Here is a 144,179-nt window from a genome sequence, read left to right on the forward strand (position 1 = left end):
CTCTCTGTTGAATTAGGACAGGGGTCCTGCAGAGGGGAGTTTTCAGGGCAGGGGAGAGCATGGCAGCCTGGACCAGAGGGACCCTACCAGAAAAAAGAACGAATCTTGAGAAGACTACCGCAGTAGTGGAAGTGGGGCGGGGGAAAGGGACAGAGGGAACATTTGACCAGAAGTGAGCAAAACAGTAGGATCCTGGATCCCCACGCCCCAATACACATGCATACACACACACACACACACACACACACACACACACACACTCTCTCTCTCTCTCACTCACCTTCTCCCCGTGGCCATGACCACTGCCCTAGTTGAGATTCACGCTCACCTGGACTCTCCCAAGAATTTCCTGACAGATTTTGCTGCTCCAAAGTCACCCCTTCAAATCCCTCCACTCAACCCCCAGAGCGATAGGTATAAAAGCAAAACTAACAGCCTCTACCCCTTCTGAAAGCCCTTCCTTGGCTCCCAAGTCCTGGGACAGCCTTCGCTGCTCCCCCGCTGACCTCGGCCCCCTTGAGTCCCAGCACCTCACACCTGCACCTCTCACTCCAGAACCCCAGCTGCTACCACCTCCTGTGTATCCACCACCCCATCGCCCTGTGCCAGCAAGTTCTTCCCTACATCTTTGCCAGGCCAGATCCCCGCAGATCTGGAACTTCCCCCGATTCCCCTCCCGTCCTCCACGGCACTTGGCTAATCTTCTTGAGACTCTGTTTATGGGTCCTGGACCCTGAGCTTCCCAAAGAAAGGAACGATCTGTACATCCCTGGTCCCCTGCACTGTGCCTGGCCTGAGACAGTTGTTCTAGAAATGTTGTTAAAATGAGGTCATTAGGATGGGCCCTAATCCAATCTGGCTGGTGTCCTTATAAGAAGAGGCGAGGAGGACACACACACACACAGAGGGAAGACCATGTGAAGACACAGGGAGAAGACAGCATCTATCAATATATGCTAAGGAGAGGCCTCAGAAAAAAAAACCCTGCCTACACCTTGACCTTGGACTTCCAGCCTGTAGAACTGGGAGACAATAAATTTCTGTTGTTTAAGCCTCTAGCCTGTGGTACTTTGTTATGGCAGCCCAGTACTACAATGATAAATGAATATTGTTGTTTTAAGCCACTAAATTTTGGGGGAATTTGCTACATGGCAATTTATAACCAGAATACCCCAATCTCCCAGAAATACATATTTTTAGATTATTGGCACAATAGAGGCTCTACACTTTCCAAAGAAATGCATTTCATATAGAAAAGTGATTGAACTGTTTTGAAACCAACATTCTTCTTACCGAAGCTTAATTATTGTTTGGCTGTGATCCCACTGAGGGGAGAATTGGGGGGATCTTCCAGGCACCTGCAGAACAAATACACACTGCATCTTAGAAGCAATGGAAGCTGTGAGGGAGAACCCTGTCTTGAGATTCCAGCCTTCCAGGCTGCAGGCAAACGGAGGCGTTAATTGCCAGCCTATAAAAATACAATGACGATGAGGTCCTCAATGTGCTACCATCTATTAGCATCATGACAACTGCAGAATTAGGTGAAACAAATGTGCTTTCCAGCCTCCCAGCTTAAACCCTGCTAAAGGTTAATTGGATTCCATTTCGGAATCTGTGCACCTCCTAGGAGGTTGTACGTACTCATAACCAAACAAGGGACAAGAGGCTGAGAAAATTCAGCTCACTGTGGGTCCAAGGTGGCCTCTCCCTAGATTAACCAGAATGCCTCTGTCAGGTTTTGAACCTTTTCCCCCCAGCGTTTCAAACCATTAGCAAGTCACAGGTGTTCCTGCTTGTTGATTTGTAAATCACAGAGGCCTTGGAGTTGTGTCTCTTTGTAGGGAAAATAAAAGCAGTCAGGAATCAGCAAAGGCATTTCCTGAGGTATTTCACTACTGTAGGGGGGCCCAGAGTTGCCAATAACATGTGAAACCCATTAACTTCCTCCCAATTTGTGGCCGGGTCACAGCCAGCTAACAGGCTCTGCCAAAACTCCAAGCAGAATTCCAGAGCCGCAAACTAACCTGTCTACAATCTGATGTGGGCTTTTGAAATTGAGGCATCAGAAATACTTATAGCACCCCCACCTCCACCCCCATTCTTTGTTCTTTGGCTCTTCATCCTCCCAGCAAACAGAGTTTGGCCTTATGGTTCCAGAACCCACTTGGAGACTCTCAGCACAGGCCCCAGATAGGCGTGATCTCATCTCTTGGAGTAATCCAATTGAAACTAGTCAAAAATCACTTTGGAGCAAGTCAGGGCACCAGTGATGTATGTAGAATTGCACTGATAACTAGTATAATTTTTTACAACTTCCAAACAGGTCCCAACACACAGGACCCTGGTAACCCTTAGAGCTTATTCCCATACTCATCGTGCCTGAGTAAGTTAACTCCCATACCGCGACCCACAGAAGGGAGGCCTCCCCAGTGGTCCAGCCCACATCACACATCTAAACCCAAGTCAACCTGCTCTCACGGAAACACCTGTCAAGGAAACAACACACACCACTCACAACGCTCCGGCTCCAGCTCAGCTTTAGCGAGCTCCCCTTCCTGTAGGAAGAGGACCTACAGCAGGCTAGCCAAGCACACCCTGTTTCCACGGTGTCCCTTTTAACGCTCTATAAAAGTGGTTTCTGCCCAAAATCCCTCAGGAGGAGGGCTCCACTGATTGGAAGGCCCTGCACTCACCAATCCAGGGACTGTTTCCCCTCGAATAAAGGACATCGAACTCGTTACTAAACTGTTTTGGTTTTGTCATTTGATAGTTTGGGTGACAAGATGTGTCCCAAAGACAGCTGCTGAAGATCCCGGGATGGTTCCTAGCGCAGGGGAAGGTACCCACCGAGCCCTTCTGGTTCTCTTAGGCTGCTTGCTGCAATCTCCAGTAAGCGTCTCTCAGATGAAGCCCCACTTATTTTGCATGCTGAGCTCTTCAAGTCTGGAAAATTGGGGTGTGAGAGACTGTAGATTTTTCCAGGTGAGACAGTGGGCTACAACATATGGGTGTATGGCCGACCTCACCTACAAGATGATAAGTACCTCTAGGAGATCCTGACAGGTCCCAGCAACTGGGCACAGGCAGCCAGGACAAGTGAGTCTGGTTGAACGAGGGAGGATTACAACAAGGGAAAAAAATGGGTACCCGTCAATGTAAGAAAGCAAGATGCAGCCACTGGGGGACTCACAGAGCCTCAAGGTAAGTCCAAAGTATAAACCTCTGGGGGACTTGTGGAAATAAGTTAAGCCGAGAAATGTGGACTCTTCTGACCAATGGCATATCAAAATCTAAGAGGCACAAGTCAGACTATTAAAAACCATTAGGCGAGCGGCATCGGCGACCGCAGCGGTAAAAGCAGCAATTTATCTGTGTGCAGCCCCAAACTGGGAAGCAGATGCTAATTAAAGTGAAGACGCTGACCGGAAAGGAGATTGACATTGATATTGAACCCACAGACAAGGTGGAGCGAATCAAGGAGCGTGTGGAGGAGAAAGAGGGAATCCCCCCACAGCAGCAGCGGCTCATCTACAGTGGTAAACAGGTGAACCATGAGAAGACAGCGGCCGATTATAAGATACTAGGTGGTTCAGTCCTCTGCCTGGTATTGGCTCTGAGAGGAGGAGGTGGTCTTGGGCAGTGATGGACCCCCTCTCCATTTCACCTCCTTGCCCTGTCGCTCATTAAGAGGCATCATATATCCTCTCACTTTGTGGGACACCAGAGCCACAGCCCCCTCTCCTGGATGCCCAGCCTTGCGTGTCTATTGGTGGGAGATTGTGAGGACCCCAGAATGCAGTGTTCCTGGCCCAAAGGGCCCTTGCTGGCTATTGGGTTTTAGTTTGCAGTCCTGTGTGCTTCCCTCTCTTATGGCTACGTCCCTGGTTGTCAAGAAAATATTTTCTGGCCAAAAAAGAAGAAGAAAAAAAACCATTAGGGTGTCCACCACAATAAAGACATCTTCTTGTGGAAGTAATAATAGATCTATTGCTAATGGGAGTCTCAGAAGCCAAATCTGAAAAATTGGTAGGCATGAGTTGAGCACTTAAAAGCTCTTAAGTTGGTAGCCGTGTTAGGACAAGTTGATCATAGAACTTGTCACTATAGGGTAGACTGACACTAGATCACCTGCCAGTCTCAAGAAAATTTCCCTGCAACAAGGTACACTGTAAAACACCACAAAATCCTGACCTGGTAGCACATCCCTCTTGGGTATTAATTTGGCTCCAAGAGACCCAAGGCTTAGCTAGAGAAATGAGATCCTCAAGTTTCAAAGAACTGAACACATCACCTTTTCGTACAGCTGTTTATTGTGTGTCTAAGAACTGTCGCCCTGAATGCTGTAGATATCCATGAAAATGGCAAAATCTTACTAATACAACCAAGAATTACAATGGCCATTACGGGGGACATTTCAATTAGCCAAAATTGTTCATGTAAGAAGTGCATATGGGAACTTCCCTGGTGGCACAGTGATTGAGAATTTGCCTGCCAATGCAGGGTACACAGGTTCTATCCCTGGTCTAGGTAGATATCACATACCACGGAGCAACTAAGCCCGTGTGCCACAACTACTGCGCCTGCACTCTAGAGCCCACGAGCCACAACTACTGAGCCCATGTGCCACAACTACTGAAGCCCGTGCTCCTAGAGCCTGCTCTCAGCAAAAAGAGAAGCCATCACAATAAGTCTACACACACAATGAAAGAAGAGTAGCACCCACTCTCTGCAACTAGAGAAAGTCCTCGCACGGCAACGAAGACCTAACGCCAATTAAAAAATCAAAAAGTGCATATGAAAGTAAGGGTTCCAACCTACTGAATAAGAGAAAATATTTGCAAGTCATAGATCTGATAAGGGGTTAATATATATAAAGAACTCATACAATGCAATAGCAAAAAAAAATCTGATTTAAAAATAGGCAGAGGATCTGAAGAGACATTTTTCAAAGAAGATATACAAATGGCCAACAGGTATGTGAAAAGGTACTCAACATCATTAATCATCAAGGAAATTCAAATCAAAACCACAATGAGTAATCACTTCACACCTGTTATAATGGCTATTGCCCAAAAGAAAAGAAATAACAAGTGTTGCAGGGATGTGGAGAAAAAGGAACTTTTGTGCACTACTGGTGGGAATGTAAATTAGTACAACCGCTTTGGAAAACAGAATTCCTCAAAAAATTAAAAATAAAACTACCATATGATCCAGTAATTCCACTTCTGGGTATTTATCTGAACAAAATGAAAACACTAGCTTGAAAAGATATCAGCACCCCCATGTTCATTGCAGCATTATTTACAATAAGCAAGATATATTAACAACCTAAGTGTCCACTGATGGACAAATGGATAAAGAAAATGTGTTGTATGTGTATATGATGGGATATTATTGGACCTATAAAAAAGTAAATCTTGCCATTCACAACAACATGGATGGATCTTGAAGGCATTATGGTAAGTGACATAAGTCAGACAGAGAAAGACAAATAAAAAACAAAACAAAACCAAGCTCACAGATACAGAAAAGACATTGGTGGTTGCCAGAGCTAAAAGGTGGAGGGTGGGCAAAATGGCTGAAGAAGGCCAAATGTTAAAAACTTCCAGTTATAAATTAATAAGTCATGTGGATGTAATGCACAGCATGGTGACCATCGGTAATACTGTGTTGCATGTTTGGAAGTTGCTAAGAAAATAAATTTTTAAAGTTCTCATCACACAAAAAAATGTGTAATGATGTATGGTGACAGATGTTACCTAGACACATTGTGGTGATTATTTCATAATATATACAAATATTGAATCATTATGTTGTACACCTGAAAGCAATATGTTATATGTTGATTATACCTCAATAACAAAATTTTTAAAAGGGTTTGTGTATTCAGACATCGGCTGTCTTGTAGCAACAAAGACTTTCTGGTCTGAGTGGGTTACAGTCAAAATACTGCTTATTTTCTGTTTCCTACTTGTAGATTGACTCATTTCATTATCGTTCCTTAAAATCTCCCCCCTTTCATTTTTCAAACAAGGATGAGAGATATGGTTTTTTCTCTTTATGTTTGTGAAGGTGAATGTGTGTATTTTTCTTCTATTTTGACATTGAAGAAAACAGCCAACTAAGGAACCTAATCTATGAATTCAACATCCTAATCTATGAGTTCCAGTTGGAGAGTCAACGGACTCCAACATCAACAATAAGCAGTGGTGCTAAAACCTCAGAGTGGTGCTAAAAAAACCTTATTTTTTTTTATTGAAGTATAGTCTATTTATAATGTTGTGTTAATTTCTACTGTATAGCAAACGGATTCAGTTATACATATATACACATTCTTTTTTTATATTCTTTTCCATTATGGTTTATCATAGGATACTAAATATAGTCCTCTGTGCTGTACAGTAGGACCTTGCTGTTTATCCACCCTATATATAAAAGTTTACATCTGCTAACCCCAACCTCCCACTCCATCCCTCCCTCAACCCCCTCCCCCTTGTCAACCACCAGTCTGTTCTCTGTGTCTGAGTCTGTTTCTGTTTCACTAATACCTTAAATTTTGATCAATACTCTCAGTTGTACAAAAATGGGTCACTGACAAGGTTAATCATATATTGGGACTCTCTACATGGAGGCCACCCCAGTGGTCCGGCCCACATCACAAATCTAAACCCAAGACGGGCCTGCGCTTACAGAAACACCTGTCGAGGACACCTAACACACACCAATCACAATCCTCCAACTGAGCTTTAGCCCTAAACTGGGACCCTAAACTGCAGTCCCCAAACTTTTTGGCACCAGGGACCAGTTCTGTGGAAGACAATTTTTCCACGGACCTGGGGGGTGGGAGGAGGGTGGGGAGTGGGGGGAATGGTTTCAGGATGATTCAAGTGTATTACATTTACGGGGCACTTGATTTCTATCATTATTACATCAGCTCTATCTCAGATCATCAGGCATTGGATCCCGGGAGTTGGGGACCCCTGCCTTAGAAAGCAGGACCTGCTGGTCTTAAAAGGAACTCCCTGGCCTTCTTGCAAGCAGCCCCGTTTCCAGGCTGTCTCTTCTAGCACCCTATAAAACCCTCGGGAAGAGGGCTCCTCGGCTTGTGAGGTACTGCACTCCCCCCAACCCGTGGATTATTTCCCTTAAATAAAGGCCATCAAACTGCTTACTAAATCTGTTAAGTTTTGTCATTTGACATGCCCCTATGAGGGACGGGGGGCTCCATTCCTTGCTTATATTTCGCAAGTGTTATTTCAGTGAAAAACTAGCAACCAAACCCAGATTGTTTCCCAGATGGGGATGAGATAAAAGGATCTGAATAAAGGCACATGGCTAATTCAAGAGCCAGATATAAATAGAGTAAAATTAAACTGGGGCTAGGCTTTGGGGGGAGAAAATAGTCTTTTCCTTGTGGCTCTGCCAACGCCTCAGCGATGTAGGCCTGATATATAAGATCTAATTTGCGATGCCACAAAGAATTCACTGGTTCAGATTTCCTTTGCTCCTCACTTTTTGTTCCAAGTCAGAAGCCACGGAAGCTGGCAAGCTGGGCAGAGCTGGTGGAGCCTATGGAGAGAGGGACCTCTAGCGTTGGGCTACTTTTCTGCCACCCAGCAGCACTATCCATCCATGTCTGTGTTGATCTACGGCTATTCCAATACTGTTTCTTTGCGAAAACCTTGATTGGATGCTTAAAGTAAGTATTTGTCTTCCATGTCTGGGATAACTCTAAGAAATTTAAGAATGGCAAAATATAAGCTGTAACATACAATATTAAGGAAAGCCTTAGGTAACCAAAAAATATTTATTAAGGGCCCATTAAATGTTTGGGCCTGGGATAGGTCCTAAAAGTAATTTCAAGAATTCTATGATATGGTTGGGGTGGGATGAAATGGGAGATTGGGATTGCCATACATACATTATTAATAAGAAAAAGAATATCAAATTGTACACTTTAAATATATGCAGTTTATTGTATGTCAGTTATATCTCAATAAAAGTTTCTTAAAAAAAAGGAATTCTATGATATGAAACAGCAACTAAAATACCAGTAGTAAATAAGTTCCAAATGAACGTGAGGGTATTAAGTATATATCTTCCATTTATGGAATAAATCCCATGTTCCAGGCACATGTCTAGGCACCAAACCACGAAGATGAAAGACATAGTCCCTGTCCTCAGGGACTGAAGGATAATCAAGATAAAGAAGGTGTGGCACATATATACAATGGAACACTACTCAGCCATAAAAAGGAATGAAACTGAGTTATCTGTAGTGAGGTGGATGGGCCTAGAGTCTGTCATACAGAGTGAAGTAAATCAGAAAGAGAAAAACAAATACCGCGTGCTAATGCATGTATATGGAATCTAGAAAAATGGTACTTATGAACCTAGTGACAGGGCAGGAATAAAGACGCAGACGTAGAGGATGGACTTGCGGACACAGTGGGGAAGGGGAGGCTGGGATGTAGTGAGAGAGTAGCACTGACATATACACTACCAAATGTAGACAGCTAGTGGGAAGCTGCCACATAGCACAGGGAGATGGGCTTGGTGCATTGTGAAGAGCTAGAGGGGTGGGATGGGGAGGATGGGAGGGAGGCTGAAGAGGGAGGGGATATGGGGATATATGTATACATATACCTGATTCACTTTGTTGTAGAGCAGAAACTAACACAACATTGTAAAGCAATTATACGCTAATAAAGATGTATAAAAAATAAATAAAGCTAATCAAGGGAAGCAGACACATTATCTCTGGGACTGAACAATATTTGAAAATGTAGAACTTCTAGGCAGGGCTTCAGGGGAGGATAGGAGTTGGACAGGCAGGGGAAACTGGGATGCATACTCCAGACCTAGGGACGTGAAAGGCCCAAGGAGCTGGGGCTGGACAGCAGAGGGCATGCCCAGGTCTGGCTGACGTTAGGCTTCCTGTGCAGCACGATGGGAAGGAAGGCTGGCACCTCAAGGTGCATCCAACTTCTCCTATGCAACACTGATTGTCTTTCATTGATTCACTCAACTCACTTGCTGAGCACTTTCTGCTATCAGGCCCTGGGTCCTGCACGGTGGCCACCAAGACAATCAAGACAAGGTCTGAAGCCCTCAGTAGCTCACAGTTCAGTGGGGACAGGAGGCAGGTAAACAACCACGTGCCACCCCATGATGTACATGCGACCAGAGAGCTATCCATGCCAGGGTCCAGCACAGTGGAGGGGGCTGAGCTGGGTCTGAGCCTAGGACTCACAGAGCAGACCACATTTGGGTTGAGTCTTTATTTTAAAGGTTTATTTTATTATTTATTTTTATTTTGGGCTGCGTTGGGTCTTCATTGCTGCACACGGGCTTTCTGTACTTGTGGCGAGCGGGGCCTACTCTTCATTGTGGTGTGCAGGCTCTCATTGTGGAGCATGGCCTCTAGGCGCACGGGCTTCAGTAGCTGTGGCACGTGGGCTCAGTAGTTGTGGCGCACGGGCTTAGTTGCTCCGTGGCATGTGGGATCTTCCCAGACCAGGGCTCAAACCCGCGTCCACTGCATTGGCAGGTGGATTCTTAACCACTGTGCCACCAGTGAAGCCCTCGGGTTGAGCCTTAAAAATGAGTAGCCATGCCCAAATTGACAAGAGGAGGGAAAGAGGAAGAGGTGGACACTGTGGAGAAGCCTAGCATTTGCAAGCACTACTACAAAAGGTTCCATCTGATCAGAATCCAGGGAGATTCTGATACATAATCAGAATTAATAATCCCCCCATGGAATTACGGTGGGACCAAGGCAGGCTGTCCTCAGGGGCCCCTATAGAGAGATTATAGAGGCCTTTTCTCAGGACTCTGGAGGAGGGGGCAGGAAGGAACATGGTAAGATTTTTATGTTTTAAATAGTAACTGGAGATTATATGAAAGGTGGATGGGAGGACACAGAGTCAAGTTGGTATTGATGGCAATTACACACTGTTGAGGGATTCTCACACTTGAGCTTAGGGAATTTGATTGGCCAGAGAAGATCTGGAGTCAGTGTTGTCTTGGCTGAAATTTCTTCCCTTTATTCTCTAGAATTAATGATAATAGTAGTAATTGTGCAATGGCAATTGTTTATTGTGCATTTAGAATATGCAAGGCCTGGTACTAAGGACCCATATGAGAGAGGCTCCCCATCTCACAGATGAAGAGATTGAGGCTCCCAGAAGCTAGATAATTAGCTGAAGTTCATGTCACTACAAAGTAGGGGATCCTGGATTTTTCAGATTCCCAAGCCCACATTTTTTTTTTAAGGTTTTTTTTTTTTTTTCTTTGATGTGGACCATTTTTAATGTCTCTATTGAATTTGTTACCATATTGCTTCTGTTTTATGTTTTTTAGTTTTTTTGGCTGTGAGGCATGTGGGATCTTAGCTCGCTGACCAGGGATGGAACCTGCACCCGCTGGACCACCAGGGAAGTCCCACCCCAAGCCTACATTTTTAAGCCTATGCCATCTCCATTTTTTTACCATGAACGAAGGCCTCTTGTTGAGGACCTACCCTCTTGCAACCTTTTTACTTGCCTGAGATATTGCCACTGGAGCTGGGGGTAGGATTCAAAAGATATCATTGTTGCCAACATGTTAAGTGAAGTCTGAAAAGTTTCCAGGGATAATGGTAGGGTGTTACCTGTGTGAATACGATGAGCACGAACCGATGAGCACGAACCGATGAGCACAAACCAGAACATAAGAAGGTAACTTTAAGGCTGAACTGGAGGCAAAACTTGCACTGTGGGATTCTCCCCGCCCCCCCCCCCCCCCACTATATCCCATCACTCAACATCACATCTGGGTTTGGTGTTACAGGAGGCGTTAAGCCAAGAGGGACTTACAGAATGTGCCGAAGAGAGAAGGGATTTTCCTGTAACAGAGCTTTCACCAAAACGTACCCTTTGAGCCAGTCTGAATCCACATTCTGCTCCTATATGGCGTCATGAGGTCAATCAGACACCCTGAAAGTCACTCTGGGAGCCAGGGTAGACTCTGGCTTCTCCACAATAACGCGAGACACTGAATTACTAATAAAAAAATGGAGGAATTCTGGGAGCAACAATCAGGATGTTTACTACACCCGTCCACTGGTACCAGCTTTACTTTACAACCGGATGATATCCGTGCCCTGAAGTGCTGCTTCCAGAGCTTGTGGTGTCCAAAGCAATTTTTGCAACATCAAAGCACTTCTACTGACTTCTGTATTATTATCTCCAGAATTCAGTGGAAAAGTGAGAACCAATTCTTACCCTATTAATAACTGTTCTGGATAGAAGACCTTAAACCAACATCAGAGAGCAAATTCTATCATCATGATAGTCTATTACTTCCCAACAAAAACAATTTCCTTTTCTCCCCTTACCTCTGCCTCCTCTGTTCCCTCCTTCCTTTCTAGTAACTATGATTTTTCCTGGCTCTCCTGGGGGACGTTTAGTACCAGTAGCACCTGCACTTTGCTAACGAGATAACGAACCCTTGCCTTTGTCCAAACACTGTTTCGGAAGGTCAGCCCTCAGTGTGCGGTAAACTCAGTCCTCCTCAGAACTTTCTTTCCCACCCTAACCCCTTTTGGTACTTAAATTCTACATCTAGCAATGACTTTGCATCTTGAACAGTTAGTTTCTACTTGAATAGGCAGCTGGAGGTAATCAAAGCACGACTTAAATGATTGTTTACTATTGTAAAGCTCCTTTCATCCAGAGGCTTACCATTAATCACACTGCAAAATAATAGAAAGGTAGGGAGTGATTGCTGATATTAATAAAACGATGTCAGCTGAGGACAGAACCGACCAGACACAGCCACTGGGAACTGCTGAATTGCCTAATTATTCCTGAAGGATTGTCCAGCTGGCAGATCCGAGTTTCATGCTTGCAAACAAAAGGTTCTACTCAGAGGGACACCCCAGCCACCAACACAACGGGCAGCAGGTTTAGACCTCTGACATGGTACATCTCCATCAATATCACAGAGGCGGATTTGTTAACCACATCAATATCACAGAGGTGGATTTGTTAACCACAATTCCATGTATCACCACGCAATGAAATGCAAGATATATACATATAAAATGAAGGAGCAAAAAAACCTCTGAAACTATAAGGTTAGTTGTAGTGTGAATCTGACATTACAGAAAAAAAAGTGAGGACTGTGATTCAGCTACCCCAGCTGGACTAGTCACCCTTCTCCACTGTCACACACCCTCACATTCACAAATACAGACAGATGCTCCTGTGTGCCAGTTCCATAAATACATAATACAATGTCAAGGAGTGATATGTGCTAAGAAGTGAAAATAAAGCAAGGAAAGAAGAGAGGGTGAAGGTACCTCGAGGAGGGGACATCAGAGCAGAGAACTGAGTGCAGGCAGATAAACTATGTGAGCATCAGGGGGAAGGACCAGCACAGCAGTGGGGGAGTCGGGCAAAGGCCCTGGGGCAACTTGCTTGGTGTGCTCATGAGGATGGGTTTTGTTTCTCAGCAAACATACTGTAACAGACTTGGTACACCCCAATGAGTGCTCTACCCTCAGAGTAAGCAGAGTTATGCTTCTCATCACAAGGTGCCGTTTTGGAATTGTAACTTGCTTCAGATTGTCCTTTACATCCCCTCCCTCTCAAACCTCCACGGAGTAACCAAAACACTTAAAGATTAGCCAAGAAAAGAGTGCTGGGAAACAGCAAAGGTAACTTTGTGGACCATGTGATGCAGATGCGGCGGGATTGGCTGCTAGGTGGATTAGGGCTGATGGGCTTGTGATTCAGCACCTGCAAAGGGAGCCGTGGCTGCCCTTCCCACAAAGAGTCTGGTAAAATCCTCAAGCTCAGAGCTGCGTTAGACAAGAATATGCCAAAGGGATGCGTAACAAGGGATAAAGAAAAAAACCACTGTAACTGCACAGGGGCTGGGCCACAGCCTCAGCCTCACGCAGCAGGGACTACTCACCAGGTTGCTGGAGGATGCACCTGACCATCTCCTCGTGCCGATGGGGGACCAGAGAGCAAGAGAACGTGGACCAGAGTAACCTGTGTGCGCCACAGCATCCAGAGGAGAGAGACGTCATTGATATTGGCTTTGCTTACTGGGTTAACTCCTGCCCGATTCCCACCAGTACAAACACCCAGAAGATCTCACAAGCAGATGGGTGGTTGGGATGGGATGAACCAGGATTCGCAAACTCCCTTCTCTGCTGCCCCCAAGCTTCCTTGGGAGAAGGAGGCTCGCCACCAGAGCGTCCCCTGCCAGCACCCACCTTGCTGGAGGGAGCCCTGAGGGAAATCCCCTAGCTCCCCTTCTCCCCGCTGCCCACACCCAGCACCGGCCTGTCCCTTAACAGGGGGGTTTGTGTTTTGCCTGCTAGGTGAAGATGTTGCTCTTGTCCACCCACTTATGTTTTCTATTTATATTATCTCAGTGTTTTTCTTTCCCTTTCCTAACATGCACTGCATTCATTAAATTCTCTTTGTCCTTTTCTACACTCTTTTTGAAGTTCCACATTCTATTTCTAGTCTATTAGAGTTTTACTTCCATTTCTAGCTAACTCAATAAAACCACATTCTCTAGCAAGATCAGTAATTAAATAATATTTAACCTCCCTCTTCTTCAAATCAAACAAGATAATATGTGGACAACTTCTTGTATCCCCTCTTCTTAATGACCCCTTGCCCTTAAGCTTTGTTGAAAGAATGTTGGATTTTAGTTCTAAGATTGTAATTATTATCATGAGGGCATTTTTTTTTTTTTGACTTCTAATAGACTTTTTTAGAGCACTTTTCGGTTCACTTTCTGTACTTTTGAGCAGAAAGTACACAGTTCCCATGTATCCTTTGCCCGCACCCCCATGCACACACAGCCTCTCCCACGATCAAAACTCCACACCAGGGACTTCACTGGCAGTCCAGTCAGTGGACTCCGTGCTTCAGTTCAATCCCTGGTCAGGGAACTGAGATCCTGCTTACTGTGCAGCACGGCAGAAAAAAAAAAAAGAACCCAAACAAACAAACAAAACACACACCAAAGCGGTGCATTCATTACAATCACTGAGCCTAGCACATCATTATAATCCAAAATCATAGTTTGCATTAAAGTTCACTCTAGGTATCAGTGTTGTACATTCTGTGGGTTTTCACAAATGAATAATGACATGTATCCACCATCATAATGTCACACAGGGTAGTTTCACCCGTAAAATTCTCTGTGCTCCTGCTACTCACGCCTCTCTTCTCCAACCCCTGCAGCCACTGATTCTTTACTGTCTCCATAGTTTTGTCTTTTCCAAGATGTCACATAGTTAGCATCATACAGCGTGTAGCTTTTTCATATTGGCTTCCTTCACTCAGTAATATGCATTTAAGGTTCTTCCATGCCGTTCTTTTATTTAAGTGCTGAATAATATTCCATTGCCTGGATATACCATAGTTTACCCATTCACCTGCTAAAGGGCATCTTGGTTAGTTTCAAGTTTTGGGAATTATAAATAAAGCTGCCATAAACATCCATGTGCAGGTTTTTCTGAGGATGTGTGGATATAACTTTTCAATTCATTTGGATAAATACCAAAGAGTGCAATTGCTAGACTGCATGGTAAGATTATGTTGAGTTTGGTAAGGAACTGCTGGACTTTCAAAGTGGCTGGACCAATCTGCATTCCCACCAGCAACGGATCAGAGCTTCCTCTGTGACTCACGATCCCCAGCATGCAGAGTCGTCAGTGGCATGCTTGCCATTCTAATGGTGTACAATGGTATCTAATTGTTGTTTTAATTTGCAATTCTCTAAGGACATATACTGTTTAGTTTTTTAAGTCCTTTAAAAAATGTATTTGTCTTAATCTGATGGGGCTGCTGTAACAAAATGCCACAGACTGGGTGGCTTGTAAATAACAGAAATTTATTTCTCACAATTCCGGAAGCTGAAAGTCCCAGATCAGGGAGCCAGCATGGCCAGATGAAGGCTCTCTTCTGGGTCACAGACTTCTTTTATCCTCACATGGCAGAAGAAGCTAGGGAGCTCTGTGGGGTGTCTTTTACAAGGGCACAAATCCCATTCATCAGGGCTCCACCCTCATGACCTAATCATCCCCAAAGGCCCCCACCTCCTAATACTATCATGTTGGGGGTTAGGATTCCAACATAAGAATTTGGGGGAAATGAACATTCAGACATTAACAGTATTAAACCTCACGACTACATTAACAGCAATTATTTAAATGTAACTTTGTGTTAATGTTTCATCACTCACTATAGCATTCCTTTCCCTTTTTTGAGTTTATTCACTTAAATCCACAAATATTGACCTGCAGGGAGATCTAACAGCCACAAACTCACAGTCTCTGTCTTCCTGGAATGTACATCCCCCAGCGAGAGCTTTAAGTTATTTTGTGTTTGGCTTGAATATGCCCTTACGTCATTATTCTTTTAGTCGTTCTTCCCCAAACACTCTTCCCCTGGAAGGAAGCATGGGTTTTTCTTGACCTCCTCCAGGTCTTGGCTCAAATATCATCTTCAGAGCGAGCACTTCCGAATCCACGCCATGCACAATGGCACCTTCCTGTGTTATTCTCCTGCAAACACATCTTACACTCAACACATTACATTTCATCAAAGGCAGCAAGAATTTTAAGACACACCATTAAGTCATCTATCACTCACCAAGTCAAGACCTTAATTTTAGGTCACATTGCTGAGGTTTCATTGTGTAATTCAGAAGTTTTAAGAGATGTCTACAGCCTTCAGTTGAAATCCTTCGCATGTGATAGGCAATTCATTTGCAAACACAACTCACTGCTGAGACATGATACAGCTACATCTACTTGGAGGTAGCTTCCTTTCTTAAGGTGTCTAAACATTGCTGGTTGTTTATAAGAAAATATGGAATTGTGGTCACTCTCCAAGAATGAATATGTGCTTCTTGGTTCCCATGAGTTTCTGTGTACATAATTTTTTGTTTCAATGCCCAATCATCATGGAATCTTTCCGGAGACATTTTAAGTGGCAAAGTAAATCCTATGCATAGAGTACCAACAATGTGCACAACCAGAATGGAGTAGCAACAATATTGTGAACAGCTGTTATCGAACCTAAGTCCATGTGCCCAATGCACCATGAGACCAAACAACACCAAAACGTCGGAGTTTAGAGCAGAGAAAGGTTATTGCAGGGCTAGGCAAGGAGACAGGTGGCTTATGCCTTAAAAGCCCCGAACTCCCTGAAAGCTTTCAGCAAAGCCCTTTTACAGGAAAGGTGAGGGAGGGGCGTGGTTAGTTATTGCAAACATCTTGGTGTCAGATCCTTTGTTCTTGAGGTCAGGTCAAAGTCAGGTAATGATGTTCCCGTAAACCTTCACCAAACAAATGTTATTCTCTGTTCTGACAAGAAAGGGCAAGGTCCCAAGGCTCAACTTTCGCCCTCCGAGGGCCAGGTCCTGGTTAAGAGGAGGGGTTTCCAGGTCAGGCCGTTTACCCTGCCCAGGAACGTTCATCCAGCACCCAGTCTGGGTCTTCTCACCAGGGCCCGGGCCCGGCTGAAAAGGCAGATCTCAGCTGGCAGGGCCCTCAGGGTCAGGTCCCCAGACCCCGCCCAGCCATCTTCACTGAGGGAGCCAGGTGCCCAGGACCCAGCCCACCCTCAGGTTTTTCACTTAAACTGGAGAGAATCGTTTATACATAGTATCAATAGGAATGCATGTTGTACCAAATACCAGTCAGGTTAATCCCCAGCTCACCACAATTGCCCTCTTTGAGAACAGCCCCAACCACAGAGGTGGACCTGAAGTAATGATGGGCAGGGTCCTTGCAACTTGACCCTGACCTCTGGCCACCTCCTAGCGGTAGACAACTGATCTAAGCTGGACCAATTTCTGAACCGAGCGGGGAGACTGAAGCTGGTTGAAGCCGTTACCTTAATGGCTGTGTCCATATACCCCCGCTGCTGAGGACTCCGAGGACCACGACCCGTGGTGACCTTCGCCGTCATCAGGTCTCAGGATGAGAGAGGATGGGGGAGGGGTTCACGTTTCTTCAAGGCCTGGGCGCGAGCAGCGGGCGGCTGTGGTGAGGGCTCAGGAGCTCTGCAGGACGCAGTCCCCAGCCTGGCCCCCAGGCCCCCAGCTCACACGCCAGCGCAAGGCCAGAGGGCCTGCAGGGCCCCAGGGAGACAGCCAAGTTCCACCCATCACCGCAGTCTCCGCCTCAAGGACCACCACTGCCAGACTGACTGTTGGTGGAGCTGGACCTCCAGCTGCCGCACTCTGGGTCTCACGCCAATGGTCTCGCGATAATGGTCGCGCGCTGGCCCCGCCCTGATTACACAACTATGGTCAGGTTTGCACATTCGCAGGCAATGACAAATTCTTAAAGGCAGCTGCCTGGCCGACAGCAGTTTTAGATGCCAGTGATTGTAGAAGGCCTCCCAACTTCAGAGCAGCTAATGTGAAACTTTATACTTCCCCAAATCAATAAAATATGGTAATTTAGTTGCATTGTCTATTACATGCTCCCTCTACTGGTTGGCAAGCTCTATAAAAATAGGGAAATTGTCTGTCTACTGATATACCACGGATGCCTAGAACAGAACCTGGCCAATAAGACGCATTCAAATATTCGCTGAGTAAATGCATAAGTGAAGCAGAATTTGACTCTAGATCTGCTTACCTGGAAAACCATGAACTCCCCCAGGCTTCACACTCCATGGCCCTTCACTCAGGCTTGGAACGTACCTTCACCGTCATATTCATTCTGTGCTCCTGCCCCTCCAGTAGGCTGGAAGCCTCTTTTCTGGTAAAAAGGGGAACAGTTGACTGGCACGTGTCATCCAGAAGATGAGTGTTGATGTTCTAGACTGTGGTTGGGTTTTTTATCAAATGCTTCTAGAATTGAGTGTGAAAATTCAGCAGCAATGCTCTTGTTAGAAATCAAAACAAGAGCGTGAGAAAGAAAGAAGGGAAGGAAGGAAGGAAGGAAGGAAGGAAGGAAGGAAGGAAGGTAGGTAGGTAGGTAGGTAGGTGGGAGGCAGAGAGGAAAGAAAAAGAGACTCAGTTCCTATACACTCTAGGAAGTTTACTCACTGATGCTATTGGCTCCTGGCCCAGTGGGCATACTGGAGGAGAACAGGCATAGATTCCCGGGCACTTTGATGTTTGAGAGGCTAAGGAGGTTCTCAGACAACCAAAGAAGAGCTACAACCCTCAGCAGGCCCTTGCCCTATGCTTCTAAGGAGGGCATCTGTGCTTGACCTCTAGACCTATGTGCCTGCAGTGAAAGCAGGCCAGTTTCAGAACCATTCAACTTCATATACAGCCTAACGAAAAGAAAATATATTTCTCACTAACTACACATTGGCTTAAATTCCTACTCTTATGGTTCTATTTCATGGAAATTTATGGTTGGGAAACATGATGAGTGACCTCCATCGACAGATGTGTCTTTGCTTTTACTCTCATGACACAGGAATTGCCTTTGACAACCATCAAGGAAGGGATCCAAGGCTTTGGTGCCTGGTACAGGATAACTCTTTTAATTACCTTGATGGGCCATCTAAGCTCATCTGTTATATTTACATTTCATTTGTTAATCTCATTTTATGGGAAATGATATGTGATGTGCTATTCCACACGAATTAGCACAACTCAACTTTCCACTTCAGACACAGTCTTGAGTCTTTAAGGTCTTAGTACCACAAACTCAGCCTCAGGTTACTGATGACCTTAGTGCTTGGTGCAATGGAAAACTGTTACTGTTTTTCCATTCAAAATTCACAGGAAAAGAAGCTGAGGAAAAAGTCTCTTGATCTAAGGATCCTGAAAGTGTGGTCAGGGAAGAGGACTAATCAAAGTCTGGATACTGGACCCAACGTTCATCTCATTTATTCGTTCAGTGTGGTTCAATGAGTCCCCACCAGTGGTTCCAGGCACCACACTAGGCCCTGGGGCTACAGAATAACATGGGGCATGTCCAGTGTCTGGAGGGAAATCGATGATAAAGTCTGTTATTGGAATGAATTTAAATTTTAAATTTTACTTAGTATTTATTCATCCCCTTACACAGTGCTCTTTTCAACAAACACATCCATCCTATTAAAATAATGGTAAAAACCCTTTATATCAACAGAAGGAACTGATTGAATTAAGACACTGCTGTGTGGATTTTACCTCCCCAAACTGTATACTGAGGGCCCTCCTTCCAAATTTCTAGCAGGAGCATCCCCTAATGCTTCTTCCTCCAAGAACAGGCGAGAATCCAGCTTTCAAGGGCCTCACGCTCCAGTGCCCCCATAGCCCTGGTAGGCAGAGAAATCTCTGCCACGTTTAACACAGACATGAAAACAGAGCTTAGGGCCAAGAGAAATTACAAAGCGAAAGTGAAGGGTAATTTATTATGCATGGGCTCTCCTCTTCTTATAACCTCCGTTTGTTCTGTTTTTACAGGGATCTGGTTTTTTAAGAGAATTCCAAATGAAATTTCCTACAAACAGATGCTCAGCCTTCCGATACGGGGCCAGGAAAAGGAGATGAAGATGAGGGGGTCTGGGGTTTGCATGGACAAACGTGGTAAGACCAATACACATTCTACAGATTTATTATAATGGTTGCCAGTGCTATTTTTTAACTAACTAACAGGTAAAGCAAATCTAATCTAAATCCCTTTGCTGCCATGTGAATGCACCCTAATTATCTCACATTTGTCCCTCGGAATGGTCAAGTTGTATTTACTCCATTGCATATTGGCAGTTGCTAGAACCCACAGGAAGGGCTGGTTGATAGGCAAGATACTGTTGCAGGGCAGCCGGAGAGGGGCCTGCTTGGAGATTAAATTAGAGACCCTTTCTTTCAAGACCATCATATTGTGAAAGCCCCTGGTTTCCTTCTTTTTCCCAGACATGTTGGTGTCCACTTCCTAGATGACCAAGGCTTTTTTACAACACCAATAATTAGGTTTAATTAAAATGTTGCCATTGAAAAAATGGATTGTGAGATATTTCAAACTGTAGAAGAGTGTATAAAACATGTCTGTGTTGTAAATAATTATAAAGCAAACACTCATGCAACCGTAACCCAGGTTAATTTGAAAAGATATATGCACCCCAATGTTCATAGCAGCACTATTTATAATAGCCAAGACATGGAGGCAACCTAAATGTCCATCAACAGATGAATGGATAAAGAAGATGTGGTGTATATACACACAATGGAATATTATTCAGCCATAAAAAAGAATAAAATTATGCCATTTGCAGCAACATAGATGGACCTGGAGGTTATCATGCTAAGTGAAATAAGTCAAAAAGAGAAAGACAAATATCAAAAGATATCACCTATATGTGGAATCTAAAAAAAGTGATACAAATGAGCTTATTTACAAAAAAGAAATAGACCCACAGACATAGAAAACTTACAGTTACCAAAGGGGAAAGTGGGAGGAGGGATAAATTAGGAGGATGGGATTAACATATACACACTAATGTATATATAATAGATAACCCAAAACAACCTGCTGCATAGCACAGGGGACTATGCTTAGTATTTTGTAATAAACTATAAGGGAAAAGAATCTGAAAAAGAATATATATATATATATACATTCTGACACCTTGACTTTGGCTTTGTGAGAATTAAGCAGAGAAGCCAGTCAAGCCCAACTGACTTCTGGCCTATACAGTTGTGCACTAATAAGTGTGTGATATTTTAAGCTGCTCTATTTGTAGTGATTTTTGTTACACAGCATTAGAAAATTAATGCAATGTCCATACAACTACTCCTACCCTTTGTAGTTCTAATTGTTCCATATTCTTTCCAACACATGAAACTGTCAGTTGTTTAAAATTTTTAAATCTGGTGCACATGTTCTGGTATTAAACTATGGTTTTAATTTGCATTTCTATAATTACTAATGAGGCTGACCATCCTTCATACATTCTTGGCCATTGAGTTTTCCTTCTTTTGTACAATATTTGTTGACATCTTCTAACCCAACTTCCTATTGGGTTCTTTGTCTTATTAATTGATAAGATTTCTCTATATATTCTGGATGTGTCCTTTGTCAATTATTATTTTGCTAATATCTTTCTTATAAATTTTGTCTTAAGAAATGTTTCATTATTCCAAAGTCCTCAAAATATTCTTTTATAAATGCTTTATACCTTTGCTTTCATATTTAGTTTCCTTAATCCACCTGAAATTGATTTTTTTGTATGGTATGATGTAAAATCTATTTTTTCCCCATCCAGATAAATCATCATTTTAGTAACATTTACTAAAATGTCAATCCTTCCCCCACAGATTTGTAATGTCACCTATATTGTAACCCAATGATATCTGTGTAGATCTGGTTTTTGGACCACATTCTGTTCCATTGTTTAATTTTTTTATATCTACATCCATACCACACAATCTTAATTAGTATAGTATTGTACTATGCCTTGCTATCTTGTAGGGCTAGCCTTCCTGGAATGATCTGTTTTCCTTGGCTATGATTTTTCTCCCTTTATATGATAATTTAGAAAATTACACTAACTGATGTTCACAGTCAAACTAGCCTTGCACTCCTAGAGTAAACAAACTTGGTTATGATGTATTTTCCTTTTGATATGTTGCTGGATTTAGTTTTCCAATATATTATATAGAATTTTTACATTGATGATCATAGGTGTTATTGGCCAGTAATTTTCCTGTCTCTTACTTGTTCTTTTTTAGTATCAAGATTTTGGAAACCTTATAAATTGAGTCGGAGAGTGTTTACTCTTTTGCTGTGCTCAGGAATAGTTTGTATAAAATTTGATTTAGTGAAGAATGTATCTGGTAGAACCTGGACTTTTGAAGCTATCTATGTCTGGACTCTTAAGGGCTTTTTTTGTTTGTTCGTTTGTTTTGAGCACTATTTAATCTCTTTAAAGCATATAATATTATTTACGAAAATTTTGGTTTCTTTAGTGTTACGTTTTTCTCCCCAATTCCAAACTATTTCATAGAAAGCAATTTTCATTAGCAGCCACAAAAGGTGTTAAACTTGTTAGTTTCTGAGTCTGGAACCAGTATTCAGAAAGATCAGATAGATCTGATGAAATGAGGGAACACGACAACCAGACAAAGGGGAAGACAATCTTACCTGGAGAACAAGAGATGTAGTTTCTCATGTCACAGACTATGTAAATCTCAGTTTGTCACCCCAAAGAAAAAAAAAGACTCCAGGTTTCACCTACCTAACTCATCTTCCAAAAAGAGAAAATCAGCCGCCCTAGGGAGCCATCCTTTTAAACTTACCTCTGACAACACACTGTGCTCCTTTCCTCTTCCCTCCATTCATGAGATTTTTAATTGTAAGGGCAATTTACTTTCAGATTTCTCTGCAATGCCCACCACTTTCTGATAATTTAGGCCAGCTCCAATTTATAGGCAAGGAAACTGCTTTCCAAAATCAATTAAATGACTCCAACCAATGAGGCTGCAGAGCCAAGATCTGAATCTAGGAACCCTACGGTTGGAAGCGACCTCAGAAATTATTTGGGGGAGCTCCCTTGTTCCACTGAGAAGTTCTGTCCCTACTAGACCGTGAGGGGCAGAGCCCCAGCCGGAACCAAGTGCCTGAATCCTAGGCCAGGTTCCCGTCCATTACCTGGCAAGGTTTTCCCCCGGCTGGAGTCACTGCACTGAAGCTACTTAGAGCTCTGTCGGGAGGGTCAAGGTCGCTTTGTGCAAAGTCTGTGTAGGGATAGTTTCGAGTCTCTTTCTCAGCAAGCACTGCAAACACTGCCCCACGCAGTGACGCCTGGCTAAAACGGCAAAAGCAACCCTGAATTGTCACAGAAAGTGGCCTAAACTCAAAACCAAGAAACGCTCAGGCACAAATGAACATTTCATCTTCTATACCCATTTACATTTTTTTTTCCGTTTACATTTTATAAAGAAATTTTTAAAAGCATCTGCTGACTTCTTTCTCTGCTGCTTTGCAGTGTACGGGGCACTTTCTCCTGTGCTGTTCATTTACTGCAATTCAGCAAACCTGCGTTTAGTTCAGGCCACTGCAGATGTTGACGAGATCCTTGTAATGTGTCGAGAGAGGCAAATGAGTACAAACTCCATCGTGCGTGACAGAGCCTGACTCAGGGCTGAGGGGAGCAGAGCAGGGCTGCGGATGTGGGGGGCATCCTGGCAGTCAGGATTTTTGAGCTGAATCATGAGTAATTGGAGAGATTTCAACAGATGGCCAGCATACCTGATACGGGGTGGGGAGAGAGCAAAGGTGCAGAGGCAAGGACCAAGGTGGCAGCGCGACACAGAGGCTAAGGACATGGGTTCTGCCATCAGGGGGACCCTGGGACTGAGCTCCAGGGACCTGCTGTTTATCAGCTGTGCGACCTCAGGTGAGTTCCTTGGCCGCTCTCTGCCTCAGTTTCCCCACCGATAAGCAGAGGATAATGATAGGACGTAGCTCTTGGGTTGTGGCGAAGATGAACAGATGAAGCACTTATCAGAACGCCTGATGCCTGGCCAAGGTCAGCTGCTATGAGTTCAAAAAACCAGAAATAGCCTGATAGAGTAGCCAGGATAGAGAAACTTCCAGGATAGAGAAACTGGACTCTATTATATTGACAAGGGAGATGATTTCTGAGCAAGGCAGTGATCTTCAGATTTGTGTTTCAGGAAAGAATTTCAGTATTAGGAAAGGAAAAAGACTGGAAGCAAAGAATGGAGGAAGGGAGTCTGCGTGAGAAATGGCTCCATGGCTCATTCATTTTGTGTGTGAATCTGTTTCCTCCCTGGAACACCAGCTCCTAGAGGGCAGCCCCCACCCTCCTTACTCACAGGGGATCCAGGGCTGGTACTCGGGGGGCTCCACCCGGATTGGCCGCGTGAATGAACGAATGGGTGAAACTGTGCTTCTCACGCTCTGTTGTGGACAGGAAGAGGCCAGTTAGCCCATTTTACACAGGAGAAAAACTGTACATCCAGAGGCTCAGGGTCTCGTCCACCACCCTACAGGGAGAAGCAGCTCTGGGACCAGAAGAGAGGACTGGTTACTCTGTGTGCAGGAGGCCAGCATATCCAATAGACGTGTTTGATTTACATTAGTTCACCTCACATCAAGAACAGCAAATGAAGACTTCCCTGGTGGCGCAGTGGTTAAGAATCCACCTGCCAATGCAGGGGACACGGGTTAGAGCCCTGGTCCAGGAAGATCCCACATGCCGCGGAGCAACTAAGCGTGTGTGCCACAGCAAGAGAAACCACCGAAATGAGTAGCCCCCGCACAGCAACAAAGAGTAGCCCCTGCTCTCCACAACTAGAGAAAGCCGCACATAGCAACGAAGACCCAACGCAGCCAAAAATAAATAAATAAATATTTTTTTAAAAAAAGAACAGCAAATGAATATTATGAAAAAAAAATTCTAAGGCCAACAGAGTAAATACTACCACTTATAATAATAGTAAATTAATTAATTCCAATTCTAATTAAAAATTTAAAGTTCTCCTGATGCACACTAGATGGCAGCACCTTGCACCATTTGAGGGCAGTAACAGCAGCAACCACCAACACCCCATCACCCACACACCGCCTTTTACCCCGCCTTACCCTCCCCACTCCATGGAGGGTCTATAAAGTCCAGGCCCTAAGCTAGGGCTTAATTTTCATTATGTCGCTTAAGCCTCACGACCACTTAATTCTGCAGATTAAAACAGCCTAGCAGAAAAGATCAAATCCAGAAGCCTGAGGTCCCCAGCCTTCCTCTTGCCAGAGCGGGCATGCAAAGAGGCTTCACGTGGCTGCCTTGCCTGTGCCTGAAGATGCCCCCCAGGGAAGCTTTGTTTCGTAGGAGCGCCTGAATTAGGGTCCTTCCGTCGTGAGAAGGGGTAGCAGGGACAGAGGCGTCCCTGGGCCTTATTATGAGACGGTGACACCTCCCACACGCCTCCGTTCCCATTCCCCTGACGTGTGCTGAGCTGGGCCAGCCCTGGGCACACTGGTGACAGCCCATGTCTGCCAGTACCCAAGCTGCCACTTTCCAGGCCCCATCTTTCAATGGCAAATATTTACTGAGCACCTGTTATGAGCCAGCAACATGCCCCTAACACCAACCCCCAAGCCCCACATGTCTCTGCCCTTGCACCATCCATCCCAGCCACCCTCCCGCTCCCGACTCCTCGGGGCTCCTGCTCGGCTTCTGCAAGCTCCCCTGCTCACGGCCCGGCTTGTCTCCTTTCTTCCCCAGCCCAAAGGGACCATCCTGGCTGTTTCCAGTGCTTGAGGGCACATCAAGGTATCTGTGCCAGGCAGTAGAGGGTAACTGTTTTCTCTCCCCAGGTGACGGCACGTTGGAACTTTCACAGATTTAAACTATCAGGATTTTAAATATTAATGCCTTAGGCTTTTAGAAAAGGAATTTCAGAGAAGGTGCATGTTATGACTTTAAATCACACCACGAGGCCGGGGGTCTCTCCTGGGATGGCCCTGGCCCTGGGCATTGATTCTGTGAGCAACATGGTCCTGAAGCCATTCCGGCCTGCACAGGTCTCTGCTGACTGAGCCCACGCGTGCTCATAAATACAAGCTGGAGACAACAGACACAAAGAACAGAACAGCAACCCTAATAGCTGCTACGGTTTATTACAGGCTTCACATGGGTTGACTCCTGTAACTCACGCAACAACTCAGTGAGGCAGATCCATTCATTATCCCCATTTTTCAGATGAGGAAACTGAGGCCAGAGAATTTATTTTCCCAGGATGGCAAAGCTAGAAAGTGGTGCGGCTGAGATTCGAACAAAAACCTGGGCTCCTCACCTCACTGTGTTGCCCACTCGAGTTTCCCCAAAACTCCAAACCGACATCCAATGTGAATTCCATCTCTCTCTCTCACACATCTACTGAAGCAGGGAGCCCCAGTACCTCCTGGTTTGTGCTGTCAGCTAGTGCGAAGGAGTCCAGCAGTTCGCTCCAAGCTGGGGAAAGGAAGCATGGAGGCCTGGGACTCGGCTGTGGGTTTGGACCACTGCATTCTGCTCTTATACAAACATGTGTGTGAGCCTATAGGTGTGTCCCTATGGTGACACAGACAAGACGGTGGTACTTTCTTGTGACGCCTGGATGTCACCTTCCCTCATACTCTCTTAGGAAAACATAAATTGCTCTTTTGTGGCTGCTTTGACACTTCCTGTATCCACCTCTGTCAAGGTCAACATATGTGAGGTTCCTTGCATGCTGGGGACACTTGTTTACTTGAAGGGCCTCTAAGGAGCGTAAGCTCCAGAATGGGGACTCTATCCTACCCACGTTCAGCCTTCGTGCTGGCTAGCATACAGCAGGCACTCAGTAAATGACTCCTTGGGAGAGGAGAGGGTGGACTCAGGAAAGAGGGGGTCTCCTCTCAATACCTGGGCTGGCCACCCCTCCACCTCACTGCTGCCTCACTGGGCTTCCCTGGGGCCCCCACACCCATCCTCCGTCATAGAACAGGAGGGGGTGTGGCACCAGATACTCAGAGCCAAAAGCCACCACAGGTGAAAGAAGACAAGAGGAGAATGGTACAGCACAGCAGAAAAAGCCAGCACATCTTGGATCAATACCACGTGGGCCAGATTCCCCACGATCTTCTGTAAGAAGCAGGCCATTCGGGAAAATACCACCTTTGACACAGCAAGTTGATTCATGAGAGCCTCAAGGTTGCAGGTTTGCAAAAAAGAACTCACTGGGGGAACTCCCTGGCAGTCCAGTGGTTAAGACTTCGCCTTCCAATGCAGGGGGTGTGGGTTCGATCCCAGGTCAGGGTCAGGGAGCTAAGATCCCACCTCTCACAGCCAAAAATCCAAAACATAAAACAGAAGCAATATTGTAACAAATTCAGTAAAGACTTTAAAAATGGCCCACATTGAAAAAAAAAATCTTTAAAGAAAGAATGCACCTGGCTGTATAATGTTTGATCAGACATTAAAATATCTTCTCTGTTTCACTATGTGCAAAGGAGGAGGGGGCGTAGCTAATGGGTTGTGCTGAGAATGAGGGAGGAGGGGTCCTATTTTTTTTTTTTTTAGCTCAGTTTTTTTTTTTTGGGGGGGTACATCAGGTTCAATCATCTGTTTTTATACACATATCCCCATCTTCCCTCCCTTCCTTGACTCCCACCTCGAATCCCCCCCACCCTCCCTGCCCCAGTCCTCTAAGGCATCTTCCATCCTCGAGTTGGACTCCCTTTGTTATACAACTTCCCACTGACTATTTTACACTTGGTAGTATATATATGTCTGTGCTACTCTCACTTCATCTCAGTTTCCCCTTCACCCCCCGCCCCCTCCCATAGGGGGTCCTATTTTTAAGACGAATAGCTTATCAGCAAGACTCAATAAACAGCCTACATTTGGGATCATCCAAGTCTCGGATTATAGGTTACACGGCCTTGCCTGAAGAATAAAATGTGGAAGAGAAAGGGCAATTACATGCGTTTACTCTTGTTCTACTCAGCCTTGCCCGTGATCTTGCTGTCTTTCTAGTAGTTTCTAATTGGCTAGATTTGTTGGTGCGACTTAGCCTGTGGATTCACCCTCACTGCCTGGTCTCCTGCTTCTTTGGGAGGGATTCGTAGCACACACCACAGTTGTCATGTTCTGTTTGTGTGATTCACTGAATAATATTTGTCTCCTTTTTAGATTGTAAGCCCCAAAACAACAGGGACTGAACACAATTTTGCAGCCCCGTCGCAGAGAACGTGATAAAAATGGACAAACAGCTTGGACACGAAACGCGTGCTTCCCGAAGCCCCATTCATTGCTGTGTGCCCACTCCAGGCACATGGGGACAGCTTGCCACTTGCTTGGTATTAATCATGCTACTGCAAACCGCACAGTTCTTCAGGGTTCACACTAGGAAGCAAATCTTAACTCACCTACAGCCTAACCTTAAGCACTTCAGGAAGTTCTTTGGAAATAAACAATGTCAGACGTTACCTGGCAACACTACAAGCTGTTGTGCATGGAGGGGCTGTAGGTTGACTTGCTGTGCCCTCCTCGCCAAACTCCTCTCTCCTATTACTGATATATTCATAAGAACCTAGGTTTTCAAACTGTCCAGTCTTATTTTTTGAAGCGCCTGTGAAGCAAAGAGGAAGATCAAGGATAAATAAGACGTACGTTTCATTTAAAACCTCATTTGAACTGTTCCTTTCCACTGCTTCCCCTCAGAGAACATTTATGAGAGCATCTACGTAGCAAGAAAACCACTTGATTTAGTGTATTTATTTTCTTTTCTTAATTTGCTCCTATAGGTCTTATCTTAGTGTTCGTGTGGTGTTTTATTTAATTTAATGCTTGTTATTATTTGTTACATCCTATGCAATGTCTTAGCACTGAACAAGATTTTAAATACCTCCAGGGCTGGAGCCAGCTTCCAGCAAGCATCTTGTAAACATCTTCGGTAAGTACTTTTAGTTGATTGATCTGGACACTTATCTTTGAGAAGCACTGAAATCACTAACGAAGGAAAGAGAAGCGGGGACAACCAGCTCATCAGATTAAAGCCAATTCACAAGCTTTAGCCAGAAAATCGCCTTCGCTCACTTGTGTTTACACGGTGAATTGTCTCCCTGTGAAGGCCCTAGGTTGGCTACTGGCCCTAAAGAGGCTACCTATGAACATGATTCTGGTTCTTAGTTCATTGTGTAAGATTTTGCCCCCCTGGTTCACAGTAGATGTCTTGATTATGGTGCCCCCTCTTCGCTGGTACTTGGCGTACACAGGTGTGATGATTTCCTGAAACCTCTTGAATGAGTAAATAACCGTGGACAAAAGACCAAGGTGGTACCCATGTGATCGCACCTCCCACTTCAACAGTGAAGTCAGAACAGTTGATGCTGCCACCTATGTTCTCCGATGTGAATTCTGTCCTAAGCCAGCCTCTATCCCATTGGCTATTAGCCATTTGTAAAGGGCCAGCATGTCTCCAGTTCTTGTCTAGCTCCTCTTCTAAGCTTAAATCTTTTTAAAATTTTTTATTTTTTTAATTGAAGTATATTGATGTACAATATTGTGTTAATTTCAGTATACAGCAAAGTGATTCAGTTCATGTATATATGTATATACCTATATTCTTTTTTTCTATACTTTTCCATTATAGTTTTTTGCAAGATATTGAATATAGTTCCCTGTGCTATACAGTAAACACTTGTCATTTATCTATTTTATATATGGTGGTGTTCATCTATTAATCCCCTGTCCCAATTTATCCCTCCCCACCTCTTCCCCTTTGGTAACCAGAAGTTTGCTATGTCTGTCAGTCTGTTTCTGTTTTGTAAATATGTGCATTTGTACTAATTTTGATTCCACATGGAAGTGATATCACATAATATTTGTCTTTGTCTGACTTACTTCACTTAGTATGAAAATATCTAGGTCCATCCACGTTGGTGCAAATGGCATGATTTCGTTCTTTTTTACGACTGAGTCTAAGCTTAACTCTTAAGCATTCATCCAGAAGAAGCAGAAACAGAAATAAAAGTATTCTTAGTAATAGGATGAAGGCTCCACCTGGAAGCAAGGGAGAAGGTAAATAGAAGTTTCACTATCATCCAAGAGAGAATACGTGCCAGGAAGACTGTGATTGGCCAACCTAAAGCTCCTCCAAGGCCCTGCATGCACAGGGTACCAGTAATTCATTACCAAGCTGCATGTCCCCACGTTCCCAGTTTCTTTAACCTCAGCCAACAAAAGCACCGGTAGGAAAAACTCGTACTCTAGCCGCACTACCTTCAATTCCAGTAGCAGTGGAAACATTTAAAGGGCAGAGTTGTTTTCAAGGTGAAGCCTCCAACTAGATCCCATACAAGGAGCCCCAGCTCCTTGTTCATTCATCTCTGGTTCATCACTGGGGAGTCGACAAAGAGTTGAAACGTTCCTCACCGCCATTCTGGAGTCTACGCTTCTCTTTATTCCTCCCCGGACCCTCTTTTCCTTTGACTCTACTTCAATCACAGGTCTGTGTGCTTAAAATAATTGGATTCTTGACAGTTTCTTAAAACGGATTCACTTTTACTTTGCTGTTTGGAAATGCTGAAACCATTCCGTTGTAATTTCTCACCATACATGTACTCTACACACAAATAATTATGAAATGAATGTCATTTAATTTTTAAGAGATAATTTTGTATGAAGCACACATTTTTCCCAAATATTTTCTTTGCTTCTTATGCCCTTTTTAGACACCCATGAGTCAAGAACACATTTTAATTGTGCAAAATTATTAAAAATATAAAAATACACGAATTAAACTAGGAAGCCCCCCCTTTATTTCTGAATCCAATTCCTTTCCCTTCCCCAGAAGTAACCACCACTGACCTGATAAATAAACGTCCAGTCTTAGGCATAAGTATTTATATAGATGTATGGATATATAGACTTTTAAGTTTTTCATGTAAGTGGGATTATATATTACATGTATGGTTCTGTAGCTTGGTTTTTTATCTTATTTTTTTATTAATTTTTATTGGAGTGTGATTGCTTTACAATGTTGTGTCAGCCTCCACTGCACAACAAGATGAATCAGCCACACACATACAGATGTCCCCTCCATTTCGGACTTCCCTCCCATTTAGGTCACCACAGTGCATTAGGTAGAGTTCCCTGTGCTATACAGTATGTGCCCATCAGTTGTCTATTTTATACATAGTATCAATAATGTATATGTGTCAATCCCAGTCTTCCAATTCCTCCCACCAGACCCCTTTCCCCCTTGGTATCCATACATTTGGTTTCTACACCTGTGTCTCTATTTCTGCTTTGCAAATAAGATCATCTATACCATTTTTCTAGATGCCACATAAATGAGTTATTATACAATATTTGCTTTTCTCTTTCTGACTTACTTCACTCTGTATGACACACTCTAGGTCCATCCACGTCTCTACAAATGACCCAATTTCATTCCTTTTAATGGCTGAGTAATATCTCATCTCACATCTTCTTTATCCATACATCTGTTGATGGACATTTAGGTTGCTTACATGTCCTGGCTATTGTAAATAGTGCTGCTATGAACATTGGGGTGCATGTGTTTTTTTGAATTATGGTTTTCTCTGGGTATATGCCCAGTAGTGGGATTGTCGGGTCATGTGGTAGTTCTATTTTTAGTTTTGCAAGGAACCTTCATACTGTTTTCCATAGTGGCTGTATCAATTTACATTCCCACCAACAGTGTATGAGGGTTCCTTTTCTCCACACCCTCTCCAGCAGTTATTGTTTGTAGATTCTTTGATGATGGCCATTGTGACCAGTGTGAGGTGATACCTCATTTGAGTTTTGATTTGCATTTCTCTAATAACCAGTGATGTTGAGCATCTTTTCCTGTGTTTGTTGCCCATCTGTATGTCTTCTTTGGAGAAATGTCTATCTAGGTCTTCCGCCCATTTTTTGATTGGGTTGTTTTTTTGATATTGAGCTATATGAGCTGCTTGTATATTTTGGATATTAATTCTTTGTCAGTTGCTTCATTTGCAAATATTTTCTCCCATTCTGAGGGTTGTCTTTTTGTCTTGTTTATGGTTTCCTTTGCTGCGCATCTGTACCTTGCTTTTATATATAATAGCATAGCTTCAAAGTCTTATTTCTGTGTAAGTAAATAAAAGAATAATACCTTATTATTTAAAAAGATATACATTATAATCCATATAGGGAACAGAGATATAGTATACTCAGTCTAGTAAACTACTACAATATAGATGGATTGTTTCCAAGAGAAATTATGAGAAATGCTGCACATAAATACTTCTGAAGGCCAAATTCCTAGAAATCTAATTGTGCATTTAAAGGATACGTACATTTTCTAAAAATCTGACTGGAGTATAACTTCCATACCATAAAAGTCACCCATTTTAAGTGGGTATTAATATATTTACGTTTATATGCTTACTAGCATATTAAAAGAATTGTGACTATCACCACAACTTTATTTTAAATCATTTCTATCACCCCCAAAGAAACTTCATGCCCATTTGCAGTCACTCCCTATTCCCATCATACCCACCCCCAGCCCTAGGCAACCACTATTCTGCTTTCTGTCCCTGTAGTTCTATCTACTCTGGACATTGCATATGGATATAACCGTACACTACATGGTCTTTTGTGTCTGTCTCCTTTCATTCAGCAGAATGTTTCTGAGGTTTGTTCATGTTGAAGTATGCATCAGTACTATGTTCCTTTTTGTGGCTGAATAATATTCCATTGCAGGGATATACCACATTTTGCTTATCCATTCACCAGCTGATAGATAACTGGGTTTGTTGGTTCACAATGGAAACATGAGAAGAGTGATCATCAGTAGTGGTCACACATAATCACCAAGTAGAGAAGGAGTCATGAGCATAGAAATAAATTTAAAAGGATCCAACAGTATGTCCAAGACAATACATAGCCAAATGTCTCAAAAAATTCACCACTCAATGACTCTTAGTAGACAAAATCTCAGTATGATCCTACTAATTATACAAGATATTGATAAGGCATACCAGACCCTAGCTGGCATCACCATCTTGCTGGGAAATCTAGGGGCAAGTGGGAAGACGTTCCAAAACATCCCCAACTGATACTCAGACTGCATTTTCTCACAAGGAAAAAAAAAAGTAGAAATTATAATTGTGAGACTGTGTGGCTAGCTCATAAAGATTTTATTTACCCTAAAATCTTGGAATAAAACACTTCATTTTTCATCATACTAGTAAATATAAGCCTGGTAGTATTCTAATACTTCTTTTAGCTATACTATAGCATTTTAAGTCTTATCAAACATATTAATTGACCTCTGTCTTCTTCCAAGTCTATGACTACTAATGTAGGAAACATACAGTGGTCCAATGAAATGGACTGACAGCCTCAAAACTGTCACCTTGGAAACTGCCTTGTTATTCCAAGGGTGTAGCCACTCTTCAAATTATTTTTGGAGCCCACCTTCTACATTGGCCTTTGGAGCTCATGGTATAATCCTAGATACAGCAAATCTTCACTGTCCTGAGTAGATTTAATTTTTAAAAGAATCCAAAGACATTAGGAGTTGGGTGACTAAGCTGAGTAGTAATTTGGGGGTGGAAAATAAGAGCATAATTACAAAGTAAAGAGACTTGACTCTCCACGGCATTTCAACAATAGTATAATGCAGTCACGTGTACAGCTTCCCAAAATGACTTCTTTGAGGATGAAATTAATTTCGCTGAAAAAACAAAATAATTTCATGGCCATACTCATGACATGCCATCTGTGCTCACAAGCACTAGAAAATGGCCCTCCCCAACATATATCTCCCACTGGCCTACCAAGCTACCTAAAATTCACACTACTTTGATCTGAAGAATGGACAGCTGCTGCTAACATACCATGTATTCTAAGCAAAGGGTAGCATAATATCTTAGCATGAATCTGCTTGACAGAATAAATTGCCAATCTTGACTGAGGCAGGAGGACATAACTGATTTGGGGAGAAGGCCATCAGAGGGAAACCCTAGAACCACCTTCTAACCTCCCCACCACACAAGCACCTCCCCACATCAGTTCCAGACATTAAACAGATCAGACAAACACGGCTGCATGGTCCAAGCATGTGGTGATTTTTATTAAGAATAACTTTGGTTCTAAGAATTCCACCCTCAATTCTGTAATACTTTCCATTAAAAACAATTATACAAGAGCAAATACAAAAAATATTAAATTATGAAAACAAATCCGTTAAGGCTCCCTTTATATATATTATATACACTCAAACAAGTCAAGATTTTTCAGAGTAGAAGAATAAAGTCAACTGTGATAGCTTAGAAAGCAACACTACTTTACTACTCGGAGACTAAAAAACACTGAGCTATTTTAAGAAAACCGCAGAGTGGAAAAATGGAGCCATTTTTCTCAAAAAGTGGCTCAAAGCACAAAACTGCTTGGATGTTCATGAGTCCTAGGGGTTTGGACTGTACAGTATTAAAGCGTGGGCAGGAGAATGATGCCTTTTTAAACTCAGGCTTGTGAGCCGAGCTGATGTGGCAACTTCAGAGAGCTTTTCTATCTGTACATTCCACTGTTTAGTGAGGAGACATCACTTGACACTATTTACAAGTCTTCTTTTGGCCAGACCTTGGACTACTAACCACGAATAATTCTGCAGATTTGTGAGAGAGATCGGGAGGGAAATGCTTTTAGAATTTATTTTTCTCCAGTGAAGAATGAATTCTAGGGAAGTTCTAGGAACAGAATTGGTCCTTCTAAAGGAGCCCGTCAGGGCCCTTGAAACTTTTATCAAGCGGCAGAACTGCTTCAAGGATACGGAATCTAAAGATCTTACATATCTGGTTGGATTCAAGGCTCTGAGCTAATCCCGAATCTTCATTTTACAAATTGCATCACTAATCCATAAACACAGAGAAAGGACTCTAGTCAATGTGCAGTCATAAATGTCCTTTCAAGATGAACGGTTAACGCACTTTCTTTTCTCAAAAGGAAGAAAGACGGAAAAAAATAGTTACCATTCCATCCTTCTAAAGGAAATTATTGTAGAGCAACGTTTTATCGTAAGCACACTATATTTTATTCAAATAATACTTGCTGATGAGAGAAGTCATCCGTTTCAGGTGTAATCAGCTATGTGTTTACTTTTGTCTCATTCATATTAGGGATGAATAGGAGCCTAACTGCCAACCATGAAAACTACAGAATCCCCAAAGAAAGCTAATTTCTGCCAGGCTTATTAAGGATTCAAAAGCTCGGGACCCAGCTTTCTATGACTCTTGAAAGGAATTAAAAGAAGAGCCTTCGATGTAGAAATTACTGGCTGAATTGTTCTACAAAGAACATACTGAATCCGCACAAATTCTTCTGGACCACCCCAAGTAGAATGTTCCCCTGCCCATACTGGCAATAGAAAATGGATTTTGGGTTAAGAACCTGGCTGCAATTGGTAACTCGGGGTTCGTGCACAGTATGGCATGGCAGCTGGAGAGCACAAACGGAGCAGCACCCCCTCCCCTAGCTGTTCCTGAGAGATCAACAGTAGTCACAACATCATCTGTACCAACAGCATCATCATCACTAAGGTAGCGGTGAAACAGCCTTTCTTCACAAGAAAAAAGGGCAAAGAGCTAGGTGATCAATGACCAAACAATGTCAAAGCTTGGATTCAGATAACAGTCAAAATGTATAAATGCTATAAATCTTCCAACTGGGCTTCCTTGAGACCAACCTATGTTTGTTTCACATTAAAATATCCAAAGAACTCTTCCTTCGCAGAGCTTTCCCCATACTGCTCTCAGAAGAAACCAAAAGATTTGGACCTTCTACTTTTGACACTGAAGTTGGGTTTATATGGACTAGTTTCCATTCCTCAAAGGACTGGGAGATTATTTCACATAAGAGGACTAGCTGAGCAAGAAATTTAACAACAAAATAAAACAAAACAAAACCCCTAACAGTTATCAAAGCAATACGTGGATTTATGTGACATACCTTCCCTGAAGTAGAAGGTCACCGTGAAGCATCAGAGAACCAACAGGAGTGAAAATAAGATCAAGAGGGACTTTTACGTAGTCTTGTTTACGTACTTCCTTGTTCCCGTATATTTAAATCTCCTCACTCTATTTCTGAATCTTAATGGCAACAAAAGTAAGCGCTGTATTCAACACGAATATTAACATTCTCCGGTGTTAACATGGGTGAAAGTGTAAATTAGACAAGAAAACAGAACTTACAAACAGTGGATATAACAGATCAAACGCATTTCTGTGCGATCTAAATTACTGAATAGGCAACTAAAGGAAGAAGGAAACACGTTTTCATTAGGTTTTAAAAGAAAAAAGGCTCTGTGCCCCACTAGACTTGGATTGAAAGAAAAACCAAGTAGTGCAACTCTCAAGAATTTATTCCAGTGTCCTCTTCCTTTTTCTCTTGTTGTTATTTTTTTAAGTCTTTGAACACAGGTCTATTATCCCAACTTAAGTGCTGGTCAACATCTTTCGTTTGGCGAATAGGAACTGCAACAGTCACAGATAACGGATCCACCTGGATGGTAGGAAAACCAAAACCAAACTCCTTAAAGTAACAGTTCTCTGCTGGCTGGGATTCTCTCCAGGGGCTCTGGCCCTGAGGTTAAGCGCTGGGGAGGGCCCTGCACATGCTTTTCGTGTGCGCCGGGCTGGGTAAGTGGTCTCTGCAGCCTGGACCTATGACTCCTGGGCTTGAGCCACTTCTTGGCCTGTTCTTCTGAGATTGCCTTTAACCTTCACAAACTCTGGGGCATTTTCTTGCTCTTCTTGCAATTTCTGCTTCTCAAGTTCAAGCTAAACAGAATTCAGAAACAGGAAAATTATTTATAAATTATTTACAAATGGAGAGGCTTTCCAACAGTGTTTCCAAAACACTGTTCCTCTTTCCAAAGCCCCTAACGACTTCATTTCCCAATGGAAGGAAGCTTCTCCTGGTATCCACTTTAAATACATTTATATTTTTATATATGCGGCTGGATCTAGGTCCTGGGGTAAGAATTCTGTACAGAAGCAGCAGCCGACTGGTTGTTGCTGAAGTACCAAGGGCTGATGAGAGCCTAAAGATCAAGGCTATGACCTAAAATAGGAGCCAAGGGTAACACATACTTGCTCCTCAGTCTTAAGTGAAGCTGAACTTCACTCAAGTGCTTGAGCTCCCAGCACTGGGCTGTGAATTCAATGGTAGTCCCTGGTTTGGGCTTTGCCTCCTGAATCCTTTCTGGGTCCTCAACGGAATCCTTCTCTTTGAGTGTATTTTAGTCCATCTGAGGACATCTGTCTCAGCTCTTCCTTTCATAGTATAAAAACATTTACATCCGATGTGTCTGAGAAATTCTGCTTATTCCAACATCCTTATTTCTCAGGACAAGAGAAGCCAGAGAAAGACAAGTACTGTATGATCTTTTTTATATGCGGAATCTAAAAACACTGAAATCGTAAAAGCAGAGGGTAAAATGGTGACTAGTAGGGGTTGAAGCTGGGGAAATGGGAAAGATGCTATTTAAGGGTACATACAGGCAACTAACAGATAAATAAGTCCTGGAGACCTAGTACACAGTACAGGGATTATGGAAAACAAAACGAATATAAATCTGAAAGTTGCTAAGAGATCAGACCTTAGCTGTCCCCGCCACTAGAAGAAATGGTAATCATATGACAGAGGTGTGCGCTAACGCTACAATGGCAATCATGTTGCAATACAAATATACCAAATCAATATAATGTACCCCTTAAACTTACGAAATATTATATGTCAAATATATCTCAATAAAAAACCCCACCTTTCACCCCAATCACCCTTACCTGCTCCAACTTCTGTTGCCGTTTTAATAGTTCTATTTCCAAGTCAGACTTCTTCTTTTGTGCTTCCTCTTCCTTCTGCTTTATTACTTGATCTCGTTTTCTCTTTTCCATCACTTTCTGCAGTTCTGGCTTATTCTGAGGGGCAAGACCCCTGCAAAAAAGCATTCACAAATCACTTTGCTGTACACCTGAAACTAACACAACACTGCAAATCAACTATACTGCAAAAAAAAAAAGTTTTTTTAGTTAAAAAAAGTAAAAGAATTTTAAATTTAAAAAAATTTTAAGCATTAATAAAATTTAAATGTTTTAATCTGATGGCTGCATCTTTCATGAATAGAAATTTAAGGCACCAACCACAGAAAAGGGGTCTAGTGACTGAGCGTGACTGTGACACTTACCACGAGCTAACAGTCGGGGGCCTCAGAAATTCATGAGCATGAAAGGAAAGGCAAGAGCATTTTCCAAGAGTAGGCAAAACTCATCACTCAATAAAACCGCTTTGAGAACCTACTGTATGCCAGACACTAGGCTATGCGAGGGAGGTTAGTGCAGGCGATTTGGGTAGGGAAGGTGGGGCTCATTCGGTGGGTGTGACGGTCACCCACCACGGAGAGGAAGATGTTGCAGGGGAAGCTTCCCAGGCTCGAGCCCCTGACCCCAAGTACTAAATGCAGCCTCAAGAGAAACTAGCACAGAAACGTCAACAACAAAATGGCCTGGAAGCCTCTGCCAACCCTTTGTCTTTCAGACTCGGGAGAGGGTTCTTGCACATCTAAAGGCACGTCCAAGCCTCCGTCACTGCTGGGGGCTTGGCTCCGGACACCTGGACTGTGACTCCCAGCCCAGTGCTCTGGAAACAGTTCACACACGTAGTTCACCTGCCGACAAGGCAAGGAAGTCAGGCTTCAGAGAACCTCGACACTGGGGAGAGATGGGTCAGGCTGCCAGCTCTTCAGACGGGGCGAAACAAAACCCAAACTCCGGCCGTTCCCTAGCAACCCTCATCCAAAATGTCTGAGACAGGTCATTCACTGGCATTTTCCCAGGTGGGATTTCTGGCTATGTTAAGTCAGCTGGGACTCCCCTGATCTCCATTTCCTTGACCCGTTCCTCAGGATTTCTCCAGTCCGGGCTCCTCCTTTTCACCATCCCCCCTCTTTTGAGCCAGTCTCCACTAGCCACTAAGTCATCTCAACTGAATATTAACATTGACAAAGAACACTGACAATAAAAACGAAACAAGCCACAGAACGGGAAGAACGCTATCAAGCCAGGCAGCCCAGGGTGTAAGCGACAGTGCCATCACACGTGTCCACACACACACAGACACACACACGGCACCAACAGGCACTCCTGCTTTTCTGGGCCGCGGGAAGGAAGCCCGTGCTGCTGAACCCGCCTCGGAAGGAGATGGCCTGTGCGCCTCCCTACACGTCCGCTGGCCTTGCTGATGACACCCGGGAGTCTGTAGATCAGACCCGTCAACCTCTGTGGCTGTTCTCCAAACTACTTCCATCAGCCAATGCAACTAATCAGCTAGGAGTCACCTGAATAACTGTTAACTAAAGAATCTCCGAAATGTGCTCTGGTTCTGAGAATCTCAGCAACACCCTTGCCTCAGTCTCTTTCAAGTTCACCCTCTCACATGTGTAAACTAATCTTCAGTGTCATACTTCCTCATCTATCTAGCAGTGACTTTTAAAAATTCTGCCATCTCTCATATCTACCTCTTTTTAAAATCACAAGAAATGATTTTTTAAAGTTGTTTACAGAGTGAACAACAGTATATTCCATCACTGAAGATAAAGGACACATAGTTAAAATAACATATATGTCTTCCCTTACCCAATTTTCATCAGCAGAATTTTTGGTTTAAAAAAAAGAAAGAAAATATTAAATTCAGCCATACTTCTAGTGAAATAAAAGAGATGGGGTATTTTTGTGATTTAATTAAGACTTGTTTCACAGTAACTAAGATTGTATGAGGAGGACAGAAGTATAGACAGACTATTCTGGAAATTAAATCTTTACTCAGTGCAATAAAAAAAAAAAGTTGCTATGGTACTTTGCTCCAATAGACTTAAGTGTCATTGAGCACTGGAAAATCTGTTTGTAAATAATCTGAGTAAAGATCCACTCAGTTTCATGACTATTAAAAAAAGTCTCCATATGATACTACAGACAGAGTTAAGGGATTTAAATTTTAGGATTAAGAATTTAACGGCCTGCATAATTTCAATTTCAAACCATAATTCACTGGTGAAATTAACCTCAACCATTATTAAGTGCTTCTGGATTATGTAAAAGCTGTGGAACAAACTCTGATGTACAAGGCATGAAGCTGGCATTCTACCACCACGTGTGAATGGCTTTAACTAATATACGGTATTCATTTTCTGTTCAAAGATTTTACACAATGGTGCAGTGAGATAAAATATTTAGTAACACAAAACTCAGGAAAATGGTGCTTATATGATAAATGTCCCTGCACTTAAAATAGTCAAGAAGTTGTACAAATTTAGTTAATATTTTATCAAGCAGCTCACAACTTTCTGTGCTGAATGGAAGAAGTCAGTCACTGCCTATGTGACTCTCCAAGAGTAAAACGGGATCAGGCTGCAGAGAGCGAGACAGAAATGAGCTCCAAATTGCAAAGAAACTACAGTTCGGTCTCTGCATGACAACGCTGACTCTCTTTAATCCATTCCAACACACACAATTAACGAGAATATTCAGCCCCTTTATGATTGACAACTGCTCCAGGCCTGGGGGCTTGGTACCACCCAAGACCAACAGTCATTCCCTAACTGCCTCCCGTGACTACCACAGGGGACCAAGTCGGTTTTTTAAATTCGTAACTGCTCTTTGGGGAAAAGAAAAAAAAAAAGGTTAGGTGATATACACATATATGCAAGATAAAAAGTGAGAGCACATCTAAACTCTCCCTGTTAGACATCTGTTGGGTGCACTACTTGCGTCGTATTCTACGTGAACAGGGGCCCCCAACACTGTACAAGGTAGAGGCCCTGCACCCATGGACCGCTCCCCATTCCTGCACCCACAGAGAACTCACTGTTTAATCTGTGACCCGCCATACTGTGTATACATTTATCGGAGTACAGAAGTGCCACACCCCTAATGAGAAACATTTAGGTTGTTTCCAACTGTTCTCTATGGAACGCAATGAGGCGAGGAGGAACTTCCTTGACCATTTACATTTCTCCTATCCAAGTATTTCTGTTGGCTATGTTCGCAGAAGCAGAACTGCTGGCTAAGCGTCTGCACATTTCGGATTTGGATGTGGACTGCCAAACTGCTTTCCAAATAGGCCGCGACAATTTATATTCCCATCGCCACTGATGAAAATGTACAGACAGCTTTTAAAGGTCCATTTCACACTTCACATAAACCACTGAACACATGCAGGGGCCGACTGGACCGGTGCACATTCACGTCACCCCCACCTCCACGCCAGCCACACTTTAACCCGTGAAAGGGAAACCGCCCCTCATCTAGGACAGCACCGAGGCAGAGGCAGGTCTGGCGCAGACTCTAACACAACACGCTCCCCTCCCCTGCCCACCCAGCCAAACGCCTCCTGGCCTAATATTTTTTTTAGGGGGCAGGGGGAGGGTTGCCTTTGGCTTTCAAGCCCTTGATTTTGAATCTTGGAATCTCCTGGTTTGGCCTACTCTCCTCTACAATTATGACTGAGCCATTTCTACCTGCATGGATTCAAATGCAAATATTTCTACCTCAGCTTCCCATATTTTTTTCCATGTTGCACAGCAATAAGCATTTATTGAGGATCTAACTATTTGTCTAACAAAGCACACCAACTGAAGAGCGGCCGAAAACACAGGGACCGAGACACCGTCAACTGAAATGCACAAGCCAAAGATCCGATGGTAGAGATGTAGAGTAGCTGGGGATTCTGTATTTGCCCCCAAAGTACTCTTTTTAGGGAAGACAGAGTCTCTCTGAATTATATTAGAAATATTCTTATTCTTTTAAGAACTCCTGAACACTGATCTTTCAACTATCAAAAATAATTCCTCTTGCAATCTGCCTTTTTATGGGATCACCTAAAGAGTCTGAGAACCTGACAGAGGGTCTTAATAATCACACCTAGTAGCAAACTGTGACCAGAGCAAAATTTAAAGACTTTTAACCTGAAACTTAGCTAGGTCCAAAAGACAGCAAATAGAGGAGCAGAATGATTGATATACTTGAAAGGCTGCAGGATATGTGTTAGAATATCTATGAGAATGGGCTCTCCTCAGCAGTGCTTTTATCTTGTGATCTCTAGAAGGTTCCTCGAACAACTCTTTGAACTGCCACAGGGCTTTGAGTGAAATGTGTGGCCACGCAGAGCAAAGGCGCCACAAAGCTTGCTCTGTGCTGACCTCAGTTCTGTCTCCCTCTCCTATCCCCATCCCTTCTTCTCATTTATATGATTATTAAATCTGACTCACCGCTGTCTTTAATTTAAACTGCCTGTAGTTCTATGTTGATTTCTGCCCTTTTTTATTCCAAAAAAACTATTGTGTGATCTTGAAAAGACTCTTGAGCCTATTACTGAATTTCCTCTCATTCACATGTCAAATTAGAACAACTCCAAGACAACACACACTGGGTTGCTGGAAAGATCATTACATAAAATATGGAGAGGCCCTTTACAAATTGTAGACAAGTAAACAGACTTTCAATACGGTACAAACCAATAATCAAGTATGACTATCCTTTAACCAAATATATACATGTTATTGATGTGATACTTCCACTATTTGGCACTAAAACTTAGAAATAAAAACCCCACTGTCTCTAAAAAGTATACATGTAGAAGATGAATAAAAGAGAAGAAACTGCTTGAGAAATTTTCACGCTAAAACCAGATGTATTTCTAATAAGAGGATCCTACCAAACTAAGATTTTACCTTGAAAAAACCTGAAGGCATAGGATAAAATATATTCGTCTGATTTTGAAACTTGCCCTTTGTTTTCTTTCTTTCTTTTTTTAAAAATGTACTTCTACAATCAGACCAGAACTTTTCATAGAAAAAAGGGGAAAGGCAATAGGGATTTTCCGATGATGCTACATAGGAAGTGGAAGGACGGATGGGACTCACTGAGCACTTCTCATCTGCCAGGTATTTTAATAGGTATTTATACATGCTCTCATTCACTTTCATTTTTATAAGAAAGATATTTTTATCCTCTACTTTGTAGATGAAGAAACAGATCTCAGGAAGAAGGACCCTGTCCAAGATCATAAAAAGTAGGTCAAGTTCAACGGCAAACCAGGACTCAGACCATTTCCCCCTGACCTCAAAGCCCAGGTCCTTCCTACATCACTGTGTTCAATGGAACACGAGCATTCTCCAAAATTAGCTGAGCTGGGCCTGGCTAAGGAGTCAGCCGTGCAAACAAGGAAAAGAAAGTACAGGCAAGAGAAAGGCGAACAGGAGGCACATCCATTTTCACAAAATGTGCCTGCGCCAGGAAATCTGGAAACACATTCAGCTGCATAAACCGGTAATGTTTTACACAGACACGACCCAGGCTACTAATTTCGGCAGAACAGTCTTTAATTTCTAAATAAAAGAAGAGCTATTCTGCCAATTTTGGTTTACCTTTGCCTCTGACATGGTGCCTTTTCATAGATATAACAGAAAAAACAAAAATCCAACAACAGCTTGAACTAGAATGTTTCTTAGAGACTCACAAAGTCTCCTGCTCCTATTTTACAGATAAGGGGAACTGAGGTCCAAGAGGTAAGGACAATCAAAAAATTATTTCGTTTAGAAAACCATTCAGCCACTCTCTTCTAGAGGATATTAAACTTTCCATCTTCCCACCAAAATGCAGACGTAATTTCCCAGGTGGGATGGTCTCCAAATTCTCTGGCCTGTTGAGGAACGTACACAGTCCTGTTTTACTCTGGGCATGAGGATATCAAATTCAAAGTTTTGTTTTGTGTTTTTTTTGTTTTTTGTTTTCTTTTATGTGACAAAGACAGGTAGAAGCTAAGCACTTACTCAAAAAGGATCAAACTCACATTCTATCGAATAAGCGTTAATCTGGCAGCACCGTAGCGTGCTGGGGACAGAAAGCAAATCATGTTCCCACTTCTGGAGGGAGAGATATAGTTACAAAGAGTTCCTGGGACAGGAGACAGGAGTTCTGGCAGAGGTACACTCAGACGGAGAACTGCCATAAAAATGCCCCTCATCCCCCCTTTTAAAATATTTTATTTTGGGGACTTCCCTAGTGGTGCAGTGGTTAAGGATCTGCCTGCCAGTGCAGGGGACACGGGTTCGATCCCTGGTCTGGGAAGAGCCCACATGGCACAGAACAACTAAGCCCATGTGCCACAACTACTGAGCCCGTGTGCCACAACTACTGAAGCCCGTGTGCCTAGAGCCCGTGCTCCACAATAAGAGAAGCCACCGCAGTGAAAAGCCGGCACACTACAATGAAGAGTAGCCCCCGCTCTCTACAACTAGAGAAAACCCACACGCAGCAAGAAGACCCAATGCAGCCAAAACCAAAGAAATAAATTTATTTTTAAAAATTTTTTAAATTTTTAATTAGGCCTTCCTTCCAAAACATTACCCCCACGCCTAACTTGGTGCACATCTTTCAGTGCAGTGGGCAGTAGCTACCTATTCACCAACGCTTAGCAAGGAGTGAGTGAGTGCTCCACAGTTCAGATCAACAAACAGTTTTAGTCTGAAGATCTGAAAACAGGTCTAAATGAAGCTGAATAGACCTTAAATAAAGTAGCCTTGTGTGCTAATAAATAAAGCAACTTTTCACCCTCAGCTCTTCCAGTCCAGTAGCCCTGTCCAGAATCACTTAAAAAGCAGAGTACCAGCCATAAAAAAAGAATGAAATAACGCCATTCGCTGCCAAATGGGTGGACTAGAGATTATCATACTAAGCAAAGTAAGTCAGAAAAAGACAAATACCGTAGGATATCACTTCTATGTGGAATCTAAAATGCAACACAAATGAACTTATCTATGAAACAGACTCACAGACAGAGCAAACAGACTTGTGGTTGCCGAGTGGGGTGGGTAAGGGAGGCACGGATTGGGAGTTTGGGATGAGCAGATGCAAACTATGATATACAGGATAGATGAACAACAACAAGGTCCTACTGTAGAGCACAGGCAACTATACTGAATATCCGGTGAGAAACCATAATGGAAAAGAATATGAAAAATATACATATATGTATATAACTGAGTCACTCTGCTCTACAGAAGAAATTAACACAACATTGTAAACCAACTATACTTCAATAGAATAAATTTAAAAATAAAAAAGGCAGAGTACATTAAACCCAATGCCCAAAATGACGTACGACACAGGTGGAACTAACCAATGGTTTACAAAGAAGACAGAAGATAAATGTTTTGCTCCTCCCCCCTAAAAATTAACAATAAAAATGAGGACAGTAATCGTTTAAAATGCTACCTGAAAACAAAGAAACGAAAACGTGAGAAAGGGGGTCCTTATCTACTGTTAAGTCTGATGTGGTTCTAGAGACTTCTGTCTGCCACTCTACAAATGCTAACGGGGGTGGCATCTGGTTCTCACGTTTCCCCAAATATATGGGGAAAATTCAGACTTTCTACAAATCTAAGAAACAATGTATTCCTCTTCAATGTAGGACACACCTTCTTTCATCCTTAATCCAGTCCCCTCCATACAAATTCTAAAATACATGTCCACCTGAGAGGGGACCAGGACCACAGAACTCTGAGCAACCCTGGGGGTGGCAACTGGGCCTGCAGACAGCTTTACATCCATGGACTCAAGGATGCTAAAGGAACAGGGAAGCTTTAAATACGGTCAAAACCCAAAAAACGCTTTGAAGCCTTTGTAAATGTAACTAAAATTAAATCTAGTTACCTTAAAAAGTCCCCCTGAGGAAAACTCCGCTCGATAAACCCTCTTACCTTTTTTGATTCATAAGAAGCTCTCTGTGAAGGTCTTGATGGTTCCGGGATGTTTTGACAGGATTGACTAGTTTCTGAGGCCTAATTAGCTCGGGATTGTCATCGTCTATGTAGTCTGGCTCAGCCATGATGTTTCTCGGGATGTGATACGTGTCCTTCCGGTCAGAATCCTCCAGTGGGCTGTCTGAAACAGAAAGACAGATTCACTGTGGTCTCTGCTCAGACATCTGCAGGGAGGCAGAGGCTAAGGATGGCCGAGCAGGTCCAGCAGCTGACACTCGCATCCTCCGTGGGGCCCCTTCCTTCCTTCACAGAAAACTCTCTGAAGCTCAGTCAGAGCGGTGGGGGTGGCACAGAGAGGGAGGAGCCCACCTGTTTCTGGGCTGCTGACAACTAGAGCAAAGGAGTCCCACAGCCTGACGGGTCACCACCAGGCTCCCCCTGAGCTTCAAGTCACACAGGTGCTACCCACCACCACGTCTAAATACCAGCTGCAACCCACGACAAGCACCTGGGCACCAGGTCCTTCATGCTCCCTTCAGCCTCCAAACTAAAAGGCACTAGAAACGTACAGACCCTGGACCCTGCATCAGTGGTCAGCGGCTCCCTGGACGCACAGCAGCCTCCTTATCCCGCCAAGCTACTGGTCCCCATCTCCTTCCCACCCATGTGAGCGCCCTGGGGGCTTCATCCTGTTCACAGCCTTTGGAATCCTTCCTCAAATGCCACCTTCTCGGAGAGGCCCGACCTCCTAACCGCCCTGCTTAAACCCGCAATCTCTCCCCAGCATCTCCAGCTTCATCGAAGCCACAGACTGATTTGTCACTGGTCACCTAGAGCAGATGCTCCTGAGGGCAAGGATTTCCTCTGCACACATCCCATCACCCAGCTGCTAGAACCTCACCTGGGAGGGAAGAAGGGAGGGAGGGAGGGATGGGGGGACACCTGGCAGCAGAGCCTGGCTCTCCAAGCTCACTGACAGGAAGGAGGAGGAGGCTTCACTGGAGAACAGAGCAGAACCACCCTATATGATTTCTTTCTGGGCTTGGACTCTGGATCAGCAAGTGAAAGGAACACATGACGTGATGACCCCTGGGTCCTTTAGCCCGTGTTCAATTGCAAGTGCATGTGTGTAAGAGGCCCGTGGAGAGCAAGGCGCACATCTCCTTCCTTACTCCCCTGCAGCGGCCTGAGGTGGTGTGACAGAGTGGGCACTGCACATTTGTGAATGCACAGCACATTTCATGAGACGGAAGAGAAAAGTCACGGAGGCAAGAGCTGGGGGGACACGGCTGGCTGAGCGGAGGCTGGAAACCCCCGAGGTCCACATGGCAGGTCCACCTGCAGACCCCTGGGCATGTCTCTCAGCGCTGACCCCCTCGGTGCTCCCCGTCCCAACACACACAAATCTTTCAAAATAACCAACATGCCATTTTATGCTTCCCTGTCCTCATGATGACTCTCAGCGCTGACCCCCTCGGTGCTCCCTGTCCCAACACACACAAATCTTTCAAAATAACCAACATGCCATTTTATGCTTCCCTGTCCTCATGATGACTTAATTTTCCAAATCAAAAGTCAGATGCAGGGCCTGACTACAGCAGAGCATCTGACAGCGGGCCTTCCCTGGAAATTAACGTTTGTTAATTCTCTGGCCAGCGCTATGTACACCCCCAGGTGGAGCGGGGATCCGAGAACAGGGCAAGGGAGGAAGGGAGGGTCCCATCCAAGCGGGCTCACACCCAGTACCACCACCTGTCCCCATTCTTCCAAGTGAGTCTAGGGACTGGCCCCTCTGCACCGCTGGAGCCCCAGCAGCACATGCAGACATACTTCCAGTACAAAGTGCTTCCTCACACGTGGGAACCACAGGTGTCCGTCTATTCTGTACAAGAACCAGAACAATTTCTTCTCCAGCTTTAAATCTGCAGGTCCAGCCAAGTGTCCGGCACATGGCAGAAGCTGAATAAATGTTGAACTTAATCAAAACTATACTAAATAAAAAGAGGAAAGAGTTTCCGTGAACAAGCTCCTAGACAGAAGGCAGGCTCCATCTTTATTTCTGCCCATGAAATCAACACCCTGAGCAAACACCTAAGTGAGGGGGGTGTGTGTTTACACATGGGGCAGGGGTGCAGGGAGGAGAGACACGGATATGTGATTCCATGGACTCTGGCATGGGGGTGGGGGAGTATACATCGGAAAAGAATACAGATGCGTTTTCAAGTAAAATTTTAAAACAAATAAAACGGGTCTAGAGGCTGCTGGCTACAGGACTTTTGGTCTCAAAGTCATCAGTGATGTTCTCCTGAAACTCTGAATTGTCCCAAACAGCAGCCAACAATTACCCAGTGCTTTGGAGAAGGCAGGTATGTGATCACATCTGATAACCGCAACAATCCTACAATCAGAAGAACTAGAATCTCCACTCCACAGTCAATAAATGAACAAAAGTTAACTAACTCGCCCAGGTTAATTTTACCAGTAGTGTAAATCTCAAACTAAAAAAAAAAAAAAAGAAAAGAAATGAAAATGAACACTCTCCGAGCTTAAAACCCACATTCTGTCTACCAAATTATGATGCTTCCTATTTTTATAGAAAAAATCTTTTGAAAACTACCATGAAAATAAAGAGGAGAAAAACCCAAAGAATAAATTAAATCAACTAAAATAGAAAAAGTGTAGCTGCATCATCTATTTATATATTTTAGGTATAAATGCATGACTAAGGCTCAAAATTAACAAGCAATAATATATATACACACACATATATCTAACAAATTATACCAAACATTATTTAAACGCTATCTGCATTGATCTTTTAAAAACAAGCATGCCTGCAGCCCTCCCCCAAATGGAAACGCACAAACCTCACCCTTGGTAGGTTAGCGACCCCATCACAACAGCCTGACTTAACGTGCTCCACGGAGAATGTGCTCCTCGGTGGAGATGGAAGATGCACCAGACACACCCGGACGCAGTCTTGATTTTGCTGAAAAGCCAACAGCAGTTTCATCCTAGTTAATCAGTAGACAAGAAGGCCAGTGTGCTTCCATAAAAGGGTCGGCTTCTCTGCCCTTAATAACCAGGGATAATCTCGACATCAAATGCAAACAGATTCCTGCCTCCCGAGGTCAAGGCGGTGTCAGCAGGGGAGCAAAGCCCGTGGACGGGTGGAGAAGAGTGTCCCAGACACCGGGAATGAGGCAGGAGTCAGCAGCGCTCCTGATGGGTCTGAGGAAGGACAGCTGCCAGGAGGGTGGGGATGGAGAGGGACCAGCGGGGGCGCGGTGGGGGGGAGGGGGGACATGACATGGGAACTCGATGGCCAGTGTAAGGGCTCTGGCCTTTGCCCTGAGTGACAGCAGGGTCCCATCCAGGGCTCTGGGCAGGGAAGTGACGAGCTCTGACTCGTGTCCAGATGATGACTAACTCCGAGGGTAGGACAGACCAAGGCAGCCGAGGAAAGCCTCCGGGAGGCAGCGGTCAGGGCACCCAGGTGAGAGATGGTTTGGACCAGATGGTGGCAGGCAGGTCAGGATGTCGTTTCATCCTGGCCCTCGGGACTTCCTGAAGGACTGAACGTGAGGCGTGAGACACAGCAGAGGGATCAAGGATGCCTTGCAGGGCTCTGGCCCGAGCAACAAGGTGGTGGCCTCGTGGTGGAGGCCGTGAGGACAGCTGATGGGAGTGAGGTCAGGAGCCCCCTTTGGGATGTGCTGGGTGGGGGACGTCGCTGGACACCTGAGTGGTGATGGTGACTGGGCAGCGGCTGGAGGGGATCTGCCGTAAATGAAGGTGCAAACATCTTCCTTCTTCTTTCCCCCTGGTTTGCCCTTCTTCTAAGTGGAGACAGGAAAGGGGCTCCAGCCTGAGTCAAGCATGTAGACCTCAAGCGTGACTGCGAACCAGGCTGAGGGAGTCCTTGCAGACCCTGTGCGATAGACCACACTGGGGTCTGGGAAAGGTCAGTTATGAGAAGGAGGGTGGACTGGCTGGGAGCCACTCTACATCCCTGTGAGCTCCGAGCGGTGCCGATGGCCGGGAAACTATCATCTGGGATCCTTTTCAGTGACTTTCCACCCTGGAGCCACAATGTGGCAATAACCATCTCAATGACCTCCTCGTTTGACTTTCTTCTCTCTGCCCACAACCGTCCACACGGCTCCCAAGGCTGGGAAACACAACTCGGATCATAAGGGAACTCTTCCAGCTCAAAGATCCTGTCCTCGATGAAAGGGAAACGAACACTCACTGCTCCCCGTATGTTCACAAGTCCCTGCCTTCCTCACCAGCATCCTTTGCCTGTACCATGGCCTCCAGCAGGGATGCTGATCCTTTTCCTACCCATCCCTGGACCACAAAGCCAAATCTCACTCATGCCTTCAGGTCTAGATGAATGTCAAATCTTCCACGAAGCCTCCCCTAACTCCCCAGGTGCCATTCTCTGACCTCTGGACAACGATGGGATTCTCTTCACTCCCTTTTCCTAGTACTCACCAACCCTTCATCTTGTATTACAGCAAAACATACATAAATGTTATCGTCTCTTCGCTGCAAAAGACCGCATCTGGTTTACGTTCATATTCCTCGGAACCCTGGGACTGAGTCGATGAACAGTCCTTAAATGAAGGAACAGAGTCCAGGAATAACTACCAGGAGAGGGAGCCCCGGAGCTGTTTGGAGTCCAGCACTATGAGGTTAAAGCTTGGAAGGACTCTGAGCATCAAGTAATCCACAGCCAAAAGGAAAGAGAAGACAAATACATCTGGAAGTAAAGGCACTCTGTAAGTGGATATTATTACTGCTACATGAAACACTCTTCCAGAAAGTAACATGCAGACACTCTTGTCAGATACATGCCCCTGGCCCAGTAACTGATTCATAAAGTAATTTTTTTTTTAAACTATCAAATCAGTGAAGGTAAATGAGGGTCAGTTCAGTATGGAGAAGAAAACCTGGCTTGAGATCTTGGACAATGCTTAAGATCCCTGCCTCTTGGTTCTCCAACCTTCTAAAATGAGTGTTGTAAGAACAGGCTGACATGTGGATGTAAGTACTCGGTATAATCTCTGCCATGTCTGATACCAGATTCAATAAATGGAAGCTATTATGAGTCAAACTATGTGACCAACAACATTCCATATTTTACTCAGAGGTCTGGGAAACCAAGGCCTTTAAAGCATGTGAGTTCTTCAAAAACAGAAGAGTTCGACTAGATGATCCACAGATACTGAAATGAAGGCACAAACATTTTCCCTCTTCTTCCTCTCCAGTTTGCCCTTCTTCACAACCAGAGCTGGGAAAGGGTCAAGGAAGCCCCCTTCATGTTCTCGCTGGTAACATTCAATGGTTCTAAGACCCATTCGTGCTACAAACTTTAAGAACCTTCTGCAAAGTTGTAAGAAGGTCTATCACGCACACACGGAGTTCTGAATGGCTCTGGCTGCAGTGCAGGCTGTGTAGCAAGGAAACTGGGCTGCTGGTGAGGACCTCTGATGCTGTTCTGAGGCGGCGGGGGTTCACTGAAAGATTTAAAGCCGTCGAGTAGCAACACAGATCTGCGTTTTAGACAGATACTTATGCTATGCACTGAAAAATGTGACCTGATGAAAACTCTGCCTTTAATTCTTGTAAATCAACAAACAGAAGTCATTACTAAACTTCACTATCCCACAGAGTAAGGAAATCCCAACTTTATACATGCCTTCTGAGTCTTTGATTTGCACTTTTGTTTTCCCCTTTTAAAGGTTAACTCTGGGCCCAGGCCTCTGCCTGTCCTGGGTATTTTGTGTTGATTGCTTTCCAGAGGCGAATAACCATCCTCACAGAAAAACTGCACAAATGGACTAATTTAATAAGACAAACATTCACGGCATCTGGGTTTCCCATCAGACTGTTCTTGATTCCAGCAGTTCATTTACATATTGCTACATCACAAAGATAATTTTTTTTTCCTTTTGGCCGCAGGGCTTATGGGATCTTAGTTCCCTGACCATCGATTGAACCTGGACTCTCAGCAGTGACAGCACACAGTCCTAACCACTGGACACCAGAGAATTTCCACAAAGATAAAAATTTAAACCTAATCTTATCAGATGAAAAACCAGAATTTACAGATTATGCTAAGTTCCATGTTTACCTCATTATTTAAAATCGAATTCTACCTAGAAGCGCTAATAGATGAATCCTTGAGAAAACAATACCTGAAACCTGTCGGTGCACGCAGCTTACAGCTGTACTAGAACCAAACGAAGCTAAACAATTAAACGTCTAAAGTGCTGCGACATCTTCTGGAAAGTGGAAAGTAATTCCGAGGCAGTTTTTACAAGCATTTGTTTCCCAGGCTGTCTCTAAGAGATACTAGCAACCCTCTCACGATACCCTGAAAAACCCAAGCCATTTACAATTGCAGGCCGGCCAAATCCAGGCCTGGGTCAGCCTGGAAGGGGAAGGGCTGTCCCTGGACCAAAGCAATCTCCGCAGCAGCCACGGTCCCCAGAAGGGAGGCTGGATGTGAGGAGAAAGGCCTTGAGAGAGCAGAGGGTGAGTTAAAATGTCAATTTCTCCCAAACAGCCAAGGGCTCCACTTACAAACTCCTGAGCCTGGAGCAAACCTAAGGATTCAGTCTCATCGTCAGGAGATAGCGGCACCATCTGGTACCCAAAGGCATCAGACAAGTGCCCAGATGACCTTTGTGGCCACAAACCTAAACGAAGGCTGACAAATGACGCTGAACCAGAGAAATCCACAAGAGCTCAGACATGTGACTTTTCCAACTCTGCCCAGCCCACTGCTGCTGGAACTTCAGACTCGAAATAAACTGGCCGCAAAGATGCTGCTGTACTCATGCCAAACAGTGACGCGCTTGGGAAAATACCAAACCAGTTTTCTCATCCGTTTTTTCATCCCCCAAAAATGTATTTTTACAAAAAAAATAAGGCACATATTTTATATTTAGAATATGGGAAAGAAGGCAAGAAGAAACCTCAGGAAGACAGAACGTGTGCCAATGGTAAAGATAAGCTGGTCAGGGTGAGGTGGGACCAGCCAGCAGGTGGCGACGGCTCCGCAAATAATGAGACGTCCATTTTCATGATGACACCCACACCTCACCCCGACCCGCAGCACTGTTAGTAAGAGCATCAGAGAGATGCAACAGAATCCATTGTGGAGTCACTGTGCATCTTCCCTCGATGTTGTACATAAGTTTCCATCATTTAAGCCTCACGACAGCCCAGTGAGGCAGGAGGTTTTATTCCCTATGAAGTCTCCAAATTCCCTATAAACTCAGACAGCTTCAAGGATGTGGGCTCCAGGTCACACCAACTGGGTCTAAATTCCAATTCTTTCATTTACTGTAAGTGTGACTTTGTACCAAGTTTCCTCACCAGTTTAAAAAGAAGAAGAAGAAAAAGAGGAAAAAGAAGAGGAAGAAGAAGAAGGACAGATTATCTTATAGGGTTATGAGAAATAAATGAGAAACACATACCCAGTGCAGGGCCTAGAATAGTAAGCCTTTAGTAAGTGTCACCTGTGATGGGTGCTGTCATTGGCAACAAATAACAATGACAAGTAAAAATAACCCTGTTACTGCTGTCCTAGGTTACATCGCTACGAAAGGGCAGGACCAGGATTTGAACTTGGGTCTGTCTAATTCCAAAGGGATGCACTCAAGCATCCCACTCTTCTGGGCCGGGAAAATGGAGGTGGGGGTGGGTAGAAGAGGAGAGAACAAGTTTCATCTTAACAGGATGACTTTCCCTCTCAAAAAGCCTTCAGAAGCTTTATAACACCATAGCCTTATAATCCCAACCAGAAAACATCTTGCAGAAAATCACATTAGAGCGGGGCAAGGTGGCAAGAGAGGCACATTTTCTTTAAAACACAAAAATGTTTTTATAAGGATGCTCAGAGTAGCACTATTCATAACAGCCCCGAACTGGAAGCAACCCAAATGTCCATTAACAGTCGGATGCAGAAGTAGACTGTGGCGTGAGGATACAACGGAAGAAGAACACACAGCAATGAGAATGACAGTAGCAGCACGACCAAATCTCGCAAATACAACATCAGCAAGGGAAAAGCCAGACACACAAGCGTCCATCCTGATCATTCCATAGATGTGATGTTCAAAACAGGCAAAACCAATCTCTGGTGTCAGATGTCAGGATAACGGTTGCCTTGGGAGCTGAGAGCAAGTGGATGGGGAGAAAGGATGCTTCTGGGATGCTGGTTAAGGTTCTGTTTTCTGATACAGGTTCTGGTTACACAGCCATATTCACTCTGAAAATTCACCAATCAATTCACTTTTGGGGCTTATGCCCTTCTCTGTGTGTGTATTATACCTCAATAAATACAGTACATATTAAATAGCTATTAAACTTACAATCTAGAGAGCATTCAGTTGCTGCTATACTATTACAGTTTTGTTATTTCATCCATTTTAAACCCTGTTCAGTCCATGAGAAGTAATACCACTTGGTTTGAAGACTACCGATTCTGGATTAGAAGCCTGGTCACGCCACTTACCAGTGACATGATTTTCTACAAATGACTTAACCTGGGTCTTGATTTCCTCACCTGTAAATCAGGGCTCGCAGACCCACGTTTGCAGAACTGTCGCAAGCATTAAAGAGAACTTAAGGAAAACGTTCACCACACATAGTACCAGCCCGTGTGGCAGATGTTCAATAAACTGGACAGTTAAATAGTTTCAACAAATTACTTCATTAATCTAACTCTGCATGAATCAATGTCCTATCAAAGAGAAAAATGGATGACCACAGCTACAAGTATACTAGTTTAGACCAAGTTTAATGGTGAACCCCATCTTGGCCTCTGCTCATTTTCCCAATTTGGACTCAGATGGGAGAGAGAGGGACAGGAAGGCAGAGAGTGGAGAGGAGGAAACAAAACCCCTGCCGGGCTCAGCCAAAGCACGGAGAGGAGTCTGCAGCCCAAGGCTGCCCATGCCGTGAAAATCCTGATCATTTCCCAGTCTCTGGACTTTGGTCTTCTCATCTATACAGCTGAATGGCTATGTCGCTCTGATGTCTCAGTAATCTGCTGTAAATAACTATTCTGCATACAGAGCAATCATATAAACATGAGGGACCTATCAAAACATGTTAGTCCAATATAAAGAGTTGAACTGTTCAAACATCAAGTAACTCTTACAACGTTCACAATGTTAACCTCCCATGGCCCTCGTGGAATCTGAACTCAGGACCCAGTGGCATACAACTCTACAAAAAAGCCAAAACAGAAAACAGGCAAGATCTTTTTAGAGGCATGTTTTTGCATAATGTTCAATCAAACCCTGTGGGAAAGAGGTGGGCAGAGAAGCAATGGGTGGAGGACAGACAACAAAAATGTCCCCCAAAGCACAATACTTTACACTTCTGCACTTCACTCCTCTGGTACTGTAAGCAAAGTGTATTGTTCCTGCACATTCATAATCAACTTTCTATTCTGTTAACACTGCATTTATAGTCTAACACAAAATTACCCGAACACATACAAGAGGTAACCATAAAGTAAACATCTAGGACGTCAGGACCTCAGAGAACGCTTATACCTAAGTTGGGCACCCAAGATCCTGCCGGCGCCTGATCAGAGGAAAGTGATGCTGAAAGTCAACGGATGCAAGTTTGGAATGTTTTCCATGGAAACCAGCAAACTAACCCTGCAACTGAATGCCTTCTGCCTCCTAGCTCCCCAAAGTCCAATGCTCCCCTAAAAAGGAGAGAAAGGAGTTTGCTGTGCTGCCCAATGAGATCATGTTCAAAGCCTAAGTAAAAGTTAACAAAAGAAAATGAAGCAAAAGCAGTTCCTGAATAATCTGGTTTTGCTAGAAAGCCGGATATTCAAGCTACCTTGGAAAAGTGTGAAAACAAACTACCCAGAGAAAATGAAAACAGAAACAAAAAACACTCTGGGGGTGAGAGAGAAAAGTCTCCATGTAGAACAAAATTAATATATAATTGATAAAAATTCACTAAGTTGCTGGGTTGAGGGAGGAAGAGAAAATGGTGAAAGAGATGGATAAAATCCTTCAAGGGCCCTCAGCCAACAGTGACATCCCTGCATCCCATCAGGCAGCCGATCTGGGTGATGTTTTCACTCCGACACCTAAACATATCCGAGAACTTCAGATGAGACAAAGATTCTGCACATTCCCTCCCTCTGCCTCCAGAGAAGATTCTAGAATTCCCTGGTAGAAGGTTATACTACCTAATTCTGCGAGTAGTGAGCGATGACGGGCAGCACATGTCTGAGAGACGGAGAAGGGGCGTCCAGTGCAGGCCTCCCCAGGGTGGGGACCCCAGCACAGCTGCAGGAGGGCCACCACCTCCGCACAGGGCACGGCCGGCAGGGCCTGCTGTGCCACTCGTGTTCTTGCAGGACAACAGCACAGGACGGCTTCTCCATCAAGCAGATGCACTCGGGCTTTTCCCCAAGAAAACAGCTGGGCCTGAGTATGCATCGATAGGTATTTCAACCTGGAAGGACCTTAGTAAATCTCCTCCTTCCCAATTGCTACCTGGGGCGGGGGGAGCAGATGTTTTATCAGATCCAAGGTCCTGTGCTCTGGCCCCCCAGGTCTGTCCACAGGGCTGTGACCTGTGAGGCACCAGGGACAAGAAGACACCACTTGATCCCTAAGAGAAAGAGATCACAGAAAACTTCCCATTTTCCACACAGTCCACATGCGGGGGGTTCCTGGCTTCTTGGGATACACTCCCCAGCCTCTCCCTGGAATTCAAAGCTTCTGTCCATCTCCCTCTCAAGCTGAAAGCCAGCCCCTTGGACGACCCTCTCTCCTGGTTCACCCCACACCTGAGCCCCAGGTGTCCTCTTCCAGCCTGATCTCTCGGTGCTGAAGGTTTTCAGGATCAGGTCCAGCCTAGACCATTCTCTCGGCCCCCCACGCCCTTGGCCCCCCACTCTCTGAGCTGTGTCTCGGTGAGAAGCTCCCCTCTCCTGAGTCTCCCCACAGCCAGCCCACGACCCCACCCCACCCCCCGGGCCATCTCCCTCTTGTCTGCAGTGCTGAGAACAATTTTACCTGGTGCATCCTTCCCGCGTGAACTGGATACTTACCATGAGTCAATTTTTCATCTGTCTCCAGGTGGTCCCCCCTGAAGGACAGATGTGCTTCCCTTCAGAAGGGAAAAGACCTCTGACTGACTTAAGTCATCCCCCAACCTAGAGCACAACATCTAGCCCATAGGCCACCCAAAGTGGAAGCAACCTCACTGTAACTAACTGACGAAGAAGAACTAGAGGAGCTGGGGCCACCCTGTGTCTGTGGCTGAGCTCTGGGGGGCCAGGGGCACATCTGGCTCTACTCCCTCCCGCGTTCCCAGCACCAGGCTGGGCGTCACCCAGCAGGCACCTGAGAGAACCGCACGGAATGAAGGGACCAGACGCTGAAGGACTAGAGAATCCAAACGAAGTAGCTGATCCCACAAAGGCTTTCCTGGTTCCTCTTGAGGTTTCCCTCCTTTCTGTCCCAAAAGGACGCTGTTCACACGTCTCTAAGGATGCTCACAGCTGCTTCTATGAAAACTACAAGTCTGCTTATCCCTCACATTAAAGATGCAAAGGGAAGGCCTGACTTGTCCTCATTTCTTATCCCCAGAAACATGGCTATGCACCTTCCACGTATCGTTCAGCTAAGCTTGACCTGCTGACACGTGACATGCGGTGCTCAGACTTAGAGAAGGGGCCAAACACAGGGGAGGGGGAGAGAGGGCATCTCACGCTTTGAACAGACTCTGTCCTCATATCACCTTGAAAAAGCTCAGAACAAGTGAGAGACAAGTTCCTGGTTCTCCTGATACAGATCAGTCCCGGGAACCAAAGGCCCATTTTTCTAACCCAGCAGACGATGTTTCCTCTTGCCCAAGATGACCCCCCAAAACTCTCACTCAGAGTCCGCCACGTGAGTTGCCGTGTATGAGCTAGGAGTCTCTTGCCCCAGAGAGAGAACTCCGACAGTCACCTGGCGGGAAATAAACCTGAGTGCACAGGCTTGCATGAATATTCCCGGAAAGTAATCAGCACTTCATTAACATGCAGCTCATCAATCTGCACAAACCTCTAAGCAACTGAAATGCTGTCCAATTAACAGATTCCTTTAATAACTGATTACCTTAAACTCACTGGCCTTAAAATTGACGAAGGCTGATAAATTACGCTTATCAACTAACATTTGACAGATGACCATTAAGTTTCTCTCCTAGGTGAAGCCGCATGATGAGAACTGAAGCTCAAGGACCCTTGACTTTACCCATTGAAGAGTGTTTTGTGGTCTCACAGTGTCACCCAGTGGCAGAAGGCACAGTCTGTGTTCAGAGCAGCTGTTGTGTTTTAAACGTATTTGTCACATGTGTTTCTTTACTAAAAGGAAAAGAAGAAAACCATTTTGGGGGAATTGCTCTGAGAAAACTAGTATGTGTGAATTCTAAAAATCATGGGGCTGGCACAAGAAGAGAGCGTCCCTACGTCCAAGGTTACTTTGAAGCCTTTGGGGACCGTACAGGCATGTGCAGATCTGAAGACAGATACGAGGGAATCTCCCGTGACTCAGGGGCGGTGCACGTTCGACATGAAATCGATTCAGTGTCCCAGGCCTGAGCAATAGGGTCACCCCCGCTGTCTGCTTTCTGGTCCACCATTTGGCCACTTCAATTCTCAAAAGCTCGGCTCTCTTGGAACGAGGAAGGGAAACCCAGCCAATTCTGTTCCAAGGTTGAGTACCTGATTTTAAAAACTTATGAGGTGAAGCTTAATTGAAAATAATAACTTATTTAACTTCCTTATCGGTAAAAAGAGAAGGCTGGACCAGATGACCCTGAGATCCCTCCCTGGTTCTAACATCCTGATAATACAGAAGAGTTCGGCTTATCTGCTCTCCCCATCACACGGGCTTCTGAGCCAAGCCTGCGGAACTCTGGCCCCACCATCAGGGCCGAATGGAACCAGGGAGGAGGGTGCCCCCTCTTACGTCCCACACCCCCCCCACCTCGGCCCCCACTCCTCCTCGTTCTTGTTCCCAGTGCGTGACGTCTACGCTGAGCAGGCTTTCTGGTCATGATGCTGCATTTCCCCAGAGGCAGCCACCTTCACTCCAAGTCCCTCTAGAAGAGTCTCAACCACTTGGTCCAGGGCTGGAGATGTCCACACAGGATGTAGTGTGGACTAGACTTTATTAAACCAAAACCCCCAACCCAGGGGGCCCCTAGATACTCTAGTCAAGTACTATGCATATACCAAATATGATCAGTAAAAATGAAGCACTATTTATTCTTCTTTGCATAAAATCCTATAGCAAGTAGCTATTATACTATAATTACATTAATTCACATCTGAACCCTAAAACTACCCTGAAATCAAGCCACAGGTCAGCCCTCTTGCTCCTCCCCTAGTTCTTCCTGACACATCTTTGTCTTCTCCACAAATCCACCTTCTTCCTGCCCACTCCCACCAAGGACCACACACAAGTTTCACAGAGTCAGTGACAGTTTTTTCTCCTCATTGCCTTACGTTCAGAAAATCACTGTCTACTGTGACAGACTACTTGTAAGAAGACAAATTTTTGCTACTTCCTGCCTGAAAAATGTGTGGACAGTCTGTGACAAAAGGCTTTAGCACGTACACACCCGTGAATCTGGTGATTCCACTTGCAGGAATTTACTCCAAAGAGGTAATCAGACATGTACACAAAACATATAAGAATATGTATAAGAATATTTTACATGTGATTTATAACAGAGAAAAAAGAGAGAAACCACTTAAATGTCTGATAAAAATGCAGCTTTAAAATCATATTATCAGAATAAATAACGAAAGGGGAGATATTCATGATGTATCAAATGGCAGAAAAATATCAGGTTCCGAAAGAGTGTGTCCTTTATTTCCTAGTCTGTGCGTTTGCGTGAAAAGAAGCCATTGGGGGTGTCATCCAAGGACCAACAGCATCGGCATCGCCAGGGAGCTTGTCCAGTGCAAGTGCCCTACCTGAAAGGTACTGGATCAGAATCTCTGGGGGAGGGCACAGCCACCTCTGTTTTTATGTGTACTGTGTGCCACACAGCCTCTAAGGTAGATACTAAAATTTGCCCCATTGTACAGATGGGGAAATTGAGGCCCAGAGAGGCAAGGTAACTTACCCAAAGCTGCAAAAGCCAGTGAGTATCAGGTTGCATGGCTAGCTCCAGAGTCTGTCCTCCACACCACTCTGCTCTAGGGCCTCTCTGGGATAACTCTTATATTTGGAAGCGCGCTCTGTGCTCCTTGCCCTAAACCAACAGCATGATGCAAGCCACCCACCCTTGTGTCTTCTTCCTAGTATTTCAGCGCTTCTGTTACAAAGTTACTGATGGGGGAAGGGGGCGTTGCCACTATCACTGGCACCACCACTGACATACCTCCTGGCAAAGACCTGCTTGAAGTCTTTACAAAGATGTTTTGATTTAAGTGCACATTAAATACCAGCCCACATTAGCAGAAAACTTAATGCTCTTGAGTGACAGCATGGAGTGCGATACCAACTGAACATGGAAGGCCTTCCTACCACCAGCAAGAGTGGGACTGCCACTGGCGATTCCACAAACACCCTTGACAAACCACTCGGCCTATCATCGTCGAAATTAGGCAACTTTTGGTCAATTTCTTTTACTTTTTTGGTTTCTGCATTTGAAATTTGCACGTAATGTAATATTTCAATTTTTATATTATGCTATTTTATATTCATAAAATACAAATTTGCAGACAAATGCCACCAGCCTTTATTCCTAAACTGCAAATTTCTGCATAAAGGCGCCTCCCTTGGCACATTTACTGTATGTGATTTTCTAAGGCAGAAACACCTCAGTTATTCATTTCAGGAGACTACAAAGGGGATGGACTGGGAAGATGGTAGCTTTAGGCCTGGCCCCTCCTGAGAGGAAGCAAACTACACAGACCAGAAAAAACTTCCTGCTGGACTAGTTTTCAAAGCCCTCAAATATTCCTGTCTTCAGGAGCAGAATAATAATTCCATAAAATGCATGACCTGGTCCAGCTGGGCAACCAAACATTTTCCAAAGCGGAAACAATCTTCAAAGGGACTCAATCAGAGGAACTCAGAAAGACCAGAGACCATCTGTTCAACTTCCCCAGCATCACAGATGAGGAGACTGAGGCCCAGAGAGATGGGCGCTTGGCTACCTGCACAGAGAAGGTAGCCAAGCCTGGACTGAAACCCGTGTCTGCCGCTGGCCCTCACTTGGCTGGACCACACTGCCTCTCTCACCTCTGACTCCTATACTGAACTATACAAATTTTCTAAACTGATTTTCTACATTTTCAACTGATTTGGGGGGGGTGTTTTTGGCACTGGCACTAACACCACCATTAACATTACCTCTTGATCAATAACTGGATGACATCTTTGAAGATGATAATATGCTTCATTTATAAGTATCCACACTTCCATCTGCTTCTATTGTATATCCTGCCAAACTCCAGAAGAGTACAAAGTCACTGTGATGATTAAAAATAAAAGATGCCTCTTCGGGTAGGAGAAAACGAATCATCTGCCTTTTTTTTTTACTTAACCTGATATTAACATGGAGCAACTACCATGTTAGAAATCAGGGACTGCTCAGACACAGTGACTTCAGACATGCTCTTCAGCCTCTCTGCTGACCATGTCATCCTTCTCCTATTCAAACCTACCCTTCCTCAAGCATCAGTAACTGTTGGATAAAATCAAATAAACTATTGGAAAAGTGAAAATCAGCCCTACTGACAACAGGAGAAGTAAAGACAGGCCTTACTGACAATTGACCCCAATATGCCATCAGCCGGTAAGGAAGCTCAGCATAGGACCCAGACGCTGAGCCCATTCTACCTCCACAAAAACGAATGGCCATCCCTTTCTCACTAACCAGTGACTACTAACTCTTCACTAAGTGACAGCTCTAACCCCACTTTAATCTCCTGCCTCCTATATAAAAATTAAGATACCCAATCACTGAACTGCACCTGCTTCCTGACCACATCCAACCCGGGTCTGGCCCCATTTCTCTAACCCCACCTACAAAGCACCCAGCACGAACACGGACCCAACTCTGCCTTTCCCAGAGAATCCCAGCGTTCTTCCGGGCTATACTCGACCCACTGCAGAAGCTAAATGAACCGAGTCTCTCTACAATGACATGTACATTGCTGGTGGTTGCTGGCTGGGGGGGATTCAACACTCTTTTGTCTTACTAAGTTACTAGCAACATGAGGTAGAGTAGAAAGAACCTCAAATAAAAGGTCCACAAACCTAAATCCTGACATCACTTCTCTGGGTCTGTTTCCTTACTGGTAAAATGACAGTCAGTTATCCTATATTTTACAACGTTTCATCTCAGATACTCTATATGTCAGCCATATTGTGGGTCAAATAGGTTTATTTCCATGGAAGAAGGTGCTCTGACTTCCAATCAATCAACTTAACTTTTTCACTTTTAAAATACAGCACAGTTGCAGTTTGTCTGGAAAACTTCATTTTTCACTCTTAAAGAGATCTTCATGTGAGAAAAAATAGTTACAATTCTGTGTTTTTCTGAATGGTTAACATGTTTCATAATTATACAAACATAAGCTGACTCATTTGATTTCTGCTTCCACAGTGAAAAATTAGCGTGAGGTTTGGGGCACGTCTCCGTCTGGGTCTTTGGAGAATTGTCTGGCACTAACGAAACCCCAGAGAGCAGCTATGGGCACATCCCAGGTACTTTTAATTAAAGTCTGTTTTCCCACTCACCCCTCTTCTGGTTACGCCATGGGCTTTCTGTGAATAACAAAGTGCCAGTCTTGTTATGAGGACACCAAAAAAAAAGATAGGATTCATAAGCCAACCATTGTCAGTATGGCCAGAACCATGAGTATCCCTCCTTTGTATGAGCCTCAGGTCAGCCCTAAAAACCTAGGAAGGAGTGAGACGTGACCCCTGCCATGCAGGGCTCGTGGCTAGAGGAGCAGACAGGCCCACCATCAGCAGTAGGATACGTACCCCTTGAGGGTGAGAAGCCCAGGGCAGTCTCAGGGAGGTCTTCCTAAGACTGCACCTCCTTCCAGCTCCAAAAGGAGGAAGCGTCTCCCCTGTGACTCCATCAGTGAGGATGCTCTGGACCACATGTAACAACACCTGCCTCGAAGGACCTGCAACCACAGGGGCTCGTTTTTACCTCTCATAAGAATGTGGTGTCAGGTTGTGCAAGGCTGCTTCAGAGCTCCGTGGTGTCATGGGGGCCCTGGGGTCTTCTCGTGGCTCTGCTCTGCTCAGCAGCCCCGGCACCTCCAGGAGGAAAGGCAGACTAGGAAAGCCTCCCCCACCCTGGGTCTCTTTATCTGGGAGGGAAGCCACTCCCAGAAGCCCCCGGGGGCCTTCTGACACCTCATTGGCTAGAGCTGTGTCATGGGATCACCACAGCAACAAAGGATGCTGGGGAAACGAGGACACGGCATTCCAGCAGCGAAGAGGGGCCAGCAGTGGCTGTTAGATCGACAATCGACCCTGCCACACACGGATGATTACGGGCAGAACGCGTCCCCCAAAATTCGTATGTGGAAGCCCCATCCCTCAATGTGACAGTACGTGGAGGTGGGGCCTCTGTGAGATGATCGGGAGTAGATGAGGTCATGAGGGCGGGGCTCCCACGATGGGACTAACATCCTCACAGGAGGATGGGACACCAGAGCTGGCATCTCGCCCAGCCCTACCACGTAAGGACATGGTAAGAAGGCTGCTGTCTGTAAGCCTAGAAGAGAGTCCTCACCAGACTCTCAGTCCTCAAATCAGCCAGGACCCTGATCGTGGACGTCCAGCCTTCAGAACTGTGAGAAATAAATGTCTGTTGTTTAACCCACCCAGCCTACGGCATTTTGTTACGGCAGCCCGCGCTAAGACACAAACCCAATTCAACTGTCTCCAAAGGCACGCCAGCCTCCTGACAAGGGGCTCCTCGGGCCCCTCTGAGTGAGGTCAGTAGCTACTCTGCACCTCACCTCCAAAGCTGAAAGGGAAACTAGAGCAACAACCATTTCTCAGAAGTGTTTGTTCCTCACGGCATCTGTAAGGAAAGCTACAGTACCCAACGAAGACGGGGGGGGGGGGGGGGGGGGGGGGGGGGGGGGCACTTAACGGAAACCCTTTCAGCCTTTAGCTTTTCCTTCTACACAAAGCCTCCCTTTTTAAACTAAGGGGATTTTGGCAAACGTTCAAAAGTAAACACATTTGTAGCAGGTGTGGGCCCGGAACAAGGGAGTAAACTATGGTGACTCTTAACTTTCTCTGCTTGAACTCCACACATTAATTCAACTACCCCCGGAGGCTTATCATTCTAGGATGCCAGGCCTTACCAATTTCCCACAGGCTGTCCTGCAGTCACAGGAAAACAAAAACAAGGCATCCCCAGCTCCATAGGGCTGTCCCCGCACCCTAAATAGTTATTTCAGTCACCTCCCTCTCACAGGCCCACCCAGCCCAGAAACTGGATATGATCTCCCTTGGGCCTCTGCTGGAGCCCTGACTTTCTCTACATACAGGAACAGGCAGAGGAAAACTTTCAAAATATGAATGAGGAAAAAATGACAGCAACCTACTTGGCAAACAGGGACACAGAAACACAAAAGCCTAAAAGTAAGGGGCCTGCATTTAAACCAGCAGACATCAGGTGCCACGACGTCTGAAAAGCCTTTCTTTTTCCTGGAATGGCAGGGGGCTCACAGGGAACTAGAAAATAGTCAAGATCTCAAAACCGTATCTATTCCTAGAGCACACTGAGGCCTTAGAGAGAGAATCACTTAACTTGAGTGGTGAGCAACCGATGCATCTATCCTAATTCAGATCCTACAGATGCTGAAGGATATCACTCCTCTTCCTTCCGACAAGATGTTTCAAAGGGCATTTATGTTCAAACATAAATTGTTTTAAGTACAATTTAGGACAATTGCAAGACTCTCATACTTACTTGGTAGCTTCCATCCTCAAGGAAATTCTCTCTTAAAATAAAGCCTTACCCAGCACCCCTTCCTCCCCCATCCAAGTATGCAGAACTCAAACCACTGACCACTGTGTCTACAGCCCCCAGGTCCTCACCCAACAGGGATTAGGAGGTGTGCCCTGAGCACCCACACATCAGGCTGCTCACTCTGGCATCGCAGTCGAATCTGTTGCTAACCAACGATACTATTTGTTTTATATGTTTTCCCCAAGTCCTGACACATCCGCAGCAGCAATACTGATTAAGTAAAAGAACAGGGCAGGCTGGTAACCACTAAATGCTCTGCCCTAGACCGGTTCCACACGAAATGGAGAACTCGGCTTCTCTCTCTTCCTGAAGTTACCCAAGTCTGAAATGTTTTCATTTCTTTTCTTGCAACAGGACTCCTTACTCAAGAACTCGGCATACAGAAACTTCCCATCAGCTTCCGACTCCTCTCTCAGCTCTTGTCCAAAAGTTCAGAACTTTAACTGTGTCTCTTTTAAACTCCACACATAACAGAAGCTCCTGGATAATTTAATTAAATGAAAAGGGCAAGGACAAATGACATATCAACACGTTCATAATGAAAATCTGTCCTCTACTTACAGCTGGTTATAAAGGAAATCATTAATCACTTCCAGGAGAACAGTTATAAAATAATTTAACAAGAAACTACAGATGTATCATGATAACTAACTACTTCCCTTATGCCTTAAAACAAAACAAACAAAAAAAGAATCTGAAAAGCTTAATTAAGATAGTATAATTTTACCAACTTAATATCCAAAAGTAAAATGTATCCAAAGGCCATGAAAAATGAGATGTCTTTTAAAAAGTTTTCAAAGTAATTCAATGAACAAAACCTCTACCCTTTAGCTTGTAATCCTACAAATGTCAAAGTGAGTAAGGACCCAAGTATTTAAGAGTCCAATTTAAGATTTTTAAATCCAGTCTATAGCACAAAATCTACAAACAAAACACTACGTGTGACATGATAATTAGGAAGGACCATATCAAGTTTAGTCTTGTAATTTCATCTATGAAACCTCGGAGCTGAAGTCATAAACCTTATTTTCCAATTATAAAATATATATTAGCCCTGGGGAAAAAAATCTGAATTACGACTCTGTGTTCCTAAATTTCACTCTCTGAGATATATATGAACGCCAATGTCAAGGACTTGGCTCAAGAACTTCCCTTCTGTGCATATCTAGATTTGCCCTAACGCTGATAAACCTTCTAAAATACCTCAGATCAATGCCTTTCAAACTTTTCTGTCTGTCATCCTCTTTACACACAGGGACCCAATAGCACACCCACACTAAGATCAACTGAAGTAAAAGTTCCCAGAAGCAATACTAGCCTTACACTACATACGCTCTGAGATTTTTCACTGTTTTTTTTTTTTTTTGTAATGCTTCTTGTGACCCACTAAATTGATTTCATGACCCACTAATGGATGCAGCTTGGACAATCCGATCCCAATTCATTCACTTAAACCTGCCACCATCATCTGGCAGTACTCCGGGTACCCGGGAAAGCACCTGAAAACTTCCACCAGAAACGTAAACTGGCCCAGCAGCCAGCTGTCATTATCCCTTCCAAATGGGAAACACTTAAAACCATGATGTTGTAAAAGTGCATTTGGGCTTCTATTACTGATACGAAAGCCATCTTCTCCTCTGCCTAATCTTTAAAATATCCTTATTCCAATTGTTAAAAAATAACCTCAAATCCTTCTAGCTATGTGTGAATGAGTAAAGAAGTACAAATTAAAGATTACTTAGAGAATTACATTTGTCCATAGTTCCGTAATAAGCCTTTTTCCCTGTGATGATGAATGTGGGGAACAGAGATCACCGAGGCAGTATTTTCTCCCCTTATTAAAGTGTTTTTTTAAAGCAGTTTCAATAGTTTCTCTATCCACAAATAAAATGACAGCCACAGTACATAACATTTAAAACTAACTATAATGGCATTTGCCTATTTGTTAAAAACTGCAGTGTAACTCAGATTCTGCATACCAAAACAATAATTCTATTCGTATAGTTTTTAAGAAGCAGGACAAAATTCCACACTTAGAGTTAACCATGAGTTAGAGGAAATCCTCCAGTCCCAGGTACCTGCCACCCAACCGTCAAAGGTCATTTACACCCACCACGTGGGAAACTAGGCAGCAAATGGTAAGGGAGACAAGGAAGAATTGATCTCTTTTTCTCCCTGGTGAAGAGAGACATGGCAACGGTCGTGGTGGTTATGAAACAGCAGAAAGAGCTAAGCTTTCAAGGCTGAGAAAGTCAAAGCCAACTCTGCCACGTATTAGCTGCATGACCTTAGTTCAACAATAAAAACACTTAAAATAATTACGCAATAAATATTAGCTGTGGGCTGGGCACAGTCTTAAATGTCTGCATCTATCACCTCATCGGATTTTCACAACACTGGAGGTAGATTCTGAGGGCCAGAGGGGCTAAGGCACGTATCCAGATTCCTACAACTAGTCACGGGAAGGCCAGAGTTCAGGCATAAGCTAGCTCATTTCAGAGCCTTTGTGGGGGGTCTGCCTTCGGAGCCCCTGGTTCCTTACCCTTCCCTCTCAGGGTTGCTGTTTGAATTAATGCCTGTTGATAAGGACTCATCACCCCCACAACCCAGTATCCCAGATGCCACCAGCACAGGTTACCAAATATCTCAGGTAAGCGGGCTTCCCCTGTTCCAAGTCAGAAACTTCTTATCTTTGTTCAGAGTCAGAAACCTTATCTTTTTTCCTTCTACCCTCTCACTGCTCCACCCTTCAAATACACCTCCCCCACGAATACCTATTACTAACCTTAGGAAATAGGTCCTGTTTCATCAGCACTGCGGTAGAGTATATCACACCTATCATGAGTGTGTTTACTAAGGGAAGGGAGGTGGGTGTCTCTTGTTTGTAAGGCAAGCAAAGTTGTCAGGTTTCATTCAAAGCCAAGACAATGACAGGCAGAGCCTCAAAGGCTAAGGCTCAGACGGCGACAATCACTAGGGTTAAACTGTGTTTACCTTGCGAGGTCTTGACCAGGGACAGAATGAAGGCAGGAGAGCGACTGGGCCAGTTGTGGCTTGGGGATCTGGCAGGAATTAGAGGGGCAGGGCCTCAACTATGCCAGGAATTCTGCTGAGGGCAATAAACAATCTCACAGCAGAGGGCAGGATCGCATTAAATCAGTTTTGGAAACAAGAAGTACCAGGACCAGGTAGTTAATAAGTGTGGAAAGAATTTTTCAAAATAGGGTTACATTTCTCCCTTGCTTTCCTGTCCACACTAGTTAGCAAATGCTGCCTCTTCCACTTCCTTACCCTCAAAAGTGGGTAAACAGAAGCACTAACAGGCTGCTCCAGGGAAAGAACCAAAGCGCACCAACCAGGTTGATGAAAGACACGTCAATAATGCACCGCCACCAAATTGCTGAATTGGGTCGTTTTCTTAAAAAAACAAATAGAGAGTAACTGTGTGAGTGCGTGCTCTCAAGGTGTAACAAGTTAGCTATACATGTTAGGCTTAATTTGTTAGTTGTCATAGCAACAGTGGATGAGAATGCCTGCTCAGACCGGTATTTAGCCATTCAGTTCTTTGTCTTACACTAAACATCTATCACTGATTATATAAACTATTTTCCAAGTAGTAAGAAATCACTAGTTTGCCAAACCAAAAGGGAATATAACCCACAAGCCTCACTTAGAGAAAAGCACCCATAACTCTAAAGGATGTACACTGAATTTATGAATGTTCAGAGAACAGGACATTGTTGCTATATAGCTATTTAATAATCTGAAGACATACAGTGGCTTTTTATCCTTAAGGAAAAAATTAATTATGAAACTAACTACCAGATTAAGTAATATAATCTAACAAAAGTAGATTTACTAATACATCCATTATTTTAATTAAATTAAGTACTGAGGACATTATGAGTTTAGAATCATTAAATGTCACTCCCAATGACATTCTAATTTTTTTAAAATTTTTATTGGAGTATAGTTGATTTAGAATGTTGTGTTAGTTTCTGCTGTACAGCAAAGTGGTTCAGTTATACATACACATATATCAACTCTTTTTTAAATTCTTTCCCCACATAGGTCACTACTGAGTATTGAGTAGAGTTCCCTGTGCTATACAGCAGGTTTTCATTAGTTATCTATTTTACATATAGTAGTGTGTATACCCACTGACATTCTAATTTGATGCCTGATTATAAAACAAAGATACAAAGTATCCTAGGCTAACAATTTAATTTGTCTTTAACCTAGTTTTATTTTGCCTCCTTCTCTTTTTTTATAATAAATTCTGTTTCTACCTCACTAGCAAGAAACAAATTTTGATTTCTCTTAAATTGGTTCATTGTAGATTTAAAAAGATTCAACTCACTGGCTTGGTATAATTGGACATTATTTATTTCCTCATTGCATCTGCTACTGACCATTTTCTTTACAATAAGCTAAACAACATGCTTTGCCAAAAGGCACAGGTCCAAGCACCAAAAATGTCAGGTCCTAGTCCCAGCTCAGCCACTGACAGGCTCTGTGCTTTCAGTAAATGACCCTGCCCCTTGGGGTCAGTTTCCTCGCCTGTGAGCCCCAGACGAGGACACCAGAGGTTCTCACTAATCAAGACAATCTGATCTAAACTTGCAGACTTTCTTACACACACACACACACACAAACACACACACACTGCACCAGGCAACACAGGCTCCAACAGAGACAGGCCTTTCAAAGCCACATGCACGACCCCATCCCTCCCAAAAAGGGAAATGTGAGAAATCTGGTTTTTGCCCATTTGCAACTATAACACAAAATAACAGGGTGACTCTTCGGAAGCTCTACGATCAGAAGAAATCCAGATTAAAGCTTGTGTCTGAAACACAGCCCCTCACTGCCCGTATGTTGGGACTTCCCGTACTTGGAGGCAAACCAGTAAGAGAGCACAGCACTCCCCTCTCAGCACTCCATATTGGATTAGTAACGATCACTTTAAATCGCTTTAAAGACGTCTTCCAAAGGGTCCTTCTCTGTCATCAGAACCCACTGATTTCACCATCAGTAATTTGATACCCGAAATTTACAACACAGTAGAGGCCATGTTTACTCCTCCCAAAAGCATAGAAGATCTTCAAGTGCTGATCCAGGAGTTTCTGGATTGTTCCTGGCTCAGCTGGGATGCTGTGATTGAAAAAGGAAATACACCAGTCAGCACTCAGCTTGCCAGTCATCAGCCGGGTCACGGCATTCTCATCGGTCACAGCCCAGATGGATGACAGTTCTGCTCCTGACACTGCAAAGCTGTGCCAACCTCTGGCTAGACTAGCCATCTCCTGCGTGCTCTCTTGCCAGGAACCTGTGGGACGTGATCAGGGCCACCGGCCTGGCCTCACAGCTCAGCTGCACCGTAATCTCAGGACAAAAATTCAGAAGGTCGCCGTGTCATTATTGCTTCTCAAATACACCCAACAGTTCAGTGGCTAAAAAACACGCTTCTTCATCAAATAGGAAAAAGTTAAAGCAGGAAGCCTGTGTGCTAAGAATTGATCTGCCTCCCGTGGGATTGTCTGAAACTATAAATTAGGTCAGGTCACTCCCCAAAAGCTTCTCTAAGCCCCTGACTGTGGCCGTCATTCCCTACCTGATCTGAAACGGACCTGCTTCTCACACCTCATCCCCATCTCTCCCCCCGACCTTACTCCCTGCCGTCCAGTCCCGCCGGCCTCCCTTCACTTCTTACCTAGTCTGCGCTCATGCCAATTCCCCCTCAAACCCATCCCATCCCAAATCTCTCCCTACCACTGGCTCACCCTTGAATCTCCACTCAAACATCACCTGCCTAGATCACCCCACCTAACTTGGGTCCTTCCACTGTCAGACTCTGTCCTAAGCTCGAGTCCCACCCCTCACAGTCTGAGGAACTGTTTAGTTTATTGCTGGGAACACGTTTTTTGATCATCTCCCCTCTAGATATGAAGCTACCTGAGGTTCAGGGTCCTTGATCTTCTGTGCAGCGCTGAATCTCTAGGGCTTATAATTATTAAATGTTCAATTATCACTTGTTAAAAGCAAATCAATGTCTCAGTAAATTTTGCAGGGAGAAAAGATGCAGCACCTGAACACTTGTATTTGTCCTAAATTGGTTATGGAACAAAAAAATATTCACTGGTCTTGGGCAAAACCAATTTCTACTCTGTTTCTCCCCACCACATATTCACCTTGTGGGTCTGCGCTCTACTGCAATCTCTTGATTTAAATGGGAATTTTAAAACACTGTTTGAAATTTGTAACAGAAACTTGTTATCAATGACAGTCTCGTTCCCAGGTAATCCTGAGAAATACTAGTCCTCCTCGTTAACATTTATTCAGTGCTTACTAAGTTCCAGGCACGGATTTTTTTTTTTAATTTTTAATTTATTTATTTAGGCCACACTGCGGGGCATGCGGGATCCTAGTTTCCGCACCAGGAATCGAACTCCATGCAGTAGAAGCACGGAGTCCCAACCACTGGACCGCCGGGAAATTCCCAGGCACTGTTCTGAACACTGCGTTTGTCGTGCCATTTGCCTTCCAAGGCAGTCCTGTGATGGAGGGATCACTGTCCTTATTGGAAGAGAAGAAGCTGAGGCACAGGGATGTCAGCAACGGGTTCAAGGTCTTGCAGCTGGAAGAGCCCCATCAGCCCAGTGGGTCTGCCACCAGCATCTGAGCCCTCTACTGCTGTGTGATGGTGTTTCCATCCCCTGCGAGAGAAGTGCATACCAGGAAACAGAAATGAGGTAGAGCTGTCTCTTCCTGTTTTGGAGCCAGGCAAATCTTTTTTTTTTTAATTTTTAGAAAAAAGACTAAATTCCTCTTTGGACCCCTGCTTCCTCCATCCAGGTAATTCCTTCCTGGTTTCCCCAGCCCGCCTCCAGCTTCCCCAGGGCATCAGGCTTCCCTCACCCCCCCATTAATGCATCTTTATGCTTTGCAATTCACCAGCCGGTCCCGAACTGCTCTCCTCCCCTGCCTGCTTAGGCGTGGGGAAGTACACACATGCGCACTCACAAACAACGTTCCAAATTCCTATTTACTTCACCCTGCAGTGTAAAAGGTAAATAACTAATTGACCTTCCCAGCGATGCCAAAATGCATGACATATGCAAGGTAACTGGTTCACAAAGTACTGTCTGAATTATCACACAGCTAGAAAATGACCAAAATTGGATGGACATTTCAAGAATTGTCCAGGAAGATAACTAAACAGAGAGGTCAACGGGCAGTGCTCACCTGGTGCCGATTTTCCCAACTGCTTTCCTTCCTGCGATTCTGAACACAGTCTAAGCTGCTGATAACTGATGGCAGGGAGGACTGGAAATCCGGGAGGGGGGGGGAGTTGAGCACAGAGATTCTAAATCTAGTGGCTGGAGCTGGAGACCACCTACACTTTGCTGCTGCATTTTAAAAAACCCTTCAACACCTTAATAACATGTTCTGCCAGGTAGAATAAAAATGTGCCCAAAGAGCTTGAATTCTTATTAGCTGCCAAGAACTAAACATGAAAAAAAAAAAAAAAAAAAGTCCAAAGTAACAGATGAAGATGTAGGGGGAGAAAAACAACTAGTGATTGGCTGGGTCCAACTAAAGAGCAGCAGAATAACACCCTCCCCCACAACAAAAAGGATAAGCTGCTTTTGTTTATTTACATGTGGACCAACTGACTTCAGTTAACCTCCATTTTCCTTCAAACACTACCGTTGTGGTTTTCAATCCTCTCCTGCACATTAGAATCATCTGTAGAACTTAAAAAAAAAAGTGTGTCCCGCTCCAGTAAAGACGCACTAAAGGAGCACCCATCATGATCAGACACACCTCCAACGGGGCCTGGGCCGTAACACAACCATGGAGAGAGGGAAGGATGGTTAGGAATGGCAAGAGTCATTGCTCCATCTCCAAGAGTCTCCTCTCCCTCCATCTCTAAGACCAAAGAGCTGCACCATCCATGCATCCATCCATCCATCCACCCTTCACTGAGCACCTCTTGTGCCAGCACTGAGTACCAGGACACATGGCAAACAACACTGGCGGACTTGCCCTCCAGGAGTTCCATTCTAGGGGAAACCACAGCAGGGAAACTGAAGTTACCCTATTCTTCAAAAGAAAATCAAAAGCAACTAAAAAGATTCCCTCAAGAAATTTCAATCAGTCTTATTGAACTGAAGTCCTTTCAGCCCATAGCTTCTCATTTGGTCATCAGAGAAGTGTTGTGTTGTGTTGTGTTGTGTTGTGTTGTGTTGTGTTGTAAGGACTGGTAAAAGCCTTCTCTAAATGTGAAGAGAATTATATTAAACTTCAATATCCTCCTTCCCAAGCTAAAAAATTCGAGCTCATTCAATTTTCACACCATCTCCAGGTTTATAAATCCTAGACCCCTGCCTGAGCAGTCTCGGTTCAACTGGCAGGTTTGGACTATTTAACACGTTGCTCCACTCAGTGACTTGATCCAGAATATCACACAATACCAATTAGCTCAGTGTCCCTGTGCACCCCACATCCTCAGACTGGGTAAGCGGACTGTTCCAAAATCAAGTCTGTCCCATCAGTATTCTGCATTTCCTGTTTTTTCTTTTATTTTTTCATATGGAACAAATGCCCATCACAGGCTTAGGGAATATATATAAGAAGTACAACAATCCCTTTTAAGAGTATTGAGCCTTCTTGTAAAAACTAAAGCAAGACAAGTAATACTAATATCTCATAATACTACATCTTGATTCAGAACAGAAGTGTACAGAGTAGGGAAAAACCGATTAGTCAGAGTGTGAAACTCCACTGCAAGTAAGTCTCAAGAGAAGGGTGTGGCCAAGCAGAGTCAGCAGTGACCAAGCAGAGTATTTTAAGGAGCAGGAAGGGCCCACGGATGGGAGAAACAACAGAGACACCAGCCTCACTGAAACAAGGAGACTCAACAGGTGAGTGACAGGAAGTAAGGCTGAATCAGTAAGAGGAGCAGGTAACCCTGGGCTCCGACACCAGATGTGCTTTCCCCATGACACGGTCAGTAAGACAGAGGTGTGGCAGGTCCCCGAGAAGGACATGACAGAAACTGTTCTAGGCACCTGGATAAAGCAGCTGCCGTCAATTCTGATGGGGCCTCTGATGAGTGTCTGGCACACCAATTATTTTCAGCAAGAACTTCAGTCCGGATTGTCCATACCATTTCCATGCCTATCACCAAAATATCACATCCCAGGATGCCGAAGTCCCAAAATTTACAAATGAGAAACTCAAAACAGCTTCCCATCAAGCTCCCTGGGCTCCTCCTGCCCCAATTTCTCCACCCACTGAGCATATGAGGATTCTAGGAGCCACTGACAGACATCAGCAAAAAGAACCAACTCCCGGCCGTCCCGCCGGAATTCTGTTCTAAACATCTGCCCATCCACTGTACGTCAGGCACGGTGCCTGGTGTGGTCTGAGGCAAGGCGCACACAGCAAGCCTTTTGCTTTCACTCCCTGCCCTTCGGAGGAGGTACAACTCCTGGAAGGCAACTGGGTATTGTTTACAGTCGCTCACAGAGGAGATCTGGTGAGTCCCTTCTTCCATTAATTCATCAAGTATTTACTCCACATCTACTAAGTGCCTGGACTGTTCTAAACAGTATGCAATCAACAGGAAAGGAAGCAAAGCTCCTGCCCTCGTGAAGCCTATCTTCTGCATTATGACAAGGATTTCAGGTTATATTCCAAATGCTCTGGCAGTTTATGATAATGGGAATACAATGACACTTCTCATGTCTTACTCAGAATCTGCAAAACCTTCCAAGCCCAGTCTATTACATAAAAGATGATGACAGATCTAAGAAATAACTAAATTCAAAGAGTGGTTTCAATTATAAAAGGAAGAAACCACTAGGTATATTTGGAGTGTATTTCTTAGCCTCCAGAATGCTCAACTCATAAAATCTGACTAAAATTAAATTAGGACATTTCCAAATATAATGGTGAATGCTTAAAGGGTGCCCCCAATTCGAATATTCTCTATTGTTTTAAGCAGAGGATAGAATGGTCTTTTAATGTAAAACAACATTAAGACGAACAATTAGGTAGTTTCCCATCACAGTGTATATTTCAAAGTGAGCTGTGCCTTAGTAATCGGTTTTGGGAGAGATTTCAAATGTTAACAGCCACTAACTTATTAACTAAAGCCACAGAACTGTACGTTCAGCTGGAAATGTCATAGTAACAACGTTCAGATCTTTAGGATAAGTAGAGAATGCAAAACTGCTAATTTCCCGCCTTGTGGGTGCTTTGTAGCTTCTGTAGACATCTTAATAATCACTTAATCATAACATAAGGAACATAAAGAAATACCAATAGGATGGAATCCTCCACTTTCAGGAAAAAAGACCATCAGCAGATTTGGATTCCTGTCCACAGAGAGAGGACAAAAGCCTTAAAGCAGCAATACATTAGGACAATATCACGTCAGCTACGTAACAGTGAGCAAACATGCTCTGAAATCCGGGGTAAGCAGGGAGCTCATCCCTAGATGTGAAGTGCCCTCTGCATCTCTGGGTAGACATTTCAACTTTCAGCCATAAAACTGGAAAGAGAGGGACTTCCCTGGCGGTCCAGTGGTTAAGATTTCACCTTCCAGTGCAGGGGGTGTGGGTTTGATCCCTGGTTGGGGAACTAAGATCCCACATACCTCCTAGCCAAAAAAACTAAAACATAAAACAGAAGCAATATTGTAACAAATTCAATAAAGACTTTTTTAAAAAGGTCCACATCAAAAAAATCTTAAAAAAAAAAAAACTGTAAAGAGAAATATGCAACACGCCACTGACTCAGACGAAATAACTGAGAAGTTAACTACATGCTGTTTCCCAGGATATTTCTCAATTATGCGAGGAACTCTACTATCATCACTGTAGGTCAAGATCCTTTGGCATTTTACTTACATAAGAATCAGTGCTTGCCTGAGGTATAGCAGAAATGAGAAAAAGCAAATTATGTCCCTGGTATAAAGTTCCATCATCAACACTTCGCTTGAATAAGTCTTGAATAAAGTTCCTCTGATAAATCAATTAATTGTTATTCAAATAAAGAGGAAAAGTTCTGAGGTTGAAAACAAGCACAGAAAAGTCACATTAGTCTGTTAAGTAAACAAAAACTTGAGGTGGGGGGGTAGGGGGAAGGTATCTGTTACCATTCCAACTATAAAAACTGGGGTTTCCATGTACAAGGGGACCTATGGATGAGGGGAAAAGTTTAACAGACATTTATTTCTCTCTAAAAAAAAAAAACAAAAAATCCCCCTCCCCCCGTTTTAGAAGCACTGCGATAGTAGAAAATTTGGAACATCGGAAAAGTGTATAGAAAATAAAACATCATTCATGAATGCATCACTAAACATATCCATATTCTGGTACATTTTCCTTTCAGTTACTAGAAATACACATCTCTTTTCATTTTTTAGCAAAATGAGGTCACACTAAGTATATAATGTACTACATCTGCAAGTATTTCATCTGTGATAAAATACTTTTAAAATATAGCTGCACAATATGCCGTTATACAGGTGTATGATACCTGACTCTGCTATCCTCCTTACGTCCTATTCAAAATGAAAGATCATTTAATGAATTTTAACGTAACAAACTAAGAAAAGATCACTGTTGTGGCTTCAGAATTTATACTGTACCACCCATAATTCCTGGAAAAGTTTATTTCAGTACTCTCATCTTTGCCAGTTATGCATCTGTGTGAGATTGGATTTTCTGCATATACTTCAACCAAAACAACCTATCTGAATGCAGAAGCAGATATGAGAACCCAGTTATTTTCTATTAAAGCTGGTTATGAAATAGATTTGCAAAAATGTAGAATACCACTAGCCTCAGTTTTTTTTAAATTTGAAGAATAGTTACTTTCCATCTAAAAAATTATTAAAGAAAAGTGCACAAATGTAAAATAATGTTCATCTTACTATTTTTTTCTGTTTTGGAAATGTTACTTTTCAATACAAATGGTCTTTTGCTAATAAGTAATGGGTTTATTGTTATTTTTGCCATTTCTAAGTGAATTTTTTAAACTTTCTCAGTTTTAATTCCTAACAGTAAGTAATCAATAGGTATTACAACAGACAAAGGTCTTTGAGGATCTTCAAACACTTTTCAACAGTGTTAAGGGGTCCTGTGATTAAAAAGTTTGAGAACCACTAGGCTGTACAGGGTCGCTTTAACTAATAAACCTACGTATTATTTTGTTTGCTTGTAACAGACTTCTGCTTAAAATGAGACTCCTCCAAGACCTTTGATAGATGAGCAGTGTCTTCGTTGAATGGAATCTGTCTGCTTCTGGCCCACATTTAGTCTCTAAATAATTAGGCCCCCAAATACTTAATGCATTTTGACATTCTGCTAAGGAACACTTTTTTAAAGCAGATATTGCAAGGAAAACAGGACCCTGGAAAATCAGAGATGGAGATCTCTGACCACAGCTACCTCTCCACTAGTTGGTTACAAAAGCAAAAATAAAAAATTATCAAAATATCTGGAGTAAGAGCAGAGCGATTCAGATGATGGTACCTGATACCCACTTATCTTCACAGTTATCATCTGTTTTTACTTCCTGCTACCAAATTACACAAGCAATTCTTTGAATTCTGCAGACCCAATGACACATGCTCCCTCCCAACCACCAGGCCCAAAACTCAATGGAAGTAAGAAAACATCGACATAGTACCTATTACAACTTTACTTTCTGATCAACAACAACCCAAACAAAAGGTCCCAAACTATTATAACATTATAGGTATTCCTAGCATCTCCAGAATAGGAATTCTTCTATACTGCTGTCCTGTTTTTCGAAGACATACAGTTTCTACAAAGGAATCAAAGAGTCAAACTTTTTTTAAAAATCGGGTTGAAAATAAAAAACTCTTGCATTAAAATACATATTTATTGGGACTTCCCTGGCGGTCCAGTGATTAAGACTGTGCTTCCACCACAGGGGATGTGGGTTCAATCCTTGGTCAGGGAACTAAGATCCCACATGGCCCTCGGCGTGACCAAAAAATAAACATAATAAATACATAAATAAAATGTTTTAAAAATACATATTTATTGAGAGTGTACCAGGTGCCCAGCTTCCCAACACGGAGGATAAAGCAGGGAACAAAGCCAAGTCCCTGCCCTCAGGAGGCTCCTCTTCTGGCGGGGGGAAGCAGACCCTCAACAGAGGAGGAGCAGTGAAGTCTGCTGGGCTTGAACAAACAAAGCCCAGGAGGCCCCGAGAACAGAAAGATCATCTGAGTGAAACACAGTCCCAGGGCTACCCCTTCACAGCCATGTGGCGAGAGACCTTAAATACAAGTAAGATTAATCAGAAGAGAGAGGGGGCTCAAGACAGGAGCACAGCCAAACCAGAAAAACAAACTCACCTGGGGAGACAGTGGAGCCGGTTGCCAAAAGGGAAGACTCTGTGGAGAAACAAGCTTGATCAGAGGAAACAAGGAGATCACCTTTAGCTGCACTGCGTTTAGATGACCCAAAAGCATGCGAGTGAAAATATACTACAAAGGAAGCACCAGACATGAGTGCTTGAGCTCGGGGGTCAGATATAGGCTGGATATGCAGATCCGGGAGCCCAGAACCCACAAGCAACTGAGGCTAAGGAAACTGCTGGTATTACTCACAGGGCGACAAAGGTTCCCTCCAAATCCCCAGATATAAAAGGAAGGTCAGGACCTCCCTGGTGGTGCAGTGGTTAAGAATCCGTCTGCCAATGCAGGGGACACAGGTTTGATCCCTGCCCCAGGAAGACCCCACATGCTGCGGAGCAACTAAGCCCATGTGCCACAACTACTGAGCCTGCGCTCTAAAGCCCGTGAGCCACAACTACTGAAGCCCATGTGCCTAGAGCCTGTGCTCTGCAACAAGAAGCCCGCGCACCGCAACGAAGAGTAGCTCCTGCTCGCTGGAACTAGAGAAAGCCCGCATGCACCAATGAAGACCCAACGCTGCCAAAAATAAATAAATAGTTAAAAATAAATAAACAAGTAAATAAATAAAAGCATTGATAAAAAAGAGGAGCCTGCAAAGGAAACTGAAAGAGAAGATCCAGAAAGAGAATAGAAACCAGGAGGGTGCAAGGTCTCAGAAGCTCAGGGACGTGAAAATGTTTCAGAAAGCAAGATGCTCTCAGCGGTGGCCAATGGTCAGGCAAAACTGCTGAGAGGTCAAGTAAGAAAGTGCACAAGAAAGTGCCTTCTGGATTTAGCAACAGGGAGGCGGGCCTCACAGGTGTGGACCTTTGCGTCCAGTGCTCAGATGGGCCCCACCTTGGTTTAACGCTTTGTTGTCGCCATCTTGAAATTCTAAATAATTTCTGAACAAGGAACCTCCCATTGTCATTCTGCATGGAGCCCAGTATCATGTAGCCAATTTTGCCTCTGAGATTGGTAAAGTGGTGGAGATGAAAAAAAAAAAGACTAGGCGGTTTAAGGAGTGAATGGAAATGAGCAAACTGAGACACGACAGACTAAGGTGGTCCCTATGATCCTCATTTCCCACTGTTCACTGCCTAGTTTAATCCCCTCCCTCTGAGTGTGGGCAGGACCTGTGACTGACTTCTAACCAACAGAACAAGGCCAAGGTGATGGGATACCACTCCCATGATTCCATCCTGCTGGAGTCTCTCCCCCCTCCCCCGACACCCCCACTGAGGTAACTGCAGGGAGGAAGGAGGTGGGGTGGCTGCCCCTCCATGTGGTTCGCGGGATGGATGGCGGGTGACACACTACATGGCAACTACAGGGGGGCTGGCATCCCACAATGTGTGTCACAGACGCACACCTGTGTTTTAACACATGGACATTTCGAAATGGTATAAAGATATAGATTTATCCTGAAGCAAAGAGATGAGGAATTTTCAAAGCTCCAGAATGAGTTGCTCTGGTCCTTGTCTAAAAAAGTCCTTTCCTCTCCAGACTCAAATCCCAGATATCTGTTTCACAAATAACCATCTCTGTTCTGATATTCGAACCCTCACCCAATTCTGAGAGTCGCCTTAAACCTCTCGCATTTCAGTAAAAATGTGCATTATCTGAATCCAGAAGGTCTTCACGGATTTACTGCTATCACTGCCAGTAAGGATAGAAATACACGTCTTGACAACAAAATGCCAAAGTTATCACATCACCACAGAATGAGGGGAGGCTCTACATGTATTGTGTTGTGGTGAGTCATGCTTTCTGTCGTGTGTGTATGTGCGCAAGCAGGCGTGCATGCAGGCGTGTTAAGATTATACCATCTGGAGACTGAAGTCTTATGGAAGATAGAAAACTTCCACTGTAAAACAGCAAAAACTTTTTAGTATTACTTGGGAAAAAAATATGCAGAAAAAGGTCCTCGACTCAAGAATGACTCAAGTACTTCTGTTCAGTCTAACCTTGCCTCTCAAGTCGTGGGGGGAGGAGTTAAGCCAGGCCTGGGGGTACAGGGCCCCAACCAAACAAAGAAGTACAGTAAGCTCACAGGTCACCGGGAGGTATGATGGCTACTCAACATTTAGTCCCTGGAAGGGAAATCAAGGGCCGTTCCCTCCTCTCTCACATGGTCCACAAGCCCCCGACCTTCCCCGTCAATGCAAGGCGGGGCTTCCTGAAGAAGTGGCACTCGCCAGCCTCATAGGTGTGCTCTTGAAGTTCCCCAGGATCCAGGAACGTGACAGTCAGAGCCTCAGCCCAGCACCCAACCACACAGGCTGGGAAAGCCAGAGGCCCCGACAAAAACCCGAACACAGACACTGGAGCAAAGAGCCCCACCAACAAAGCACACTTCCCACTAAAGTGGTTACCAAGAAATGGGTATTTCTAAACCACTTTCCTTAGTTTCAGAAAGAGAATTATTCTATAAATGAAAGCTTTCAAAAGCTAAGCCATTATTACTTAAGATGGCATGTATCACTGATTTAGAAAATTTTATTTTTATGTAAATATAAATGTGCACAAGGTAGGTGAGAGCCCTACATTAACAAAGGTAGCCCACATTTTTTTCTCAAATGAAAAGACACTGCAAATGCAACCAGATAAAAAAGGGGGTGTGTGTGTGCATACATGTGCACTCGCGCGTGTGTGTGTGTGATCTGTTTGTCTATAACAACATTACCTTGTGACCAAATATTTGTGCATACCTAGGCCAGGCAGGAGTGTGAAGTAGAGGTAGCAACACACGTCAAAGCCAGTATGGAAATTATGACACCACGATGAAGGAGAGCATTAAATCACTTTGGTCATTAGACAGGTACGAACACAGACTGAAAATACTGTTTCCATCATGGACACCCAAGAAAGTATCTTTCCTAAACCCTACCAAGGAATAAGCAGCAAATTAAAACCAAGGTCTATCAGAGTGCATTGCTGCTGTTTTCACAAGCTTGTGTTTTTTTATACCCACAGCCACCAGGGAGAAAGTGGAGAAGATGAACAAAACAACTGCAAAGCAAGCGCTATTTTGCTAAAATGAAGTACTTCAAAATATACATCAGTCCTGTAATTTTCATTGGAGAGCTGCATCGTACCAGAAGTGGAGATCTTCAAAGAAAAGGCATAATTTAATCAAGAGCCCAGACACTGAATGGAGCATGGATAAAATAATGGAGACAAAACCTACTGAACATCATAAGATATTTTTAAAAGGAGAGCAAAGGGCAACGCATCCAGAGTTTGACAGAGGCAGTTGGGCATTTGAAGACATCATTGCGGTAAAAAAAAATAGTTCATGACTGCCAGATGGGCAGCCGCTTACAGAGCTCTCTCCCTGGCAAAGACATGACATCCAAAACCATAACAAGATGTGACTTTTTTATTTAGTCTTGTATAGGTCGACTGTTTTGTTAAATCCACAAGTTCAAGTTCACACATTTGAAGGACTAGATTATTCAATGACCCAGAGGAAGATCTCAAGGTTTATTATGACTTCAGGTACACACGTATTTATACTTTTATCATGAATATTCAAAGTTTCAAAAATCATCCTTTAGTAAGATAAAGTCTGCCCAGAAAATCACCCCACACTTGTCACTTATTCAAGGCATAAGCAACCAAACATATAGAGAATGATGTGTGCAAGCTCCTCGTTCAAGGCAACAAAGAAAAAGATCACAGTAAGAACACACTTCCCAACAGTAGTAGTTTTTTCTAGCGATAAAGAAAAGCACCTAGAACAAGAGTTGATCACCACCACCCCTCCCCCCACCAAGAAGCTCTCTTGCTGGAAATCAAAAAAGTCAGAGTTAAAGTTCAAAGGGAGACGCTGTAGCAACTTCAGAAAGCAGGAAAGTTTGCATAACCATCTCTGTGTGCAACTGCATGACCTCATCAGGCATAGAAACAAGAGCAAACAATGGAAAACAAACTGTTTCAACCCTGGTACCAGTTACCGACGTTCCAGACAGAACACGCTGTCTCTGGCAGCACATGTGCAGAAAACATCAGCAGAGCCTGCCTGCAAGCAAACACCCTCTAAACAGGCTAACTGAAATCTATCAATGAAAGCAAACATTTCCCCCTCAGAATCAGCTCCCTCATTAAGTGGTGTAACCACACACACACACACCCCCAAATCCCCAGGTCTGCAGGCGCACTGTCCCCAGCCTGACATTCACACACCTTGATCATGCACGATTCACCTTTCCAACTACTTATAATCCCCTCCCCAACGAGAGGAGGTGGAGTTCTAACATTCCCTGTCCCCCACAATACCTGTAGCATCCAGGCTTTGAGACAATGCAAACCTATACGCCTAAGGATGGTAATTTATCAGTCATTTATGACATTATGGTCCAGTTATCAAATATGCTGAGATGTTTCTATTTGGGGGCAAGCTTTTAATACAGTGAGAAAAACAGCATCAGGGGAAGAAGGGCCTTGAGTGCTAGTCCCAATTCTGTCCAAATAACTGAGTGACCTCTGGGCTGAAGGGTCTGAAGGGCCTGCCCCTTTAAAACAAGGAAGTTTCCTTTTACTTCTAGATTGTTGGTACTAAATTAGTAGGAAATATCAACTCTAGATCAAGGCAAAGACTGTGAAATGACAACTGCAGAGGCGTGAACAAGAGATAACACCCAGTGAGCTGACTTCAGCTCTGGTCCACAGGCCACGCCAACTCCCGCCCTGAGCCCGCCACGCGGGAGCTGCAGGCTCTGCCAGTGTCACAGCCCTGTCTCATTCAGTGCCCTGCAGCGGGGGGCAGGGGGAAGCACCCCAGAGAGACAAGAAAGAGGTTCCATGGAATATCCTGAAAGCTGTTTACAAACAATGCTGTCTGGCTCCCATTGGGTTTACTTGAATTCCTTCCAAGTATATCACTGTGGACACGTGACCCTTAAAACAACCAGGCCCCATGAGTGAACCTGCTCCTCCTGCTCCTTCTTTCCTAGTCCCACCCCTCCCCAAACACGGGAAACCCTGCAGAGCTCTCTACCGCAGAAGGGTCATAAGCCCTGGGAGATACTGAAGTGTCCTGCTCTACTCTGCCTGCAAAACAAGATGTAAAAAATCAATAGGACAGTACAACACACACACACACACACACACACACTCTTCACAAAACAGCACTGACCCCTAATATAGGCAAACATTCCCTACTGTATTTTATGTTTTAAAATGCTGATTGTGACCCACAATATAAAAAACAGAGTTAGATACGTCAACAGATGAATGTGTAAACAAAACGTAGCCGATACGTACAATGGACTACTACTTAGCCTTAAAAAGGAATGAAATTCTGACACGTGCTACAACATGGATGAACCTTGAAGACCTTAGGTTAAGAGAAATAAAGCAAACCACAAGAAGAAGAGTACTGTGTGATTCCACTTATATGAAATACCTGGAGTAGTTATTTTCAGAAGGATAGAAAGCGGAATGGTGGGTGCCAGGGGCTGGGGGAGCGGAAAAGAGGGAGTTAGTATTTAATGGGTACAGTTTCCATTTGGGAAGATAAAGTTCTGGAGATGGATGACAGGGCTGGTTGCACAACAATGTGACTGGACTGAATGCCACTGAACTGTACACTCAAAAATGGTTAAGATGATAAATTTTATGTTGTATGTATTTCATCACAGTAAAAAACAAAAATTAAACAAAACAAATCCCTGAGTTAGCAAGCACTCAGCAATTGGAAAATTCCCCTAAAAGATGAAAGCTTTCTATACTATATGATGCTGGTGAAAGCAGTATTATTGGGAAGAAATCGGTACTCTGCAGCATAAGTGTGCGATAATAGAAAATATATATATTGGTCCCAGCCCCCAGTTCTGGGCAGGGAACTCCTACAAAAGAGCAACTGGGGTCCTCTCGTCTTCTAATATTTGGTCTTTGATCCTGTCCCTTACACAGAGTTCCCGAAACCCTTGTGAATTCCTAAATGATAGGAGCATCCTCTGTGCTAATGAGGTGACCCTGGATGGCTCCTGGATGGGGGCTGGTCACCAGAAAGACCAGGCCACATGTGATTCGAAGCTTGGAATTTTCAGCCCCACCCCCCACTTCTCTGGTGAGGAGAGAGGGGCTGGAAATGGAGTTAATCATTGATCACACCTATGTGAGGAAGCCTCCATAAACATCCCCAAAGTACAGGGTTCAGAGTGCCTCTGGGTTGGTGAACATGTCCCTATGTCGGGAGGGTGGCACACCGCAAATCCGTGGGGCCAGAATCTCCTGTGCTCGGGACCCTCCCAGATCTCATCCTCTGTATCTCTTCATCTGGCTGTTCAACTGTATCCTTAACCATCTCCTTAAAAACCTGGTAAATGTGTTTCCCTGTGTTCTGTGAGCTGTCCTAGCCAATAACTGAATCCGAGGCGGAGGAGGTCATGGGGACCTTGATGTATAGCTGAGTCCGACAGAAGTTGTGGGTAACCTGGGGACCTACGACTTGAGATGGGCACGTGCAGGGGGGAGGGGGCGGTGTCCGGGACTGAGCCCCAGGTAGATCGTGTCAGAATTGAGCGGAACTGTAGGACACCCAGCTGGTGTCACAGAGAATTCCTTGGTGGGGGAAAATCCCAAAACATCTGGTGTCAGAAGTGTTCAATGCTGCAACAGCATGAAAGTCAAGAAGAAACAGAAAGAAAGACGGGGCTTTTTTTTTTTCTAAAACAATCAGAATCTAACACTGTGTTCAACTTACACTACTGAACCTTAGTTTTTTCCAACTATAAAACAGAAATAAGGATGTTTACTACAAAATGAAAAAAGTTACAATGCTCAGAAAATACCTGTTGATGACAAAGTTGAAACACTATGAAAATTCAGTTAAGATAAACAAATTATCAGATCACTGAATAGAGAGGTGTATTTTAGCAGATTAAAGTATTTTGGGACCAGTAATGTGTCAACTCTATTAAAAACAAGGAAACTGAAGAAATGAAAACACCACTTTCAAGCAGTAGGTCAAAAATGAAAAAGGCTTTTTTTTTTGATCAAACGTTTCTTTTTAAAAAAAAAAACTCCTTTCATTTCAAAGATACAGTGATTAATATCAGTGTTTGCCCTTGCTTTTTAAGTTGAGATCTGAGGATTTCAGCTCTGAAGAAGGTAGGAGGGGCCTTATTCCTTCACCCTAATCTCAGATTCTGTTTCCCCAACTGTCCTTTAAAATTAGATCTATAAACCTATACTTATACCATGACAACATACATCCACAGTGGGAACTCTGGTTAAGTAGGCCCAAAGTTTTTACCACAAATGTGAATAAACGTATTTACTTACAATCCACAGTTTTCTATTCATATACAACTCCAGTATGAAAGTCATTTTTTCTCCAAATAAACCTTGTCTGGCAATTAGTATTTCTGTGGCTGCTGGAGGCCAGGAAATAGAATGAGTTAAACGAAGCTTTAGCAAAGGTACTGTGACTAACAGCACCTAAGAATGGTCCTTTCCCCTGTTCTTCCCAACTAAACCCAGTCCTAAAGCTGACACCTATTTTGATGTTTAAGGAGGGCATTGTGGGCTCTTAGTTTCAGGCACAGAACAAGTGCATGGAAGTACAACGTTTTCTTCCAATCAGGAAAGTTCAATAAGCTAAAATGGTACCAACGTCACTTCCAGCAGAGTGAGCAACTACTTTGTCCAACATACTTGTTAACTCAAAGTATGGACTCAGCCTCCCTAACTAGATGTAAGCTCCCCGAGGGTAAGTATCCTGCATACTCACCTACACCCAGGACACTGGGTCTTACATCAGGAGTTCAATAAACATCAGCTGAATTAATACATTCCACCAACTCAGTCCATTTTTCATCTTTCTTCACTTTGCCAAACCTCTTTGAGGAATTTTCTCAATGAAGGAAGATCTAGAATAAACAAGATCCTTCTCTATCACACATACAATTTTCTTTAGAGATTCTGAAATAAGACCACCATCTTATAAATATGACCAGTCTTCACTGGGAGAAAAAAAAAAATCCATCTCAGACTTGATGAGGGATGGGATCTCGCCAATTGTTCACTTTTCATCCTTGCTACAAATACAGCCTTCTTCATTCAGGATCTGCTTTCCATAGGAAGCAACTACGGGCCACTGACAAGGCAAGAAAAAACACAAGCTAACCCTCAGTCACCAGAAAGAAGTATTTACTTAGGAGTTGCTGTTGAGCAAAAGAAAAGCAAGACTACGTTAGAAGAGATTAAAATGAGGGAGAAAGAAGCAGAAGAGAAATAAGCACATCTTGCCCAGCAAATCACTGCTGATAATGAACAGGTGGAATCAAATGTTCAGTTGAAGAATGCAGTGATTTAATTCAGCTGCGATTTACCGCTATCTTAAGTGCCTTTTCCAATCAGACTCTCCACAAAGTACAGAATATTTTCATTCCAATGTATGCTGAAAAATGAGAGCCTTGTTCACGAATTTCATTTTAAGACTCTACCAAAATTACAACGCAGCAAAAAAAAACCACACTTATTTTCCATTAATTTCCACATGTCTCTCAGAAAAGCCAACTCTTCCTAACACCTGGGAAAGACCCACTCATTATACCACACGTTAAGCTCAAGTCAGTAAATGAACTCCTCTAAGGGGAAAGACACTTCCTTAATTGCTTATGAAACAGTTGCCAATTGGACACACCAATTTTGAAAACTAATTTGTTAGAATATAAGCTTCTCGAAAGTAGGTTCAGCAATTTAAGCATCACTTGTAAACATCCATTGCAACTAGGGTAAATCTTTGAACATAGGAAGGTGCTAAGTTACTGAACGAAAACACTTGAATCCTCTGGAAACAGCAACGCTTAAGAAATTGTACTTTAATATTCAGATGCAAGTTATCTGGTTTCCCTACAACAGTGCATATTTAAAGCCTTCTACCCAAAATCTTACAATTGTCATAAACCAGATAAAACCAGTGAGAAAGTCACCTCAAAACTGTACTCTGATTATTTACAAGTTCCTACCTCCCTGCTCAGCGGGCAACTACCCTAAAATTGCCTCCTTGGGTTCATCAACCAAAGAAATGAAAATTCTACCCAAGCAAATAAAGAAATTTCTGTCAGTTGCATTACCCAAGCAAAAACACACCGGGCAATAGAATTTCAAAAGAAAGCTGGCTACTCAATACCTCTCATTAGGAAATAAGAGGTGGATAAAACTGTTGTGTCATTCTCTAGTTTTCCAAAGAAGATTCAGGGTGCCTCAAAATAAAAGTCATACGTGCAACTAGATAAATAGAATTCAAATGTTAAGGCCACACTATAGAAGAAACAGCCAAAGTGGTATACATTAGGACTAATATAATTTCCAGTTCTGAGTGTTAAATGTGGTTTTGAGCTTCCAAGTGGCCAGGACTTCCCCCAAAAAAGTTACATACTTCTCATTAGCGGAAAAAAAATTAGCATCTCAACTTCCTTCTCAAGAAAAAAACATAGCATGGCGTTAACAGTCTCAAAGAAATTCCCCGCTTGGCCTTCTATATAAAAAACAAGGGACAACAGTGTGGCTAATATCCTATACTCATTAACCCACAAATAAAAGTGCACTGAACACATGGCTATTTTCTATTTCAAAAAAAAACTATTAAAGGCCAAAGGCGTAGAATTATACCTGGCCTTGAACTCACTGGCCTTACATTCATTTTAATTCACTGAAAGGAAATGCTAACCTGATCCTCATATCTGTCCTCCCAAGAACCTGACTTCATGCCCAGATGGAACCTAAAATAATGTGTTCTGCAGAACTCTTCCCAAATATTTCCCTCTGCTGGCATATTGAGAAGACAGATGATTCGGTTACCCTTTAATTCGGTGATTCAAACCCAAGGACCTCTTATCGTGCGCTGCTCTGGAAGTGGGAGAAGCCATCTCACCTACTGGAAGGGCACCTGGGGGTCCAGTAAAGGCCCACCTGCGAGAACAAAGCAGCGTCTCGGTGTGGGAAACCCTGGTTTCCTGGACTTTCTGTTCTGGTGATGGGGCGAGGGCAGGAGGAAGACAGGAGAGAAACCAGGGAGCAGATAAGGTCTCTGCAACGCTGCACCTGGGGGACGAGGAGAAGTGAGCGGGATAAGAGGGTGCACGTCGGGGGGCTGATTCTGCAATGGGGGATGGGAGAGGCCTCAGAATCTGGGCTGAGCTTTCCAGACAGCGTCTCTGGAGAGCCCCTCTGGCCCCAGCAAGCATGAGCTTGGCTTGTGGAGGAAAAACAGAAAAGAAGCCAGTGTGGCTGAAGCACACAGAAGAGGAAAGGGGCTGGAAACTAGGTCAGGGAGGTGGCAGGGCGCGGCCAGCTTCTGATCGACTCTCTCGCTTGTAGGAGCAGTTGATTTAGATCTCAGAGTTCCATGCCACCGAACAAATCAACCGGCCTGAAAGATGCTAAGAGCAGTCCCCTGCCCAGCCTGATAAAGCCATCAAGAGGTCCCAGGGGATGTCTAACTTGGGCTTCATCTGTAGGGGTCCACACCCACAGCAGTTTTTTTTGTTTGTTTTAACTTTTTATTTTATTGGGTTGGCCAAAAAAGTTCATTTGGATTTTTCCATTAGATGTTATGGAAAAACCTGAACAAAATTTTTTGGCCAGCCCAATATACTGGCGTATAGTGGATTAACAATGCTGTGACAGTTTCAGGTGCACAGCAAAGCTTCCCCAAACTCCCCGCCCATCCAGGCTGCCACATAACCTGCGGGAGTTTTGAAATCAAAGCCCAGGTAAGGAGACAGGCTGTAGGCAGTTGAGGATGGTTGATTAAGACTGTGTGGGATTCTTGCCAGGGCTGGTGGTTTCGCTTCGGGCATTCTGTTGATGCAATCTGGGTGACAGCAGATAAAACTCCACATACATTAAAATAAAACCCTGTCTCCAACCAGAGAGCATGTTATCAGCATCCTGTTTGCTGCAAGTTACCCAAGGGATCTGCGTTTTATGGGCACTCCCAGTGTTAACCATTCTTCCTTGTCAACCCCAGAAATGCATGCAGTTCTCAAACGATTCCCTCTGATCGTGATTAGAGAACAGACAGTGACCATACCTCTAGGAGATGGATGACAGTTCCCAAAACAGCACCAGAGTACTGAGGTTTATGTTATTATCAATACCCACATTTTTCAACATTGAACTGAGTGCTGACTTAAATGCAGGTGCTCTGCTGGTGCACTAGCTGTATTCCTGTAAAACTCTATGAAGTATGTACCATTATTACTTCCATTTTGCTGACAAAGCTAGTAAATTACAGGCCCAGGAGATGCAGCCAAGCAGTGTGATTTGGAGCCTACCAATTCACACTACATCCCTATTTAAAGAAACTGGACAGAGAAGAATACGCATTAGACAGAAGTTACCCAGGCAGAGAGGAGAGGACATTTCCTTTTCCACTTAGCTAATGAGACAGTCTGTGTCTTATTTAAGATCCAGAGTCCGGACTCTTTGGGGAAATGTATGTCACCCAGAACTAAACAGACTACAGGGAAAGTATCTGCTATTCATTAACATCAAGTGACGTGACATGCAGAACCACGGTTTGGACCACAGAACTCGGAAAACACGATGCAAGCTCACCTTCTCGGGCAAGCAACCCCCCACCCGCCCGCTGCCCTTTTCCATTTTAATATCCCTTCATCTAGAGGTGATCACAAGCTTGTTGCATGGCTATTTGTTTTATTTTTTTTAAAAGGGGTCATGGAAGTGGTGACCTGGCACAGCACTCCACCCAAATCGTAAAGATGGGGTGGTGGGTGGGGATGCAGGAAGAAGACAAGGCCCCACCCAACCAATCTGCACATTTACTTGCCAACATCAGCTGCCAGGAAGGACAGGGGGAAGTTCACAGTGGAAGTAATTAACCAACAGAGGCAAAGGAAAGGAAAATACACAGACAAACAAGACCAGCCATGCGCCAGAAGGGTCTTCTGTATTTTGACACGGCTGGGACCCCTTGCAGTGTATCACAAGGCCATTTCTTCTTGAGCTCCAAGGCCTGGGGACACAGTCTAAAGTACAGGACACAGTCTAAAGTACAGGAAAACACAGTCTAAAGTACAGCTCCAAGGCCTGGGGACACAGTCTAAAGTACACAGTCTAAAAACTTTCCCCTAAAAGGATCTGCTGTGTGTGTGTGTGTGTGTGTGTGTGTGTGTGTGTGTGTGTGTGTGTGTGTGTGTGTGTGTGTTTCAAGGCAAGTCCTTAGAAAAGAGGGTTTTGAGCTCAGGAAATGTGGGACGAAAATGATACAAAAACGGAAGTAAAGGATGCTTTTAAAAGGAATTCTGAGGGACTTCCCTGGTGGTCCAGTGGTAAAGAATCCACCTTACAAAGCAGCGGACAAGGGTTTGATTCCCTGGAGGGGAACCAAGATCCCACATGCCTCAGGGCAACTAAGCCCGTGCACCACAACTACTGAGCACTTGCACCTCAACTAGAGAGCCCATGCACCCTGGAGCCCGCGTGCCACAACGAGAGAGAAGCCCGTGCATCACAACAAAGTGCCCGCCTGTGCACTGCAAGGAAACACCCCACAAGCTGCAACTAAGAACTGACCCACACAGCCAAAAATTACAAAATTAATTAATTAAAATTATTTTCAAGAAAAAAATAGGACTCCGAGCTCCTCCTACAGATCTCAGATGCTGGCCCACAGAGTCTGAGACAAAGCCTGCCTATGAGGCCCAGCCCTCCTCAGATGCTTCATGAACTTGATAAAGGCAGCCCAACCCCACTCAACAGACAGCCACACTTAGGATCTGAGTCCAGCGTCCGAGCGTGACCCAGAACAGCAGCAGTTACTGAGGAAGAAGCCATGACACTGGGTAGGACGTAACTAGGATGACAAGGTCTTGACCTCGAGTTTCCAATCAGAGATGGAAACAAGCAGTCCACAGAGAAATGCAACCACAGAGAAATGCAAAGGTGCAGAAGTACTTCCTGCAGGAGAGAGGTGCAGCTAAGGTCTGCTCTCCCAGCCCAGGGCACGCAAGCCCTCAGAGGCTTTCTCACCATTTCATCACAAACAAAGCCAGCAAACTATTTGATCTGGATACTCCTGTGCGACCTGTGCGACGCTGGCATCCAAATCACATAGCTCATCAACTCTCCTTTTGGGGAATGCAGCTCTTATCAGAAGGCACAGAGAACCCAGGCCAAAGGGAACAAGAAACACGGGGGTGCATTATCAATAGCCCCATGATGGCATCCTGGGCCTTGCCGACCCCACCCCACCAACCTCCCCTTCCCCACACCCCAATGCCCAGACCCCCAAACAAGACTTTCCAAAACCCTTCTCATCAGGATGACCAGTAAAAAAAAAAAAGGCAAAGCATCCCCCTCCTCCTCTCCTCCTTTCTTCACCAATCCCTGCCACCAAGGAGTTACTTAGGTGGAGCTACTGCACCCCAGAGAGCCCCAGGGAAAGAGCAGGGTCTCCCGAGGAGCTCCAGGCAAAGAGGTGCAATTAGAGATGCTGCTGGTACAACTGGATGACAGCTTACAGCATTAGCGGATTGCTGCCAAAACGTAGGCTGAAAAACGTACTGCAGAATGTTCCTTAGAGTTCAAATAAGGAACAAAGAGATGGTAGCCAAGCTCCCTCAATGGGGCAGGTAATAAGCCTCGGCTCACCGTAGAGCCTCACGTCAGACAAACTTCTGATAGAGATTTTTTTCGTGCACACAGCAAATACTTACCTGCAACCAAGGGCATGTATGAAGGATGATAACATGATCTATCAACCAAACCAGGTCACTGTGGGTGTGGGTGAAGGCTCTACCAACAGTTACACTGGACAAAGAAGATGCGTACCAAGCTCCTCCCTGACAAACCAGGAGGTACCAGGTGGGCTGCTCTCCTGCCATTCACTGTTGACCCTGGGTCCCTCTCGTTTGGGGGTGTATAGCCCTCACTCAGCAATCAGTTCCTGCACTTACAGGAACCTATGAACCAACAAATGAACGGGGTGAGAACCTTATTCAGCATCTTTGTGGACTCCTGGCTATTGGTGACCTGCTGACCTGATTCTCTCCTCTGTTGACCCAGCTTCACTCTCACTTCTCATCACATCCTCCCTACTTCATGTCCAACCCAGGCCACTGAAAACCTGCCTTCTCTACAGAACTTGTCTTTGTTTCTAAGAACGCTGCCTGCCTGTAGGTCCTAAACTTCTGTTCACCTGGGCCACTGCTATGGGCTGAATGTTTGCATCTCCCCAAGAATTACTACTGAAGCCTTAATTCCCAATGTGACAGTGTTTGGAAGCCTCTGGGAGGTGATGGGGTCATGAGGGTGGAGCCCTCATGAATGGGATTAGTGCCCTTGTAAGAAGAGACACAGAGAGGATCTCTGTCCACCATGTGGGAATACAGCAAGACAGCTGTCTGCAAACCAGGAAAAGGGCCCTCACCAGACACCAAATCTGCCAGCACTGTGATCTTGACTTCCAGCATCCAGAACTGTGAGAAACATCTATTGTTAAGCACCCTCCTCCCCAGTCCACAGTACTTGTTATAGCACCTGAGCTGACTCACAGCCACTTCCACACCCTTGAGCCCAGGGATCTCTCGTCCACTCTCCAATCAGGCTCTAGAGCTCCAGCTTTGGCCCTTCATCTGCAGCTTCCTAACCCATCTCTCCATCTACCTCTGCTTATACAGGTGGCTCAGCACTTCAGGTGAGAAGACCCAGTAGGGAGGTATGGATGAAGCAGACACTCACTCCAAACCTGTTCCATTGGGTGGGTGAAAATAATCAGGTAAGATGTCATGTCCAGACACCAGTGTATACGGAGCAGGCACAGGGAAGACACTAACATTAGTTAACACCTACGTGCAGGTGCCGTGCCAGGTGCTTTACCTGCATTACCTGCCTGATACTCACATCATAGAGATGAGAAAACTTGGGCTCACAGAGGTCTATCTGACATAAGGTTCACACTGTTTCTCGTACACCAATGTTAGAACCACTCAATGACAACCAACACTTGGAAAGAGACTTGCAGGGAATGGTGATGTGAGAAGCACTTCCAAAATCATGAGAAGAACTCATATATTACTCTTATTTAGAGAAATATATTCTCATATATTTATTTACATAAAAAGACATCATATATTTATTCACCCATAGGAAGTAGCTTAGCCCTAAAAGTCAAAACGTGGACAGCAAACAACATCGGCAGAAGTCTCAGACATTTAAATAAACACCACGGCTTTTGCTTATAGTATAAATAACTATCTTTAGCGTTTAACGCTTTAAGACTTTGTATCAGAATGAACAAGAACTAAGAACACACACATCAAGAAAAGAAAGACAGCTTTTTAGGGTAACAGAACTGCATGAGGTTTTTCTTTAAAACATTATTCTTTTTCTGCAATAAAATCATCGGCAACATGCTAGGATGCCAGTAATGAGGACGTTTTCTCTTTTGTTTTTGTTTTTGCTCTTTTGTGGCAGCAAGTGCCGGTCCATGGGGTAGGTGCGGGTAGGCAAGGCAGATCAGAGCAAAGAAACCCATGCTGAATTAGCGGTCAGGGGAAGAGACTTATGGTCCTAGATCTGTGCTAAGGAGACTTGTAAGATGCTGGGGTCTTCAGCTTCCCTGGGCATCAGTTTCCCATACAGAGCTCCACATTCTGGAAGGCCTCCCCTCCTTCCAAGCCTACGGATCACTGGGAACCCTCCAGCATGGGCTGATTATTAGCTCTTTTTCTTTTGGCCGCATCACACGCCATGTGGGATCTTGGTTCCCCAACCAGGGATCGAATCCGCGCCCCGCTCCCCCCCCCCAACTCCCCTCCACTGGAAGCTCAGAGTCGTAACCACTGGACCGCCAGGGAAGTCCTTGGGCTGATCATTAAAGTGACACACTTCAGAGAAACGGTGGGTGTGTATTTAAAGAGGACTATGAAATGAGTCATCCGTGAGTAAAACGATTTATCTCCATTTAAAAAATCGTATGACTCTACATGGTGGTGGTAGAGAGAACATCTAACGTCTTACAATTACTCTCGAGGCTATAAACACTCAGTATCTGAAATGAGTCAGCTCTGCGCCGTGGTCCACGGAGAAGCCCCTGCACGCAGCATCTTCCAGGCTGTATCTGCAGGCGGCTTTGTTTCAAGCACAAATGGAGGGTGCGGAAAGCAGTGCTGGTAATGCCACTCACACATTCAGCTGTACATCTGACACAGGAAGCTCATGAAGAACTGCAGTTTAGAAGCACTTCAAACAAACAAACAAAAAATTCTCCTCTGGGCACCTATTTGGAAAGCTGCCAAGCCCATTGCCTTTTTGTTTTAGCACAAATTGTTTAAAGTCACTCATGGACCAGGGCACACACCACATCCAAGCGGAGATCTCCCTGGACTTTACCAGGGTTTCCGCACTTCCCCGCTCCCTTACGCACTCAGATGACAGACACCATCTAGTCGAAACAAGGTGAGCCTTGCAGGCTTCAGACACAAGAGGCTAACGCTTGACACCAACGCCCTCTCCAGTTTCCAGAGGTTGCTTCTCAGCTCCACTGCTCCCCACCCATCACCCTTCACACCCTCGCTCCCCAAAGGAGATCTGCTCCTGCGAGATCTCAGCCAGAAGACTGCCCAAAATGTGACTGAAGCAGGAAGGGAAGAGAGCGGAGGGAGAGGAGAGGAAGCAAGAGACGCGGAGGCTCTGCTTTCCAGACCTGCGGCGAGGAATTTCCTTGCTAATGTTTTCAAGTACTTAAAGGTTAGGTGGTGATTTTAGTGATTTTTTTTTTTAAAGAATGATCAAAGGGAATTTTTTTTTTAAGTTCCAAAAGCTCTTTTAAATGCTAAGAAGACAAGCAAAGTTACGTATTGTTTCAATGTTTATTATAGCTAGTGCATCACTTTCCACTGACTATATTTACAATACATTAGAGCTGGTGGGTTTAATATAAATCTTTAGAGTAAATGGAAAGCCATGGAAAGGCAATGTTTATGGGCCATTAGGAATAATTCCTTTAAGAAGGAATAAGAAAGTTAAAATAGTATTAATGATAAGGAGGAGGAGGAGGAGGAAGAGAGGAAGGAAGAAAAGGGCTAACGTAAAAGGCTAAGCACGCTTTCTCTGTAGTGAGTATGCAGTCATCCCTGTATACAGTATTGAAGGGAACTGGTTCCAGGACCCCAGTGGGTACCAAAATCCACGCGCAAGTTCTTTACATAAAGCATTTGCATATAACCGAAGCACATCCTCCCATACACTTTAAATCATCTATGGATTACTTATAATACCTAATACAATGTAAATACTATGTAAATAGTTGTACATACAATATAGATATTATGTAAATAACTACCAGAGCATGGCACATTCAAGTTTTGCATTTTGCAACTTTCTGGAATTCTTTTTTTTAATCAGAAATTCCTTGAATCGAGGGATGTAGAACCCACAGATACAGAGGGCCAACTGTATCTGAGTTCTGTGTGATCTTGGTTAAATTACAGACAGTCTGTAGGCCTCAGTGTCCTCCTCTGTAAAATACAATCAAAGTCCTACATCATGAGACGAGGGTCACAAAAACAATGCCCGTAAAGCACTGAGCACGTGCGTAAGAAACACCCACGTGTTAGTGACTGTCATTTTCTGGGATGAGTTTTAGTTCCAACTCAACCAATAATGAGCTGTGTGGTCCCAGGCAAGCTAGGTAACACGTCCGAGTGCTGGTTTATTCATCAAAAAATGAGGAGTCTAGATTAGATGATCTCTTGACCTCTAAGGCTTCCGCAAGCTCAAACCCTGTGTGACAATGCAGGGTAGTTTCTGATTTCAAATTCTTTTAGGTTTCTAGTTGTCCCACCTGTATGATTTACTGCTCACAGCCACGATTTACTTGATACCAAGTGTCTGGTCACAGGCACAACCCCTAATCACGAGACTATGCCTGTGGAGATCCTACAACCTGCTTTATGAACATGTTTCCACGCTGTGGTTTCCAGGAACACGTGCTAACAAAAGGCAGGCTTGCCTGTAGCAGGAGGAATTGATATATTTCCCTCCCAGGGGCCTTCAAATGTTGGGACTGTCTCCAAATCAGATTGCTATTGTAACACGTCCCAGCAGCCCCGGGCAACAGTGGAGTGCACACAAATTAAATTCATTTGCTATAACCACCCTCCTTTAAAAGGAACTCCCAATTACTTCCTGCTGGACACAGGGCAAGAATCCATCCTTTCCGATCTTAACAATGAAGTCGAAAGTTGCCGGCAGAGGTCCATTTCTCTTCCATCTAGGCAGAACAGAAACTCAACAATTTCAGATTTATCATTCGCCTCCCGTATTTTTAAACTCACAATGAATTACTTCTTTTTGAGGAAAGATGGGGCATACATGTCCTATGGGTCAGGAAATTTTAAATGATTATTGAAGAAGACAATCTATCATGGTCTACACCATCACATGGAATTCTAACTCATACACCCACGTCACAATCTCTTACTTTAGGTGGTGGCCAAGCACTCGAATTAGCAAACACGGACAGAACTTAACACTGCTGCTAAACAAGACTTACAATAAAATCAACCTGGTACAGTAACATTTGTAAAAGATTGTGCAAACGGTAATTAGCTCTAATGATTGGAAGTATTTGCTATGCTTGGATAAAAAGCCAAGCCAATCATTGCTTCTCTATTATTTCTTTAGCCGTCCCCAAGAAGACACCCTGGCCAGTTTAAATCTCGTCTCACACTCAGTAACAGGCTCATTAAGAGAGAAGAATCAGGGGACTTCCCTGGAGGTCCAATGGTTAAAACTTCACACTTCCACTGCAGGGGGTGTGGGTCCAATCCCTGGTCGGGGAACTAAGATTCCGTGTACCATGCTCCGTGGCCAAAAAATTAAATTAAAAAAAAAAAAAAACAGAGAAGAAGCAACAACCTCTAATGAAACAATCAATTTAGGCAACAGTCCTCGGTGGATGCTAACAGACCCTGGGAGAAAGGCTGATGAGGAAATTCACAACGAAAGGATCAAGCTGCCGCTACATGAACCCAATGATCAACCTCAACATCACTGCAAGGGAGACAACCAGACACTGTCTTGAGATGACAGGACACAAAGTGCACAATAATGCCAACAAACTAATCTTGCGCCCAAAAGCTGAAAGTGAATCAATGAAAATTAATAAACAGAAACCTCATTTAAAATGGAATCAGGAGGCCAGAAGAGGGAGTTCTCATGCCCTAACATTCCAAAGGATGTAGATACCTTTGGATGAGAGACCTGTAGACCCCAAAGGATAAGAGATACCTTTGCATCTCCAACAGAAAGAAGGTTATATTACCATACCATCCAGCAGGAGGAAGGAAGGATTCCTCTTTGCCCAGCAACAGTCCAGCTAATGAGAGATTGTCAAACAAATCAGCCAATGAAAAGTCACAATACTTTGAACTCCCAGTTTCCTCCAATGGACTCTTTATACAATGGTTCCTCCCAACTCCTTCTCTTCTATAAAAGAACGTTCCTCTCCTTTGTTCTTTGGCCTTACCTGTGGTTCACCATAAGTTGCAGGTCCCACATTGCAATTCTTTGCTGTTCTCAGATAAACCCATTTTGCTGGTAAAATAACTGGTTGTTTTATTGTTTTACATCAACAAATCTCATCAAGCTTTAGTGCTAATGTCCAGGTTACAGAAATGCAGACACCAGTGGAACATGTTTAAAGAGAAAACTCTCAGCCAAACCCAGAATATGGGACATTCTGCAAGATAAACTGACTTGCTTCTTCCACAAAGCAGTAACTTAGGGAGGACAGGATGGGGGAAGAAGAGTTGTTCTAGAGTTAAAACTTTCAGAGGCACATCAAATGCAATCTGTGAAGAAACCAATGACTAAAAGACACTTTTAAGCTAATGAGGGGTGAAATCAATGCAGGGAAGAGGGGGAGTCCTGCATATTCTTGGGCTGCCCCACCCCTCGCCTTCTGATGTTCTAAAACTGCAATTCAGCTACTCCCCAACTGAAAGGGCAGGGCCCACGAGCAGAAACTGAGCCACAGATGGCTGGACCACACCCAGCTCTGCACAGGAAGGGGAAATTCCCCATTAGAAGATGCAGAATTTCTTGGTTGGTAGAACCAGAGGCAGTAAGTGTGGCAATCTTGAGAGGAAATTTACAGGTACCTGAGAACCACTTTTGCCAATAGGATTCTACCAGCCTTGAGCTTTGTATGAAACCCACTCATGTAAAAAGCATAAAATCCATGCTCTGAACAGAGAAGTCAGCAATTGAATCAAGCAGGGTACCTAAGAAACGGGAGAGAAGGAAACAAGATGGACACTCAAGTGCATAGACAGAAAGATATGAAGTGCTTAAAAATATTCTCAAAACCCTCAGATATTTGTGAAACACAAAGTACTACTCTGCAATGGGGAACACAAAATCCTCCAATACGGACTATACATGAATTGGAAAAAATACTGTTTAAATACAGAATTGTTACACAGAAGGAAAAATGTATTAATACCTAATATAAGGACATAAAACAGTTTGAAAAATACGTGATGCCTAATTAAATTCCACCCGTTAATACGAAGGTAACAGCCTTGGGAAACTTTATACAAAAAAAAATGGCACTTCTGGTAAACATAATATTTAAGACAACTCAAACACACAAGCTCTGCCTAATGACATAATTATGTGTTTTTAATTTGGTGTTTTTAATGTCTTACTATCTAAGAAAGCTCCTTCATGAATGGGTCACTTTAAGACGTCATCAGTTCTATGCCGTGATGCCAAAATTAAAATGCAGTACAAATACCCTCCTTAAAGCTACAGTTTTCGATTTACCTGGTAAGCGTATTATTTCAACTGGGATTCCAAGCCCTTCCTGAGGCCCAGAAGTCAAAAGCTTTATCGACACAGTCAAGGGAATGTGGAGTCGTGGCCAAGGCAAAGTTCTGCAGAGAGGAGGCCCAAGTTTGATCCCAGCTCTGAGAACCTGGGGCCAGCTTTTCTATCTCTCTATGCTTCCTTTCCTCATTTGTAAAACACTAATGCGAATGGTACCTCCCTCACAGAATTCCTTGGAAGACCAGAGAAGACAGTGAGCGAAGCCAGAAACGCTCAGGAAGCACCAGCCATCGCTGTGTTTCTCATCACCTGAAGGCCCATCTCCATGGAGATGTCCTCATCAGCACAGAACACCTCTTTCTGACCAGGGCAGAGAATGTTCCTTAAGAGCAGACGTGTTGTGCAACGATGAGTGGACCTCAAAAACGCTCGGTTAAATGAACAAAGCTGGACACAAAAGGCCACATATGGTATGATTCTTTGTGTAGGAAATTTCTAGAAAAGGCATAACCTTATTAGAGACAGTGGTTGCCTGAAACTGGGGACGGAAACCAGAACTGATTACAGAGTCTACAGCCGGCCCGGGGTGATGGCTACTCAACTGCACAAAGTTACTAAAAGTTATGGAACTGCACACTGATAACGGGTGAACTGAATGGTATCTAATGGATACCTCAATAATGCAGTACTCAAAAAAAAAAAAGAGACATGCTTTCAAAGTGTGTGCGCAGGTACTTTCTCACCAATCTACTCTGACAGCAAACTCAAATATTTTGCAGAGCACAGCGCAACAGCTGAGGACGCAAGGCTTGAACAAGGACCAGACCTGGATCCTAACCCTGACTTGGCTTCATCTAAGGCAAACCTTTTACTTCTCTAGCCCTCGATTTCCACATCTGTGAAATGGGAAGGCTAACAGTATTCATTTCAGAGGCTGTTTGTGCGCATTTGTAATCCTCTCCCAGGTTTCCCAGATCAATGAACAGTGCCAGGGGCTGAGGCTAAACACGGAGCTGTCACTCATGACTTCTCTCCTTTCCTGAATCGGTTCCAACCCATGACTGAGTCCTGAAGGTTCCATCTTTGAAATAAATCAGGTATCCATCCAACCACTTCTCACCAGCTCCATCCCAATCCCTGGGGACTCAGGAAAGCCTCCCACGGGTCTCCCTGCCTCCATCTGCCCTCTGCAGTTATGGCTGCGGGAGGCCATTTACAAAATGCAAGGGTGATCTCCACCACCTCCTGCGCCGAACCCTCCCCGGGTCCTGCACGGCCTGCAGGCCCCACGTGATGAGCACCTCTGGCCCCTGGGCCGTTATTTGCACTTGCCTCTGTGCAGAGAGATGAGGGGCCCGCTCCGCTCCTGCCAGACTCCAGCCCCTGGACCTGATTTCCTTTACAGCACTGACACTGCCTGGAATCGCACCCTCTGTGTTCTCTTTACACTCCATCTTCCCACTAGAAGAGAAGCTCCATGCGGGCAGGACTGTGTCACTGTCCTACCCACATATCCCAGAGTCTGGCACAGGATCTAGCATAGAGAAAAACTCATTAAATACTTGCTGAAGGAATACAGAGCTCTCACAAAGCATGCAGCACAACACCTGCCGGTAGGAAGTGCTCAAGAACTGTCAGTTGGTAATAATAAAAATATTTATTTTTTATAATCACATCACAGATCAGAATACGGAAGCCCTACTAGGTTAACTGCCTAAGCCAGGTCGAACTCTAAGTGTGACAGTCTAGTACACGTCCATGGTGCCGCCTTCCAAGAGCACAGAATAACTGATGCTCCTCCTGCCCTGGCCCCCGCAAGCAGGAACACAAAGGATGCTATGGCAAGTCCTCCTGACCATTCTGTACCCTGCCTCCTCTCACCTTGAAAGAGTCACCTGATCCTAGAGGGGTGGCCGGCATGCTACTGAACCCTAGGGCAGGCCCGGGAATGACAAGTGACAGTCCCGAGTATGCCACCAGGTAAAATGAAGGCAGGCTTCCCCCTCAGCCTCAAGACTGCTCTTAGAAGTAGGCAAGGGTGATTATCTCCATTTCATAGATGAGGAAGCAGAAAAAGAGAAATAAATGACCTGCTCAAAAACCATGTACATACGAATTAACGATGACCTTGGGCCCAGGATTCTGAACATTCTAAAACACTAGGTCTCTCTCTTTCCAACACACTACACCACTCTGGGCACCCGTGGAAAAAGGAAAGGAAGACAGAGAACCCTGACCACTGCTTTATCTATTTTAAATAACATTAAGTTGTAAGGGAAAAGGACATTCTACAGAAAGTCCTTCTATATTCACATATCCACAATGACATTCTCAACTTCCTCCAGCACAGGAGAATTTTCATACCTCTCCATTAGACATCCAGAAACTGCTTCTAATTATTTACACTGCAGGAGTTTATAACACGACTGTACGGTTTTGTAAACTCATGAGCACGGATCAGGCCCCGATGCCTGAAAAACCTGGATAAAATGTGAGTTTTAACTTCAGCGCTCACGGGGTGTCTCTGCGTCACCCATACTAATAATGAAACTGGCCAGCTGACACCATGGGCTCACAGCCTCTCTCCCAGACACCTGACTGTGACACTTTACGAAGGGTGCCAGAACCTGTGTCCAAGAGGAGAATAAAACATGCCATTTCTAATAGCAAAGCCAGGTTCTTTAAAACACTCCTGAAGGCATGTAGGTATCCTGAAAGGTGGGATGAAGAGAGAAGGGAGGAAGTCCCTCATCCCCCCCCCCCCCGCCCCGTGCTCCTCATCGGATTCTTGGCATCACTGCTGTCACTAAACTCTGTGGGTGACAGCACAACAGCCTAAACACCCAGGGCTGGTCATGTCTTGGGGACCATGTGTTTGGGGCTTCAGGGCCTTAGGAGGTAGATCTTACTAAGTTCATCTCACAAACAAAAGCACTGAAGTTCCCAGGGGCTCCGTGACTTGCTAGGGTCACAAAGCCGGGGCCTGGTTCTAACTCAGACGTGTCTGGCTTCAAAGTTCCAAACCGTTCCCCTACAGCACATTCATTTACATGCCGCATTCCCCAATCCCATCCTCCTGCCCAGGGCTGGCACCGAGCAGGGCTGTACCCCATAGATGCCCCACTATAATACAGTTGGCACTGACAACAGAAAGAATAGACAACAAGGCGAGAAAATCCTCCAGAAAACGTGTACCTACAATCTACCAGGATGCAGACAGCTGGTCTACCTGCACTTTTTCCATCTTCTGCCTAGGCTCTGCAGGTCGCCATTTACGACCTCTCCGTGTAACAGCTGCTAAGGTTTATAATTCAGTAGCATGACCGGGAATAGCACGTGGACAGCCCAGAGGTCATTTGTTTCATGGCTCTCAGGGTGGAGGGAGCTCTTCTTCACACTGCGGAACTCCAAGACCGTGCCGTGTATGGGGAACATTACTGTCACCAAACTGCACCCCCCTCCCACCCCTCCCCCCCACCAAAGGCACACACAGCACAGACTACACCACTGCTTTACAACGGCTCTGCACCAGCTGCTCGACCTTAAATGGATCTTGGTAGAATGGCACTGCTAAAGAGCTCGCTCGTGCCAAAGCTACATCCCTCCTTTTCCTGCATCGTTCCCCGTTTTCCTTCCTACAGTTCACCTGAGTCTGGAAAACATTCTCAAATAAGTCTTCCCATAACTTCCCCACAAACCCCTCTCATCTCTTCATGTGTAACAGAACCTGGGGCGGGCACAGATGTGGTTGCCCCCCCACCCACATAACGCTAGCCCTCAGGTCCCGGGAATTCCCAGACCACCTGGGACACCATGTCCCCACCAAAACTGGCTTCCCAGGGCCACTGGCCTGCAGGTTCACCTCCAGCGAGAACATGGGGACAAGACCACGCTTTCCCCGTTCCTCCTCAGTTCTGCACTAGAAAGTGTCCCAACCCCCTCAGCTAAATTCTAGACACAACCAAACAGTTCTCCAAAACTGTTCCACCAAGCCCCTACACCTTGCTCTTAAGTCGCTCAGCTCTGGGCAAATGACATTTGGTCCCCTCCCCGCCTCTCCCCTACCCTTCACCTTACAGTCAGAAACCCAATCCTGCAGCCTTAGGTGGGATTTACATCATTCTTTCCGAGATGCCTTAATTCACAAAGTGCTACCTTCCCTTCACAGCTCCTCACATCACAGTAATTAAACAACGTTTGCATAATTTTATGCCGTTCTTTAAATATCTTCCTCGCCAGCCCTGCCATGTGGACAGGGACCCTCTGGACTTGTCAGCTGCAGTATGCCCTGCTGAGGGCAGTGCTGGCAAAAGGGAAGGTCTAAGGAAATGTCTGTTCAATGAAGGAATGAATAGAAAACAAAGCTTCCCCCATCAGCCTTAGAAATAGCCTCTTGTCGATTTCCCAGGACTAAGTGGCAGCTGGCCAATGATTTTCTTTCTTTTACTGATGGGGTCCAGGAACCAGCAGCATCACATGCGGTAAAAGCAAGGATTCCTTTTCAGTGACTTCCCCTAGGTACTGAGCGTAAAGAAAAGTTTAAAGTTCAGATGGATGGGGTCCAGAACTTCTTGCACGCAAAGGAAAAAGGGAAAAACTGGTCTGCTTCACAAAGGAAAATCAAAACTAGGCCAAGCTTAGACAAGGAAAGTACACGAGGAAACGCAGTGAAGTTTCATCGGGTCATCCCAGCACTAAGTGGCCCCAGGCTGCGCACACAGACTCCTGAGCTGCACAGAGCTTTCCCTACATGAGGTGAGCCCAAAGTGAGAAGCAAAAACGGGTCAGTGCTCACAGTTACTTTCTCCAAAGAACCCTGACAAGTCAATGTATCAAGATATCCAGGGACTTCCAAAAATGCCTATAATGTAGACCTCACCCAACCAAACCCCCTGGCCCCTTTTCTCCAAACATTTGCACAGAGAATTCTGGAGCGAAGGGGCAGATGGGACGTTAAGAATATGAAGCTCTCTTTTTGAAGAAAAGTCTTCCATGCCTTAACCACTCCCCCTGCCAAAAAAATCATTAAAAATCTTTTCCACCTTTACTTGTGGCATTTTTTTTTTTAATTAGGTGTGTTGGGTCTTCGTTGCTGTGCAAGGGCTTTCTCTAGTCGTGGTGAGCAGGGGCTACTCTTCATTGCGGTGCACAGGCTTCTCATTGTGGTGGCTTCTCCTGTTGTGGAGCATGGGCTCTAGGCATGCAGGCTTCAGTAGTTGTGGCACAAGGGCTCAGTAGTTGTGGCTCACGGGCTCGCGTGCAGGTTTAGTAGTTGTGGTTCGTGGGCTTAGCTGCTCTGCAGTATGTGGGATCTTCCCAGACCAGCGATCGAACCCATGTCCCCTGCGTTGGCAGGCGGATTCTTAACTACTACACCACCAAGGAAGTCCCTACTTATGGAATTTTAAACAATCAAGAAATAGTAAGGAAGGGAGGGAGGGAGGACAGCATCCATCCTACCACACACAGTTTAGGAACCGGATTTCTCAGAGCGCTTCTCTCAAGCACAAACCAAGTCTACTTTTAAACACCCCCGGAATGGAATCCGCAGGCACAGGGACAGGCAGCTGGCCATCACAAAGAGCCATACAAGTCCATAACCCCGGACCACTCCCAAACTTTTCTTTCCTCCCTGCGAGGCAACAGAACTTTAAAGGGCAAAGCAGCTCAACTCTGACCTCACGTCCAGCTTGGCTGTGCTGCTCAGACTGGACTGGTCAAGGCCATAGGAGGGTTGAAAAATAAGACTGAGAGATTCTGATGGTCCCCGTTTTAGTTTCTTTTGACTTCTGGATGGAGAAAGGTGCCATTATTACAGCAGAGTACATGCTTTACTCGGAGTATTGGTTCCAGGACTCCTGCGGATACCTAAATTCGCGGATACTCAAGTCCCCAATATAAAATGGTGCAGTATAATGAATACAGTCGGCCCTCTGTACCCGTGGGTTTGGCACTTGTGGATTCGATCTTTGGTTGGTTGAATATGAGGATGTGAAACTTCAGAAATATGGAGGGCCAACTGCACTGTACCATAACCCCCCAAGAACACATGCAGATTAAGGAGTCCCATGTTAGAAACAGGAACAAAGACTGCACCTGACAGTACATAACCACAACTTCCTTCTCGTAAATTCTTCTAACTTCAAAAAGTATTGCATCATCCTAATGATCAATCTAGTACTTCTAAACAGTTGTCTCCAAGCCCTCTTTTTAACTTTGCATATTGGAGAAATTAAAGGTCGGAAAACTTTACAAGTGGAAAATAAAAGTATGTAATGACAAAAGCATTTGGTGGCCAAATCTGTGGTGGAATGTGTTTTTTGTTTTTGTATTTTCACAGAACACACACACTCAAAACTACTCTCCACTCATAAGAAAACTCTTCTTACTTTACTTTCTCAATGCAAGGTCTCTTAGAAGCAAGCATGTCACCAGCTACAAAACCATGGCTATTCTCTGTTCTACAAAAAAGAGTTCCTTTCCATCACATATTCCTCATGTATCTCAGGACACAATTTTATTTTTTTAAGTATATTAAAAGCCAAAAGGTTTACTTTTATTTAAAAAGAAAAAAGAAAAAATCAATCTGATACTACTCCTGAAATCCAAAGAATATAATACATTAAACGCTTTTGTCAGTGCGTTCTTCCCTATTAAGTGGAACTTGCCTTGTTTTTTCTATTTCCTCCCTCCCCCTTCTGCACAGGTGGTTATTTGCAAGGCTATAAGGAAATCTATTTCAAACAACTTGTTGGCAAAACACCATCGTAGACTAAGGTTATTAGAGATCATATTTTAGAATGCTGGGAGTGATAAAGATTAATAATCAGTAACCCCCTCATTTATTTACACACACACACACACACACACACACACATTCCCACACCACGGCTGCCAAGTCATAACTGAAGCAAAGATGCCTTTATCCTCAAAGTATGCTTGGGTGTTTGGTACACGGGTGACTTTTTCCCCCTATATTTCTTTTCAATTTTTTAATAAACACATAAGATTTATACTTAAAAGTTTTAAACTGGGAACAACTAACACTAAGAAATCTTCTCTAGACAGGCCCACCAGATACTATTTCAACTTAAAGGAACTTGGACGGTTAAAATCTCCAAAGTGATGGAGGGGGCACATGGCCGGAGGAGAAACTAAGTACCTGTCAGCAAGAAACCCTCAAGTTAAAAAGATAAAGTCTAACAGGCTTCATTCTGGTTTTCTGTATTTATCTTGAATATCAAACTCATTCTCATCTAATAACTTTGCTCTCCGGTCATTAACTCAAGTCGCAGAGAAAAAGATGTGGCATTTAACCTCTACGGGATTTCTCTTCACATTTCATATTACCATGCCCTACACAGCATGTCAAAACTTGGCCAGAGGCATCCACGCCATGCCCTGAAGATGCTCGGGGCGGGGGCGGATTAAGAGAACCAAAATTTTAGGACTCCTTGGGTGCAAACGGCACCCAACATACTGGGTTGGTTCACTGGAATAGTAGCGGAGAGGAGGCAAAAATGGAAAAGTTACTTGCTGACTGTTTGGAAACAGTGCCCTGGTCACCTTTAAACCAGCGGGGCAACCCCCCCGCGGCCCCTCCTTTGTTTGCCCAGGCGGAGGCTCCGCGGCGGCCGGGGCTGCGAGGGGCGAGCCGGGCGCCCAGGGCTCGGCATCTGGCCGCGCGCGGAGCACCCGGCGGGCAGCGCATCCCCGCTCCAGGCAGGGTCTCTCCATTTTCAGGGCCGAGGAAGCAACAATAAGCCGAGCGGCGCGGCCGCCCAGGCTCGCCTCCCTCGAGGCGCCCCCAGTATCCTCCGCACCTCCGGACCCCGGGGATCCCCGCGCGCGACCCCCCGCCACGCCGCGACCCCCCTCACCCGCGGCCCGTCCCCGGCACCGCGCGGGGTGGCCGGGGCTCCGCGCACGCCCGTCGCCCTGCGCGTCGTCCCTCCGCGCACGCAGGGACCCCCGCCCCAGCGCCGGCCGCGGGGAGGGGAAGCCCGGCGGCCCTGCCCGCCCGGGAGACCCTCGCGCCGGGGGCTCAGGGCAGGGCGGGCGGCCGCGCCGTGGCCCCCGCGGGCGCCCCGCCTCCCCGTGCTCCCAGTCTTTGTGTGCAAAGTAAGTGCGGGAGGAGAACCCACCTCGGCGCGCGCACAAAGGCGCGCGGCTCCCTCCCCCGCACTCGCTCCGGGCGGCCGCGGCGGCGCCCAGCGGCCCGGCGGCTCAGGGCGGCCCGGAGGCGGCGCGGGCGGCGGCTCCGACGGCGGCGGTTGCGGCCGGTCCAGCGTAGGGCGGCTCTTTCACACCCCACGGCCCCGCGCGTCCGAATTAAGCGGCGGGGCGGGGAGGGGGCGGGGCTAGGTCGCTGCTGCCACGCCCCGGACACGCCCCGCCGCGCTGGCTGCGGCTCTGCGCTCCGGACCGCGGCCCGCGGGGACTGCGCCGGGAAAAAGTCTGCAGATCTGATTCCGGGGGGGTTTCCTTCCGTGGTTTTAGTTTGGTTGGCTTCGGAAACTCTCGAAGGAGGGGGGAATATTGGAAGAAAAAAACTGAGTGTCACCAGATGAGAGAGAGAAATGGGAAATTAAAGGTGACAGGCGCCCGTTTGCAAGGCCCACAATTAAAGATCTCTCTCTTTGTCTCTCTGTCTCTGTCTCTCTCTGTCTCTCTGTCTCTCTGTCTCTCTGTCTCTCTCTCTCTCTCTCACACACACACACACACACACACCCCCACCCCTGCATGTACTCGGGAGTGTTTGGCTGGTGGGTGTCCGGCCTCCATGTCCACTCCACGCCTGTGACATTCAGAGAGATCGTCCCCATTGAAATTCTGCCAACACGTCACCGAAGAAAACTCAAAGGGACAAGGAGTCAGATGTGTGGTAATTGTACAAATTTACTGTCCAACCAGGGCCTGAAACCCAGTGACCTGGGAATTTGCTCAAACTCCTCCCTCTCCCGGTCGCTCATCAAAGGGTAATTGGAGATTTAAATTTAGCGAAAGGAGGGTTTGTTTTACCTCTTTTTTTTCTTCTCGGATTTTCCTCATTCTCAGCTCTCTTAGAGCAAATTGCTTCTCTGCCCAGCCTTAAGACTCTTGGATTACAATCTTGGTGAATCACAGCAGGTTAAGGAAAAAAAATGGAGATATCTCTTTCAGAGTAACACACAATAAAGGCGGCAGGTAATGGATTTTAGATCAAAAGCTTTTTAATTTTCTTGGCAACAGATGAATAAGGGCTTATTCATTGGGAAGCTTTTCTGACTGACACAGCTTGAGTCATGATCACACAGAAAAGTCATATCAATTATGGATTCTGATAAACCAATTACTTACTCCAAAGATGCTCTAAAGTCACAGCACTTTAAGAGCCTGGCCTTCCCTAGGGCTTGAAGCCCATTGAGGGGTGGGGTTGGCGGCCACAGGATTTAGCGAGATGGGCTCCTTCCCAGCCCAAGAAAGTGACCTGTGTGAACTTTATCCACAGTGTTTCCCACAAGTCTTACTTCTCTCCCATTCTTGGGTTGTGTTGACTCTATTAGTGACAACGGATCCACCAGTCACCAAACCAGAACCTGGGATCCAGCCTAGATTTTCCCCCCGCTCCCCACATGGGAGTCAGTTCCATGTCCTGCAGCTTCTGTGTGATGCCTTGATAGCCCTCCCCACCCCCATCCCACTGGCTCTGTCCCAGTTGGCCTTTGGGGTCTGTCACCACACTATACTAGTAGCCTCCCAACTGTCCCCAGCCTCCAATCTCACATACATTTTTCCTCCAAACTGCTTCCCCAGTGAACTTTCCAAGTGCAAATCTGCTCTCAAAACCCTTTAAGGGGTGCCCAAGTCCTACTACATGACCAAGTTCAAACTCCTTTGTACAGTACCCCATAGAGCAGCATACCTCTTGATATTGCCTTGACAGCTTCCTTGGGATGCTACATCCCCCAAACAAACACCTATAGCCCCACTCAGCCAGGTGCTGTATTTGCTAAATGGCCCTGTTTTGTGACTATAAAAACTGGGTGAAAGAATTTGTCACCTGTTAGGCTTTTCTACATGCCTCCCCTCTGCCTAGCACACCATCCCTTCCCCTCACCCCCAAGAGCTTCTCTCCTCTCTGAGACCCAAGTTCTTCTGAGAAGACTTCCTGACCTGCTCAAACTGAATGGAATTTTCCCACCCCTCCCATACCTAGCATGGCCTTATAATTAGTTCATGTATTATAAATATGTGCTCTCCTTGAGCAGAGTTTATACTTGATAGATACACATATCTTCACATCCTCCTCCTTAACCTAGTGCCAGGCAAATAAGAAATGTTAGGGACTAAATGGTGTTTTCCCCAAACTCATATGTTGAAACCCTAACCCTTGATGTGACTGTATTTGGAGATGCGGCCTTCAGGGAGATAATTAAGGTTAAATGAGGTCATGAAGTTGAGGGCCTAATCCAGTAGGATTGGTGACCTTATAAGAAGAATAAGAGGTACTAGAGATCTCTCTCTCTCTCTCTCTGTGTACACACAGAGGCCATATTCAGACACAGCTAGAAAACAGTCATCTGCAGGCCAGGAAGAGGCCTCACCAGAAACCAACTCTGCTGACACCTTAATTTTGGACTTTCAGCCTCCAGAACTGTGAGAAAATAAATGTTTGTTGTTTAAGCCACTGTTACAGCAGTTCGAGCAGACTAATACAAGAAGCATGGATTAGATTCTAGATTGTAACCCTGGAAAAGCAATGACCCATCAGCGAGCCTATAATGTCCCCCACCCCCACCCCCCAAAGCAGCCTGGACAAACTTCTGTGATGCTAGGACAGTGGACAGAGTGTCTAGATGTGATCAGTGGCAACACAGCCTTTTCCCTGCCCTGAAGAGAAACAGAAACGTGCAGCTTATTCTATAGACTGGGGTGTTAATGCCCACAGGTTCTTGGGCATGGCCTGAACTTTGTATCAGGAACGATTATTTCTTTTAAACCAAAAACAGAAAAGTAGATTAAATATTTACTTTGAACGTTTTGAGTCAAAGCTTTATTAAAAGATGGAATGCCAACACCCATTCATTAAGTCTACTGTTTGGGGCTTGTATTTCACATTCCTGAGAATCTTAGGGGGATTTTAAGCCAGGTAAGATCAAGTATCCAATTTGCCGTGGGGCCCCCGGAGTCACTGCGGGTGGACCCTGGAAATAAAAACTTAAAGATTACAGACTAGAGTGATATTTATATTTGTATCCACAGCCTCTGCCAGCAGTGCCTGGACCACAGTAGGGGCATAATAGATGTTTGTCCAATAAATAAGCCTGGATTTTGAAGGCACAGCTACACTTGCCAGGGGTATGTCAGGTGACACCTAACTCTCAGCCTGAGTGTGATGGCCTGTAGATTCCATATTCTGGATGTGGACAGGACCCCAGGAAGGTCAGGGGAGCCAGTGGCACTTCCTTGGGTTTCTACTACTGGCTGACAGACTTCACCAGGTATATAGAGAGGCTTTGCTCACTTTCTCCAAATACAAAACAAAGAAAATGCTCCCCTGAGTGGCTTTTCAGTCCTTTAACCAATCACTGATGATAGATTCTCAAACCATACTTTACTGCAAAGCACACATAACGATTTTCCGTCTTATAACACTCACCCGCAAGACCACCCATACACTCAGCTTTAACCTCATCCTTTTGCTTTGACATCTGGGGACTTTTAAATTCATTCCTAAGGAAAACTGAGGAAAGCAGAGATGAACATGTGGGGACATAAAGTGGAACAAAGCAAATCAATTTAGAATGAGATATGTTGTTTTTTACCTCCCACTTGGTCATTTCCTTATGCACAATTTTTTGGGGGGGGGCTATGTTGGGTTTTCATTGCTGCGTGTGGGCTTTCTCCAGTTGCAGCGAGCAGGGGATACTCTTCGTTGCTGTGCAGTCTTCTCATTGCGGTGGCTTCTCTTGTTGCGGAGCATGGTCTCTAAGCACTTGGGCTTCGGTCGTTGTATCATGTGGGCTCAGTAGTTGTAGCTCATGGGCTCTAGAGCACAGGCTCAGTAGTTGTGGCACACGGGCTTAGTTGCTCCACGGCATATGAGATCTTCCCGGACCAGGGATCAAACCCTGCATTGGTAAGTGAATTCTTAACCACTGCACCACCAGGCAAGTCCCTACGCACAGTCTTGAAATAGTAGCTTTATGCCCAAACCATCATCCTGCAGGGCTCCAAACAGATGAGAAAGGCTTAACAGTGCCCTAGAGGAGGGACATTTATTTTTATATGTATACTCTTCTGTATCTTAAATTTTGCACTGGGTCCATGGCCATTTGAATAGATAATAATTCATTCAAAAAGAAATAAAATCAATTTTCAATTCATATTTTAAAAGTCATGTTCTTTAATATCTGTCTCAGTATCTATTGATGCATAACACATCACATCAAAACCTAGTGGCTTAACATAAGAATGAACGATTTGCTCACAGTGCTGTGGGTTGGCAACTGGAGGAGGTTCAGCTGGGATACCTTGTTTCTGCTATTTGGTTTCTGTTCTGTTTGTCTCTACCATGTGTTTGTTGTCACTTAGGAGGTTGGCTAGGGACCAGCTTGTCCTGGGTGGCCTCAAAGTCCAGATGTTGACTGGAGCCATCTGCTTGGATGCCTCAAGTGCAGGCTCATGGGGACTTCCTCCCAGGGCAGCTAGTCCCAGAAGGTGAAAGAGGAAGCCATCAGGCCTCTTGAGGTCTCGTCTCAAGGTCATCCTGCTACCTTCTATCATTCGAAAATATCACAGATCTAGCCCACATCCAAGGTTTGGAGGGCTCACCCCTTGATGGTAAAGTGGTGGTCACATTTCAAAGGACCTGAGTACTAGGATGCTATGTACAATTGGATGAACTGTTGTAGCCATCTTTGCAAATAATCTTCCCCTGCATCAGAGTTAAGGAACTCCACCATGGAGGTTAGCTGTGACAGGTGATAGCAGTCATCTCAAGGGAAATCCTGATTACAAACAAGCCAAAAACCCTTTCAATAAAACAGAAAACCCACAACAGATTCAATAAATTGCTACTGGCCTCATGTCCTGAATTGAGAGATCAGAGTACATACATGATTTCCACTTTTTCGTTTCTGGTTTCAAATAAGAATGAGAGGCGGGGGAAAGGACAAAGGCTTTAGGACTCTAAAGACGCTAAGGTTGACCAGGTTCTAAGTCAGTGTATTAGTTATCTATTGCTGCGTAACTAATTGCCACAGACTGAGCCCACATATATTAGCTCATCACTGCTTTAGTCAGGCACAGTCTTGGTGGATTCTCTGCCCAAGGTCCCCCAAAGCAGAAATCAAGATCTTGGCAGGACTCGTGGCTCACTTCTTCTGGAGCTCAAGGTCCTGTTGGCAGAATTCAGTTCCTTGTTGTAGTAGGACTGAGGTTCCCATTTTCCTATTAGCTGAACTGGGAGCCACTCTCAGCTCTTAAAAGTTGCTCACTTACCTTACTATGTGGCCCTTTCCAACATCTAGTGAGCAGGGGTGCCTCAAATCCTTAAGGTGTTTCTAATCTCTGTCCCCCTTCATCTCCACCCTCCTCCATCTCTGCCTCTAGACTCAGATTTAAAGTGCTCATGTGATTAGGTCAGGCCCACCCAGATCATCTCCCAATCTTAAGGTCAACTGATTTGAGACCTTCCTTCAATTTGCAAAATCCATTCCCAGCAGTACCTAGATTGGTATATAACTGAGTAACTGAGAGAAGGCGTGTGTACACCAGGGGGCAGAATTCTGCTCATACAATCCGGAATATAAACAGATGGACTGATAGGCAGATGGACAGATGTTCTTTAGTATAAAACTTACAGATATGAGGAAAGGCAGAAGATGGAGGCCTTGGGAAAGTACCACATACAAGCTCATCAGCTACTTAGGTAAACCAGAAGAAGCCAGACCTAAGAAGGAATTCCAATTAGGTTAATAACCTAGCTCCCACACAGCTCAAGGGTAGTAAGTCTTCATTAAACCATGATGACCTGATTACTGGAAAAAATAGGAAAAGAAAAACAAAGTTAAGAATATGACACACAAATTTTATCACTTAGACGAATAACACGGGGCGCAGGGGGAAGAAGAAGCTGGAACAAAGTGAAAGAGTAGTATTGACATTTATATACTACCAAATATAAAATAGATGGCTAGCGGGAAGCAACTGCCTAACACAGGGAGATCAACTCGATGGTTCATGATGACCTAGAGGGTGGAACAGGGAGGGTGTGAGGGAGGCTGGGGGGCCGGAGGAGGCTCAAGAGGGAGGGGATATGGGAATATGTGTAGAAATACAGCTGATTCGCTTTGTTGTACGGGGAAACTGGCACAAGTGTAAAGCTATTATACTCCAATAAAGATGGAAAAAAAATAATCTTGAATATAATCTTGTTTCCTTTATTTTGCTTAACTACTTTGCACCATTGTTGCATCACGCTAATACAGTGTTCTATAACCATGAAGACAATGTTTTTCAATGAAGAGCCTTATAGAGCTCATTTGTGGAAATGTTTTGTGAAAAGATGTATGGCTTGCCGAGCAAATACAGAGTATATGTACCTTTTAAAATTAGTAGTATACTAGAATCATGGAAATAAAGTCAAGAATAAACAAATGGGACCTCATGAAACTTAAAAGCTTTTGCACAGCGAAAGAAACCATAAACAAGACTAGAAGCCAACCCTCAGAATGGGAAAAAATAGTTGCCTATGAAACAATGGACAAAGGATTAACCTCCAAAATATACAAGCAGCTCATGAAGCTTCATACCAAAAAAGCAAATAACCCAATCCACAAATGGGCAGAAGACCTAAATAGACATTTCTCCAAAGAAGACGTACAGATGGCCAACACACACATGAGAAGATGCTCAACATCACTCATCATCAGAGAAATGCAAGTCAAAGCCACAATGAGGTATCACCTCACACCGATCAGAATGGCCATCATCACAAAATCTGGAAACAGCAAATGTTGGAGAGGGTGTGGAGAAAAGGGAACTCTCCTGCACTGTTGGTGGGAATGTAAGTTGGTACAGCCATTATGGAAAACAATTTGGAGGTTCCTTAAAAAACTACAAATAGAACTACCATATGATCCAGTCATCCCACTTCTGGGCATATACCCAAAGAAAACCATAATCCCAAAAGAAACTTGTACCATAATGTTTATTGCAGCACTCTTTACAATAGCCAGGACATGGAAGCAACCTAAATGCCCATCAACAAATGAATGGATAAAGAAGATGTGGCATATATATACAATGGAATATTACTCAGCTATAAAAAGGGATGAGATGGAGCTATATGTAATGAGGTGGATAGACCTAGAGTCTGTCATACAGAGTGAAGTAAGTCAGAAAGAGAAAGACAAATATTGTATGCTAACTCACATATACAAAATCTAAAAATGGTACTGATGAACTCAGTGACAAGAACAAGGACGCAGATGCAGAGAATGGACTGGAGAACTCGAGGTTTGGGGGGGTGCGGGGGGTGAAGGGGAAGCTGAGACGAAGCGAGAGAGTAGCACAGACATGTATATAGTACCAACTGTTAAATAGATAGCCAGTGGGAAGTTGTTGTATAACAAAGGGAGTCCAACTCGAGGATGGAAGATGCCTTAGAGGACTGGGATGGGGAGGGTGGGGGGGACTCGAGGAGGGGGGAGTTGAGGGAGGGAGGGAATATGGGGATATGTGTATAAAAACAGATAATTGAACTTGGTATACCCCCCCAAAAAATAAATAAATTAAAAAAAAATTAGTAGTACTTAGAAAGGATCAAAATGACAAACCCAAACCAAAAAGCATGTGCTATAAGCAAGGTTAGGATCTGTTACATTAAAATAGCCTCTTTGCATGAGCGTTTGTGAGCACAGGAATGGAATCACTTCATTAAATATACTAATAGAACCAATAAGAAAAATGAAACACTCTCCCCTTTAATAGTTATCTGCTACGAAGCATGTGGCAAACCCTGCAACAGAGCCATGCTTCATAATGTAACTAAACACTTTGCCATTTCTAGAGAGTTTGTAATTCAGGAGCGTTTTCATTTGAAAACCTTTAATATATGTGTTGCCTCAAATGTCTGATTTCCTTTTTTACAAAACACTTGCTCTTTGTTATTTATAATTTAAAAATCAAATGGACTCTATAAAATGGTGATTCAAATTTGCAACTAAGTGTTACCTAAGAATCAAAAGAAACAGCTGTTGGTCACATGAACGAGGGCATGTTGCAAAGATCTGAGTTTGACGTCTTTTTCTTTCCAAAAATCCAAAACCAGAGAAAGAGGATTTCCTGAGTGTCTTCCTGTACATTAAAACTAAAATCTCTAAAAGCAAAGAGAGGGGAAAAAACACTCAAACGCCCATCCTGTCAAAAATATTAGATATCTTAATAGTAAATATTAATGAGTAAACAAACCATCTCTGCACGTAAGCATCATAAAGTTAATTCCTATATATTTCCTGATTTGAATAACTAACACAGAAAACAAGTGACCAATTCACTGAGAACACTCCCCATTTTGCTTCAACTTTTTTTTTCTTCTTGCTCTCTCTACATTCCAGATACATTTCTATTAGCAGGAAGTTTCCCTTAAAATGCTTGTATTGGTAATAACTAGTTGAATGCCATTTACACATACTTACCTGCCTTTTAAGCAATGCAATAAAGTAAGTTCATGGAATTATAGAAAAAAGAGTAGGCTAGGGAAGAAGGGATCTAAATCATGGCTATGCTAGCAACTAGCTTTGTGACTTTGGACAAGATATTTAACTCACTGCAGGCTATTTCCCCTGGATTTAGTGGTTAATGACTCTATTGCAATCTAAACCTAGATAAACATGTGTTTCATGTAAAAACTACCACACTATTACACACACACACACACACCTACATACACATGTATGTAGAGAGAGGTGTGTGTATACATATATGCTATATCTAAAAATTACATCATTAATGGTTTTTCTGTTGTTGTCCCATCTTGGCTGGAAAGGGGAGATTGCTCAGTCCCCTCTGGGCTTGCAACTAAAGTCCAAAATGCAATTAATGTTTAATCTTGCCAGAGAAAGTTTGCTTATTAACTCTGCCTAGAGAATTGCCACACATTTGAAGTTCTAATGATTCCTGGGCCTTAAAAAGTGCTCTTTGAGTGATCACATTCTTTTATGAGTTCCAGTGAAATTTAACATGGACTAAAATGCTACTTAATGTTAGCTGTAGCTGGACAATGTTAAATCAATAAAGAGTTGAACTTGATAAGGAAAAAGAGAGAAAGAATGAATGATAAAAGGGTAGAGTCCCTCTGGGGCAGCTGAGGGCTCGTTTCTGGGGATGTTTTGTAATCCTCCCCAGGTACCTCTCAGTCACTGTCCTTGCTCGGAGCAACCTGCCTTGTTCTGATTCCAGCTTGACCTCATGACTGCCCTTTTGCAAGTCAACAGCTGAGACACATTGCAAGAAACTGTACTTTGACATACACCTGCTTTTGCCAGATCATTTCTCCCTACAGCAACTGCTTAAGCCATCTGCTCTCATCAACATGAGCACATAAGCAACCACTTAAAAGGATAAACAAAAGAAATGCATAAAGTAGAAACTATTTTTTTTCTTTGAGACCAATAAAATTGAAAAACCTCTGTCCAAAATGATGAGAGACAGAAAAAGAGACAAAGTAAAAAAAAAAAAAAATTAGGAATGAACATGGAGACATAATTATCGATACTCAAAGATACTCAGAAGAGAATATGGAAAAACTAGGAACAGCTTTATTCTGAAAAGTTAAATGAAATGGAAAAATACCTGGAAAAATTCAACTCGCTACAATCAACTCAGAATGAAATCAGAAACTGGGAGAGTCCCACACACTTTCCATGAATTGGAGCAGCAATTAAAATCATCTCACAGAACAGGAGGAACCTAGTACTATTGAAATTGATTTTTGGAATGATTAATGATATGCATGGCTTAGAGATATGCTTAATCTTTTCGAGAGACAGTTTACCAATGTGACCAATTAAAAGCAGAACATCTCTTTATACTCTCAACTTCCCTACTCATCCCCCCTTATCAAGAGGACCCCCCATAGTCTCTATCCTACTGAAACTTGACTGCAGTAATCATTTCACTATGTATGTGTGTATCAAATCAGCATGTTACATACTGTAAATATATACAATATATATTTTTCAAATGGCTTTCTTTTCCCTCAAACTGTTGTCAGAAGGAGCCAATGTTTATGAATTCAGCTGAGCTGAAAAGTAAGAAAACATGTAGAGGCAGGGGAAGTTTATTCTTACAGAATAATGCATTTTCTCATCAATTATAGTTACTGATTAGAGTTATTACTTTAAAAGAAGAACTGTACACATCTTTAGAAATAGTAGCTTCTTAAGGATTTAGAAAGACCTGGGTCTTAAATATTATTGGTTATGAACAATTATCAGAACGTGTGCCTAGGTAATTTTTTCCTAATGAGCTCTGTTCTTTGTATGATTAGGATGGAAATGGGTAAGCCAAGTCATGAACCACTCCAACTATTTCTTCTTTAGCGAAATTTTTCTGATCTATTGTACTACTTTTGGATAATAAATTTAATTCAAGCCCTGATTTTTCTTATCCTCTCAGAATAGAACTGAATTCCCAAATAAAACTTTTAGTAATCTACAAAGTGAAGTATGGATTTAGTTTTAGTGTGTTCTTTTATTGTCATTTATTTTTGAGCAAGTTGTTACACCCAACGATGGGGAAAAAAACAGAATTTGTTCATGTTACGGAGGTTATAAAAGAATATAATTTAAAAATGCCTCGAGAAGAGTGCTGTGCCCTGTGCATGATAAAGGATGCTTGTTTTGCCTACCAGAGAACTGAATATTATAGTGCCCAGGTCCCCAGACCAGGTGATGGAAATCTGTGTCCTATATTCCCTGCTTAGCAGATGAGGAACTTTGGCCAAGTTATTCAGCTTCTCTAAGACTCAGTTTTCTCATCAGTAAAATGGGAATTTATTCATTTAACAAATAATTCTCAAGTAATTTCTTTGTTCCAGGCCTTGTTTATTCTAGTCCCTGAGAATACAACAGTGAACACAACAGAAAAAAATCCCTGTCTTTATTTGATGCATATTCTAGATGAGAGAGTCAAACAGGAAAGGAAGGAAGGAAAAAGAAAGGAAGGAAATAGAAGAGAAGAACCACAGAAAGGCATATAGTATGTCTGATAGCATTTGTTATTGCTACGCTATACAAAAAAATTAAGCTGGATGGATAACTAACAAGGACCTACTGTCCTTATTAGCACAGGGAACTCTACTTAATACTCCGTAATGACCTATATGGGAAAAGAATCTAAAAAAGAGTGGATATATGTATATATGTATAACAGATTCACTTTGCTGTACACCTGAAACTAACAGAACATTGTAAATCAACGCTACCCCAATAAAAATTAAACTAAACTAAACTAAGCTGGGAAGGGGCTAGAAAGTGGTGGTGGGAACAGGTACCTTTAAATAGGGTGGCAAGCTTTCTCCAAGAAAGTGACTTTTGGGCAAACACCTGAAGGCCACTAAGGCGTTCCTTGTGCAGACATCAGAAAGGAAATCTTCGTAAGCAGCTAGAACAGCAGGACGGCTGCAAGGTGGAAGGGCAGGTCCAGGAGAGATGACGGGTGATGAGGTCAGAGCACAGAGGTCCCTGTCGGCTGTCAAAGGGCATGTGGCTTTTACTCTGTGCGAGCTGGGAAGCTACCAGAGTGTTTGGAGCAGAGGAGAGACCTGTTTGATGTACATTTTCAAGGGATTGCCCGGTTACCGGGTTGAAGATAGATTCCAAGGGAACAAAGGTGGAAGCAGAAAGAACACTTGGAAGGCTCTGCATTCATCCAGGAGAGAGAAGGTGGTGGCTGGAACCAGAGGAATGAGAAAGGGTCCCATGATAATATTGTGAAAGTAGAACCAACTGGATTTGCTGATGGATTACGAGAGGGTGAATGGGAGGGGAAAATAGAGTAGACAGTGACTCCAAAGTTTGGGGCCTGAGGACCTGGAAGGATGGTGTTTCCTTTTACTGAGAAGTGGGAGCCTATGAGAGGAATCGCTCTAGGAGAGAATATCAGGAGTTCAGCTTTGGGTACTCTGAGTCTGAGACGCCCTCAGTGATCCAAGTGAGAAGATCAAGTATGTAGAGCTGACCCTGGAACCACATGTGTTTAAACTGCACAGGACCACTTATACTGGGATTTTTTTCACTAAATATGCACTACACAGGCTTGGCTGCCTGAATCTACCTGTGCAGAACCCTGGATGTGGAGGGCTGACTATCAATTATACTCGGATTTTCCACTCTAAGGAGGCTCCACGCTCCCAACACCCATGTTGTTCAAGGGTCAACTGTACTTGGATATGGGTTAAGAATTAAGAGGAGAGGTCCAGGCTGGAGCTATACATTTAGGAGTTATCAGTGGGTATATGATATTGAAAATCTGAAGACTGCACATATCACCAAGGAAATGACTGAGGCCTGTGCCCTGGACCACCTGGCATTTAAAGATCAGGGAGGTAATTGGAAAGTAGCAAAAGACACTGAGAATAAAGGGCCAGTGAAAGAGAATGAAAACCAAGAGATTAGGGTCCTAGAGGCTAGATGAGACCAGCATTTTAAGAAGGAGAGAGTGGTCAGCTGTCTCAAACACTGCTGGAGGCCTAGAAAGATGGGGGTTGAGAAGTGACTGTCAGATTTACACACTCAAGCATCACTGGTGGGGCAGTAGGGATGGAGACCTGGATGGGGGCAGCTTAAGAAAGAATGGGAGGCAATGTTCATAGCAGCAGTATTTACAATAGCCAAGTCACGGAAGCAACCTAAGTGTCCATCGACAGAGCAATGGATAAAGAAGATGTGGTACCTGTATACAATAGAGTATTACTCAGCCATAAAAAAGAATGAAATTTTGCCATTTGCAGCAACATGGATGGACCTAGAGATTCTCATACTGTGAAGTAAGCCAGACAGAGAAAAACAAATATTGTATGATATCACTTATATGTGAAATCTAAAAAACAATACAAATGAATCTATTTACAACACAGAAGCAGACTCAGACATAGAAAACCAATTTATGGTTACCAAAGGGGAAAGGGGGGAATAAATTAGGAGCTTGGGATTAACAGATGCACACTACTATATATAAAATAGATAAGCAACAAGGATTTACTGTATAACACTGGCAATATATTCAATATATTGAAATTACCTAGAATGGAAAATAATATAAGATATATATACATCTAAATCACTTTGCTGTACACCTGAAACTAATACAATATTATAAATCAACTATACTTCAATTAAAAAAAAAAAAAAAAGAATGGGAGGGGAGGAACTGGAGGCAGTTGGTATAGGCAACTTTTTCCGGTGAGGTTGGTGGAGGGAAATATAGAGCTAAGAAAGGTTCCATTTATTGTTTTGTTTTTAAATTGGAAGAAATTGATGGCATGTTGAGGCCTGGGTCTAATTCTTGTTACTTTCTTTGTAAGCTGATGGCAATGATCCTGTATGGAGAGAATTAATGACTGTGTTTATTGGCCTTTTAAGATTTATTTTACTTTATTTTAGGCTGCATTGGGTCTTCATTGCTGCACACAGGCTTTCTTTAGTTGTGGCGAGTGGGGGCTACTCTTCGTTGTGGTGCGCTGGTTTCTCACTGCAGTGGCTTCTCTTGTTGTGAAGCATGGGCTCTAGGCGCGCGGGCTTCAGCAGTTGCAGTGTGTGGGCTCAGTAGTCGTGGCTCGAAGGCTCTAGAGCGCAGACTCAGGAGTTGTGGCTCACAGGCTTAGTTGCTCCGAGGCATGTGGGGTCTTCCTGGACCAGGGATTGAACCCATGTCCCCTGCACTGGCAGGCAGATTCTTAACCACTGCACCACCAGGGAAGCCCCCTTACTGGCCTTTTGAATATTAAAAGCTGACCTCACTAAAGGAAGAGTCTGCTCCAGCCAGTTTCCCTCCCATTGTCATGAACACACTTGCTTCCACCTCTGACCCTTGTTCATGCTGTTCCCTCAGGCAGGAATGCTCTTCCTCCCCCTTTTAACAGATCCAAATTCTGTATTAAGTTTCAGCTCAAGCCCTACTTTCCCCATGAGGCCATCCCTAACTTTTGTAATCTGGATTCATTGCTTCTTTTATTTTCCTTATAACACCCAGTATTTTTCAAACATTCATTAAATGTCTCTGTGTGCAAAGGAATGAGCTAGATTTGGGACAAGAACACGTTAATTAAAAAGCACAATATCTACACCCTAGAAGGCAACAGACTTGTTACCTGTCACATATTATAATTTTCGTACCTCTCTTTTTTCCCTAATTACCGTGAAAATCTTGAAGGCAGGCAGGAATCAATATTTTCATCCTCTTGGTATTTTTAGCACAGTGAGAGAGCCATCAGAGAAACAAGAGAGATATTGTTTGCATTATACTAAAAATCAGTATGATGGAATTATTTAAAGGATCCTTATATTGCTTCCCAATTATAGAAATAATAAAAAATTTCATCTTAGCAGTTTATTCCTTCAAACATTTTTATAACAATTATTTTAAATCCTTTCAAAAGATGTTAAGATATTTCCCTGCTGTGTCATAGAAGGGTTCTTAGAAACATTATTTCAAAAAATGATTCTGATCTCGTGGCAGGCAGAGCTGAGTGTCTTTATTCGGAATTTTGGCACATTGCCTATTTGCTGGAATGGCTGTTTTTAAGACTCAGTTTTCTATATAGGAAAGGAATCTGATTAGTGGTTCTATGCAGAGATTGGAAACGTGTGCTTCAAAATACATCGAGGCAAATGAAAAGACAAGGGTTATTGTTATAACTGAGATTTCCACAATTCTCAGTGCTCCCTCAATGACACAGAGTCAGCCTAGGGGACTACTAATGAGGTAGACACATGAATATGCATGAGCTTGAATCACACCCAGAAGCTGATAAAGGGTATTGTCCCTCGCCTGGGTCCGCCTGGTATAAAAAAGTAGAGGCGCTCGGGGAGTATACGGTTGGCAAGTTTGTGGCAGATTTTCTCCTAGGCTTCTGAGAACACAACACTTGATTGAAAAGAACAGCAATCATGTAGCAGATGCAAACTGGATATACAGGATGGATAAACAACAAGGTCCTCCTGTAGAGCACAGGGAATAGTATTCAATATCCTGTGATAAACCATAATGGAAGAGGATATGAAAAAGAATGTATATATATGTATCAATATAACTGAGTCACTTCACAGTACAGCAGTAACTAACACAAAATTGCCATTCAACTATACTTCAATACAAAATAGATTAAAAAAAGATATACTTGAATCCCTTATAATAGTCAGTTAAAGAGAGAGTAGTGAAAGTGCAAAAATAAAGTAAGAATAAGAAGGTCGGGTGAGCGGATGAGAGCAGAGGGAGGAGGAGAAAGAAGAGGAGAGGGAACAGTAAGAGGGAGAAGGGGTGGGAAGAACTTATGGGGACAGGAGTGGGTGGGAGAGAATCAGAGGAAATAAAGAGGCTGGAAAGGAAAAGGAAATTAGCAGGGAGAAAGACACAGGATATTTTAAGATTTTTTTTTTGAAGGTCATGCCCTGGTTTTCACTGTGAATTCAAGACTCAGGAAACAAACCTTCCTGTTGAGGCTTGCGTGGGATTCTTGCTAGGCTTCTTATAAGTGGTGGTTGTGTGTTAAGAGTATCTGCAAAGAGAAGGGGGATGGGCGGTGCACCTGAAGGCTGGGGCCCTTTCCCTGGGGAAGATGGATGTCTCTTAAACTTGAAACTGCCAAGTGAGAGAGAGCCCTGGTCTTGCTCAAGAAGGCTCAAGCCATGCAGGAGACACAGTCTAAAAAACAAAACTGGTATACATTGAATACGATTTAACGTAAGATTGTACATTCTGTCATTGAAGCTTAATACAAGTATCCTCTGGTTTTCGAAAGTTTGCTTTACACAAGTTTGCTTTTACGAAAGACCTACATTAGTACCTGTCCACTAACCAAAAGAAATCCGAAGGGGATTTTTGCTTTTATGAGAAAAAAAGGTGAAAAGCAAAAATAGTGTTCAGCATTTGTTTTGCAACAAGTTGTTATAGAGGCAGTGAGCACCCAGGCAGCGAGAGGGGCGCAGCCAAGCTCCTTCCCTGGGAACCACACTCAGCATCTCAGCATCAAGTCGCTATAGCTTTGAACTGTCTGTGAGCATCTCTGCTTTCTCTCGATTTATTTTATGCATTCATGAGCAAGATGGAGAAGGTATAATTCCTTCTTTGCTTTACAGTCATTTTGGCTTACCAGAGGTTTCATAGGCTACTTTTGGATTGCAGGAGAACCTTTATACACGCAGACCTAGATCTATTGGGCTTTCTTTTTTTAAAAAATGTGCTTCAAAGACATTGCTTTTTCTTTTTAAACAAACTGAAGGTTTGTGGCAACCTGGCATTGAGCAAGTCTATCAGTGCCATTTTCCAACAGCATTTGCTCACTTCATGTCTCTGTCACATTTTGGAATTCTTCACAGTATGTCAAATTTTTCATTATGATTATATTTGTTTTGATGGTCTACAATCCATGACCTTTGATGTCCCTACGATGACTTGCTGAAGGGCCACATTTAGATTTTCTAAATCTCAGGTTGTCTTCAGGACTGCTCCCTGTAATTATCAGAGGGTCATTTCCCCAAAGTATAAACCTTGACTCTTGGAGATTTCCTCTCCTCATTTGCAGCCAGTGGAAGCTCTACTGACATTCACTAACTTCAGTTAACCCTCATATGTCTAATTATCTTTGTAACTAATTAAGATGACGCCCTACTGAATTAGAGTGGGCCCTTAATCTAATGTCCTTATAAGAGGGGAAGAGACACACAAGAAGATGGCCACGTGACAACAGAGGCAGAGACTGAAGTGATGCGTCTGTATAAGCCAAGGACCGTCGAAGATGGCCGGCAAACACCAGAAGCTAGGAGGTGCAGGGAAGGATAATCCCCTTTGGTTTCAGAGGGAGCATGGCTCTGCTGACAGTGTGATTTCACACTTCTAGCCACCAGCAGTGTGAGATGAAAAGTATCTGTTGTTTTAAGCCACCTAGTTTGTGATACTTTGTACAATAGTCCTAGAAAATTACTACACACGGTAAGTGTATATTTTACACAGATAGGAGCTGCCAGACCATTTCTACAGTGCCTGTGTTTACATTCCCATCAGTGTGAGAATTCTGGTTGTTCTACAACCTGTCAGCACTTGGTGTTGTCCTGTTTTTATTTTAACCTTTCAAATAAGTGTGTAGCGATATCTCATTGTGGTTTTAAATTTCATTTCCCTGATGGTTTATGATGTTGAGCATCTTTTCATGTATGTACTTGCCATCCATATATCTTCTTTAGTGAAGAGTCTGTTTAGGTCTTTTATCCAGTTATTACTGGTTGTGTGTTTTCTTAGTGATTGGGTGTTTTTAACTTTTTTTTTTTTGGCCATACCCTGCGGCATGTGGGATCTCAGTTCCCCAACCAGGGATCAAACCTATGCCCCCTTACAGTGGAAGCACAGGGTCTTAACCACTGGACCCCTAGAGAAATCCTTCTTAGTAATTGAGTCTTAAGCATTCATTTATCCTTTATCAGGTATACATTTTGCTGGTATTTTATCCCTGTTTGTGACTTTTTGTGTTTTCTTAACAATGTCTTTTGAAGAAGAAAAAACTAAATTTAATGATGTCCTACTTATCCATTTTTTTCTTTTATGGTTTTGTGTTTTTTTGCTGTAGCTAAAAAACCTTTGCCCAAGCCAAGGTCAAAGATATTTTCTCTTATGTTTTCTTCTAGAAGTTTTATAGTTTTTGCTTTTACATTTAGGTCTATGATCTCTTCAGTTAATATTTCTATTAATTTTTGCTTGTGGTGCTAGATAAGGGTGAGTTTCACCTTTTTTTTTTTTTTTTTTTTTTGCATAAGGATGTTCAATTGCTCCAGTCCCATTTGTTAAAAAGACCATTTTTTACATCAAATTTCCTTGGTAGCTTTGTTGGAAATTAACTGACTATATAAATGTGGGTCTATTTCTGGACTTTACATTCTGTCCCATGTGTCTCTAAATCTTTCCTTTTATCAATACCACACTGTATTATTTGTTTTGCTTTATAATAAGTCTTAAAACCAGGCAGTGTGAGTCATCCAGATTTGGTTGTCTTCAAAATTACTTTGGTTATGCTAGATCCTTTCTTTTTCCATATATACCTTAGAATCAACATGTCAAATTTTTTTTTAAACTTCCTGGGATTTTAATTGAGGTGATATTACATCTGTAGCTCTATTTGGGGAGAACTGACATCTTAACATTGTCTTTTAATCCATAAACATGGTATATCTTTCCATTTAGTTAGATCTTTTTAGATTTCTCCCATTAAAGTTTTGTACTTTTCAGCACACAGACCTTGCACCCATTAAACTGCTGCATATATTGAATGAATTCATTTACAATTTTTCTGTTGAACTGCGCCTGTGTCATTTGTGTTCTGTGACTGACTCCTACTGCAGACTCTTTGGTTCTAAGCTCTTAAGTGTTCAAACTATACAATTACTTTGGATGAAATATTTCCTCTTGTGGGCCACTTTTTAAAATGTATACAAAATGGAACATTTTGTGGCTAGGCATATAAGCCAAATGCCACAGGGCAAGGGAACATTAAAGCGCGACATTTGATTAAAGAGTTAAGACCAAGGAATTAAAGAATGTAAAGGACAGGGGAAAAAAAAAAGATAATTTTTGGCTTAGTTAGGCTGCAAGTCTATGAAAGGAAACAGGATACATGGCCTTGAGAGCTCCCCTAGACTCCCAGACTAGACGCTTATGTTGATTTGAGGTTAGAGAAGAGAGGAAGGAGAAAAACAAGATTTGAAACAGAAGGATTCAGATTCTTTGAGGCTGTCCCAGTCGAAGTGGGGGGGGGGGTACCAGCCCCATTCCACAGCTTGCTTGTTAGCTGCTGGAAACAGAATACAGCACATGGAGGGCAGAAAGAAAAGGGAGCAAAATTTCTGCAAGGCAAAAAGACGTACACAAATATCTTGTGGTCATGAGATGTGTCCAGACAAGGCACACTAACAATAAAATCTATTCACATTGCTCTGTGATTCCCAGGTACTTGGTCTTCAAGCTCATTAGAGAACACATCTCAAATCCAGAGAGATGACTCCCTTATACCAACAAAGTTTTTCCACGACATTTCCATAAAGTGATACACCTGGGTTTTTTTTTTTTTTTAATCTTGGTTATTCCATCAATACCTTTAATGAAGTCTGTTTTTTAAACTTCAGTCAATAAGCATTCATGCATCCACACTGAGTCAGGCAGTGTTTCAAGACCTAAGAATCTGGAGATTAAAAATGAGTTCACTGATATCAGCAAGCTCACAGTTCAGTGGAGGAGACAGATAACTAAGGAAACAGTGATGATGTAATAAAATGCTGTGATGGACAGACAGCTGGGAGCCAGGATGAGGGAGGCTTTACCCAGGCTGGAGAGAAGAGTCAGGGAAAGCTTCCTGGAGGAGACTGCACCCAAGATGTCTGATAAAGGATTTGTACACTGGAAATACTCTTATTGGCTCTAAGTTCAGGTAGATGGCGGTTAATCAGAGCACGTAATTATATAAAAATAATCTATGCCTTGAACACTTAATTCCGCATAAACTCATGGGGTGTTCATCCACAGTTTACTTGGTTATAGGGTCAGGTTTTTCTCTTAAGCATAAGCCTTCCAATGGGAGTTTCCTTGTCTTCTTTCCTGCACAAATCACACCCATGATGCACCAACTACAGAATTTCCAGTTTGTTTTTTTAATGGGAGCAAGAATGGGGAGAGAATTACAAAGCAATCTGAGTAAAGAGTCCTTCTTGATTTTTACGAGGGTGAGTCAAAAATTATCTGCACTCTGACTGTAGAGTTGATAGAAGTTTTAATATAATTGAAGTGCAGATAATTTTTGTCACCCTTGTACTGCTTTATTCATCTAGTATAATTCTCTTGCCCACACCTAATCTGACAGCAATTTGTCTTCAGCAGCTCATCTTCCTTCTTTTCCAAGCATTTGATTTGATGTTCATAATCACCACCCCCTTTCTTTTGGCATTTGTCTTTTGTTGACTTATTTCATGTCTAATTATATTACATATTACAATAACAATGGGTGTAAACAAGTTTGAAGCAAACACATCTTTTTCTCAGGAAAAAGACAATTCAAGCAGGAGATGCAGAAGTGTGTGGAGAACAGCCTATCAGCTGCAAGAGTCTAGGATGCCATGGGACTCACCCTATACATGCTACCGAGAGAATTTAGTGGCCGTGAATCCAGCAGGTGGCTAAGTGGAGATCTGTTTAAAGGACATCCGTGACGGACAAGGCACGAATATTCCAAGGAGAGGCAGCAGCACAGAGGTATGGGGATGGGCAAGAAAGCATTACAAATATATATGGAGAATTTGATGAGTTCAGACTTCAAGCTAAATACCCCACAGTTGGGCTTTGTGTCCTACAGGCATTTAAAACAGTCCATTTTCCCTTAATTTTTCCACTATTTAACAAAAATGCCAAACTCATCTTTCCCAACAGTACTACTCAACACTGCTGAGGACACTACATTTTTTTTAATGTGCAAAATAGATAGAAGTCTTTATTTGTTATGATAAACCAGCATAGGGTTGAAAAATTATTCCATTCACGGACATCACGTCTAGTGAGTCTATTATGTTACTAGCTCCAGCAGGTTAGAGCATGAGATAATATTTGGGTTTTTTCAGAAAAAATAAATTTATAATTTTAAACACTTTAGTTTTAATTATGAAATTTTATCTGGCTCATAGCTAAATAATGAGTATTTGTTGCATATCATATACTCAGCCAGTGGATCCTGATAGCTGGGAAAGCCCAAAAGCCCTATGGTCAATAGAGTATCCAACATTTTTTTCAAAGGAGCTAAGACTCGATTCTTACCCCACTCTCATTTATACATTTCACTAAGGTGATATCAGAGGGCCTCTCCAGTTTCCAAATTTTCTCAACATTTTTTATTGAAGTATAGTTGACTTACAATGTTGTGTTAAATTCTGCCATACAGCAAAGTGATTCAGTTGTACATATACGTACATTCTCTTTTAAAAATATTCTTTTCCATGATGGTTTATCATAGGACATTGAATATAGTTCTCCGCGCTCTACAGTAGGACCTTATTGTTTATCCATTCTACATATAGAAGCCTACAGCTGCTAACCCCAACCTCCCACTCCACCCCTCCCGTAACCCCCTCCCCCTTGGCAACCACCAGCCTGCTCTCTGTGCTGAGGACACCGCTTCTTAATGAACTTGCCAACATCGTTACAGAGCATTCTTCTGAGTAATGGAGGATGGTAAACTGTCAGTTGCCTGTGTCATCAGCTACCATGGTATCTGTCCCCACGTGGTTCCTAGCAAACAGGAAACAAAGTAGAGGCAGCTGAGGCTGCTGCCCAGTTCAGAAAACACGTGGAAGACCCTGAAGTAACTGCTGGAAGCGCCGAAAGAGACCTATGAACAACGCAAATAACCTAGCGATAATAAGAACAGGAAATACAAACATGAAACCCATCAGGAGACAGGTGGAAGATATTCCAGCGTTGGTTGGAGAGGTTGGAGAAGAAGTGACAGAGCCAGTTTCCCCTGGGCCCGGGACTTGTTTAGCCCATTTTATCTCCAAGTGAAAAAGAACTTGGGGGTCAGCTCCCGAGGCACTTGAAGGTCCCTGCGCAGAACTCCACGTTTGGGCACAGAAGCTGCGTTTACGACAAACAGCTCAAGCAGCTGACACATGTAGGGAGAAGAGTGAAACTGTTAAATCAGCAATGCGGACGTCTTAGTGGGGAGGGTGAGGGGCAACACAAGAGGAGAGGAGTGGGAGGTACAAACTACTGGGCGTAGGATAGGCTCAAGGATGTATTGTGCAACCCGGGGAAGACAGCCAATATTTTGTAACCATTGCAAATGGAAAGGAGCCTTTAAAATGGTATTTAATTTTTTAAAACAAATAAAATATTAAAAAAAATAATAAGAATGCAGAGGTCTTATAAACCTAAAGCGCATACAGAACAAAGTGTATCTTGATCAATAAATATTCAAGAGTGAGAAACACTTGTGCTCCTGGTGGCCCATTGAACTAAATACATCACAATCATTCTGCTGATCAGAATGTCACTCCTGTGTGTGTGTGTGTGTGTGTGTGTGTGTGCGCACACGCACGCATGTGTGTGAATCCCTCCTAGATCTTCCAGTTTTCCAAGTTGGCACCAAATCTCTGCCCATGCCGGGGCCATCCTTCATTCCTTCTTCTTTGATCCTCCGACAAAGCCTCATCTAACCACACACACCTTCCCTGGACAGTGAGCAGAGCTTGGCCCCTGCTCTGAAATACAGACTGTGTATTTCCAGCCAGGCCCTGACAGTCATGAATATGACCGTTCTGGCAGCCCTGCAGGGAGCCCATCAGAATAGGCAAACAGGAGGGACCAGCCCTGCTTTGCAGCTGTGACATGATGTGCCAAAGTGGCATTAATGTCGCGTGGAAGAGGAACAGGCGTGTGGGACCAAGAGGATTTGTCTCCTGTTAGAACCGAGCTGTGGTTTACAACCCAGATCAAATTTCTTGGTCATTTTTATGGTGAAATTCTAGTGATTTCAGAATCTAGTGCTATTGCTTAGAAGAAGAAAAAAAAAAAAGCTACACAGAGGAATAACTGAACTAAATAAATATTCAGGAGTGCCTCAGCCCAGCCCCACTCAATGTGACACTACAAGCAAAACTGTCCAACCCTGCATGCAGCTGCTCGTAGATAAATGAACAGCTAATTTCAACAGGGCTGCTGAATAATCAAGGCTTAAAAGGAGATGTCCTAATGGAATCTGATCTCTTCCCTACCTCATTAAAAAACCTACAGCTGTACATCAAAGCAAAGCACATCCTCCTCCTTCATTAGGGCCAACGGGGGGCTGGGGACACTGGGTCCCCCTGAAGTACACTTGGGACTCTCTGGACTCTTTTAAGACAGTGGTTGTTTTGCAGCTGGCAAAGCAGAAGAGAGGAGAAAAGCCATCTCCTGTTACGGTGATGATTTGATTTAGTTTTTCGAGGGCTGACTACCGCTGGCCACTGCCAGTCCCTGGGTGGCCCTGGATTTACACAAGACTCTTTTTAAAGCGTGGATGAACTCAGACGCCTCCTCTCTCCTCTGTCTTCAATATACAATTCATTAGGGGAACAAGAAAAACAATGCTGTTTTATATCTGAATGGCAATTTAGAGTTTTCTTTGTACTGGACAATTGTCCAAGAGCTGGAGATCCTGGGACGTAGATACAAAAGAGTGTGCTCTCCCCCAACACTTCTGCTATTTGGTGTCTCATCTGAGGTCCTAGTTATTACAGGACCTGACTTTCATGGAAACAGATTGTGAATTTGAGATGGATCATTTTATAGCTTTAGGTGTCTTGTAAGTCTTCATGTATCTCAGCAAAGCTCTTTGGGCCACGCATAAAAAGTACCACTGAGGACATGACCTGTGACCTCTGAATTCGTTTCTGATCTGTCCCACATGAGCTGTTTTTGCCTTGCTCCATCTCTGGGCATCACACTATAAACCCTCATCTATAATCCTGGGTTTCCTCTGCATCAACTGGCTATGCTCTCTGTTCTCATCAACATCTCTCCCCTCCCAGGACACTCCTAATTTGATATGACCATGGCCCAAAGGTGAGCCTCAAAAAGGATATTTACAAAGCAGGCACCGGTGGGCCTTGTTCCTCCTGGGGAACCAATTGACCACCCAGGCAATTTAGGTAAATTGCCATTGCTTGAACACTGTGGCCTCAATCATGGTCATTTGATTCAAAAGGAAAATTTCCTAAAGGCATGGTTATTAATTCTTAAAGTATTGCAATCTGATTCTGCCAAAACATGCTTTTATTACAGTCTGAAATTTCCTACCTCCCAATATGTTTAGTATTATACTTAGAATATTATCCTCAGGATGACTTTAGAAATTGACCGTGCAGCTAAACAGATAGAGACGCGCAGAAACTAAAGGATGTCATACAGATAGCTAGCTGTTTAAGGTAGCAGTTCTGCTGATAGAAAGAACGTAAAAAGAATTCAGAGTAGAAACAAGCATTGGAAAGACTGATTGAATCCGATTAGGTTGTGGAGCAAAGAGGGGGAATGGAACTGGGGTTTGGAGGGAAGGTCAGATACCATAATTTGCCCTGATCTAGGACACAATTGAGAGTAATTACAAAAGAACCAGCATGGATTCAGAGGACCTACAATGTGGGACATGGACTTGGAGTCCCCCCTTGGAGGAAGCCATTCATAAAACTGTCTCAAACATCATTACTCATTAGGGAAATGCAAATCAAAGCCATAATAAGATAGCACCTCACACCCCCTAAGATGGCTATCATTTTTTTTTAATGGAAAGTAACAAGTGTTGGGTAGGATCGAGAAATTGGAACCCTCACACATCGCTAGTGGGGATGTAAGATGGTTCAGCTGCTGTGGAAAACAGTTGGGCACTTCCTCAAAAAGCAAAGCGTAGAATTACCACACACATGACCCAGCAGTTCCTCTCCTAGGTATACACCTGAGAGAATTGAAAACAGGTGTTCCCACAAATGCACGTACGGGCACATTCATAGCAGCATTGTTCACAAGAGTCCAAAGGTGGAAACAACCTGAATGTCCGTCTATGGATAAGTAGACAGGCAAATCGTGGTGTGCCCACACAGTAGAATATCATTCAGCCACAGAAAGGAATGAAGTGGTGATACAACATGGATGAATCTCAAAAACATGCTAAGTGAACGAATCCAGACACAAAAATTCACATGTTGTGTGATCCCATTTATATGAAATACCCAGAATTCGTAAAATCATAGAAATTAGAAGCAGATCGGTGGTTCCCTGGGGGCAGGGGTAGTGATTAATAGGGACTAACTGCTTAGTGGGGACAGGGCTGTATTTTGGAGTGATGGTAATGTCTTACAATTAAATAAAGGAGTGGTTTGACACATTGTGAATGTACTAAATGCTGCTGAATTTTTTATTTTAAAATGGTTAATTTTATATTACATGAATTTCACCTCAATTTTTTAAAAAAAAAAGGCTCAATATGACAGTCCATTGGTGAAAAAAATCACATTGGATGTCTCTAGCTCTTCTGTTTGTACCCAGGCCAGTCTCCCTAATTTATAGGCTACTCAATCTCTGAGGTTACCCCAGTGCACTTGGAATGGAAATCCCACTTCCTTGGAGCAGTGCTGCCAAAAAAATACTTGGAAAGAGAAATGAAATTAATGTGAGAAACTATAATTGGTTCCTTAATGGGTATGTTTAATACCAGAACAGCTTAGAACGAAGTCTAAAGATAATTCTTCTAGCTTCTGCTCTCCTGGGCTCATTTAGATAGAATTCATGGGTTCCACGAATTTGAATGGGAAAGAAATTGCATCTTTATTTTCACTGACCTCCCAGAATCCTTCTCACTGGAATCCATCTTGACTGAATGATTAAAGATAACTGAGTAAATGCAATTCATAGTATTTACATTTTTGTGTTGTATTGTGTGTAAAATTTTGTGTACCTTGTATTTGAAATGTTTGTTTTGCCTAAAAGAATAATTGGCATGGATAACTGATTCAGACTCATGATTTTTAAGCTGACAAGGTAAAATCTAGTTTATAAAGGGTATTGAACGATTTTGGAGAACTTAAGATTATATATAAGCAAATACTATGTATAATATATATATTATCATATTATATATATAGATTTATATTACTTAAGTAAGTTTCGGGAAATTTTGGTGCTACAGAGACAACTGAAGAACTTAAAAATAAAGCTATATAAACTGAATAAATATAGATGTAATTTAAAATGTTTAAAGGAGTTTAGTTTTAAATGGGACCCAAAGATGAATCAAACAGCCTTTAAAGTGATTTTTAGAAATTTATTGACATATGATTAAAACAAAGTAAGATTTATAAACTTAAGGAAAAGTCATGGCTTTTCAATTTACTTTTTTTTTAATAAATTTATTTATTTATTTGTTTTATTGGCAGTGTTGGGTCTTTTTTTTTGCTGTGTGTGGACTTTCTTTAGTTGCAGTGAGTGGGGGCTGCTCTTCGTTGTGGTGCACGGGCTCCTCTTTGCTGTGGCTTCTCTTGTTGCTGAGCATGGGCTCTAGGCGCATGGGCTTCAGTACTTGCAGCACATGGGCTCAATAGCTGTGGCTCACGGGCTTAGTTGCTCCATGGCATGTGGGATCTTCCTGGAGCAGGGATTGAACCTGTGTCCCCTGCATTGGCAGGTGGATTCTTAACCACTGCAACACCTAGGAAGCCCTTCAATTTGCTTCTGAAAGTCAAGTATCAATATTAAAAAACACATAAGTCAGGGAAGTGCAAACAACATTTTCACCTGAGGTACACAAAAAATATATATATTGATACATATACACATATGTATATGGTCTTTAAGGTTTCACAGTCAGTGAATGCTCTGCAGCATGGCAAGACTCAGATAGAGCTTTATCTTCTTCCACAGGAGGCTGTGTACAGATAGGGTTTTCTTGGCTGCAGAATTTCCTGTCCTCCATACTTCAGGCTCATTGCAATAAACAGAACTTTCAAGAAAACACCAAAACGTACTTCCCTTGCTCACTCCAGTAGTTTGTATTAAAGCAAGCACTTAGTGCCCTGAACGCAATATTCATACTTGGTTGTTAACTTCAATGCAGCATCCCTCTCCCTCCCATGTTAAAAGACACAGTGAAAGTAGACTGCCAGAAAAATAGTTGACCATAGTAACCTTTAGTGAAAGGCTTGCCTACAAATGCCTGCTGCTCCCAAAGAATCCCAGCAAGTAAGAAATAAAACTGTGCACCTCGGCAGAGCTGAATTTTATGTATGTATGTTTTACTCGGCTCCCATTTTCTTTTTTTTTTTTATAATTAATTAATTTTTTGGCTGTGTGGGTTCTTTGTTGCTGCATACAGGCTCTCTCTAGTTGCGGTGAGCAGGGGCTTCTCTTGTTGCAGAGTACTGGCTCTAGGCACGTGGGCTGCAGCAGTCGTGGCACATGAGCTCAGTAGTTGTGGCTCACAGGCTCTAGAGCTCAGGCTCAGTAATTGTGGTGCACAGGCTTAGTTGCTCCGAGGCACATGGGGTGTTCCTGGACCAGGGCTCGAACCCAAGTCCCCTGCTTTGGCAGGCAGATTCTTAACCACTGTGCCAGCAGGGAAGTACACTCCACTCCCATTTTCAAAACCATGTGCTGAAATGAACTCTCTTCAAGAGCAGTCAATTAGTAAAAGAAAGAACTTCAGCAAGAGCCTTCAAATGCTATTGTTTGAAAGTCCTTGAATTCTAATGGAATCTAGTCTATTTGAAGTGGTTTACCCCATGGACTTTGATGACTATTTTTCACTTATTGAGAGCCAACAAAAGGATGAGTGCAGAGCAAACAGAAAGGCGTGAATTTGCCATCTTAACGCTGCCTCTTTCTGTCCCCCAGATCATCACAAAGAGCTTTCTATGTTTATAGATAATTATACCCCCAGAACAGTTTGAAATTATCTCACGTTTTCCTTTGTTTTCTTCTCACATATGAAACTCATTGTTCTTCCTCAGGTTCTGCCTGGGCAGCATCCTAGCACCTCTTCAAAAGGTCTGCATTCTAATCCTCTTCCTAATTTACTCTCCCAGGATTTCTTTCCTGAACCAACATAACATCTCCTCAGTGTCAACATCTGGAAAGTACCTTACTGCCACTTCTTATTTCCACAGGACAAGATTTTGCTCCTGGCTCTCCTGGGATAAACCTGTCACTTATATTAGTTTACCTGTTAGATGAAACAGATGAGCCAGTGTGTGAACTCCATGGCAGGGCTTTTAAAATCAATCTATTCTTAGAGGTAGATTCCTTTTCTGGAATTTGGCAAGGATTCCTCAAGAGTAGATCAGAATTGACTATGATCATTTGAACCATTCCTGGATTGATCTACAAGAGGACTACCACCATGCCCTCCAACTCTGGCCCTGCAATTTAAGGAGATTTCCAGGGTAAAACAGAGCACTGCTGAAAGATGATCCTATTTTTCCTCCCTTTCTAATTTCCTGGTCCTCTCCCCACCAGGGACATCATAAATAGCCCTGGTTGCTCCTTTTTCCTCCCCAGTGAATTGCACAACCCCAGACCCACTGAGCACCTCCCCCTAATACAGGATTGGCTACACAGCTTGTGGGAGCCAGTACAAAATAAAAATGTTTAAAAATATACCTTGCTTATTGAGGAGATACGATTAAGATGGTGGAGTAGGAGGACATGCGCTCACTCCCTCTTGCAAGAGCACCAGAATTACAACTAAATGCTGAACAATAATCCACAGAAAGACAGTGGAACTCACCAAAAAAGACACCCCACATCCAGAGACAAAGGAGAAGCTGCAATGAGATGGTAGGAGGGGCGCAATCGCGTTAAAATCAAATCCCATAAATGCTGGGTGGGTGACTCACAAACTGGAGAACAGTTATACTGCAGAAGCCAACCCACTAATGTGAGGGTTCTGAGCCCCAATTTAGGCTTCCCAACCTGGGAGTCCAGCAACGGGAGGAGGAATCCCCAGAGAATCAGACTTTGAAAGTCAGTGGGATTTGATTGCAGGACCTCCACAGGACTGGGGGAAACAGAGACTCCACTCTTGGGGGGCACACAAAAAAGTGTGCTCACCAGGACCCAGGGGGAAGGAGCAGTGACCCCATAGGAGACTGAACCGGACCTACCTGCTGGTGTTGGAGGGTTGCCTGCAGAGGTGGGGGGCAGCTGTGGCTCACCGAGGAGACGGGGGCACTGGCAGCAGGGGTTCTGGGAAGTGTTCATTGGTGCGAACCCTCCTAGCCTGTAAGCTCCAGTGCTAAGTAGCCTCAGGCCAAACAACCAACAAGGTGTGAACACAGTCCCACCCATTAGCAGACAAGCAGATTAAAGTCTTACTGAGCTCCACCCACGCAGCCCTACCCACCATCAGTCCCTCCCATCAGGAAGCACCCACAAGCCTCCTAGACAGCTTCCTCCACAAGAGGGCAGACAGCAGAATCAAGCAGTATCAACAGTATTTCGCCTGTGGAACTGAGAACCACAGCCACAGAAAGATAGAGAAAATGAAAAAGCAGAGGACTTTGTACCAGATGAAGGGACAGGATAAAACCCCAGAAAAACAACTAAATGAAGAGGAGCTAGGCACCCTTACAGAAAAATAATTCAGAATAATGATGGTGAAGATGATCCAGGACTTTGAAAAAAGACTGGATGCAAAGATCGAAAAGTTTACCAAAGATCTAGAAGAATTAAAGAGCAAACAAACAGAGATATGCAACACAATAACGGAAATGAAAAATACACTAGAAGGAACCAATAGCAGAAGGGCGAATAAGTGACCTGGAAGACAGAATGGTAAAAATCACTGATTCAGAAAAGAATAAGGAAAAAAGAATGAAAAGAACTGAAGACAGCCTAAGATACCTCTGGGACAATGTTAAATGCTCCAACATTCTCACTATAGGGGTCCCAGAAGGAGAAGAGAGAGAGAAAGGACCCAAGAAAATATTGGAAGAGATTATAGTTGAAAACTTTCCTAACATGGGAAAGGAAAGAGTTACCCAAGTCCAGGAAGCACAGAGAGTCCCAGGCAAGAGAAACCCAAGGAGAAACATGCCAAGACATCTAGTAGTCAAGCTGACAAAAATTAAAGACAGAGAAATGTTATTAAAAGCAACAAGGGAAAAATGACAAGTAACATACAAGGGAACTCCCACAAGGTTAACAGCTGATTTCTCAGCAGAAACTCTGCAAGCCAGAAGGGAGTGGCATGATATATTTCAAGTGATGAAAGGGAAGAACCTACAACCAAGAATACTCTACCCAGCAAGGATCTCATTCAGATTCCACGGAGAAATCAAAAGCTTTACAGACAAGCAACAGCTAAGAGAATTCAGCACCACCAAACCAGCCCTACAATAAATGCTAAAGGAACTTCTCTAAGTGGGAAACATAAGAGAAGAAAAGGACCTACAAAAACAACAACAAAACAATTAAGAAATGGTAATAGGAACATACATATCAATAATTACCTTGAATGTAAATGGACTAAATGCACCAACCAAAAGACAAAGACTGGCTGAATGGATACCAAAACAAGACCCATATATATGCTGTCTACAAGAGACCCACTTCAGACCTAGGGACACATACAGATGGAAGGTGAGGGGATGGAAAAAGATATTCCATGCAAATGAAAATCAAAAGAAAGCTGGAGTAGCAATAATCATATCAGATAAAATAGACTTTAAAATAAAAAATGTTACAAGAGACAAGAAAGGACATTACATAAAGATCAAGGGATCCATCCAAGAAGAAGAGATAACAATTATAAATATATATGCACCCAATATAGGAGCACCTCAATACATAAGGCAAATGCTAACAACTATGAAAGAGGAAATGCAAGGCAGAAATAGAAACACAGATGTAGAGAAAAAACACATGGACACCAAGTGGGGAAAGCGGGGAGGGTTGGAGGGGAGTGAATTGGGAGATTGGGATACCAAATTGTACACTCTAAATATATGCTGTTTATTATTGGCTGTTAACTGTATCTCAATAAAATTTCGAAAAAAAAAATGCACCTTGCTTAAAAAAATGATTTCAGCATTTTGAGATCATGGTTGCAGAGCTTTAAGCCAAGTGCAAGACTCTTCTAAGTTCAGGTCACTGTAGGACTATGTGGGTTGTATGTCCATGAAGAAAAGTGCAGTTTCCTCACCATCAGAATCAGAATCCCCTCCAACAGGAATCAGAAATCTGCACATAAAAATTATTACATAAAGGAAATCCAAAAGTAACATTTCTTAGGGAAAGGATGGGGATGAAGAAAGGTGGGGGATGGAAGATAAGTGAGGTATGAGATGGGGAAGGAGAAACTCAGGACATTTCCCAGGGATTGAGAAGCTAACAAGCTTAGGACAGCGATCAGGAGGTACAGGACAGGAAGTGCCAAAGAGGGGAGGGGTCCTGAGATGAACTGGAGACCCCTATGCCGAAATACTCAACCAATTTGAAATCATAGGACTAGTCAAAATCACCTCATTGAATGAAGCCCCTCTTCAAGAGATCATGGGAAATTTACATACATTTTTGATTGTGAAACTGACAGAAAAGGGAACCTTTATATAATACTTGAGAAAATGGATACATGTGCTAAGCACAGGCTCCAATAATAATGCAAGAAGGTATAACTGATGCTAAAACTATCCTGAGCAAAACTAACCAACTTGATACTTCAGAAGGCATTTCAGGATCTTGCAGTGCCTCAGAATAGGATTAGGAATTTAATGATGAATTAAATCATTGCATTCATTCATTCATAAATTAACTAAATCAAATTCACAAAATAAATTCATTTATTGATGAATAAAAGTATGACCACACTAGCTAATCACTAATCCACAAATGATTAAATATAATTTTCATTAAACTAATTCATAGATGATGGGGATCTAAGACACATTTCTTAAGCAAATGAATACATGGAGAAAGGCAGACAAATCTCTTCTTAACCCCTAGATCTCAGAATTATAATTTTCCAATCTCAAACCTGACAACTTTTTTTTCACAAGGCAGCCAGGGAAAATATTGATCCAACAGAAATTTGTTTTGCAGGATTCACCTCGTATTTCTCCTATGCCCCACATAGCGAGAAATGTAGGACATTCATGGTTAATCGTAGTGCCACTTTGTGGAGCATAAATACAGTTTAGAAAAGAGATTAAATGAGTTGTAATGGCTAACCCTCAGTGCACGTGCGTGGCAATAAAGGAATGTGAAGCCATTGTGGAGTCTCCCCTTAACGCTGTGAAGGGGACTGATTTTTTTTTTCTATAAGTGATTTATAATTTTTTTCTATAATTGATTTATAATTTTGAGATGTTACTGATTTTCTTAAAAATCCTATAAAATAGCTCTTAAGATTTCAAAAGATATGCTCAGTGTCCAAAATTTAGAAAACAGGCAGACAAGCCTGGGTTTATTCACACAGCAGCACCAGCTTTTGGAGAGGAAGAGAGTGGGTCCTGAGAAAGAGGATAAGGTTCTGCTTCCAGTAATGGTGGAGTCAACTCTCCCACAGAAAATAACGGTCAACTTCATAAAAAAATCCAAAAACAACTACTGAAGGCGTGGTGAGTGACAAAAAGCAGGCAGTATCTGGAGAGGGGTCCACGTTTGGGACAGAAGTGGTATCAGCTGAGATTTGTCGTTGTAGGGCCTTTAGCCTTAAGTCAGAGGGTACCTTTGGGATGCAAAAAGGGAAGGTAGCATGGGGAGGGAAGTGTGGCAAAACCTTGAATAGAAACCGCCAGCCTTTCTGCGCTAAGGAACCAGAGCACAGAGGCGGGGAAACCACAGCAGCTGGTAAATGATGGGGAGAAATCTGGGAAAGGAGAACAGGAGAGGGGGAGCCCCAGATTTTCTGCATAAACTTTGTCCACATCTCTCGGCTGACCTTTAAGCTCTCCCTGCACAGCTAGACTTCAAGCAGCCCCACTGAGGCTAAAAGAACTCAACAGAGGGTTTAGCTGTTGCTCGCTATTTAGAAAAATGAAAAAATCAGTATTCTCTGCCTGTGGTCCTCCAGTGGATGAGTTGGAGTAACAGGGATTTTACCTCCTATGATGGAAGAGACAGCCCTACTCAGTAAAGTACTGTTTTACTCAAAATGTGAGTTTCGGTTTTACACATATTAGGATGGCTATTATCAGAAACATGGAAAATAACAAGTGTTGGTGAGGATGTGGAGAAAATGAAAACCATGTGCCCTGCTAACGGAGAATGTAAAATGATGCAGCTGCTGTGGAAAATTAGTGGTTCCCAGGGACTTCCCTGGCTGTCCAGTGGTTAGGACTCTGTGCTTCCCCTGCAGGGGGAGTGGGTTCAATCCCTGGTCAGGGAACTAAAATCCCACATGCCTCACACAGCCAAAAAATTAAAAAAGAAAAAAAGAAAATTAGTGTTTCCTAAAAGTTAAACATCGATTTAATGTGTGATCTAGCAATTTTACTTCTGGGGATGAAAGTAGGGACCTGACAGATATTTGCACACCTCTGTTCACAGCAGCATTATTCACAAGAGTCAGAAAGTGGAAACAACAGAAATGTCCATCAACAGACGAACAGATAAACAAAATGTAGTAGATACATACAATAGGATATTATTCAGTCTTAAGGAATCTCCAACACATGCTACAATGTAGATCAACTTTGAGGACATTATGCTAAGTGAAATAAGGCAGACACAAAAGGACAAATATTATATGATTCCATTTATATGAGGATCCTAGGGTAGTCAAATAACTTATGGTTACCAAAGGGGAAAAGGGGGGCAGGGATAAATTAGGAGTTTGGGATTAACATATACATACCACTATATACAAAATAGATAATCAACAAGGACCTACTGAATAGCACAGGAACTCTACTTAATATTCTGTAATAACCTATAAGGGAAAAGAATCTGAAAAATTATATATATATATATATAACTGAATCACTGTGCTGTACACCTGAAACTAACACAATGTTGTAAATCAACTATACTTCAATAAAAAAATTTATGGAGGTAAAAAGTAGAATGGTAGTTAATACGGGCTGCTGGGAGCTGGTTCCTTATACAGGGTGAGGGTAGGGGTGTGTTCAGGTGTCAGCCTGGAGGGGTGGCTTAGGTGTTTTTTCCCATCCCTTAGGTGGTTTTGGGTGCAGGGGACACGCACAGTTCCCTGCTTTTGCTCCCAACACCCTGTTTTTGTTCCTGGATCTTCAGAAGTGGCAGTTAGGTTTTTTTGGTCTTTTGTATCTTTTGTCCATAATTTGCCCCCACTGTGCATGCATGCAGTTATTTTTAGTCCCTTATAGCTTCTTAGCATTTTGTCCCTTGAGGAGACATTTGTCCAGGTGCAAGCCCTGCAGCAAAGGGTCCCAGGTCCCAGCCTGTCTTGAGGCCTCTCAACAAGTGTTGGTCAAAAGAGTGTGTGTATGAATGAATGATTTCTCCAGAACTATAGGAGGTAATTGACTGCCCTTCACTGCTCACATTACCTCATCCTAGGCGAACCCTCTTTGGATCCACATCTCTAAAGGGAAATTCTCATCTACTTTAGTTCTCCTGGAAATAAAGCAGAGATCCGACAAACTTTGGACCAATAGAGAGCTCTCATAGGAGCCCAATGTGACCTGGCTGGGTGGCAGATACTGGATAGGAAAAAGGTGATTTCCTCTAAGTAAAATAAAATCAGTGAATTTTCTTTTCCTTGTTGGATTTCCTAGGATAGCACCTTGCATAAATCCTAGCTAGCATGATGGAATTTTCAAGCATAGGTTCCTTATAGATGATGCATTCCAATCCCTTAATTTAATGACAAGCAGGCTGAGGTTCAGATCAGCAAAGGAGTCAGACTGCCCAAGGTCACACAGTTAGTGAGTGATTCCCAGGCTGGAGGCCAAAGGAGACAAAATACTCCAGAATCTATTGGTACATCCTTTTCCTCCAAGGGAAATGCCCAGTTTCAACATTTTCCCATTCTCTCTCTCTCCCCACCTACCCACCCCCCCTTAGAAGACTTGGAGCTTAAAGGAGTTATGATCCAATTGTTTCTTCTCAGATGGATAAATAACCAAGTTGGTACTTTCCATTCCTAATGGTTCCAATTCCTAAGCTGTATAATAACTACCAATTTTGAAAGGTAAATAGATGAAACACATTGGGAGAGTTTGGGGTCCTTTGACATGTAAGACTTCTGAATAATTTAAGCCAACATTGGTTTGGGCAAATACAAGTTGCTGCATTGACCACTGTACCTGGGTTAGACAGAAAAATGCAAAGCCTAGTTAGGCCAGTTTCAGATGACTGACCCTCAGATACAGGACCTCAGCAGCCATTGCAGGCAGCCAGGAAATAATTCCAGAGGAAAATTTAAACAAAGTCACTTTGGGTAAAGACATAAGAAAACAGCAGCCCAATGTAAGATTTTTGAAAGCTGTTCTCATATTACTTATTTAGAAATGATCTAATGGTGCCAGTAATGAGAACGACAGATCAAGTTTGAGAAGGAAGGATATTTCCTCTCCCTCTGTCTTATTCTCTCTCTACCTAACCTTGCTAGTGTAGCAAGGTAGCAGAGCTGGGGAGGGAGAGGCCAACATACACTGGGGACCAGCAACAATAGCACCACAGTAGTCATGGTGATGGCTAACACTTATTGGAATGCTTACTATGGTTTAGACACTCCTCTCATTTAGTTCTCTACCGTGCACCTGGCCTTGTGCATTCCATATATTACGTTGTGTTACCCTCACACTTAGTCGGTGAGGTCAGTGTTGCTATCCTCTTATACAGCTAAGGAAATTTCTCGAAGCGAAACAACCCAAGGTCGACATGGGATCTGCATCCAGCTTGTCTGACTTGGAAATGCACGATCTTTCCCACTTATGACACCTGCCACCGCGAAGGCCCATTGGCACCACATGCATTAGCAGACATAAATATCACAAACACGGTGGAGGTTTGCCTCTACACTAGAAATCAGAAAATGTGAGCATTGCACCTCGGTTTGGCTTCCAATTTGCCATGTGACCTTAAGGAAGTTGCTTACTTTCTCTGCAACTCCGTTTCTTTACCTATAAAGTGAAAATTTTATCTACTCCACTTTATCTCAAGGCATTTTATTGACAAATTCAATAAATAGTTGTGAAAGCATTATGAAGCATGTTGTACATATGTGGGCTTTGGTATGTTGTATTTACTACAAAATGTGGAAACTTTTCTTCCCTTCCTCCTCCTCCTCTCCAGTTTTATTGAGGTATAATTATCTAGCGCTGTACATCTTTAAGGTGCACAGCACGACAATTTGACTTACATACATCATGACATGATTATCACAATAAGCCTAGTGAACATCCATCATCTCGTATACATATAAAAGAAAAGAAAAAGAAAAAATATTTTTCCTTGTGATGAGATCGCTAAGGATTTACTCTCATAACAACTTTCGTATATAACGTACAGTAGTGTTAATTATATTAATCACAGTGTACATAACATTCCTATTATTTAACTATCTTATAACTGCAAGTTTGTACCTTTTGACCATCTTCATTCAACTCCTCCTCTGCCACCCCTTGCCTCTGGTAACCACAAATCTGATCTCTTTCCTATAAGTTTGTTTTTTGAACTATAAGTTTTTTTTTGAAGAAACGTTTCTTCTTATTTGACAGACAGGAGAGGTCTTTCTTATATACATCCTCTATCTTGTCATCTTCATGCCCAGCTGCATAAAGCGGGCAATAAATTATCCCTTATTTATAAGAAGATAAACATATAGTGTCTGGTCTGGTAGGAGCTCAATAAATATTCACTTCCTCACTTTGTTTGAATGGGCATAGGAGGCAAAGCCTGTCAGAGATTATGTGTCAACTTGGCTGAGCCATGGGTTGCCCAGATATTTGGCCAAACTCTATTCTGGGTGTTTCTGCGAGGGTTTTTAGATGAGACTTGCATTGTTTTTAATGTTAGCTTTTTTTTAAATATTTATTTATTTAATTTTTGGCTGCTTCTGGTCTTTGTTGCAGCACGTGGGCTTCTCTCTAGTTGCAGTGCATGGGCTTCTCTCCAGTTGTGGCACACAGGCTCCAGAGCTAGTGGGCTCTGTAGTTTGTGGCACATGGGCTATCCAGTTGAGGCACATGAGCTCAGTAGTTGTGGCACGTGGGCTTGGTGGCCCCACGGCATGTGGGATCTTAGTTCCCTCACCAGGGATTGAACCCATATCCCCTGCATTGGAAGGAGGATTCTTTACCATTGGACCAGCAGGGAAGTCCTGAGATTGTTTAAATCAGTAGGCTGAGTAAAGCAGATTGCCCTCTTGAATGTGGGTGGGCCTTGTCTAGTCAGCTGAAGCCATAAGTAGAACAGAAAGACTGATCCTCCCTGGAGTAAGAAAGGATGTTTCCTACCTTTGGACTAACATTGAAACATCAGCTCCTCCTGGGTCTCGAGCCTGCTTGCCTTTGGACTGGCCTCTCCCATATCTGCCGATCTTCAGATCGTGGGTCTTGACCACCTCCAAAATTGCATGAGCCAATTCCTTACAATAAACCTCTCTCTCTCTCCCTCTCCCTCTGTCTCTCCTCCCCATATATATCTAAAAATATTTTCATATATTTTATATAAAAATATATATATGTGTAACTGAATCACTTTGCTGTACACTTGAAACATGTAAATCAACTATACTGCAATTTTTAAAAAAAATAATAAAGTAAATCAATTAATTAAAATTTTAAGATTAAAAAATATATACATACACATGTTATTGATTCTG

The 144,179-nt window shown here is 43.6% G+C and overlaps 2 protein-coding genes across 4 annotated transcripts; one reads left to right on the plus strand and one right to left on the minus strand.

Moving 5' to 3' along the window:
* Positions 1-3,345: 3,345 nt before the first annotated feature.
* Positions 3,346-3,750, plus strand: LOC130852606 (NEDD8-like). The gene has a single exon (XM_057733734.1). The coding sequence runs from the start codon at positions 3,401-3,403 to the stop codon at positions 3,644-3,646; it is 246 nt and encodes an 81-aa protein (XP_057589717.1). The 5' UTR covers positions 3,346-3,400; the 3' UTR covers positions 3,647-3,750.
* Positions 3,751-35,321: 31,571 nt separating this feature from the next.
* FAM107B (family with sequence similarity 107 member B) lies at positions 35,322-106,917 on the minus strand. Of its 3 annotated transcripts, none has more exons than XM_057733525.1 (4): positions 106,756-106,917; positions 45,274-45,457; positions 37,304-37,454; positions 35,322-36,295 (listed from the first exon to the last, which is right to left on the minus strand). In XM_057733525.1, the coding sequence occupies exons 2-4, from the start codon at positions 45,399-45,401 to the stop codon at positions 36,179-36,181; spliced, it is 396 nt and encodes a 131-aa protein (XP_057589508.1). In that variant the 5' UTR covers positions 45,402-45,457; positions 106,756-106,917; the 3' UTR covers positions 35,322-36,178. The 3 variants fall into 3 exon arrangements, with proteins under 3 accessions (XP_057589508.1, XP_057589510.1, XP_057589509.1); XM_057733527.1 differs by lacking the exon at positions 106,756-106,917 and adding an exon at positions 64,390-64,453; XM_057733526.1 differs by lacking the exon at positions 106,756-106,917 and adding an exon at positions 64,291-64,421.
* Positions 106,918-144,179: the final 37,262 nt, after the last annotated feature.

This window comes from Hippopotamus amphibius, chromosome 4, assembly GCF_030028045.1.
Source record: "Hippopotamus amphibius kiboko isolate mHipAmp2 chromosome 4, mHipAmp2.hap2, whole genome shotgun sequence".
In the NCBI taxonomy this organism is placed as follows: Eukaryota; Metazoa; Chordata; class Mammalia; order Artiodactyla; family Hippopotamidae; genus Hippopotamus; species Hippopotamus amphibius.

What these genes read in the sequence shown, in the direction of transcription:
- LOC130852606 (XM_057733734.1), top strand. Translation starts at nt 3,401, where the DNA reads ATGCTAATTAAAGTGAAGACGCTGACCGGAAAGGAGATTGACATTGAT.
- FAM107B (XM_057733525.1), bottom strand. Translation starts at nt 45,401, where the DNA reads ATGGCTGAGCCAGACTACATAGACGATGACAATCCCGAGCTAATTAGG. An exon ending in CTTCTTATGAATCAAAAAAG is followed by an intron (nt 37,455 to 45,273) that starts GTAAGAGGGTTT and finishes GCTTTTTTGCAG; the next exon opens with GGGTCTTGCCCCTCAGAATA. An exon ending in GGCAACAGAAGTTGGAGCAG is followed by an intron (nt 36,296 to 37,303) that starts GTAAGGGTGATT and finishes AATTCTGTTTAG; the next exon opens with CTTGAACTTGAGAAGCAGAA.